The following is a 144179-nucleotide window of genomic DNA, read 5'->3' on the forward strand; positions in this document are numbered from 1 at the left end:
GGCGTATTTTAATTTCGTGACTGCTGTCACCATCTGCAGTGATCAAGGAGCCCAAGAAAGTAAAATCTCTCACTGCCTCCATTTCTTCCCCTTCTATTTGCCAGGAGGTGATGGGACCAGTGGCCATGATCTTGGTTTTTTTGATGTTGAGCTTCAGACCATATTTTGCGCTCTCCTCTTTCACCCTCATTAAAAGGTTCTTTAATTCCTCCTCACTTTCTGCCATCAAGGTTGTGTCATCTGCATATCTGAGGTTGTTGATATTTCTTCCGGCAATCTTAATTCCGTCTTGGGATTCATCTAGTCCAGCCTTTCGCATGATGAATTCTGCATATAAGTTAAATAAGCAGGGAGACAATATACAACCTTGTCGTACTCCTTTCCCAATTTTGAACCAATCAGTTGTTCCATATCCAGTTCTAACTGTAGCTTCTTGTCCCACATAGAGATTTCTCAGGAGACAGATGAGGTGGTCAGGCACTCCCATTTCTTTAAGAACTTGCCATAGTTTGCTGTGGTCGACACAGTCAAAGGCTTTTGCATAGTCAATGAAGCAGAAGTAGACGTTTTTCTGGAACTCTCTAGCTTTCTCCATAATCCAGCGCATGTTTGCTATTTGGTCTCTGGTTCCTCTGCCCCTTCGAAATCCAGCTTGCACTTCTGGGAGTTCTCGGTCCACATACTGCCTAAGCCTGCCTTGTAGAATTTTAAGCATAACCTTGCTAGCGTGTGAAATGAGCGCAATTGTGCGGTAGTTGGAGCATTCTTTGGCACTGCCCTTCTTTGGAATTAGGATGTAGACTGCTCTTCTCCAATCCTCTGGCTATTGCTGAGTTTTCCAAACTTGCTGGCATATTGGGTGTAGCACCTTAATAGCATCATCTTTTAAAATTTTAAATAGTAAAGAAGCAGTTAGAGCATACCAGAAGATGCTGGTCTTTGTAACTTGCAAAGAGCCAGCTGCAAGCCTTCCACCTGCGAACTTCAGCAGAAGAGCCAAAATGTGTTTGAAAAACACATCTGACCATTCACAAATTGTGATTATGCAGTTCCCATTTGCACTTTTAAGGAAATGGATGTACATGGAATTTTTGGAGGACCCCCCCCCCCAATTGTTCCCTAACCATGGCTCTTTGCAGACATGATTTTCCATATGGGATTGTATTTAGGGGCAATTTGGGGACTCACTTTGGACTTGCAGGACATTTGTGCACTCCCTTCCAGGTTATTTATTTAATAACTTTACATACTGCACCTCCAACTCCCTAGAGTTTCCATGGAGAGCAAACTGTAAACCCCGTTGTTTTTTTAAAAAATTAACAAATTAAAAGCAGAATATTCCTTGGCCATGTACGAGTAAACCCTATTAAAGAGATTGCCATCTCTACAGCTGTGTGTAAGTGGTCTCTCAAAAATTTCCAATGGGGTGACTAGACATTGTCCTTACCTGGTACACTTTTTGTTGGAATGCCTTCCGCATGAACACCTGAGGATCTGATATCGTGAGCCCCTTGTTGCTGTGGGATTAGTGACAACTCTCCTTTAAGCAAACATTTTGTTCATATTGGCTGGGAAATATTGTTCTGTGTCATATAGGACTGACTTGAGGGAAACAGAAGTCGCTTACCATGTTATTATATGTTGGTATCTGTAGATGAGTTACTGAAATGGCATAATCTTTAATCATATTTTTGTATGGTTTAATGTATTCTAGCTCCGAGGGCCTCCTGGCGGTTCCCTCACAGTGAGAAGTGAAGTCACCAGACAGAGGGCCTTCTGAATAGTGGCACCCACCCTGTGGGACACCTACCTGTCAGATGTCAAGGAGATAAACAACTATATGACTTTCAGAAGACACGTGAAAGCAGCCCTGTATAGGGAAGTTTTAAATGCTTGATGTTTCATTATGCTTTTATATTTGTTGGAAGCCACCCACAGACCCTGATTTAGAGAAGCCATCCCGGTTTCTGATTTGATCCTGGAATGTACCGCTTTTCCTTAAGATGTCCCTATTTTGATTGAAGAAATGTTGGAGGGTATGGAGTTATCCAATCCCCAAGCCATCAGAAGGCAATCCTGTATAGGGGAGGTGTTTTTTTTAAGGTTTTTAAAAAATGTTTTCTTATGCTTTTATATCTGTTGGAAGCCGGCCAGAGTGGCTGGGCAACCCAAAAAGATGTGTGGGGCATAAATAGTAAAATTATCATTATGGAATGGGAAGTCCTTATTTTCTTTGGAGGTATGTTGGAGGGTATGCACCCAGAGTGGCTGGGGGAACCTAGTCTGATGGGTGGGGTACAGGGAGGATGATGACGATGTTTGTATCATCTGGTAGACCTGTTGTCCCTTCCGCACACTTGAACTTTTCTCCTTACTAGTAGTGAGATAAGTGGGGGAGGAGAGGGGAGGCAATGGGTGAGCCCAAGACCCACTCACAGTCTCTCCCAGGTAGATAAGTAAATAATTGTGTGTAATAAGTAAAAAAAATACAAGTGCCTCAAGCCAGGATGCCAAGAAGTTCAAAGCAATTGGAAAGACCTCTTGTTGCCATTGACCATGCAAGGCTTCCTTCTTAGGGGATAGATACTGGTTGGGAAGCTGAGCCCCAGGACTGGACTCTTCAGCGGGGTGTGTGTGTGCGTGTCAAGAGAAAGTTTTCAGTCAGCCTTTTGAACCTAGGATTGGCCCAGATCAATGTTTGCATAGTATGCCAACCCCCACCAAGTTTATCAAGAGCAGGCTGCACAAACATACTGTTTAGCTGTTGCTGTAAAAAAAGGGGAGGAAAAAGAAAAACCACTGTCATTTTTGACAGCCTTGCTAATTTCTTTTGAAATTCCCAGGTTGCTCAAACTCCTCCCCATTTACTGATTAAACACAGATTGCAAAAGGGCTTGGACAGGGGCTCAGAGGATAAATACTGAGACGGTAACCTGCCTCTCCTGTTCCCCCAGATCACCATGGAGGGGACAGCTTTCTACCTGGTGGCTGTCCTCTTGGTCTCTTTCCCGACTTCTTCTCACAGCCAACTGTAAGTACAAGTCAGATGTCAGCAGTTCACAGCAGCACCGCATTTCTTAATCAAGGGGAGTTTTCTGCACAGGGAAGCATTTCCTGCTGCTTTCTCTTATGTGCTGAGGAGATCCATCAAATTCAGGAATCCTTTTAGGGGTGATTTAAAATTGCTTCAGATGTAGTGTGAAGAGGTTTTTTTGCTTAGGGGGGGGGAATTGCCTGCAGCAGAAAATCCAAATATCACTCTCCCCCGGCCCCTCACCACCATAGTGATGGAAATATCATTTAAAATAATCATGAACTGGCTGCTTCCAACCATACTCCTAAGTCTGCTGCCTGAAGCAAGCCACTTCACTGCCTGGTGGCAGCGCCGGCTCTGAATTTGTGACATGCAGAAATGTTCTTTGTACAAGAAGTGTGGAAGCCATGGAAGAACAGAAGAATCCTGCTTTAGCAGTGTGTCTCTGGGTCCATCTGATCTCGCATTCTGCCTCCCTGGAGTGGCCCACCTTTGGAAAACTCTCCATTAGGGCATGAAGGCAACAGCCCTCCCCTGTTGCTCGTCTCCAGTTTCTGATCACCTCTGAGCATGACGTTTCAATTTAGCCATCCTGATTTAGGCTTCATGGCATGTCTGACAATTACATGTGTGTGTGTTCTGTTGCGTGTACATGTGTTGGAGTGCTAGTCAGCTGTGGTGTAAAATGACTAATTACCAAGACATTTTATTTACCAAGATGTTTATTATGTTTTTATATGTGTTGGAAGCCGCCCATAGTGGATAATAATAATATAATAATAATATAATACAACATATATAATATGTATTATATGTATAATATAATACAACAACAACAATTCTACCTGAGGCAAAGGGCAAGGCAGCATCCCCTATAGCTCTGTGTAGAGAAGCTTGCCAAATTGCCAGGATTAATCTTATTTTTTACACTAGTGACTGGACCTCCATTGCGCCGAGGGGCAGCAGCAGGCTAGTTTAGGGGTTACACACAGCTCTGTCTTCCAACATTTTGCCATTGGCACTCGCCCCCTGCCATCTGTCTCCAGAGATGGCCACTTCACTCTGCCTAATGATAGGACCAGTCCTGCATTTACGCACAATCAAAAAAGAGAAAACGCATCACCTTAAAAGAGGACACTGATTTTTCATACAATCTGTATATGCTGCTGTCTATATAGAGATGCACCTTTAGCAGTGATTACTACAAATTATTTAGAAATAAAATACCTCTCACCATAAGGTGGGAGAGGAAAGTATGACAAGGTGAACTCTGTGCCTGTTTCCTGTGCTATTGATGGGCAATCTTTGCAAGGTCCTTGCTCTCCCTTGTTAGGTTCATTATCATTAAGACAAACTTTGACCAGATAGCTCAGGGGTCAGCAACCTTTTTCAGCCATGGGCTGGTCCACCGTCCCTCAGACCATGTAGGGGGCTGGACTATATTTTGAAAAAAAGAAGTACAAATTCCTATGCCCCACAAATAACCCAGAGATGCATTTTAAATAAAAGGACACATTCTACTCATGTAAAAACACGCTGATTCCTGGACCGTCCGTGGGCTGGATTGAGAAGGCGATTGGGCCGCATCCAGCCCCCGGGCCTTAGGTTGCCTACTCCTGAGATAGCTCTTTGTATAGAGAACTCATTCAAATAATAGAGGGTTGTCCTCCAACAGCCCTTCAAACAGGGAAGTGTCCTTGGCACACTGACACCCTATGATAGAGCATGAGACTCTGAAGCTTAAGGTTGTGGGTTCAAGCCTTTCGTTGGGCAAAAAGATTCCTGCATTGCTACCACATTGCAGGGGACTTGGGCTAGAGGAGCCTTGCGGTCCCTTCCAACTCTGCAATTCTATAATTCTGTTGTATGCACAGCTACATGTTGTTGATGCCACCTGTGATCAACTCAGCATTTACGTGAGCTGACTTTTGTCAGATGCCATCACTCTGTGTCAGCCGTGATGGGATGTGGGGAGGGTATGGAGTAAATGTGGAAATGTCCTCATCAGGCATAAATCAAAAGTTAGTACAGCCCAAAAGGAAAAGTTACAATCAAAAAGTCGCTGAACCTGAACTCAGATTTATTGGTTTAGAGAGGGTTTTTTGAAAGTGAAGTAGAATTTAATCCAAACCTAAAATATTTTTGTTGCCTTAGACCTGAATAGGAACCCAACCTCTAATTCTAAAAAAAAAGGTACACGAGAGCACTCACATTAGGGAGCCAGACCCTTTTCCTTTTCTTTGCTGACCTCCTTATGTTTGGCTAACATTGGAAGGAGTCAGGGATTTCATGAAGGGACCCCAACCTTATGTTTATATACCGCGCTTAAAGGCAAAACCTTCTCAAAGCAATTTATAAAACATAAAACAATAAAATATGCATCATATACAATCAACTAAAACAGCAGCATTATCCAGAGTGCTAGTAATTTGTAACCAGGTGGTTACAAATTACAAACATAAGAGGAAAAAGCAAAGTGCAAAATCTAATTTCAAGACTTATGCATTGAATGACAGCTGGTGTCCACGTCCAGATTACTGTTCTGCGATTCCGGGACAAATTGTGGTGTGATCTCATAGGAGGAAGTCAGATGTTGATTTCACATTATGGCTGAGGTTAGAAAATAATGATTGACGAGGGCCCTACCGTCTTCCTTGCATAGGAGCCAACTCCTAGGGGCCAATGTTCTGCCGCCGCGCCCCCCCCCCCAGTTGATGGGCATTGCCATTCAAGTGGTGTGTGTGCCATGTCTTGTGATCAATTATGTGGGATGGGACGTACTTCCTCCCCCCCCCCCTGGATTTTATTGAAGTTGGCACCCCTGATTCCTTGGAATCTTTAAAAGATATCGTATACATGCCTTGGAGGTCACATGGGCAGCATCCTCTTCTGTGAGTAATTTTGCTGTAATACTAATTCAGCCATTCTGTGGCTTGTTTTCCTACTCAATGCAAGTGGACAGAGGATTGCAGGCAACATATATCATTCACCAATATAAAACCACAGCAATTACCCCAGTGTAATATGAACTTCATGGCTGTGTGAGGTTTTGAAGCCAGGATTGGACTCCCAGGCGCTAGCCCAACAATCTTATCTCTGCAATTTCAACAGAAGCCTCCAGAATTCGTTCATCTCTCCCACATGCCACCATTTCTCACAACCACTTAAGTAAAGGAAGAAAAACTGGGTTGCTGTATGAACTTCCATTATGCAGTTTTCTCACCCTAATTTTACAACAAAAGCAAAAACAATAGAACAAAAATAAAAACCCCTTTCCTCATTCTTTTTTTAAATGATATTTATTCATTTTGCACATAAAAAGAAATAACACAAAATACAAAATAAAAAAGGAGCACACAAAAAAGAAGAAAAAAAGGACCTCCCTACCCCCAAAAATAAAAATAAAAATATAACAACAACAATAAAAAAGAAGGAAAAAATAGATCTAATAATCTTATATCATTTTCATAACATTGAGACTTCCCCGGTTCCCCCCTCATTGATTCCCTAATTTACTTCCTCGTAGAGCAATTTTCACATTATACCAAATAATTTTTAATTAATTAACATTTCCTCATTCATTATCACCATTTAATTATATCTATAAACTCAATTTTTAAATACTTATGTTCTAATATATCTCCCCAACTTAAATTTTTTACCAGCAATTAAACTGCATTTTAATGCTTCATTCTCCCCCCCTTCCCCTGGACCCAGATTCCCTGGATACCTCAGCAAATTCCATATTTCGTACCAGTGTCAGACTTTTCCAATCAAACCAGCCTAAAATCACATGATTAAACATTTTATTCCACTCCCACCCTTTCCAAAAGCTTCCAGCAATATTTTTTAAAACCACTCTGCTGTTTCCACACTTTTCTTGCTGCTTCCCAGCACCCCCCTTCTTCCTTCCCCTCGACCCAGAGCTTTCCCTGCACACCCTCTCTCACTGGGTGTGCAGAGACCCCCCCCGGTTCTCCGTTGAAGAGTTCTTTTTTTAAATCCAAAACTTGTCCCACATCTCCCACTTGTGGGGCATTTTGACAATCTTCTTCCTCTTCTCCTTTACAGTTTTGAAGTTCTTCTAAGTTATTACTGTCTATCGTTTTTATTTCGTCCTCCGTGTCATCTGAGCAGGTCACTTCTCTTCCTGAGTCCTTATCCATATCTCCCCTCGTGATCTCAAGTCTTTTGTTAATTTGTCGCCAGTGTTCATTGTTCTTGACCAGCTCTTCCTTAATGTATAAAAGTTCCAAATAGATCTTTTGGTAATATGAATCTTGTGCTGATGTTGAGACTGCCATCGTCCTTGCTCTCAAATCCCGTGGGAAAACAGCAGATAATAAAACCGGATGTGACAGGTGTCAAATTCCCAGATGGAGTCCATTTTAAGTCCAGTTCTGGCTATTCCATAAATCCAAATATCAATAGCATAGTCTTTTCTTAATAACAACAAAATATCAATCCATTCACAGATCTCTCCAGGGACCTAGTTCCAGTCTCCTGGAGGGGTTTGAGAGTCTGATTCCTGGTAAATTGGTTACTTCCTCTCTCTTCCCTTGCTGGGGATCAAATTACTGCTTCACAAAACAATCAAAGTGGGAGACCGACTTCCGTTTTTGTAGTCACCTACCGTGTCAGAATTTTAAAAGAATGTTGCCAATCACGCTTTTTTACTCACACTGAGTTTTTTTCCTGATCGTTGCCTTTTGCGGAAGGAATCCATCGCTCTCTGGGTGAAGGCTCGGGATGTTGCTTCTGGAGGTAATGCTGGTGCCCAAAATGGCTCCCGCGACTGCCACTCCGCTGGCTCTCGGGGGCTCTGCCGAGCTTCCCGGGCAGGGGAGGAGTCACGTCGGGAGCTCCGCAGGGCAAATTTAGCCCCCAGGAAGCTCAACCCGGGGTTCTGTGGGGATCCGCGTGCCCCTGCGGTATTCCCCCCCCTCCGCGAATGCCAGAAGCCTCAGAGCTCGAGGCTTCTGCGTCCTCCCACCAGCGCGATAGACCGGAAGGCCCCCTTTCCTCATTCTTACCTCCATCAAGAAATGTGCCTGGACAAAAATCCTCCCTCCTCATTCTTTCTTAAACTGTTTTCTCTTGATGGGGACAGAGGAGGGATCTTCTGCTAGTGGTTTTTATGACTGGCTAAGCGGAGAAGATGGGTGGAAGCCTCTCTGTCACTGGAAATGTATTGATATTATTCTAGGTGACAGGACAAAGACTGGACCGTGGCTTTGGAGGTTTTTTGGGGGGGTTTCAGAATCTTGACAGGGTGATGCCTATAAATGAGGGCCTCTTAAACCATTTGTTTCTTGAATTTCCCAAAGCAAGAGGAGTTGGCAAAGGAGCATGGAGCATACCAAAGCATGGAGGAGCTGTGGTAAAGGTATTTAGATGCAACAAACAGACTCACTGCAATGAACTTTTTCTCCTTTGTAGCTACTCCCTCATCACCCCAAGTGTCCTGCGAGTAGAGACCGATGAGACGATTGTGGTGGAGGCTCATGGAAGCAACTTTGACACACAGGTCACCATCTCTGTGCATGACTTCCCACAGAAGAGAAACACCTTGTATATGGTCCAAGTTCCCATGAACCCAGCAAATGGCATGATGGTGACACCAGCCATAAAGGTGGGTGCAGAGCGAAGATTAGGGACGGTGCCATAGTGTATGTGCAAAAATCAAGCTCCAGACTTGTGCACACTCAACCTAGAAGCAAGTCGCATTGAACACAGTGGGGCATACATACGATTGCGCAGTTTGTCTGTTACATTTGGGGTGGTTGGATTAGCATATAAAAAGAGAAACTCTGAGAGGGGTAAGGGAAGGGCAAATCATCTGTACTATCAAGCCCAATGATGGGAAATTTAAAGAAAGTACAATGCTGTCTGATCAGACCTGAATATAACACATCAGAAGATTCAGATTGTTATAGCTCCCAGACCAGCTTTAGTAAAATATATTTGTGAGGATTTGTGTGATCGTATGCAATGGTCCTATTTCAGTATCTGCTTTCTGGAAGGGTCAGCAGTAAATTTGGGCTGAAAAATGTTAGGGTTGACAACCTGGATAAAAACCAGTCTCACCCACCTTTGTGCCTTGATCTGCAGATATTCACCTGTGAAACTCATTCTTCGCACAGTCTAAACATGATAATTTGCCCATTGCAGATGTTCAAACTGCTATTAAAAGTGAAAACTGCAAGATTCTTTCAAATGACTGCACTGAGTATTCATGTATAGGGTTGCCCTACAGCTGATTGTAGGGCAGTGTTTCTCAAACTTGAGTCTCTAGCTGTTGTTGGATTACAACTCCCAACATCTCTAGCTGGCAGGACCAGTGGTCAGGAATGATGGGATTTGTAGTCCAACAGCAGCTGGAGACCCAAGTTTGAGAAACACTTTTATAGGGCGTTATTCCTAATGCTTAAGGAAGGATTCTAAGAAAAGTGGTTTACCATTTTGATGTTTCTTCTTAATGGATTTGACTTTGCTAGTGGCTGGATGCAGAGGAGTGGGGGGGGGGGGGTTGGAGGCACCAGCTGGGGAACCCGCAAGGTAAGAAGGCTCAGAGCCAGGGGACTGGTGGTGGGATGATGATGAGTGGCCAGAGGGAGAAGAGGGAGCAGACTGGGAAGAGGAGGTGTCGGAATATGAAGAGGTAGAGCTGGAAGAGGCTGTGGCAGAGAGCAGTCCAGACTCAGAGGCAGAAGCGGAGGCTGGAGAGGAGGGGGGCTGATGAGGGAGCCAGGCTGTCTCCCCTTCCTGCAGTGACCAGCTCCCTTCTCCCCTGGTATTTCAGAACCCAAAGAGGCATGAAGAGGGTGGAGCAAAGATAGACAAGGTGTTGGAGTCTCAGATTGCTTGGGAAGAACCAGGGGGAAGAGAAGATTTAGGGAGCTGTGGGAAGCCAGGAACCTTCTGTCCTCACAACTGACTCATTGGGGCAAGATCTACCAGGAAGAGTTGCTGTGCTCACTAGGCCTGGCCTCCTGAGCTGTTTTGTTTCTTTGATTAAAGAGAACTAACTTCACCAACACTATATGAGTTATTTTAGACCTGATAACACATACCCTGACATAGTGATATCAAATTATAGTCCCAGCATTTAGGAAATATTAGTCATACTTTGGTTTTCGAATAGCTTAGTTCTCGAACGTTTTGGCTCCCAAACATTGCAAACCAGTTTGCGAACTATTTTTGGAAGCTGAACGTCTGCAGCTAATCAGAAGCTGCACTTTGGCTTTCAAACATTTTGGAAGTTGAACGGACTTCCAGAATGGATTCCGTTCGACTTCCAAGATACGACTGTATAACTAGTTAAGGCAGAAATAAAACAAATAGGAACACGTTGTTACCTTAGGTGGAACATCAAATCTCCCCCAGTCCCCCAAACAAGTCAAAGTGCTTACTATCTGAGTCCGGTTGAGATCCCTGGCACTTGATGTAGAAAAATATCAGAAGTGTTTCTCTGTTAGGGGAAAACACACACCAAGACGTTAAATAACAATTTATTGCCTGTTAATGACACCCAAGTCATATTCGTGAGCCCTGGAGTCTAGTGGAAGAGAGGAAGATAGCTTCTCAAAAGAGGCCAGATGCATGAAGGTTTGTAACATTTTAAAATCCATGAGTAACAGTAGTTTTCTGTCGGCATCAGTGCTGGATTTACGTTTAAGCTAAACAAGATACAGTGGTACCTCAGGTTGCGTACTCAATCTGTTTTGGGGTGCCGTTCACACCCTAAAATGTACGCAGACCGAGTGGCGCTTTAGCGCATGCATGAAGTGCCAATAGAGCGCTTCTGTGCACGCACAAAGCGCGCAGAATGCTTCTGTGCATGCGCGCGCAGCAGAACCTGGAAGTAAACACTTCCGGGTCCGCCGAGTATGCAACCTGAAAGTACGCAACCCACAGCGTATTCAGCCCGATGTATGACTGTATAGCTTAGCCCCCCCCCAAAAAAAAAATAAAAGGGGGGAAACTGGATGTACATTTCCAAAATATAAGATAAAAAACAAATAAAATTAAACCTACATACAACAACAGTGGCAAATGGCTTTAGATACCTATTAGGTCCATAAATGACCATATAGCATATATTCAACACAAGAAACAGCGACAATTTGTTGTTGACAAAGGACAGCTGGACCTATAAAGGGCCCCATTACCTTCAGTAGCTTAGGGCCTCATCCAACATAAATCCGGCCCTGGTTGGTATGGTGAGCAGCATGTATCTTGGTCTTTTATGAATATATACTTCAGGCCTTCTTCTATGATTAGTCACAATTTGGCTCTGTCTTATGGTTTCAGCTGAGGGAACCTGAAATATCTAAATTCTATTTTTAAAGTGCCTTTGGCAAGTTAATGTATTGTCTCTTTAGTCTGGAGTTAATGAAGTGTACAGCCACGTCTCTTGGCTTGTTTGCATTAAGAGCAAAAGAGAATGTCAGACTGTGGACAAACTCTGTTGTCAGCATGTCTATGGCCATTTATTTGAAGTGTTCAGTGAGCCTGTCATGCAAGAAGCACTCCGAGCTGCCATCCTCCACATGCTCTGGGAATCATCTGAATAATAAATTATAGCAACAACTTATTTTCTTAAGGTCATCCAGCTTACTTATGCGCTCCTTAGTTAAATCTCTTGCACACTTCAGTTTTATTTGCCAGTCAGCAGCCATATTTGATGCAGTGCCAACTGTTTGCTGAATGATCTGCATTTACCTTGTCAAGAAAAGGAGTTACTCTTCAATTGGGCTGATCTTAGGGATGTTACAGAATTCTGTCAGACACAGAAATGGGAACAGAAATTCCCACTATTTTCACGTTTGTCTGAGGTCAGGAATGAATATCATGCAATCATATGAGTAGTATTCACTATTGTGGTGCTTTTTTAGTGCGTAAACATTTTGTAAATAATGATGTTGTTTTGGGCAACGAAAAGAGCCAACCAAAGTGGTTAACCTTTTTTGGGGGATTGAAGTTGTTGAGCTTTTTTATTATTTTACCCCAAAGTTTTTGAGCTTTGTTTAGGATTGAAGTTGTTGAGGTTTTTTTTTTTAGGATTTGGTAGTTACACAAAGAAACTGTGAGTTCATCTCTTATGGAGACTGAACTCATGTGCTGCTGGCTGAGAGCCAGCAGACAGCAAAATTACATTTAGATAACAAAATGACTGCAGGAGAGCAGCATGGCAGCAAAAGATCATCAAAAGAGCAATAAGAAACAAGACGAACTGAGAAAATGGCTGCATGTCTCTTTTGTGGAGTCAGCTGGAGCCATGGCCATCTCCCAGGTCACATGCAGGGGGAGGAAGCTCCAGACGTCACACTGACTGGATGTAGTTGAAGCAAAATTCCAAGTATGTTCGGTACTTGGCCAATAAATGATTCCTCATCCTTCCTTCCTTATCCTTATGTCCACCTGCATGTGGCCACTCTAGGGAAATAAGGAATGTTGCATTTGACCGTACCAATGGTTTACATCCCACATAACAAAGTGTCAAGCAAACAGGAGAGTTAAACATCTGAATGAGTTTAGCTGCAGGGCAAGGAGGTCAGGGCATTCTATTCTGCCCCCCTCCAGCCCTTTGACCTAAACAAGTTTTCCTGATTCCCTTAACACAGGTTCCTGCCAAAGACCTGAAGAAGGATTCCAAGCAAAACCAGTATGTGGTTGTCCAGGCCAGCTGTCCTCAGTTCACATTGGAGAAGACGGTTCTGGTCTCCTTCCAGAGTGGATATCTCTTTGTTCAGACAGATAAAACCATCTACACCCCTGGATCTGCAGGTGAAGCCTTCTGCTAGCCCCACCTTATCTGGGACCACAGTAAGGGGTATAGAGTGGATCAGGCATCCCCAAACAGCGGCCCTCCAGATGTTTTGGCCTACAACTCCCATGATCCCTAGCTAACAGGACCAGTGGTCGGGGAAAGATGGGAACTGTAGTCCAAAACATCTGGAGGGCCGAAGTTTGGGGATGCCTGGAGTGGATAACCAGCTTGGGGTCAGCATTTGATTTATGTTTCAGATCTTTACTATTATTAGATGCACCCCTAGTTGCAACTAGAGTTAAACAAATATTAACACTCCTACCACACACACACACACACCTGACAACTCAAGTTGGTCTGAAAAAGTTCTGTGTATTCATCCCTCAGGTATTGTAGGTTTTTGTAGTCTTTAAGCAGAACCAGCAGCCTCTCTTCTGCAAGAGGCAACTGTAGGACAAAGCAAATGGATCTGCACACCATGGGATGTGAGAGTAACAGACAGCTTGTTGGGACTGTGGCACTCACCTGGCCTCCCTCCAGCTGAGTTGTAGCTGCATACTGTCCCAAAGAGGAGGAGAGGGGAGGCTGACACAGTACAGACTACCAGAAGGAGCACTGGATTGGCTTAGCCCCTGCTTCTCTCTGCTGCTATGCGGCAGTGACTCAGCCAGTGGGAGGTCGGGTGAGCAGTGCACCTTCAACATGCCATAGTCCACTACCAGAAATGGATTTGTTTTCTGGTATTTTTATCTTTAAACAATAAGGAAAAAACCCCTGCAAGATTTGTATATCTCAAAATACGGATAGTTACAGGTAGGTAGCCGTGTTGGTCTGAGTCGAAGCAAAATAAAAAAATTCCTTCAGTAGCACCTTAAAGACCAACTAAGTTTATATTTTGGTATGAGCTTTCGTGTGCATGCACACTTCTTCAGATACACTAGAAACAGAAGTGTCAGACCCTATATACTATATACAGAGGGTGGTGGGGGTGGGTGGGAATGGGTGATGGGCTGATGGGAGTGGTAAACCTGTAGATGGCTGTTAATGGCTGCTGATGGCTGCAATTAGTCCTGGGCTGAGGTGCTAAAGAAAGCTTGATCATGCATAATGAGATAAGAATCCGATGTCTCTATCCAAGGAGCAAAATACGGATGTGAGCGTGTGTGCGTGTGTGTGTGCTCCACCAGTACTCCCCCATGCCCCAAAATGACACACACACAGACCAAATGTGTAGGATGGATGTAGTTCATGTTTCCTTTTCTTTCTATTTCTTTTCAAACTCAAATACCTCTCTTTTATTTCTCAGTGCGCTACCGTGTCTTTTCTGTGGGCCACAACATGGAGCATTTGGAAAAGCCTGTGATTGTTGAGTTTGAGGTGAGAGGCACATCTGAAGGCAGCCCTGTTTAGGGAAGCTTTTAATGTTTAACAGACCATTGTATTTTAATATTTTGTTGGAAGCCGCCCAGAGTGGCTGGGGAAACCAGTGCAGCATTGGCCACCTGAAATTGCAGTTGGTGTTTCACTAAATGTTCTGTGGTGATTTCGCAGAAAGAGTGATGGCCATCTTAGGAAGCATATGGCATGGGCATTTTTCATAGCTCCTTAAATGCCATTTCAGACCTTGGCAGTGCTGGCCCATCCCAGCAGTGGTATTATGGGAAACTATCTCACCAAGACCTTGGGAAAATAACTATACTGGGATTTGGGGGGGGGGGCATCAGGCTGTTTACTTTTTCCCTCTCAGTCACACAACCATTTATATCTCCTGCTCCTCCTTTTAAGGAGCCCAAAGTGGCAAGATGTCCTCCTTCCTCTTCTGTCCTCCTGCCTGTATCTTAAAAGCCAGTTCAGAGTGCCTGTTTTAGCGTCTGGTAGTAAAAGCAATTACTACTAAAGACTGGTGTGGCGAGCGCACAGAAACAAGGGGGAGAAAAGAAAGATTTACAACGGGAATAAGGGTGAAGTCCTATTTGCCAAGAGGTCACTGTACAGCGGTAAATCTGGCCTCCAAGGAGCATCCCACAGCTGTAGCTGCTTCTGTGGCAGCAGGTAATACATTCCTTGGAGACTGGATCTGCTGGTCCTATAGATCCTGCCTCCTGAGGCAATCACCTCACCTTGCCTCATGCGCCGGCCCTGTATTGTTTTTCAGCAGTGCTGGAATATGATTGCTGTAGAGATTAGGTTGCCCCCATCTCTTGTACTACAAGGATAGCTAATTGAAGCAAGGCTGGCGATTCTTAAATGTGTTATTGCTTATTGTTACTGGTTTTTTGTTTTCAAAGATTTGTACTTTTAAATACAGAAAGCCACTTTGTGGAGGAGTTCCTCAAAAAGAAGTGTGTGAATCTCCTAAACCAATTAATTAAATTAACTATCTTCACAACAGTTTAGGCCAGAGCCATCCTGGAAGCTTTGTGTCTAAGCCGAGATCAAGGACCTGGTAGACTAGAACTAAAGCTTTACCTATCTAGAGAATTTGGTTTTTCCACATTATGAATACTGAGTGCAATCATTTTTCATTCCTTCAGCAGCCATTGAAACATGTTTTTCTCCTTCACAGACACCAGATGGCATTATTGTCAGCCAGAGTTCCGTCAGCCCCAGTTCAACAAACATCCGGCCTTACAACTTACCTGAGATTGTCAGGTATTGGACCATGAATACTACCATGCAGCATATTTGTACAGAAAGTGAGCTGAAACAGCAACCTGAGAAGAAAACTCATCAATGTGCAAAGTGCCCTTTATCCTTCTTTTGGGGGTTTCATATGAAACAAAACAAAAAACACTCCAAGCTCTCATCAATATTAGTATATATTTACCATCCACAACCACCCTGTGACATACACATAGCTGGGGTGTGAGAGTGTGATCTCACCCTCCAAATATCCACATCTTAATATTTTTTTGGGTAGGCATTCTGCTTAACACCCAAGCTTAACAGCACAGTCCTTTGCATGTATTCCCCATTGAGCCTAATATGGCTTATCTCAGGGGTGTATGACTAGGAGTGTGGCTGGGCAGAGTAAGCCCAACCCTGACCAGGAAGCAGTGATGTGGCAGATCCAACACTGCACCCAAGGCCTGTCACTCACCCTGGCCAGGGCGGAGGATGGGGAGTGGGTTTTCACACATATTTTGCTGAGCCAGCTCTAGAATGGCGCAGCTGAGAGACCTGAGGATTGGACCCCTTGGGTGGTCCTTGGGGCTCTGGGTTCAAGAGGCCCAAAGTCACCAGTACTCCACCATGCCCCAAAATGGCACTTTGGGGTTCTTCACAGAGTACCACCAGCAAAGAGAGTTGCTGATGCGATCTTGCTGCCCACTTTAATAATACAGTAGTAATAATAAGGGCTTGCTGATCAGAAGGTCGGCGGTTCGAATCCCTGTGACGGGGTGAGCTCCCGTTGCTCGGTCCCAGCTCCTGCCAACCTAGCAGTTCGAAAGCACGTCAAAGTGCAAGTAGATAAATAGGGACCGCTCCGGCGGGAAGGTAAACGGCGTTTCCGTGCGCTGCTCTGGTTTGCCAGAAGCAGCTTTGTCATGCTGGCCACATGATCCGGAAGCTGTCTGCGGACAAACACTGGCTCCCTCGGCCTATAGAGCGAGATGAGCGCTGCAACCCCAGAGTCGGACACGACTGGACCTGATGGTCAGGGGCCCCTTTACCTTTACCTTATATGCTATATGGTAATTTATGGACCTAATACTAATAATAATTTATTATTTCTACCTCCCCATCTGGCTGGAACAAGCATGGGAGGAAAGCTCTACATTGAGAACAAGAAGGGGGAAATCAACTTAATAATAATAATAATAATAATAATTTTATTATTTATACCCCACCCATCTGGCTGGGTTTTTCCAGCCACTCTGGGCGGCTCCCAACAGAATATTAAAAACACGATAAAACACCAAACATTAAAAACTTCCCTAAACAGGCCTGCCTTCACTTGTCTTCTAAAAGTCAGAATGTTTATATCCTTGACATTTCATGGGAGGGCGTTCCACAGGGCGGGCGCCAATACCGAAAATGCCCTCTGCCTGGTTCCCTGTAACCTCGCTTCTCGTAGTGAAGGAACCACCAGAAGGCCCTTGGAGCTGGACCTCAGTGTCCGGGCTGAATGATGGGGGTAGAGACGCTCCTTCAGGTATGGGCCAAGGCTGTTTAGGGCAGGGGTCAGCAACTTTTTTTAGCTGTGGGCCAGTCCACCGTCCCTCAGACCATGTGGTGGAAAAAGAACCGATTCCTATGCCCCACAAATAACCCAGAGATGCATTTTAAATAAAAGCACACATTCTACTCATGTAAAAACACCAGGCAGGCCCCACAAATAACCCAGAGATGGATTTTAAATAAAAGGACACATTCTACTCATGTAGAAACATGCTGATTCCTGGATGGTCCATGGGCCGGATTGAAAAGGCAATTGGGCTGCATCCGGTTCCTGCGCGTTAGGTTGCCTACCCCTGGTTTAGGGCTTTAAAGGTCAGCACCAACACTTTGAATTGTGCTCAGAAACGTAATGGGAGCCAATGTAGGTCTTTCAAGTGACCACTCCCAGCCACCAGTCCAGCTGCTGCATTCTGGGTTAGTTGTAGTTTCCAGGTCACCTTCAAAGGTAGCCCCACATAGAGCGCATTGGCACTTGGGCAAGGCTGAGCCCTCCACTGTATCAGAATCTTCCCCCTCCCTCAGCCATGGTGTGTTTCTCTGCTGGCCTCCAGAGAGGACCATAAGCACCATTTTAATTCTGACCACCATCAGGTGGTGGTGGGGAATGAGCATCAAAGATCATAGACCATATCCTCACCTCACCCATGACGAGAATAGGCCCTGCAGCCCATTCTTATTTCACCTTTACTATCATGAGTTGACAAAGCAGAAGCAGTGAAGATCCCTTCCTTTTCCTTCTCTAGTTTGGGGACATGGAAGATTGTGGCCAAGTATCAAGACTCCCCACAGGAGACCTTCACCACGCAATTTGACGTCAAGGAATATGGTAAGGATGACCATCTCTGCTTAGCATTTCCCCTGACCCATCTTAGGCATTGTTTCCTCTTTAATCCCTTGGGTTGGATTCAACAGATGAATCTTGCCAGTGAAAGCCCTGCCCACTTGTGCAACGGGGTTTACCTCCTCTCCCTGCTCCTGAAGTTGGCTTGTGAAGGGGTCGCGAGAACCCCCAGAACAGTGCACTGAGAGGGATTGTTGAATTGACTGTTTCCCAGGGAATACTCCCATTGGTCTTCCACCATGACACTTGGAATTGCTCATACTATTGAAATTGCTGGCATTGACCTGAAAGCTCACTACGCTCAGATATTCTCATCTTTCCATGAATGTTTATATGTTCTTCCCTTATTTTTCCCTCTAGTACTGCCAAGCTTTGAAGTAATAGTGGAGCCATCGGATAAGTTTTATTACATTGATAGCAACAGGGATTTCAGAGTGTCTATCACTGCAAGGTGGGTGCCTGCAACTGTGGGAAGGTAAAGATGAGGTATTACCTGCATAAAATCAAATTATCATGTCCAGAAAAACAAGAATTCACAGAATGATTTTAAACGCGTTTATTTGGAACCTTTTAAACGGTTAGAAATATTAGAATGCAAAATACAAAGCAAAAGAGGAGATATAATAAAGGGGGAGATAATAAGATCATGTTTTCATTATATTACAGAAAAGAAAATATACGATTTAATACCTTCCTGAAACTTATTATTCCAGATTGTAACAATCAATAGTTATCTTTCAGTAGATTTGCTTGCCTAAAAGGGAGTTATAATTTTCCCACTTTGGCTGCTAAGAAACATATCATGTGTAGTTGGGTTGCTATGTGAACCCTTTAAAAACTGTAAATAGCAGCCACTGGGGGCCCCAATCCAGTTGTTTTTATCTCACTAAGAACTTCCCTCTTAGAGTTCAGAACAGCTGGAGAGGGGAGAGGAAAGATCTGTTGGGATCACAGGACAAAGGCTAAGAGTAAAAACCTTATCAACACTCTCCATGGTGCCTGTCCTGACCAGGAACTGCTATTTACGATTTTTAAAAGATTCACAGGGTCACAGCTACAGGCAATGTGTGTAGTGTCACATGTAGTTTGACCCTTAGGGCAAAAATAGATGTGAGAGGGACAGACACATTTGTTCATGCACAAATCTATCCCATTCTTTTATAAAGGGAAGAAGCAGGAAATTCTATTAAAATATAAGAGGCAGATAGGTAAGGGAATTGAACCCTTCCCCTTCCCCAAGTTGATCTCATTGTCATTCTTGTCATTGCTTTTGTAAACAGACTACATTTTCCACAGATAAATCTGTATTCAAAGTGGTACAGTACGTACAAAAAACAACAGCATTCTAAATACAGTACAGTCGTACCTCTGCTTACGTATCCCTCTGGATACGCAAACTTTAGGCTGCAAACGTGGCAAACCCAGAAGCACTCTACGTGCTCACGCATGAGCAGAAGCGCTCTATGGCGCCATGCACATGCGCAGAACAGGCGCCTCCAGTTGCCAACACTTCGGGATGCGTCCGGAGCTCCAGAACAGATCCTGTTTGCAACCGGAGGTACCACTGTATCAGAATAACCAAACATAAGACATATAATATCACTGCAACATAATGCTAATGCTAATGCTAATAATAATAATAAGCAATTGCAGTTCTTTTATTATATCTAAGCATACATCTGCCTATGGTTCTGGCACCGGTCTCCTGCTTTTCATAGTCCTCAGCTCCCTCACACACATACCCCCATTTGACGTCGAAAACAGATCTTTAATTTCCCAAGAAAATAAGATAATAGGTTAATGACACTGATATTGATATTGATAGTTTTGCTTTCTCATTTGGTGAACTAACCAGAAATTTTATGTTAGGAAGAAAAGCAGATGAACTTAGGACTATAAAATGTATGTTGGGTGTCTTACATTTGTCACAAAAAACACATACTCCACCTCTCCCAACAAATGAAAAGGAAATTCAGTATGTTTTAACTTTATTCTCTTCTTTGAGGTTCTTAGCATTAAGGAAATGTGGTATTAACAGAAATGTGTTTTACATGCATTGTGACTGATGTAACACCACCAGGGTGCGACTGACATAGCCCAGAAGAGGGGAAACAAGCCTAGGTTGCCCGGTCCCGTGACTGAGCTGAACATGCAAGTTACAGATAAATTCTGGAGTCTGCAAAACTGTTACATTTGTCTCAGCTTTTAAAATGCAATTACAGTGGAACTTCAGCTTATGTTACCCTCGGGTAACGTAAACTTTGGGTTGCGAAAGCGGCAAACCTGGAAGTATTCTTCCGGTTTCGCCACTTGAGCATGCACAGAAGCGGCATCTCTGGTTGCAGAAACCTTGGGATCCGACCGGAGCTCCCGAACAGATCCCGTCACAACCGGAGGTACCACTGTACAGGAAAGCATCTAAACTGTCAGTGATTTGTTTTTGTTTTTGTAGGAAAGATCAGGGCAGTTAACAAAACAGTATAAGTTGTACCCTGTTTCTCATATTTTAAGACATACCCATAAAATAAGCCATAGCAGGATTTTAAGCATTCAAGGAATATAAGCCATACCCCGAAAATAAGACATAGTGATAGGCGCAGCAGCAATGCCAGCCGTGGCAGGAGGAGGAGGAAAAAACCAAGACATCCCTTGAAAATAAGCCATAGTGGTTTTTTTGAGGAAAAAATAAATATAAGACATGTCTTATAATATGAGAAACACGGTACTTGGAAGTTGAATGGAATCCATTCTGGAAGTCTTTTTCAACTTCCAAAACGTTCGGAAACCAAAGTGCGGCTTCTGATTGGCTGCAGGAAGCTCCTGCAGCCAATCGGAAGCCACAGAAGCCCTGTCAGACATTCGGGTTCCAAAGAACGTTCGCAAACTGGAACACTCACTTCTGTGTTTATTGTGTTCGGGAGCCAAAACGTCCGAGTTCCAAGGCGTTCGGGATCCAAGGTATGACTCTAATGTTAATGGAAGTTAAATAATATCAGCTATTTACTGTATTATAAATATTATAAATAATATTATAAATAATATCAGCGCGGGTGGCGCTGTGGGTTAAACCACAGGGCTTGCCGATCAGAAGGTCGGCGGTTCGAATCCCCGCGACGGGGTGAGCTCCCGTTGCTTGGTCCCTGCTCCTGCCAACCTACCAGTTTGAAAGCATGTCAAAGTGCAAGTAGATAAATAGGTACTGCTCCAGCAGGAAGGTAAATGGCGTTTCTGTGTGTTGCTCTGGTTTGCCAGAAGCAGCGTTGTCATGCTGGCCACATGACCCGGAAGCTGTATGCCGGCTCTCTCGGCCAATAACTTGAGATGAGCGCTGTAACCCCAGAGTCGGTCACGACTGGACCTAATGGTCAGGGGCCCCTTTACCTTTACCTTTTAATATCAGCTAAAACACAAAACGTTAAGTAAAAAAGCTTGCAAGAGTTACATTGGTCACTACAAAATCACCCAAGAGCAGTCTCCCCAGTTGTGATTCCCAGCAACTGGTAGTCATCTTCATGCTGCCTCTGAAAGTGGAAGTAGAACACAGCTTTCATGGCTAGTACTGTAGCTATTGATAGCCATGTCCTCTGTAAATTGACCCTTGCAATTTATTTTTGTTCTTTTAGGTTTCTCTATGGGAAGAATGTGGAGGGTGTGGCCTTTGTGCTCTTTGGAGTGAAAACAGATGATGTCAAACAGAGTATTCCAGATTCACTCAAGAGAATTGAAGTAAGATAGGTGCCTGTGCAGGGGCGTCTTACCCATAGAGGCTAGGGGCCCCAGGGCGCCAAGTTCTGGAGGGTGCCAGGGAAGAGGCGGAGGCTGGACACAGCGCCTCCCGGAATCAGCTCGCCACCCTCCGCCATGCTGTGCCAAAGCAGTGCCCGGCTCCTGCAGCCCCACTGGCAGCGTCGTCCTCCCTAAAAAACTCTGGGAAATGGGGGGGAGGGTGCCAGAGGGAGCTTTGCATCACGGCGCCGGATATGCTTAAAGATGGCCCTGTGCCTGTGGGTGTGTTCTGTTGTGCACACAAGCAAATGTACCACTTTGGTTACAGTCTTGTTTTCCTTTCTTTTCAGATTACAGAAGGGGAAGGGGAAGCTGTGCTGACAAGAGCAATGCTACAGAAGCGATTTCACAACCTCAACGAGCTGGTTGGGCACTCCCTCTATGTCTCTGTGACAGTGATGACTGAGTCAGGTGAGCTATGATGCGAACAGGGCCGGATTTAGGTTTGATGAGGCCCTAAGCTACTGAAGGTAATGGGGCCCTTCATATGATCAACGCCCAATACTCTCTCAAGAGGCAGCAGCTCAGGTAGCTGCAGAAGGAGCAGGCACAGCGCAAAACTCTGCCAGTCCTGACTGAACACAGAATCTCATGAAGGCAGCCTTCCCCGACCTGGTGAGCTTGAGATAATTTTGACTTCCATCCCGCTTGACCAAAGGCCATGCCGCCTGGGGCTGTTGGAAGTTGTGCCCAGGGCTGGATTTAGGTATGATGAAGCCCTAAGCTACTGAAGGTAATGGGGCCCTTTATATGTCCAGATGTCCTTTGTCAACAACAAATTGTCACTGTTTTTTGTGTTGAATACCATGGACCTAATAGGTATCTAAAGCCATTTGCACATGTTGCCACGCAACCAGTCCATGCAGAATGTAGGCACCCTATATATAGAAATGAGCAAACCAGTGATATTTTAGGGAGCCAGCTAGCAGGCAGGGCCTGTGACTTACATCATAGAAGCCTACACAACACAAAACACTGTTGCTGCATGTAGGTTTTATTTTATTTGTTTTTTATCTTATATTTTGGAAATGTACATCCAGGTTTTTTTTCCTTTAATTTTTTTGTGGGCCCCCAGGAGAGTGGAGCCCTAAGCCATAGCTTGTTTAGCTTATATGTAAATCTGGTACTGGATGTGAACGTCATGATACAGTAAGTGGTTCACACATGGCACACTGGATTCTGGCTTACTTGGTGCAGTTCATAACATTGGTGTAAACAGCTTTGAGATTTTTCTAAAAAATATAAAGCGGTATAGAAATGAAAGAATACTAATAGTAGTAGTAGTAGTAGTAGTAGTAGTGATAATAGCTTTGGGCTATTAAGCCCCTTCTTGGATTGTTAAGAATTCAGAAGTGAAAGCAGAACTCATTTACACTGCAAGGAATTTTGATTAGCATAGAAACTACATTATATATATATATGTGTGTGTGTGTGTGTATACACACTGTGTGTGTGTGTGTGTGTGTGTGTGTGTGTGTGTATACTGTATATATATATATAAACATTGTTCATACCATGCTACAGACAGATATTTTATCCTGTAACATTATAATCCAGAAATACTTAGTCTTTAAGTTAAAATTTTTAGCCAGTTCCTGGAAATAAAAATACATTGGTAACTTGGTTCTCGAACTTAATCTGTTCCGGGAGTCCATTCGACTCCCAAAACCGTTCGAAAACCAAGACGCTGCTTCCGATTGGCTGCAGGAGCTTCCTGCACTCAAGCGGAAGCCGTGTTGGATGTTCGGCTTCCGAAAAACATTCACAAACTGGAACACTCACTTCTGGGTTTTCGGCATTCGGGAGCCGATTTGTTTGGGAGCCAAGGTACCACTGTATTGTTATCTGTATATGAATCAGGAAACCTAACCACAATGAATTTATTATTGTTTTTAGTATTCTTTGGCCATAACATGTTCAAACTTGTTTATGTAACTACAAAATCTAGACATTTTTCCTTATTTAAAAAGAAACCTAAAGTTCAAAGGATTCTAGCTAGAATCTATGGGCCCCACTCCCAAGTGTTTTGTAGTGTAAAATATCCTGATCATTGGGTCTACTTGTTGCTTCCACAACAGCTGCTGCACAAGTCCGCTCATCATTCACCAGGCTGTGCTAGGTCTAATATATTTTGCAGTCTGAGGTGAGAAAGGTCAATTGAAGCCAATCAAAATGGCAGTTGAATCCTATTTCAACCCTGGTAGCGAGGCAGCATTCTACATTGCAGCCAGCTAGATTAGGCTAGCTCACCATGGCATACAAAGTGAAGGAGCTCCTGTGCCCCACAAATGAACGGATGTGATCCAAAGATCCATAGGACTCTGGTGAACTTAAGAAGAGATATGGGATCAGGCTGTATCTCCATCATAGTTCAACATCCATTTTTGCTGTGGCAAACCAGAAGCTTATAGGAAGCCTGCCACCTTTGTTCTGGCAAAGTACAGGACATGAGGGGAAGGGATTGGGGGCGATATCCCCCCCAACTGCTGCTGAAATGACTTAACTCATGTCAAAGCTGCAGGGAACTAGAAGTGATGACATGAAAGCCTTGTCCTGGTTTGCTGCTCCTTGGGGGCAGGATAAGGAAAGGGAGCAAGGAGGGAAAAAAGGAAAAGAAAAAAGTGAGACAGTTTCTCCAGCCAAGTTAGCAATCCCTTCCTTGTAGGAGCAGGGGCAGGTATTTGGAAAAAATCCCAAACATGGCAGAGAACGAAACAGAGACAGAGCATGCAGCAGGGTAGAAATACAGGACAAACTGTGCCCTGTATTGAATCAACACAGGACATTGCATTCTACACTGAAATACAGGACGATTCTGTACTGTATTATATGGGACAGGTGGCAACCCTACTGCCAGTACATAGAGCATTGTGTATGGAGGGGCTGACCTGTTCTTTGGCAAGGATCCTATGGCCAATCCGATGCACAGGGATTCCTCGGCAGTCAAGCAGGTGTGTAAAGGATCATTTGAAAGCCACTTGTGTACTGGAGGTATTCCATTTGGAGCAAATGCTGAGAGCCTGGCTCTGAAACACTGTGAATATTTTTCTCTCCCCACTTGGCTTAATTTCTTCTCTGCATCCCCTCTTCTCCTTTCTGCAGGCAGCGACATGGTGGTGACTGAGCGATCTGGCATCAGCCTTGTGACATCACCCTATCAGATCCACTTCACGAAAACCCCCAAGTACTTCAAGCCAGGGATGCCCTTTGAATTGATGGTAATGTTCACCTGCGTCTCTCTTCCTTTCATGGCCCAGTCCCAGGCTCTTAGAAATCGACAGTGGTGAACCTAAGGAGCTGTGGGAAATCTGTTAAATCCATGGATGTCTTGGGAAAAGTGGTGTTGGCTCTGCAGAGGCGGCTGCATCTCAAACTCATTCACCTCTTCCTTCTCAACTGCTTAGGTGTTTGTCACCAATCCTGATGGCTCCCCAGCTTCCCGTGTACCTGTGGTGACAGAGCCAATTGCAGCTGAAGGAACCACTCAGAATGATGGGACAGCCAAGCTGATCCTGAACACCCCAGCAAACAGCCAAGAGCTCAGAATCACAGTGAGTCCCCCCCGAGGCCATGCCAAGTTCCCTTCAAATGCATGAATTGTGCTACTGGCAGTTACTGTGTGTATCTTCCGCACACAGAACCAAAGCAACTGAATTATGATTTTTTTTAGGGAGTGGGAATCTGTATCTCAGTGGGAGAGAACATGCTTTGCATAGAGGTCCCAGTTTCAGTCCATTTTTGATGGATATGCTCTGTTTCCATAGTCAAAGGCTATATGCTTCTGAATACCAGTTGCTGGAAACTGCAGGAAAGGAGGGTGCTCTTGTTTTACGTCGGTGGCGCTGTGGTCTAAACCACCAAGCCTCTTCGGCTTGCCGATCAGAAGGTCGGTGGTTCGAATCCCTGTGATGGGGTGAGCTCCCATTGCTCTGTCCCAGTCCTGCCAGCCTAGCAGTTTGAAAGCACAGCAGTGCAAGTAGATAAATAGGTACCACTGTGGTGGGAAGGTAAATAGCATTTCTGGGTGCTCTGGCTTTTGTCATGGTGTTCCATTGTGCCAGAAGTGGTTTAGTCTTGCTGGCCACATGACCCGGAAAGCTGCCTGTGGACAAACGCCGGCTCCCTCAGCCTGAAAAGTGATATGAGCGCCGCAGCTCCATAGTCACCTTTGACTGGACTTAACCGTCCAGGGGGCCTTTACCTACTTGTGAACTTCCCACAGGCATCTGATAGGCCACTGTGAACAGGATTGTGGATTAAATGGTGGACTTGATTCAGCAGGCTCTTCTTATGTTCCCCTTGAGACCAACAGTCTGACTTGGTTCATGTGGTTTATGGGGGCTTCAGTAGCAATGTTTACTCTTCAACTTTAGATCCCGATAAACTATATTCTAATTTTCTTGTTTCTTTTGATGGCAGTTCACCAATTCCATCTCACCTGCACCTTTGGTATGTTGTTCAGCCATCATTCACACTGCTGACTGGAGTTCACAAGTTACCAGTACTTAAGATGGCTTTCCCCGAAGAGCCAAGATAACTTGTGCTTTAAGGGAGTTTATAATGTGAATCTTCATTGGTCTGAATAGGGTTGAGAGACCACACGGTTCTCTTTTTATCCTGAGGTACTGAAGAGACCCACCATTCTGACCCATTTATGCCAGGCACAGTGCAGAACCCGACCTGAGCTTGTGTGGGACCTGGTAGCTGGGAACGCAGTGATATTATATATATATAATTTTTCCTCCACAACTGCCACATCCTATATTTGAGGAAGGGTGTCCTGAATTTCAGTTACTTCAAACATTCATATTAAAGTGGAGTTATTTCTGAAGATACAGGTTACGTAACAGAGGTGTTTCATAGATCTTCATAGGCCCAAGATTCTATACAATTCCTCCCCACTTGGACATTGCCACCCTGGGCAGGATATAAATATGAATATAATAATAAAAAATACTCAACTGTGCTCCGTGTGTACCTTCTCTCACAATGTAGGGTGTTAAAAGGACTAAAGGGCTAATAGTGTTCTGATCAACACTTTCAATTTTCTGTAGGTAAAAACCAAAGATCCCCAACTTTTAAATGAACGTCAGGCAACCAAGACCATGATAGCTACAGCATACCAGACCCAAGGAGGATCCGGAAATTATCTCCATTTGGCAGTCACAGCTACGGAGCTCAAGGCTGGAGACAACTTGCCTATCAACTTCAACGTGAAGAGCAACAACCAACAAGTATCGAATCAGATCCAATATTTCACCTATATAGTAAGTACTGGGCAGAATGGAAGCCTGAGGGCCAAGTCTCTATACAACTGTTACTATTGAAGGTGTTGGTGAGAGAAGGAAGAGGGAAGTCTTCAGCCATGTGCCTGGTCCTCATTGAAAAGCAGGGAGGTGATATATAATGAAATTGGGGGGGGGGGTATTTAAAGCAGGCATCCCCAAACTTCGGCCCTCCAGATGTTTTGGACTACAATTCCCATCATGCCTGACCACTGGTCCTGTTAGCTAGGGATCATGGGAGTTGTAGGCCAAAACATCTGGAGGGCCGCAGTTTGGGGATGCCTGATTTAAAGGGTATTTTGTAAAAAGACCAGAAGCCTTTCTTTTAGGAATAATAGGGTCAGATGTACCCAGAGATCAAAAGAACTTGTTTCTCTATGCAACTATGGCAGCCTGAACGATATATGCTCATAAATGGAGGGAGGGAACAGTACCAACGAGGGAGAAGTGGTAGCTGAAATTTGTGGAGTATGTAGAATTGGCAAGCTTTAACTAAAAAGAGACCAGGAAGAAAGAGTTTTAAGGAAAATTGGAAAGTGTTTGTAGCATATCTGAAGAATCATTGTAAGCAGGTTAAGGCATTAATGGGATTAGAGTAAATTCAGCAGTATAAATTAAGTAGAGAAATAATGAGAAAAAAATGGGAGTAATTAGAATATTCAGTAGTAATTGATGACTAAAATGAACCATGTTGAGGGGGGAAGGGAGGTCAGTGATCAATGTATTGTTGTATTGGTTAATGTATGAATGTGGAAAATCTAACAGAAAAAATATTTTAAAAAATTAAAGGAAAAGCAGGGTTCAGCAATCTTTCCTACCCCTTTGTGGGTTGAGGACAGTTTCATGTTATTATGGCACTTATACGGAGCCCACAAAAATAAGTAAACTTCCATGTCACAGTTCTGCATGAGGAGGAGAAAAACATTTGTATGGCACTTCTTATGTGAGTTAGTCCAATTGCATGGAGCTTCTCCATGGCAGCATCACATTGTTCAAACAAATCAGTGCTTCTTAACTCCCTTCATGTTAAACAACAATGGCTTCTTCAACCATCAGATCATGACTAAGGGGAAGGTGTTCAGGGTTGGAAGGCAGCCCAAAGCAGCAGAACAAAATCTGGTGACCATTTCCTTGCCCATCACCCCGGATCTCATCCCTTCCTTCCGGATTGTGTCTTACTACCAAGTGGGGAACAATGAGATTGTGGCCGATTCCGTCTGGGTGGATGTAAAGGATACCTGCATGGGAACGGTATGTTGCTCTTCTCATCGATTCCTACAATGTCAGTGCAAGCCTTCCTCTTCCTACAGCCATATCAAAGGTGTAAAGTAACTCTTCCCCTACTCAAAGCTTTTCAGGGAATATGAATTGAGAGTTCCCCCCACAAAACTGTTTCGTTTCTGGCTGGAAAATGAGTAGAACCTAACAACGTGCATGCAAATATATTCAACTTTAATAACTTGTAAATAATCTGACACTAGGGAAGGGAGATGAATTCAGTTCTTAATTTAATGCAAACTTGCTGAATTTGCACTTCCTAACACGATACGAGAACCAAAATGCAGCTATCCTTGGAAATGCACATTTCTCTGAATTTTGTGAGGGAGTTCTCTTTTTAGAAACATAAATTTTATTAGAATTTAGAAAGAAAAATACAAAGATTATTGTCAAATATCTTTTTTTTGGTCCAAACTAAAACATTAATCCAGAGGCAAAAAGAAGAGAGAGATAGAGGAAGAAGTGGTGTAGCGTGGGTGGCTGGAGGGGCCGTGGCCCCAGGCACATTTTTTTGAGGGGGCGCAATGAGGCGCCCCCATGACTGGCTCCTTCATCAAGGCCAGAGCTGTGGGAAGGGAAGCTGTGCCCAAGTCAGGCCTTCAGGGGCTGTCTCCGGCACACAGAGGAGCTGCAGAAGCAGCTTCCTCATGCAGGAGTCAGGCCTGACCCGGGGGCAGAAGTACCAAAGAAGCACCCCAAGTTTTCTTGATTTATTTCTTAACTATCCCATCCCAATGCCTGGGTAAGGGAAAGAATGACAAGTTTATACTGAACTGTGGAATCCAGTTACAAAAGTGGCTGCAATCCTAGCCTCACTTAAGTTGGAGTAAGTCTCACTAAATGCAATAGGACTTACTTCCTTTGTAGACATTGTTAGGTTTGCAGCCATATATGGTTCTGTGATTGGGCCCATAGCCACTTAATAAACTTTGTCTGTGGTGTGCAAGGCTCTTGTAGTTGGAAAATACTAAAAGGGCTATTCCTTTGGGAATTCATTTATTTGGGGATGTGCAGGGAAAGTAATTGATTTGTAAATAACAGTTGATGACTGAGATATGCATGTTTATTGTGTGCTACATATGAAATACCGTAGTTCAAAGTATGTATATTTCCACATCAGCAGAATACAAAACCGAACACAGATTTGTGCAAAATATACTAATTGCAGCTGAGCGGAAAATCCCAGGTGGAAATGGGAATGAATATCTCAGTGGATATGTATGGAACTAAATCACCTGGTTGTCTTTGTCCAAACAGCTGGTTGTGAAAGGTGCAACTGAGGCAGACAACCGGATTCACCAGCCAGGATCTCAAATGAAAATCAAACTGGAAGGCGATCCAAATGCTCGGGTTGGTCTTGTGGCCGTGGACAAAGGTGTCTATGTGCTAAACAAGAAGCACAAGCTTACCCAAACGAAGGTGAGGCAAGAAATTCCTTGGGATGGGAGCACTGGGATTTTGATCCTCCCCTACAACTGGAAACATGCTGGGCATATACATTTATTTTTTCTATCACTGTGTGCCTCCTCCATACCAGATATGGGACTCAGTGGAAAAGAGTGACATTGGATGTACAGCTGGCAGTGGCAGGAACAATCTGGGTGTGTTTGAAGATGCTGGACTTGCCCTGGTGACCAGCAATAAGCTTTCCACGCAACAGAGATCAGGTATTATTGGGGAGGGTGTTGGTGCTGGTGAGATGGCAAAGGAGTTCCAGTGTGAGAAAGACCTTTCACCTAAGAGCAGGGCCTAGACTCTTTTCTGGCTCAAGCGCTATCATAGCATTGTCTGCAGATTATGCCTCACACTGCCAGGCAGAGGGTGTGTGTGTGTGCAGGTTCTTGGACTGAACTGTCCCACTACCCCCCACTGTGTGGTATGGAAATACACGTGACGAATCTCCGAAGACTGCTGTTTCTAAGAAACAGCTTCAACAATCAGGACAATCAGCAATACTCCACATTGCACCCCCTGCAAGATGTCTTAATGAGAAATGGCAGCTATCAGGAGTTCATTGTCAGATGTGTAACATGTAGTTAAGCCTTACATGGGAGTAAGCGCTGTTGGACTCGGTGGGAACCACTTTTACGTAAACACGCATAAAGTCAGTATCCATAGGAATTAGAATTCAGTGGCACTAACATTTTATTTCAGTTCCAAACACTTAGTTTTTGTTCCTCCCTTTTCTACTCCAGATCCAAAGTGTCTTCAGCCTGCAAGACGCCGGCGCCGCTCTGTACAGCTCATTGAATCTAAAGCAAGTAAAGGTATGTAGTGCATGGCAAAGGCTCCATTTACCCCGTGAAATCAAAATAATTTGAGCCAGAGTGAAAAGATAACATCTAATGGGCACAAGAGTGGAAGAATATTGTGTCTGTTCAGCTTTAGCACTGGGGATTGATTGTTGATACTCATGCATGGTCCCCACTGTGAATGGGTTTTCTTCTCCCTTTGTGGTGGCTTCCAGTTTCTGCTCTCTCAAGGAACAGGCTAGTGTCTGACAGAGAAAGATCAGTCCATTAAGCCAGTATTTCATTATACCTCAGTATCAACAACAAGAGGAAAGGCCAAGTTCTCCTGTAGAAATTATTGTGGAAGACCTCATTGTGTAGTGAAGGAGCACACACACTGCATGCGGAAAGGAATCAGGCTCAATCCCCAGTAACCCCCGTTTAAAAATATCTCTGTAAGGCTAGGAAAGACCTTGAAGAGGAGCTGCCAGTCAGAGTTGACAGTGCTGGACTGGTGGCCTGACTCTCATTCTCTCTAATATCCACTGCCTATTGGTTTGGAAGTGAACTGGGCAACACACACACACCTCAATGGTAGTTGTTGTTGTTTAGTCGTTTAGTCGTGTCCGACTCTTCGTGACCCCATGGACCATAGCACGCCAGGCACTCCTGTCTTGCACTGCCTCCCGCAGATTGGTCAAACTCATGTTCGTAGCTTCGAGAACACTGTCCAACCATCTCGTCCTCTGTCGTCCCCTTCTCCTAGTGCCCCCAATCTTTCCCAACATCAGGGTCTTTTCCAAGGATTCTTCTCTTCTCATGAGGTGGCCAAAGTATTGGAGCCTCAGCTTCACGATCTGTCCTTCCAATGAGCACTCAGGGCTGATTTCCTTAAGAATGGATAGGTTTGATCTTCTAGCAGTCCATGGGACTCTCAAGAGTCTCCTCCAGCACCATAATTCAAAAGCATCAATTCTTCGGCGATCAGCCTTCTTTATGGTCCACCTCTCACTTCCATACATCACTACTGGGAAAACCATAGCTTTAACTATACGGACCTTTTTCGGAAAGGTGATGTCTCTGCTTTTTAAGATGCTGTCTAGGTTTATCATTGCTTTTCTCCCAAGAAGCAGGTGTCTTTTAATTTCGTGACTGCTGTCACCATCTGCAGTGATCAAGGAGCCCAAGAAAGTAAAATCTCTCACTGCCTCCATTTCTTCCCCTTCTATTTGCCAGGAGGTGATGGGACCAGTGGCCATGATCTTGGTTTTTTGATGTTGAGCTTCAGACCATATTTTGCGCTCTCCACTTTCACCCTCATTAAAAGGTTCTTTAATTCCTCCTCACTTTCTGCCATCAAGGTTGTGTCATCTGCATATCTGAGGTTGTTGATATTTCTTCCAGCAATCTTAATTCCGGCTTGGGATTCATCTAGTCCAGCCTTTCGCATGATGAATTCTGCATATAAGTTAAATAAGCAGGGAGACAATATACAACCTTGTCGTACTCCTTTCCCAAATTTGAACCAATCAGTTGTTCCATATCCAGTTCTAACTGTAGCTTCTTGTCCCACATAGAGATTTCTCAGGAGACAGATGAGGTGATCAGGCACTCCCATTTCTTTAAGAACTTGCCATAGTTTGCTGTGGTCGACACAGTCAAAGGCTTTTGCATAGTCAATGAAGCAGAATTAGACGTTTTTCTGGAACTCTCTACCTTTCTCCATAATCCAGCGCATGTTTGCTATTTGGTCTCTGGTGCCTCTGCCCCTTCGAAATCCAGCTTGCAGTTCTGGGAGTTCTCGGTCCACATACTGCCTAAGCCTGCCTTGTAGAATTTTAAGCATAACCTTGCTAGCGTGTGAAATGAGGGCAATTGTGCGGTAGTTGGAGCATTCTTTGGCACTGCCCTTCTTTGGAATTGGGATGTAGACTGCTCTTCTCCAATCCTCTGGCCATTGCTGAGTTTTCCAAACTTGCTGGCATATTTGGTGTAGCACCTTAACAGCATCATCTTTTAATATTTTAAATAGTTCAGCTGGAATATCATCACTTCCACTGGCCTTGTTATTAGCAGTGCTTTCTAAGGCCCGTTTGACTTCACTCTCCAAGATGTCTGGCTCAAGGTGAGCCAGACCTCAATGGTAGTAATTTCTGCTTACTTGGGGGACTCCCTAGGTATGTAGAAGTATATTAGTTGGCACTTGAAAAGGAAATGCAAGTTTTAATTCCTACCTGCAAGATGGCTTATTAAGGACATATACGTAGTAACATTCAGGACTTATGGAAATTTGGAGGCTGTTGGAGTTGAGAGAAAGAGGCTGTGGAAAAGAAGGGAAGGGAATTAGCCTGCCAAGGACCCTGATGTAAACAATAAAGCAGTATCAAAAAATGGCAATCTATAAAAACTAGCAAAAATTCAAAGCACATTTCATATCTCCCTGGAAGCTGACCAGAATAGGACGTGGTGGTAATTTAGTAGCTTATTCATAGCATTTATCTGTATTTTAGCTTTCTTCTGACTCCTGTTATGAGTAGCAGAACAACACTGGTGTGGAGAACAGAAATTCTTTGATATTTCATTATGTTTGCATGTTGCAGCCGGCCAATATCAGGATCGGGTGCTAAGAAAGTGCTGTGAAGATGGAATGCACGACAACCCCATGGGCCACAGCTGTGAGAAGCGGGCACAATACATTGTGGATCAGAATGAGTGCCAGAATGTCTTCCTGGAATGTTGCCGCTACATCAGAACCATAAAGGATGCAAACAGACGGGAAGAAGAACTGCAGTTGGCGAGAAGCAAGTAGAATTTTTGTGAATATAAAAATTCAGGGGCGCAATATTGGGGAGATGGACAACTTGGTTAGTGATCTGTGAAATCCTTTCCTACGAGGGTGCCAATCTGGCTTGCAGTACTGAGACCTGGGCAGTGTTGAGCTGACCCACCTGCACCCACCAGAATTCAAGTTCTGGGTCCATTTTTGTCACCTCTTCAAGTGACATAGCTTGATCAAGTTGTCATAGCTTGGTTACATAAGGACACAGGTGGCGCTGTGATCTAAACTACTGAGCCTCTTGGGCTTACCAATCGGAAGGTTGGCGGTTCGAATCCCCGCAACGGAGTGAGCTCCCATTGCTCTGTCCCACCTTCTGCCAACCTAGCAGTTTGAAAGCATGCCAGTGCAAGTTGATAAATAGGCACTGCTGTGATGGGAAGGTAAACAATGTTTCCATGCGCTCTGGTTTCTGTCACGGTGTTCTGTTGCACCAGAAGTGGTTTAGTCATGCTGGCCACATGACCTGGGAAGCTGTCTACGGACAAACACCGGCTCCCTCGGCCTAAAAGCGAGATGAGCACTGCAACCCCATTGTTGCCTTTGACTGGACTTAACTATCTGGGGGTCCTTTACCTTTAAAAAGGTAAAGGACCCCTGACAGTTAAGTCCAGTCGCGAACGACTCTGGGGTTGCGGCACTCATCTCGCTATACTGGCTGAGGGAGCCGGTGTTTGTCCACAGACAGATTTTCTGGGCCGCTTCTGGCGAAACCAGAGCAGCTCATGGAAATGCCATTTACCTTCCCGCCGGAGCGGTACCTATTTATCTACTTGCACTTTGACGTGCTTTCAAACTGCTAGGTGGGCAGGAGCTGGGACCGAACAACGGGAGCTCACCCCGTCGTGGGGATTCGAACCGTCGACCTTCTGATCGGCAAGCCCAAGGCTCAGTGGTTTAGACCACAGCACCCCCTGCGTCCTCCCTTTACCTTTACCATAGATAAATCTGTGTCTCCTGTTTCCCCAGGTGACTTTGAAGATGAGTTCTTATCGGACGACGAGATTGTCTCTAGGACTGAGTTTCCAGAGAGCTGGTTGTGGCAAACAGAAATCCTGACTGCACCTCCGAACGATGAGGGGTATAAAGTTTTTTATGGCTGCATTCTCCTTTGGAGAACACTGTCTGCTCTATAGACTTAGGCAGCAATCCTATACTCCCTTATAGGAAGTAAATTCCATTTAGCACAATGGGAATTGCTTCTGGGTAGACATGTACAGGATTGTAATGTATACCTAGTTTGGAAATAATTCCTTCTTCCCAAAGACTAGGAATCTTGAAAAGAATAATAATCAGTGCCTTCACCGAACTACAATTCCCAGGATCCTTTAGAGAATGCTATAAGGGCTAAGATGGGATAAAGCTGATGTAAATGCATCATGTAAATTCAGCTTTCAGTTCATCAAAGAGCAGGAGCAAGGATGATGCAAAATTTAATTGCTCTGCTTTTGAGGCAAATTTCCCTGTCTCACACAATGTAAGCATGGGTGGGAAATCAGTCTTGTCTCTAGAGATGGCTCTGCTTCCAGGTTCCTCATCCTAGAAATGAAATGAAAAGATCCTGAGTGGAGCAAAGGTTTATTCTTCACTTCCCATAGAAGTGTGAATATGTTTGCTCAGTTCTGAGGGCAAAAACTGTCTGCCCCTCCTCCCTGACTACATGAAAGGGAAGGAAAGTTGCTGAAAGTATTGCTCCTGAGCTCTTGCCTGCTAGCCTGGACACCAAGCTTTGGAAAGGGTGGATTTCAGTTAAGTGTGGGGAAGAAATTTGGTTCAGTTTCAAATTAAAACCTACCTAATTTAGGGTTAGGGACGCGGGTGGCGCTGTGGGTTAAACCACAGAGCCTAAGGTTTGCCAATCAGAAGGTCGGCGGTTCGAATCCCCGTGACGGGGTGAGCTCCCGTTGCTCGGTCCCAGCTCCTGCCAACCTAGCAGTTTGAAAGCACATCAAAAGTGCAAGTAGATAAATAGGTACCGCTACAGCGGGAAGGTAAATGGCGTTTCTGTGCGCTGCTCTGGTTTGCCAGAAGCGGCTTAGTCATGCTGGCCACATGACCTGGAAGCTGTTTGCGGACAAATGCCGGCTCCCTCGACCTATATAGCGAGATGAATGCACAACCCCAGAGTCGTCCGTGACTGGACCTAATGGTCAGGGGTACCTTTACCTTTTAATTTAGGGTTGCCATATTTCAAGAGGTAATAACCCAGACACAATAAGTTATTGATCTTTTTTTAGGGCAATCACACCAGAACCACACGCAAGAAATTAAAAACTTCAAATCCAGGACGTTTCCTTTAAAATTCCCCCCAAATGGCAATGTAGGACCCCCCCCCCAAAGAGGACATGCCTGGGGATTCCCAGATGTATAGCAACCGTCCCTAATTCACACTTCCTGAAACAATATGGAAAGCAAAGAATAGCCATCCTTAGCAATTCACACTTCTCCAAATTATGCATTGTGGTTCTCTAAACAAGTAATGCGTACACGATGCACATGCTAGGTGAAGTATGCATAAAAATGCCTTTATGAGGGAAAATCGGTTGCAAAAATGTGTATATTAGGATAAGTTTGCATTAAAATGCTGATGAGTTTTTATGGTGACTTAAATGCGACAACAACAAAGAATGGTGTGGAAATGTGGCAACTGAGAGATACTGAAACTGGCCGATTTGCCCATCCCTAGCTTCTGCTTGCTGGTTAAAAGCCCCTGGGATCACAGGCCACCTGAGCCACTGTGTCCCTTCCAGCTGCCCTCCAGCTGGAGGGCACCTGAGAAGGACGCAGTCGTCCCCTGTCCCACAGCGTGGTGTGCGCCCCTGCGGCTGCCCAGGCAGCTTCCCGTGTTCTTGTTCCCATCTTAGTCTTCAGCTGCACACAAATATGACGCAGCACCTTTCTCTCTGAATCTAGGGTCTCATCCAAGACAGTATCTCTTTTCCTGAAGGATTCCATCACGACTTGGGAGGTGGTGGCTGTGAGCATTTCAAACACAAAAGGTGAGGAATTCTCGACAGCAGGTGGAAGATAGGGGCTGGGGAGATGAAAGCAGGCTATGTCCACCTCAGTAAACACCTTAGGTAGGTGTTGTTCAGCTTCTTTTCATTTTTCAACCTCCTTCCTTTCCTGTTGGCCCCCCTTGCAGGGATCTGTGTGGCTGACCCTTATGAGATAACCGTCATGAGGGACTTCTTCATGGATCTACGGCTACCCTATTCAGTAGTGAGGAATGAACAGGTGGAGATCCGAGCTATTCTCTACAACTATGGGAATAAAGAAATCAAAGTAAGTGATTACCTTTCAACCAGCAGGGTTATTTGATAGTGATGATTTTATGTTTTGTTTTGTTTTATGCAGTTTCTTTTGTGGTGTATTGTGTGTTTAGTTTTACACTGTTATCCGCTCTTGGGTTCTTAGTGAAAAGCGGCTTAGATATACTCTAAATAGGTAAGTTTGTACTACTTCTGATATTTGTGTTGGTGCCCCATCTAAATGTTCTTTTTTATTGTACATTCATGATTTGTGTTTATGATGCTAGCACAGCAGTCATATGTTAAAAAGTACTGTTTGCGCCTGCAAAGATTTCAGGGCAGTCACACTGATTCATTTCCAATCAGAGCCTGTTCTGTAACTTCTTCTCTTTTTTTACTTTATTCCCCCAAGCATTTGATGAAGTCAGTTAAGATCCTATAGAATATGAACTGAAGAAAAATATCTTGCTAGCTTTAAGCACGAAATGTGGAAAAGCCCATTCTTCCTCTTCCAGTGGTGAGGAAGTTAATAGTGCATACACTATCCCACCTTCTGCCAATCCCTAAAGGTTAAAAATGTAAAAAGTAAGATGAGCGCTTATGCATAATCACACTTACGTGGTGTGTCTCTGTTTTTACATCAGGCAGCACTCCTAGCAAAGACCTCAGAGGACTGACTCACTTGCTGATCCAGCATTCAGTTTGGTGGCAAGTGTGTTTGTATCACCAGCTGCGAAGTGGTGGTACAAACATGGTAGAGCTGATGCGGGTGGTGCTGTGGGTTCGAATCCCCGTGACAGGGTGAGCTCTCGTTGCTCTGTCCCAGCTCCTGCCGAATTAGCAGTTCGAAAGCATCCCAGTGCAAGTAGATGAATAGGCACTGCTGCAGCGGAAAGGTAAACGGTGTTTCCGTGTGCTCTGGTTTCCATCACGGTGCTCCATTGTGCCAGAAGCAGCTTAGTCATGCTGGCCACATGACCTGAAAAGCTGTCTGTGGACAAATGCCGGCTCCCTCGGCCTGAAAGCGAGATGAGCACCGCAACCCCATAGTTGCCTTTGACTGGACTTAACCACCCAGGGGTCCTTTACCTTTACCTTTACCTTTTACAAATGTGGTGATTCATGGTGCAGCAAAAGAACCTATAATGAAAACAATGTGGTTCAGTAAGGGGAAAGCAAAGGAGACACAGAACTGATCCAAGAGGGAACACTGCCTTGGCAATGGACCTAGTAATGGATCACTGCCCTTTCTCTTTCTCCTCAGGTGCGGGTGGAGCTGATACACAACCCAGCCTTCTGCAGCGCCTCTACCGTCAAGGAAAGATACCGACAATTGCTTACTATTAAACCCCAGTCCTCCAGAGCAGTGCCATTTGTGGTTGTTCCGCTACATTTGGGACTGCATGACATCGAGGTCAAAGCAGCTGTCTGGGGACAGTTTGTGTCTGATGGTGTGAGGAAGAAGCTGAAAGTTGTGGTATGTCCAGATCCTCCTTGGAGAAAAAAAGCCAGCGGCACTATGCTTCTGAATACCAGCTGCTAAGAATCACAAGTGGGGCGAGTGCTGTTATGTTCATGTCCTCCTTGCACACTTTCATATGCATCTGTTTGGCTACTGGGACTAGATGGGCCTGTGGACTGAGTCAACAGGGATCATTTTAGGGAGGCAGTAGGATGGGAAACAATGGCTTTAAACATGTGAAAATAATTGGGGAAACATAGGTGGTGATTACAGACTTTTTTGCACCTTTACAAAAGTATCTGAACACCATGGAAATTCAGTAGAACTCTGGTTTGTACCATAGTGCATGAGCCCATGAGCTTCTGCAATTCTAGGCAGCACATTCAAGCCATCACCTATTTTCCAATGCTTGTCATCTGTCAGTTGACCACATGAGGGCACACCTGCCTTTTCTTTTTTAATCCAAGGAAGTACGGCAGATTTTGCTAATGTTGGCTGGGGCAGTTTAAGTTTAACTGGATATTTTGGAGAGAAATTCTGTTTTTGTTCATTGTAGCCCTCCATAATTCCATATCAATGCTACTTCCTCAGCATTGTCACATTCTGTTATTAGCTTTTTTTTTTTATTCCATGCCGCTAATTTAACACACTATCCTCACTGCCCATGGAACTTTTGTCATCAGTCCATAAGCCTGGCGACACTCTGTTCTGTCACTGATTCCAGCAAAAATAAGAACACATGTGATCTGCTTGCTTCTCTTTCCCCCCACGTATTTCCCTGGCATTATTTGATTACTGCTGAACTTCGACTAAACATTGTTTCCATGTAGCTCAGAAGTAGGCATCACTTTCATATGCATCATATGCACAGGGGCTTCCTTCCAGGTAAATCTACCCAGAGAAGAGAGAAAGTTGCCCCTGGGAATGAAGAGTAGCAACAATAAAAATGAAATGGGATGGGGCATGGTGCACTATGTGGCATCGTGGTGGGCACAGACAAGGAGGTGGGGGCATGAAAGCCCGGAAACCTGATATAATCTGAAAACTGTGATATGCCAAATGCACACTACTACATGGCACAGTGGAATGTAATTGTTTTAGAAAACCTTTTTGCACGGCTATCAGTGGCAGGCCTTAGCTCTAGGAAAACCGAAATTTCAGTAGGAAAGTGTAAACATTGTATGTAGGGCTTTTGTTTTTAAATCCAGAACTCACCATAACACAGTTCTCTCAGGTGGGTGCCATTGCCATTTTAAGAGAACAAGGGAGGCAGTCATGGCGAGTTCCGGCACCTCTTTTTCTAGAAAAATAACACTGAGTATGGTTCATACCCTAAAAACACAGGAACAGGCAACCTACAAGGCAGGTTTTGAGACCTGGATAAGCCCAGGATGTGTGCACTGAACTTCAATACTGTGCATACTTAAGACAGTTTCTACTCACTCTGAGCCTTTGGGGTGGTATATCAACTTAATTAAGAAAATAAATGGGAACAACTTTAGCTATTCAGGGTATTTAATGATAACTGCAACCTCCACTAGAATAGTTAGGTGTAGGAAAATGTTTGCAAAACAATGCAGATCCGATGACTTTCTGTGGGGTTTGCTCAGGATGAAATTCTGCTGCACTGAATACACTGTTAATTGGTGTGTGGGTGGGTGTTTTGCAGGGGGTGTCATTTGGATTTCCCAAATTTAGATTACTGCCATAGAGGATGATGCTTTTCACAAGTACCTCAGGGTCTGAAAAGAGCTCTACCTTCTCCTGGTGGGCTCTGTCAGCTTGCTAGGACACAGGTGGGCTTCCTAGGACATCAGGGCTGACCTAAGAGTTGACGGAATGGAATCTGTTACTATCCAGCTGTGGTGGCAAAGCACTATTAAGGACAGGTTGGTGCTGCCTATGGATGAGGGACTATTGACCCGTTAACTAAGGATTGCTACAGTGCCTTAGCTACTGGGGATCTATGGGGCTAACCTGAACCTCTTCCTGTGTTATATTCAGGTACAAACATGTGACTGCATTTGCAACAGAAGCTAGATCTGTTGCATATGTTTGCCCTGTCCTGCTGCCTTTTTGAATTGCTCTTTGCGGCCATGTTAAGTAATATTTGCAGTAATTGTTATACTTATTTCAAGTAATTCCACTACCCATCAGGAAAATATGGTTTAAAACATGGAACAAGGCATTTAAAAATTGGATATTTGGGAGCAAAAGAGTGAGAACCCCAGACATAGTAAATTATGCACTGCAAGAAGAGATGGGATGGGGAATACCGAACTTAGAACTTTATTTTGAAACATTCCAATTAAAAAACTTAATAGATATTGGATATAAAGATGGGATTAAATGGATCAGGCTGGAGAACGAAATAAACGAAGGAATAGGAAGAGAAGGGAGATTTAATAGAGACATCAACATGGCTTGGAAGAAGACAATAGGCCCAAGAAAAACTGGGTTAGGAATTTGGAAAAAATGGAACATGAAATGGATGCCATTATATTCAAGGTGGATTCCGTTAAAATATATGCAGAAGGGTCAAAGGGAACCCAGATGGTGGAAGAAATTAGAAGACCAGGGATTTTACAAATTGAAAGATATATTTTATGAACAAGGGAATTTAATTACAAAAAAGCCCTTTTAGAAAAAATAGGAAAACAATTCTGGCTGAAAGTGGAAGGACTTTATGATTTAATAAAAACAGGAAGAGCAGAGGAGACAATGAGGACAGAAATGAAAATAGGTATGGTGTTAAACAAAAGACAAATAACAGAGAAAGGGATAGCAGGGCTGATATATAAACTGATCATAGGAGACAAAGACAGAATGACAAGGATAATCCAGATAAAATGGGAGCAGGAAGGTACAATACATTTAAATACGGTACAAGAAATGATGAAGAATATAAACAATATTAAAATAGAAAAGTATAAGGAATTAAGTAGAATTTTTTTACTAAAATGGTATAGAACACCGGCACAAATGGCGTATATAGTGAAAGGGTTTAGCCCCAAATGCTGGCATTGCGGTCATGAAAAAGGACTATACTCACACATGTGGTGGGAATGCAACTTGTTTAAGGAATATTGGCAAAAGATCATAAAGGTAATTTCTGGACTATTCCAAATAAACATAGAAATTAAAAGGGACTTGCTATTTTTGGGAATACTGGGAAATAATAAAGTAAAAAGTAATAACCAAGAGCTGTATAAGATCATGATTCTAGCTGGAATGGCAGTTATTGCTCTAGGATCGAAAGAAAAAACTAAATGGAATATGAAAAAATGGAACAACTATGTTTTTGAATACGTACAATCAGAAATATTTGCACAGATAATGGTAGAGGTTAGATGGGAAAATAAATGCCAAAAAATCACAAATAAGTGGGCATTTTACAGGAACTGGATAGAAAGGGGGGAAGCCAACCCGAATATACAAGCACAAATGAATAGACTGTGTACATGGCTAAAGATCTGAAGAAGGAAGGCCCGACCAGGGAAGAGGGTGGGAAGGGAGGGGGAAAGATTAGGGGAGAAAAATGGACTTTGTTATAGCCTTTGTTATGTAAGCCTTTACAGGAACTATATACAATAATAAAAAAAATTCCTTCAGTAGCACCTTAAAGACCAACTAAGTTTTTATTTTGGTATGAGCTTTCGTGTGCATGCACACTTCTTCAGAATGTTATATTGCATGCACACTTCTTCAGAATGTTATATACAATAATGTTATATTGTTATGCATACTAGTATTCAAATTCAATTAAAAAAGAAAAGAAAAGAAAAAAAGTAATATTTACAGTGAGACTTGTTTTGTTCTGTTCTTCTTGCCCCAGCCTGAAGGGATGCAGAGAAAAATTGTGAACGTCATTGAGCTGGATCCTGCTACGCAAGGGAACAGCGGTAACACTCATTCTTCAGCTTCCCTTTTCCTTCTCTTTCTTCATCCTTGGAAAACTGGATTGACTGGAACCCAAGTCAATTCTAGACTTACCTTAAATTGTATATTTCTCTGCTGCTGCTTCCTCCCCTGTTTTCCCCTTCTTAAATAAATCTTTATTCATTAACATTTCTAAACAGTTTTTTTACTTTCATTTTAACCCAACTCTTAAAGTTTCAAGTTAGTGCCAATGTATTTTAAAAACTTTATCCATAGTTAGACTACTTATATTTGTAATAGCTTAACAAAAACTAGTAACATTTCCAAAGAGCATAGCCCTATACAAGCCACACTGAACATCCTGGGACTTATTTCTGTGTGACCCAGAATGTGTATTACTATGATGGGCAATTGCCCAATTTATTAAAACAAGAAAACAGAACTGACTCTAGATCCAAAAATTCATTATATCCGTTGTTTGTTAATCAAAAAGCTTGAATTCTGTCATAGCAGCTTAGGGGTTACAGTACTGGTCACATATTCCTCTAGGTGAAGGAATGCTCTTTGAGTGGGTCAATCTCCATAGAACCATTGAATGTAAATAACTGCACATGCAGAAACAAGTCAACCAATCTAGTTCTTGGAAACATTAAGAGGGAACATGGGAAGATGAGGATTTCTGACCACATGGGGAGCCTCCACAGATGCAGTAGGCTCCCCACTGCAAAAGCAACTAATGTTTCTGTTTCATAATTTCCCTCCTTTTCCTCCCTTTCTTCAGATGGAGTCCAGGAACAACAGGTCCAAGGCAGAGATTTAAGTGATATCGTTCCCGGCACAGAGCCTGAGACCAAAATTACTGTGCAAGGCAAGAACCAGTTATTTTAACATACAGAAGACTAGGCTTGTAGAACTGAGAATGATCACAACCCCACCCTGCTCTACCTGTGCCAGCAGCCCACTGGCATAAGGAATACCCTTGGTGCCTGAACTGATCCATACAGCAGGCAGGGCCACCCAGGGGCGTAGCCAGGATGAAAATTAGGGGGGGGCAAGGGGCGGTCTCCCTTTTCCCTTGCTGGCTGTGGGGCGGGTGGAGGGAAAGCCAGCTTTCCCTCCACCCGCCCCGGCGATCGCGGAGGGGGAGGAGGGGATCAGAGCAGCCCGATTTCGGGCTGCTCCGACCCCCTCCTCCCACTCCTCAACCAGCAAGGGCGAGAGGGCGCCAGGATCAGCCCAAAATCGGGCTGCTCCGACTCCCTCTTCCCCTTCTGCGATCGGCAGGGGCGAGGGGGCGCCAGGATCAGCCCGAAATCGGGCTGCTCCGATGCCCTCCTCCCCCTCTGCGATCGCCGGGGCGGGTGGAGGGAAAGCCCCAGAGCCGCCCAAAGCGGTTGCCTGGCTTTCCCTCCGCCCGCCCCACAGCCAGCCGGCTAGAAGGGACGTCTCCCTTCTCCCTGGCTGGCTGTGGGGTGGGCGGAGGGAAAGCCAGGCAACCGCTTTGCGCGGTTTGCTAGAAGGGACGTCTCTCTTCTCCCTGGCTGGCTGTGGGGCGGGCGGAGGGAAAGCCAGGCAACCGCTTTGCGCAGCTGTGGGGCTTTCCCTCCACCCGCCCCATAGCCAGCCAGGGAGAAGGGAGATGGCACCGGGCGGGCAGCGGGGCAGGCTGGCCAGCGGCCCTGCTTCTAGGGGGGGCAACTGCCCCCTCCTACCCCCCTGCCTACGCCCATGGGGCCACCTCTCTTGATCTCAGTGAGTGTGGCAGGTGGACAAAGTTTTAAAGGCTTTCAAGGGAATAGCCCTTGAATTAGTCCTGGAAGCTAACTGTACCAAGCTCCTGATGCAAAGGGACAAGGATGACAGAGAAGAAAACTAGCTGGAAGAAGGAGGCAAGAGCCGTCAAGAGCTGTCTGTGCTTAGGATCCAGCTAGGCTAAGATTGCAACCCACGCAAGTCCCTGCTGCATGCTTGTGTTCACATGTTTGCTATCATTCTTTTTGTGGCCAGGAGACCCCGTGGCTCAGATTGTTGAAGACTCAATTGATGGGGCCAATCTGAACCACCTCATTGTAACACCCTCTGGCTGTGGGGAGCAGAACATGATCACCATGACGCCATCGGTTATTGCCACCCACTACCTCGACATCACAGGGCAGTGGGAGAAGCTTGGGGTGGATCGCCGCTCTGTTGCAATCAATCAGATCATGCAAGGTAAGACAATTGGGTTTCTCCAGAGCTGTTCTTCCTCCAGCTCGTGCAAGGGTCTGTCCATGGCTTATTGAGTTGTTCATCAATAGAAACACTGAGTTCAGGATCCTCCTAGATCAAGAATGCCACAGAATTGCCTATGCCTCATAGTGGCGGTGCCTATTCTGCTCTGTGTTAAGGTGCTGATGGGGCAAAGTAACCCTGTTCCTCAACTGGTGTTCTGCGAAAGCTGAAAAGGACACAAGGAAAAAGGCATATGCAAAGGAAAAGCAGATGAGGCAGTGCAGCAATTAAATAAAAGGGGGATAGAGCAAAGTTTCTTTCTGTGCAGGGTGAATGCCACTTGCCTGTCTGGATGCATTCATCTAAGCCAAGCATGTCCAAAGTCCATTTCGGGGGTCTAATCTGGCCCACCAGCCGGTTTAATCCAGCCCCTGTGGCAGTTTATTTCCTGGGGTAAAATCCTAAACAAAACAAAACAAAACCACCTTAACAACTTCAATCCTAAAAAAAAGCTCTACAACTTTGGGGTAAAATCATAAAAAAGGTCAACAACTGCAATTCAAAAAAAAGGTCAACAACTTAGGTTGGCCACTCATTTCATCAAATCTGGCCCTCTTTGAAAAAAGTTTGGACATAACTGGTCTAAGCCATGGGTAGGCAAACTAAGGCCTGGGGCCGGATCCGACCCAATCACCTTCTAAATCTGGTCCACGAACAGTCTGGGAATCAGCGTGTTTTTACATGAGTAGAATGTGTCTTTTTATTTAAAATGCACCTCTGGGTTATTTGTGGGGCATAGAAATTCATTCCTATATTCCCCCCCCCAAAAAAAATATAGTCCGGCCCCCCACAAGGTCTGAGGGACAGTGGACCAACCCCCCTGCTGAAAAGGTTTGCTGACCTCTCTAAGCAGCTGGAGCAGCATAACAGAGTTCTGTTTCTCCTCCTCTCTTTCTAGGTTATGCCCAGCAGATGGTGTACAAGAAAGCAGACCACTCCTATGCTGCTTTTAAAGACCGCAAGGCTAGCACTTGGTAAGGGCGCTATTTGTATGGCAGTATATTTTCAGATCACCAGTGGGTTTGCAACAGCCAGGGCTGGCTCTAGGGGTAGGCTGGGTGGTGCGGGGCGCCAGGGCGCCGCCGGAGTGATCTCCGCACCATGGCGCCACGGCGCCTGACATGCTTGAGACAGCCCTGGCAACAGCTTTCCCCCCTTGCATACTATTGACCTTCTAATATTTTCATTCTCTTGCTCCCACTAGCTAACTCTTCACCTTTTCCTTCCTTTTCACTCCTTTTGGCATGCTTTGTCCAAAATGCCAATTCCCTTTTCCCCAACTGTGCCGTTTTTTGTCTCGCTGCTCCCTACCATTGGAACAATCAAATATTTCATACCAAAATACCTAATAGAGCATCCATATTTCCAGCTACTCAGTGTTCCAAAGCCCTGCCCCAATGCTAGAGGTGGGGGACATATTTGTCTAGTTTGAATTTTAATGTGAACCTGCCAAATTTTCACTTCCCATTCCAATATGCATTGAAACAAAAGCTTTTCATGCTTTTCCAAGTTTTGCTACTGTTCCCCAACCAAGGAATGAGTAAAAAAGAACCTTGGTGAAAAGTGCATGTAACGGTGAATTGGGTTAGGGTACTACAGTGGTGCCTCGCTTAACGAATGCCCTGCTTAACGAAATTTCCGCTTAACGAAATGATTTTTCGAGCGGAGCTTGCCTCGCTAGACAAATGCATTTTACGAAAAATTCGTCTAGCGAATCGTGGTTTCCCATAGGAATGCATTGAAATTCAATTAATGTGTTCCTATGGGCAAAAAAAAAAATTCAAAAAAAAATTCAATGCATTCCTATGGGATTTGCTAGACGAATTTTTTCGCTATAAGAAAAGACCCGTGGAACGAATTAATTTCGTCTAGCGAGGCACCACTGTACTTACAAAGATGTGTTCTATCCAGGGGAAACGGCTTGCAAAAAGCACATGCTAGGCAAAGTTCTCACCAAAATGTATACAAATATTAATGTAGACATCCTTAAAAAAGCAAATCACCAAACATTTGTGGAAATGGGTCAACAGAAACCAACAGATAAAAATACAGTAGAAAGGAGCTAAAAAACATTGTGGAATACCCCACAAATTACTCATGAATTTTAAAAATCCATGTTTTTTTTTAGAAGGGTCTGGTACCATCACAATTAAACTCACCCCTCTCCACTGAAATACTTTTTCTTTCTCTTTTTTTAAGGTTAGTCATGAGGTGGAGGGCAATCAGAGCTGATCATTTATTGACAATGTGATTTAAACACAGCACCTTTGTGGACTCAAGGCTGGCAATACTTAGCATTTATGTAGCATTTTTGAGTATTAAAAGCATTTCATGTATACATTATCTCAATTTTTTTTGCAACACTCTAGGGGCAGTCACTATTTTTAACTTCTGGATGCAGTTAGTAGCTGTGATTCCTGCACTGCAGGAAACTAGATGACCCTTGGGATCCCTTCCAACACTACGATGTTATGATTCTATGAATGTTACATTTAACATATATATGAAGCCATAGGGAGTGGCAATTAGGAGAACAGGGGTGCAGTATCAGGATGATGACGATGATGATGGTGATGATGCAGAGCTATCATCTGTTACATCTGAATCAGGAGTGGCTGTTCAAGCTCTGAACCAGTTCCTAGATGCAGTGTTAGGCTGGAAGATGGCCAATAAGCTGGATCCACATCTTAATGGGACAATGGAATGGGACAATACGCCTGTTCTAGATAGGGCTGCACTCCCCTGACTTCACAAAGTAAACAGCTCAGGGGTGCTCATTCACCCATCTTTGTCACCGGAAGCCGTTGGCTAGCACAACAGCTACATCCGTACTTGTGCAGGGACAGCCTTGCCACGGTAGCTCAAGGACTGGACTTCAAGGTTGGACTGCTGTAATGTGCTCTGTGTGGGGCTGCCCGTAATGCTGGTCCAGAGCTACAGCTAGTAAAAAAATGCAGCATATAGGCTACTCAGTGGGGTAGTCTTATTTTATGGACCTTACAATATGGACCCTTACTCTTAGCATTGGCTGCCAATAAGTTTCTGGGCCAGGTTGAGAGTTTTGGTCTTAGCCAGGGCTGGTCCACCGTCCCTCAGACCATGTGGTGGGCAGGACTATATTTGGGGGGGGGGGGAATATGAATGAATTCCTATGCCCCACAAATAACCCAGAGATGCATTTTAAATAAAAGGACACATTCTGCTCAAGTAAAAACATGCTGAACAGGATTGAGAAGGTGATTGGGCTGGATCTGGCGCCTGGGCCTTAGATTGCCTACCCCTGGTCTTGACCTACAAAGGGCTAAGCAACCTGGGATTAGGATATCTGAAGGCATCTCTCTCCTTACTGTCACCCATGGAACCTCAGTTAGCAGAAACCAGGGGCAGGGCTCTCTCTGTGGTGGTCTGCTACTTCCGGAACCACTTTTCCTCTGAGTTTTGGCAAGCCCTCACATGAATGGAACAGCCTTTCAGTGCCTATTAAAACCACACCTGTGCTCCCAGGCCTTTGCTTAATTCCATAATGTTATTATATATTTATATTTTTAATTCTGTTCTGGGTCGGCTGCATTTTATTCTGTGTCATGATTTGAATGTTGGATGGTTATTTTTAAATCATTCTATATTATGTCAAGACGTCATCTGGAAGGTAGTCTAGAAATGTTTTAAGAAATAACTACCGGTACTCCTATTTTCCTAGAACTAGTCTGAATTTTATGTGTTTTATTTCCTTTTGACCTCACTGTTTACAATATCCCCCCCCCACGCACACACCATATGTATTTAAACCTATACTGCGGGATAGGACAGCCTGCATCTGACGAAGTAGACTCTGATTCACAAAAGCTTGTGCCACAATACATTTGTTAGCTAAAAGGCACTATGCCATTCATGTTCATGTTCAGATGGTTGAGCTGAGGCATCATATTCTTTGCAGGCTAACAGCGTACGTTGTAAAGGTCTTTGCCATGGCTTCCAAAATAGTAAACACTATTGACAGCCAAGTGGTCTGTGGAGGTGTGAAGTGGCTAATTCTGGAGAGGCAGAAACCAGATGGAATTTTTCATGAAGACGCCCCTGTGATCCATGGAGAGATGGTGGTATGCTTTCTTTCTGCTGCTAGTCCTTTCTGATAACAAATCCATGTATTTTCCAGTTCCTAATTCAGAAGAATCAGTTAATAGACTGTATTGCAGGCAGATGGTCCCTCAAGCCTTTTGTCCAATGACAGTTTCCTGCAGGCCAGGTTCTTTATAGAGGGGTTCACAAAGAGGACATGGTGGTGAGACACACCCCTACCTACCACTGCTGTAGTATTATTGTTGTGCAAACCACAAAGGCAAATAACTTCCCAGGGGATATGCAGTCTGCAAAAAATGGGGGAAAGGGGAAGACATATATGTCTTTTAAAATCTTGTGGGTTCTTAATTTTCTAGGCTTTTCAAATTCAAATTTCTGATATGTTCAGGCTTGCTTCCCCTGCCCCCAACTGCCAGTACTTCTGAGCTATGTTTTTGGTGGGAGATCTGTTTGTGTGAACCAAACACATTCAATTGTTCTTGCCCTCCCACTTCCTTCCAGGGAGGTTATAAGGGCGCTGAACCAGATGCGGCATTAACAGCTTTCGTCCTGATTGCATTGCTGGAGTCCAAAGACACCTGCAAGGATCAAGTCAATGTAAGTAGCCCTGAAGTGGCAAGAGACATTATAAGATATGGTCACCTTGTAAATCAATGACTTCCCTTCTTCTCTTTCCGTGGTTCATATTTTACATGAACTAAACCATTCGGTAATCCATTGTTACATCCATCAAAACTTATTTACACTGGTGAATTTATCTCAATGCTACCAGCATTTTTAAATCAACATAATTTTCACCCATATATTTAGTAAACATGTTCCAATCTTCTTTAAAAGTACATTCTTCTTGTTCTCTTAATCTATAAATTAAATCTGCAAGCTGCGCTTATTCCATCAGTTTAAGTTGCCATTCTTTTTTAGTTGGGACTTCGCTTGCTTTCCATTTTTGAGCTAACTAAACAAGGGCTACAGTAGTAGCATACATAAATAGTCTTTTTGACACATGGAAATTTCCCTCTGAATTATCCCCCAATTATAACCCCCCTTTTTTTGGAAAGGTACTTTTAATTCCCCCCCCCCCAATTTATTATATATCATTTCCCAATACTCTTTTACAACATAATCACATTCTCAGCTCTTTCTCACGTTATCCACTTTTTGCTACTTTCTCCCTGTTAACCTAGGGACGTGGGTGGTGCTGTGGGTTAAATCACAGAGCTGCTCTGGTTCACCAGAAGTGGCTTAATCATGCTGGCCACATGACCTCGGCCAGTAAAGTGAGATGAGCGCCGCAACCCCAGAGTTGTTTGCGACTGGACCTAATGGTCAGGGTTCCCTTTACCCTGTTAACCTAGTCATAAGGAGAATCACAACCTTAAAAGCCTGTGGGACCCAAGGGAGCGACTCAACTAGCACGGCTGTGCTGTATCATGCCTTCATTTCAGTAAGGTTTTGGGTGCCTTTTACTGAGTTGCATAATTGCTCTTCCCCCCATGCGCTAGCTCACAGTTTAGGGGATGGGGAGCTGAAAGGAGAGCAGAAATTGGAGACCACTTGCAGTGATGTAGTGGTCGATAAGCAGCCAATATGGTGAGGTTGAACCATCTTTTCAACTCCAGTATCACTGCAGTTTACCTGGATGGGGTTAGGCAGGGCAGCAGCGAGGTTGAGGTTGCTCAAACATGCCACTTGAGCCAATCCTGTGCTTCCACCAGTGAGCAGCCCAGATCCTGTCACCTCCCTACCTGAACTGCATCCAGGTAAGCTGCAGTGACAGTGACACAGGCTACTGTTTGTCGATGGTGGTGGTGAAAATTGCCAAAAAGGTTCAGTGTGTATGTGTGTTTCTAACTGATGGGTGGCAGCATGGTTTTCTGTTTAGTTTTGGTGATGGAACTCCTCATTTCCCTTCGGAATTTAGCATCATTCCAGATAAGAATGTTATCTCCACTGATGACCACGTTTGATGACCATACAATTATGATACCTGCAGATATTTGTGTGTTTTACATCTGGTTAGGTGTGTCTTAATTGGCTTTTGCTTATGGAAGTTGTCTTGGGCATTTCTATTGGTTTTGAAATTGGAACGTTGGGGTATTACTCTGAGATAGCTGCATAAGCTGGTCTCTGAGGATCTGCTGCCTGCTGTAGGAGTGCCCGTTTGTTCCTATTACTGTATGCTTTGCTTGTATATTGCTTGTATATTGCTTGTATATTTCTAAACCAAAGGAGACTCAGTTGTGCTTCCCCTGGAACATCTTACTGCTCAGAAGCGCAGGAGCACATAACACTGTGTTTGCTCCCCCAAACACTCCTAATATATCTACTTCTCTTCTTTTCTCTTCATCCAGATTCTAGAGAGCAGCATCAGCAAAGCTTCTGAGTATTTATTAAAACAATATGGGACGTTGCAAAGACCTTACACCGTGGCCCTCACGGCTTATGCTTTAGCCCTGGCAGGAAGGCTCAATGATGACAGAGTACTCATGGCAGCATCAAGAGGTACATTTGTGGCAGCACACTCAATGCAAGAAAAAACATGGTCAGGTTTTGAAGATCAGCTGCTTATGTAAGGAGCAGCTTGGAAGACTTCTAGGAAGGAGGACAGTGGTAGCAGCCAGGCCAAAAGCAGCCTGTAAGCCAGGCATCCTCAAACTTCGGCCCTCCAGATGTTTTGGACTACAATTCCCATCATCCCTGACCACTGGTCCTGTTAGCTAGGGATCATGGGAGTTGTAGGCCAAAACATCTGGAGGGCCGCAGTTTGGGGATGCCTGCTGTAAGCGGCTGCCCTGTGTGAACTGGCAATGCTCTCCAGAGTACCAAGGGAGTATATCCTGACTCCTTGCACCCTTCCCTCTCCCTCCTGGCTGCCTTGTTCCTTCTGCTGTTGGGGAGAAATGGAAAGTCTGCAGAGCAGCATGAGAAGGAAAGGGACCCATGGTGGTTGTGGGTGCCAAGCGAAGCCAAATACAACAGTGGAGGGGAAAGGGACTTTTTGCATTTGCTTTACTTGCTGGAAGGGGATGCTAGAGCAGGCGAGGGGCAGAAGCAATGTTTGAGTCCCAGACTCTACATTTATGGAATCAGTGTGTGAAGCCTGAAAGAGAATGGCTGAAATGCTGTGTGGATGAGCCCCAGGGCTGTCTTTTAATTGTTGCTGGCTTCTTCCTTTAAACAAGGGGGGGGGGGTCGAGATGACACTTGGGATCCCTTCCAATCTACCATTCTATGACAAACAGATGTTTTGTTTCTTGCACTGGTTTTCAAAATTCTGTGACTCGTTAATCCTCTTCCATAGCTGTTGTAAATTTGTTCTTAAACATACCATAGCATCACAGCAGCTTGGCTAATGGCTGGGGGAGGGAGAATGCTTGCAGGCAAGTGAGAGGTGACAGACAGTTTTTAATTTATAATGTATTCTGTAGTACATTCAAAATAAAAAAATTCCTTCAGTAGCACCTTAAAGACCAACTAAGTTTTTATTTTGGTATGAGCTTTTGTGTGCATGCACACTTCTTCAGATACGGTATCTGAAGAATACTGTATTTTAGATATTTCAGATACGGTATCTGAAGAATACCATATTTTATTTTTCATACCAAAATAAAAACTTAGTTGGTCTTTAAGGTGCTACTGAAGGAATTTTTTAATTTTGCTTCAACTCAAACCAACACGGCTACCTACCTGTAACTAGATCTGTAGTACATTGATCATCTCTTAATGGAAACTGGTGGGAATTGGGTGGATCCTTAGGGCATTGAGCTCATTTGCCCACCAGGATCTATTTAATGAGGATCTGTTTCATTGCTGATATATAGGTAAGAATCGCTGGGAGGAATATAATGCTCGCACCTACAACATCGAAGGCACATCCTACGCTCTGCTGGCCTTGCTGAAAATGAGGAAGTTTGATGGTGTTGGTCCCATAGTCAAATGGCTGACAGAGCAGAAGTATTATGGAGGGACGTATGGACAAACCCAGGTGATTGTTTGCTTTATTCCCATTCTGCAGCTGCCAACAGCAGTTGGACTGCATAAAAACTGAACTGTAGCCTGTATTTGCACCTAGTTCTGAGTGATCAATGTGTGTGGGCTATACCATTTTAGTTTGCTGGTGGAGGCTCTTATGATAGAACTAGTGTCATTCAGCCCGTTTAGAAAATGGGCGCTAGAAGATATGTGAGAGGAGCAGCGGGGCCACGGCCTTCCCTCTCTCTCTCTGCGCTCGGCCACGGGGCGTGCCGGGAACGCAAGTAAACAAACTCGCTCTCCTGTCGTGCCCCACGGCCGAGCACAGAGAGGGAGCTGCCAAGTACCCCGTTTTCCCCGGGAAACCCCCGGACTTGGAAGGTAAGGCTCCTCCGTCGCTGCTTCGCAGCCTCTAGACGCCCATGGAGGCCGGCCCCCTGAGGGCGAGGAGCTCAGGACGGGCAGAGGCCAGGGAAGGTGAGGCACGCTCAGGCCGGGCTGCTCCTGCTGCTGCTGTTACCGTCGCCGCCTCCGCCTCCTTCCTTCGCCAGAACAACGGAGGCTGGTGACAAAGGTGGCTCCGGGGGCGCCCATGGCTGTCGCGGGGCCGAAGCCGGGACGGAGGGGGCAGGGATCCTCTAGGCGCCCATGGAGGCCGGCGCTGGGAGCGGCCCGCTAGCACAGCCTCCGGCACCGCATGAGAGTATCCTGGGCGCGCGACCGAGATATTGTCTCTGCGTCCAATCCCTGTGTCCGTGGGGCACATGCACAGTAGCGCGGACATAGGGACTGGACACAGAGACACTTGCATATTATTATATAGGATGCTTTACCTGCAGAATAAAAGGGACACGGGTGTAGCTGTGGTCTAAACCACTGAGCTTACTGGCCTTGTGATCAGAAGGTCAGCGGTTTGAATCTGCACAGTGGGGTGGGCTCCCATTGCTCTGTCCCAGCTCCTGCCAACCTAGCAGTGCAAGTAGATAAATAGGTACTGCTGCGGCGGGAAGGTAAAAGGCATTTCCGTGCACTCTGGCACTTGTCACAGTGTCCTGTTGCGCCAGAAGCTGTTTAGTCATGCTGGCCACATGACCCGGAAAGCTGTCTGTGGACAAACGGCTTAAAGCGAAATGAGCGCCATGCCATACCCCAAAGTCGCCTTTGAGTGGACTTAACCATCCAGGGGTCCTTTACCTTTTTACCTTTACCTGCAGAATACAAAACAATTCCCTGCCTACTTGCTCTGATTTAGCACTAAGGAGCAGGTTTTCCTTGGGGAAGGACTGGGGCAAGGGAAAGACTGCTCAGACCCATGCTTTCTAGGAACAAGACCATAAGAAAGTGCAGAGCAGCCCTAAATTATACATGCCTATTAATTTTGCTTCTCCAACCAAACAATATGGCCTGGATTCAACTAAGATGCTGCATGTGTGTAACAAGGTTTATTTGTTTGTGCAGTGGGACTTTTCTAGAGGATTCAGGGAACTCACAGAACAGGTTTAGGGGGAACAGAAGAGGGGGAGTCCCATTATGCGAGTACAAATGGTTCTGTGTAGTCACTTAGAGCTTCGTTGAATTCCACTCTGTGTACAGAAATTCATATATTAGGGGAAAGGGGGCAGGAATGCATATATTAGTAAAAATAATACACAAAAACACACTATATTAGGAGAACCTATCTGTAAAAATGTTTCAAAACACAAAAGTTTGTCAGTTAGGAGAAATTTTCACCAACTTGCAAGTTGCTGTGGAAATGTGAAGAACTGAATTTAAGTTTGGGGAAATGAAACTTGTGAGAAACTTGAGAGAGACCGTAATTGACATATTTGTCCCTGAGTGTGCTCCAATTTCCTGGTAGCCTCCATTAGCAAACTGTCATTTCCTCTATGTCTAGGTGGGCACTGCAAGCTGAACTCACTGAACTCCCATCTTCTTCCTCCCATTACAGGCAACCATCATGGTATTCCAAGCACTTGCCCAGTATGAGATCGACGTCCCTACCCATAAGGACCTGAACTTGGATGTTTCTATTAAACTGCCAGAACGTCAAAATCCTTTTATTATCAGGATTGATTATGAGAATGCCCTCATTGCCCGGTCAACAGAGGTACAGCATTGTTTTTGCTTCCATTGTCTCCTAAGACAAGACGGATGCCAGCCATGAACATTTTTGTTTATTACTCTGTGGTTGTATTTCTAACGTACCTTGCAACGTAAAGCTCAATGAAACAAAACCATAGCAAATGCCACAGTGAAAGTCTATAAACTACTGTCTACAATGTCACTTTGAAGTGACCCCTGCCCAACACCATAACTGAGGGCTTATACACTTACTTTTCCTCTGATCTTTCCACAGTCCACACTTTAAAGTTCTGTGTCCAAGTTCCCCACTCCTTTTTGTTGCTTTGAAGCTTTCCCAAAACCTGCTCTTTAGTGCTTAATCGGCGCAAACTGCAATCTGCAGTTTGCTCCAGGTGAGCCCTGAAGAGTGGATTTTCACGGGGAAAGTTCCGGGGCAAACAAAACAAAACAAAACAAAACAAAACTCCTCAGTCACGTAACTTTTAAGTGCAAACCTGTGCCTGGCAAAAGTTAAGTGTGGATAAGACCAGACTCAATCCCAGCTATTAAAAAGTACAGACTCAGAGCAATAATCCCCCAAATTCCTTAGCTGGGAGGGTGCATCTGTGGTCCATCTGCAAAAAGGGGGGTTGCTGTGTGTGTGTGTGTGTGTGTGTGTGTGTGTGTGTGTGTGTGTGTGTATATTGTGGCATGTCACCCCAGTCTCTGAGTGGTGTGAGATTCCAGGGGTTCCAGGCGCTTACCCAGGCTCCATGATTCTTTTTGGAAATGAGGCACAGCAGAGACTGTAGTGTCTTTATGATGTATGCTTTATTTACACAAATATATACACAGCATAAACACCACAAGAGGGACTTGCTTCTCCCATAGTGCTCTGACCCTCTCTCCAGCTTGCTGCCTTTACAAGCCTGCAACACGCCCCCCCCCCAAGTCACACCACAGCCAAACTTGCAATTTTAAACTCTGGCTTTTGTTCTTCTATCTCAAAGCTGCAGGAGGGGCCCAACCCATTCCCTATCAGGCACATTAATGGCTCATTACCTTTCCTTTGTCCTCCTAATGGCCCATCTCCCAGGCAATCGCCTGAACACGAAAATCTGGGTCCAGGCATTAGGCATCTGGCATCTACTTTAACTTCCCAAGCCCTGATTAAATTCTAACACCCACTGGACCCAGGAATTTAAGGGAGACTGCCACCCGCAAAAGCCTAACTATACTTGGGAGTTCAGGTTCTCTAACGCTTTGCCCCTCAAATGACACACATACTTCCTGCAGATCTGGTGCTGATTTCCTCTTTGCTTCTACTCCCCATGCTTCAGGTGGGCTGTCCACTTTTTAAAGTCCCCCCCCCCCCCAGGAATTTTGCAAGTTTGTTAGATTAACATTTGCTTGGGGCTTTTTAATTATTCATTATTGTGCACAGTTCTTTCAGCTGCAATCTAGAGGATGAGCTTCCTCTGAACTTAATCTGGGGAAGAATATTATACATCTGCCTGCTACTTGGTGATTCAAGAGCATTGTTAGCACCCAAAACAGAGTTCAGTCTGGCTTGAAATTCAGAGTAAATATAGCTAGCTATATATAGAAGACAGAAGTGCCTGGTGTGCTCTGGTCCATGGGGTCACGAAGAGTCGGACACGACTAAACAACTAAACAACAACATCTCACTGTCTAAGTTTTTAGAGTTTCCCCATTGCTGCTAGCTAAACCTACCTACTCCGTCTTTTTTATTTATTGCAACATTTACAATAATAATAATTGTGAGTTGTGCACAGTAGATCGCTTTCATTTTAATGGGTTGTGTACTGGGAATACATCATGTCCTCAGAAAGCGAGAAAAAATGGTGTCTTTTCTTCTTGATATAAACTTCTTCTTTCCCTGCATGCTGACTGCCACGCACACACATTAAATGTTTATTTATTTGTATCCCACCTCTAGTTCAAGCCACGCTACAACAGAAAAAATAAAACAGTGACAATAATCAGTAAAATGACAACAGTCAGGAGAGAACACAATCTAAAAGCATACTAACCCTCTTTGTTTCTTTAGACCAAGCTCAATCAAGATTTCATCGTGAAAGCAACTGGCACAGGAAAAGCAACTATGACTGTCGTGACTGTGTATAATGCAAAGATACGGGAGGAGGCAGAGCAGTGCAAGAATTTTTCTCTGCAAGTTTCTGTTGAAGATGTCCCACTGCGTAAGTTTGAGTGGTGGGTTTAGATTTTCTAGAAATACATGTGCTTCCTAGAAGACTAATGGACTAGGAGTTTGTTTCTGAAATCAGTAGAATAATAGAATTGTAGAGTTGGAAGGGACCACAAGGGTCATTTAGTTTAACCCCCTGCAATGCAGGAATTACAGCTAAAGAATCTACGACACATAACAACCTCTCTTTAGAAACCTCAAATGAAGGAGAATCCACCACCTTCTGAGGTAGTCAAACAGCTACCACCATCAGAAAGTTTTTCATAATTTTTAGTCAGAATTCCCTTTACTGTAATTTGAATCCATTGGTTTGGGTCTCACCCTCTGGAGCAGGAGAAAACAAGCTTGGTCCATCTTCCATGTGGTGGCACTTCAGATACTTGAAGATGGCTATCAGATCATCCCTCAGTCTTCTTTTCTTCAGGCTAAACATAGCCAGCTCCTTCAACCGTTCCTCATAAGGCATGGTTTCCAGACCCCTGGTCATCATGTTCACCCTCCTCTGCACACATTCTAGCTTGTCAATATCCTTCTTAAACTACGGGACCCTGAACTGGGCACGGTACTCCAGGTGTACCTGTACAAAGAGTGGTTTTGCTTGTTTATGTACTGCTTAAAGAAATTCGTATAAAATTAACCAGGTGAATATGGGTAGAATGGTGCAAAAAACCCATTTGAAAACTACATCAGGGTGCAGAGGGAAGAAAAAGGCAAAAGGGCTTGGAAAATGAAGGTGAGACAATGCCAGAAGGAGGGATAGTGCAAGATTTACCCAAGAACAATCCTATACTGTAAATAGTTGTATCTTAAAAAAATATTAGGTAGAACAAAACAAACAAAAAAAGAATTCAGACAGTGATGAATCGTAGCGTGCCCTGTATAATCTGCCAGTCTGAACTGAGACACTGCTTGGCTTGTTCAATACATCTCACTCTAATGATCCCAGAAAATGAACTTTGAACAAGTCCTCCACATCCCACTCCCTTCCTTATGAGGCCACATGCTATAAACAACATCACAAAGCACCTCCATCGAAGAGAGCACTGCAGACTTCAGATTGCAACATGTCCAAGTTGAACAGCAATTGCAAGGGCCATGCTAGATGTGACAGCAGCAAATGTTTGTCTAATCATGTGTCTGGGATGGGTGGGTCTGATGTTAAAATGAGTAGGGATATGAGGGTAAAGGAAGCTGCATGGACCCGCTCCTTCCCCTCCCCTCATTGCCCCATTTCCTTTCCCCTGACCCTGTCCAGTTGTGATACTGGAAGCAAGCTTTAGACCAGAGAAGTTGATGGACTCCAAGTCTCATCAGCCACAGGCAGGTTGGCAAGTGGTCAGGGATGAAGGCTTGTGGTCCAACAACATCTGGAGAGCCACACATCCCCAGTAATGGCCATGGCATTCTTTGGGAAGAATGGATAGTGGATAGACCAGCAATGGCAAGTATGGATCTTAGTTGGACAATCAAGCCTGTTACTCTTTTTTGAAACAATTCTAAGAGTCACACAGCAAGGAATTTCCACAAAGTGACTAATTCTTTGTGCTTTTTCCTCCAATTACAAGTTAAAGGGCATGAAAAGGGAGCCAAGGGAGCAGTCAAGATCAACATCTGCGCCAGGTGAGCATTTGGGGCTTTCAAGATAGACGTGGGTCACCATCACTGAACATTCAAAGCAATGACTGAGAGAAGCAGAAATTGTTGCTTAACAACCAAAGGCTTCTCTGGTTTCAGGAGTTTGAGATATTTGGAGTTTGATTTGTAGGGTGGTTGACTGCACCATACCCTCTGGGCGTATCTGCAGTTATCTATCCTCCATGCTTTCCAGGCATGGTTTGAACTTTATAGCTTCGTATCCAAGTGCTCTTTCTTTCCCCTCTGGAGATTTCCCCGCGAAAACCCACTTTTACCACTGAATTGGAGCAAAACCACAAAGCTCCGGGGAGGGAGCACTTGGGCACGGGGCTTTGAAGCCTTGGCCTGTGCCTGGAAAGTGTGTGGCAAAAGGAAAGCATGGATAAGCCCTCAGCCTGCAAAAGGAACACAAGCGAAATGAATGATTCCAATTTTGAACACCAGAGAGTCTATTGAAATAGTTAAACAATAAAGATTTTAAGCCACAGTAGATTGCTCAGTTGTCATTTTGCAGTTTGTATTGCACACCTACGTAACCACTGTGCATCAAGCAAGCTGTCCAAATTTTTTAAAAGAAAAAAAGAGCACAAACATGAAATGTTCAATGACTTTTGGCCCAAATAACAGAAAGAACACCTCCTCCCATGCCAGCCTGCCTCTTTGTTAAGATCTGCAGAGAAAGCCTGCTTGGTGGAGTGAGGTTCACATACAGTGGGCCACAGAATGGCCTTGTGAGGCACACCTTGGCTTTACATTATTTTCATTTAGTTGGGAGGGAGAGGCACACCTTTTTGTCCAGATGAAGTTGGCAGCAATGCTATATTTTCACTTCTGCTGCTGCCTGTTCTGTGATTGCAATCAACTTTAGCATGCTGGTTGACATATTGTTTTAAATTGTTATTGATAATTCTGATGTTAATGCTATTGTTAATGGCAATGAAATCCATTCTGAAGTCATTTTCCCTGTCCCTCATTCTAGGTATCTTGGAAAGGCTGATGCTGCAATGTCAATCATTGATGTCTCCATGCTTACTGGCTTTGCACCTGACACTGAAGATCTTAAGAGGGTAGGTGAGCTTTCCTTGGCGCTGGAGATGACTGCTTAAGTTGTTCTTTGAGAATATGAGAATATTGCACTAGAAAATTCACTGCGGTCAGCAAAAAAACTTGGAATTGGATCCACAGGGAGAATGGGTTAGGGTTTATCATAAATGTGCCAGCAGTTCTCCTGCTATGAGGCAGCAGCTTACTGTGTTGGATGCAACAGAGGATCATAGAATCATAGAGTTGGAAGGGACCCAAGGGTCATCTAGTCCAGCCCCCTGCAATGCGGAAATTTCAGGTAGAGCATCCATGACAGATGGCCATCCAACCTCTGCTTAAAAACCCCCAAGGAAGGAGAGTCCACCACCACTTGTGGGAGTCTGTTCCATTCCATGCAGGAATTTCAACATTTCTCCTGCCTTGGGAAAAATGACTGAGGGTTCTGTGGAATTTCTTTAACCGTATGAAAATTCATCCTACCTCTCTTGAAATCCCTCAGATACATATATTGAGCCTGGCACATCCAAATTTCCTCTAGATGAAAATGCAGGGGCAGCTCTACCCTGAGGGGTTGCCTGTTGGGTCACCTGCAACTCCTGGTGCCAATGATGTCAATTGTTCTCTTTCTGTGTTCAGCTTTCCGAAGGAGTCGACAGATACATCTCCAAGTTTGACATCAACGACGCCATGTCTGAAAGAGGGAACCTCATCATCTATCTGGACAAGGTAAAGACTTGTGGGAGAGGTTCTGGGAATAACTGGCATAACTTAAAGTAACCATAGCTAGACTAGCACTGGTGTGCATCTGTGAGTTAGAGGGTGGGTTATGTGTATACAGGCGAAACTTGGAAAATTAGAATATTGTCAAAAACTGCATTTATTTCAGTAATGCAACTTAAAAGATAGATGCATGACATGCAAAGCAAGATATGTCAAGCCTTCATTTGTTGTGATTATTTGTCATTAGGCAGGTCAATTATGAATGGAATGTAATTAATGAAATGTAATAGTGATGTTTATTTTTGTTATTTTTGTAACTATTTGTTTTATTACTGTGGAATTTTCAAAAGAAAGCATTCGTAAAAATTAAAACAAAAAAACAAAAATAATAAGTTGCATTACTGAAATAAATGCACTTTTCGACGATATTCTAATTTTCCGAGTTTCACCTGTACATTTTATAGGTTTTTTTCTTGAGCTGGCACGAGAAGCATTTTACTGTATCTTCATGGGCATACACACTAGTCCCCGCGTAATTTGAGAAGGTGTTATCATTCTGTATTTTGAATCATGAGCTAAATTATTTGCTTCAGGGTGCCTAATAAGCTTCGTGGTTCAGGCAAGCCTTAAACACAGGCATTCCCAGCCCAATGTCAAGGCCATTGTGTATCTTTTAAGAATAGCTTAGAACTTAGAATTTCACTATGTGGCTTTTCCTATCTTAGAGCTGTGTAGTACAGGGGGAAGCTACAGTTGGTAGTTTTTTTTATTTTTTACACACAACTCTTAAAATTATAGGAGCACTCTCAGGTTCAGTTTAGGTATACAGTCTTAGGGTTTAGGAATCATGAACGTATGTAGCTTCTATGGATTATCTTCTCTGGTGGAAGACTGGCACCCAAAGACTCGTTCTTTTTTTCTCTTCCCATCCTAGGTTTCTCATGAAGAGGATGAATGTTTGCAATTTAAAGCTTACAAGTATTTTGAAGCTGGTCTCATTCAGCCTGGATCTGTCAAGGTGTACAGCTATTATAATCTAGGTAATGGCAACCTCAACATAAGTTGAAAGCTGCCCTTGGTTGTATATCTTAGGGCCTGATCCCTACAGCTTTGTGTAAAACTAGGACTTTGGGCTCTGGTGAACCTGAGGACAGAAAATACAAGCTGGATTCTCTTAACATTACATACAACTCTCCCCGTGGACCCAGCCAAATAGGTGTATTGACCAAATAGCATGCACATAACTTTTCTGAAAGTCTTTTTGGCCCCATTTTATGAATCCAGAAGTGAGCAATATATCACATGAAAACATCAAAAGGTAATGAGAAGAGAGCAGGGACCCACAAGTAGCACTCAGCTCAGCAACATCCAGCCCTAAGGCATCTGTGCTCTAAGCAGCCAGGTACAGTGGTACCTTGGGTTACAAACACCTCGGGTTACAAACACTTTGGGTTACAAACCCCGCTAACCCAGAAGTAGTACCTCAGGTTAAGAACTTTACCTCAGGATGAGAACAGAAATTGTGCGGCGGAAGCAGGAGGCCCCATTAGCTAAAGTGGTACCTCAGGTTAAGAATGGTTTCAGGTTAAGAACGGACCTCCGGAATGAATTAAGTACGTAACCAGAGGTACCACTGTATACTGTATTTTTCTGTGTATAAGACTAGGTTTTTTCAAAATTATGTCAAAAATTAGGGGGCGTCTTATACATAGATAATGCTGGGGTATTTTCTTAAGTCTGAATCCCCCAAAATAGGGGGCATCTTATACGTGGGGCGTCTTGTAGACTGAAAAATATGGTAATTTCCTTCCAAGGGCAGTGAACAAAACCAGGGTGGCGTGGCTCCTGGTTTCCTCTGCTCTAACACTAACCCACCCAGGGTGTGTGTGCTCATAGGAAAGACAGAATACTATAGAAATGTGGGTAATCGTAATTAGCTTTGCTGCAGCATGCAAGAGTGGATTTTTGGGTGCCTTCTTGGGCAGGATGGCCCAGTCCCAAGGTATTTTGCCATGCCAGAGAGCTGACTTGCTTGACGGGATACCTGCTCTCTCTTTAAGGTCTCTTGCAGTGTTATAGGGCAAGGGAGGGTGAGCTTAGCTACGGACAGGCTGCCAAGCCCTTTTATCTGAGCACTGGTGGCTCCACCAAACTCAGATCAACATCTGCTTGAAAATATTTGCCCACAGTCTCCCCCGTAAGGCAATTGTAAGAAAGAACAATAAGCCACATTTTTCATGTGACTTCTGAATTATATCTGCGGTTCCCTAGCCATGCTTAAGCACAGGAAATCAGAGGCCCTTCATGCCAGCACTGTCTTTACTGAGGAGCCTGACAATTTGTGCATAGGTCAATTTGTGCAATAAAATACATTTCCAGCCTCAGACCGTTACTTAGAGTACAGAACTTGAAGGGGATACTGGGGTAATACTCTCTCCTTTCCAAGTGACCATTTAAAGAAGCCCTCTTGATGGGTTTCCCTGCATTAAGTCAGGGTGACATGGGTGTACCCAGCATGGGGCAAGGGGGTGCAGCTGCCCCCCCCTAGAAGACCAAACTGCGGGCCCGACTAGGGAAGCAAATACCCTGTGCAGGTGCCTTGCTTGTTGACACGGGAGGGGAGAGGGGGAGGAAACGCTGCTGGTGCCCGCTGCTGGTGCCCGCCCTGCCTACATTTGCACCAATTCCCGCCCACTAAAGCCTTCATGCCTCCCAATGGAAAGCCCTGCCGGGCGGCAACCTCTCCTACCTAAGAGTTCTGCTGGGCTGGCAAGTGAAGGAGACGTGGCTCCCTGCATTGGTTGCAGCCGCTGCCACGCTCTGCCTCCCGGTAGGCTGCACTGCGATCATCGGCACCGCGGGCTGGGAATCGCCCCCTTCCCCCCTCCGCACCCCCCTACCCCCCCTGAGTTAGGTGTTGCTACTGAGACTTCTCCTGGGCCGGGAGAGGAAGTGCACCGACAGGAGCCAGTTCAGCCTCGGCGGGCAGAAGCCCGCAAAGGAGGAGTGGGGGGCGGCGCCCGTGGCTGCTGCAAGGAAGCTACGTAGGGGCATTTGCGCCGGATTGCCGGCGGCAGGAGTAGGCCAGCGGCAGTGACCCTTCCTCGCCGCCCCCCACCCCCGGCAATAGGAAAGGAGCTGCCTTGGGGGGCGGCACAGCTCTCCGCTCCCCCTGCGTGCATTACCCTCTCCGGGCATTGGCTGCTGTTTCCTTCTTTGCAATGCGCCCCCCCCAGCCGCTCTCCCTTGCTGCCCCTGCCGAGAGAGGGGCGTTGAGGGCGGGGGAGCCGCCGCCGGGTCGCAGCTGGGGGGGGGCCTCGCTCGCCTGCACTGCGCCACCCCACCTTTCCCATCTTTTGCTCCCTTGCGATGGGGAGGCGGCGGTGGCAGCTTCTTCTTCTTCTTTGACGGTCTCAGCTTGGCGGGGGGGTCCCCAATATCCTCCCAGGCCACGGGGGGATGGCCCCCCAGGACTAGCAGACCTCTGAGCTCCTTCCCCATCCCAGATATATAGGGTGGGAACTGGCAAGGCTTCGGGGGGACCTGGAGGAGGGAAAGCGGGGCCCAAAGGGGTTTTCAGGGGGGTGGCTAGCCGTAAATGGATGGGAGCAGTGTTTTCAGAGCAGGGCTGTCTTAAGCATACCTGGCGCCCTGGCACCGTGGTGTGACGGATCCCTCTGGTGCCCCCACCCCGCCCCGTTTCCCGGCACGGTGGGCGCAGCTCACTGCGCGGCTGCCGCCTGGAGGGCCGAAGCCCTGCGCAACCCAGCCTGGCCGTAGGGCCAGCCCTGGGCCAGGGGGTGCTGCCCGTCCCCTGTTGCGATTCCCCTGCGTGTGGCGGAGGTGGCCCCAGGCCCGCACGCCTCCGGAAAGCAGCCTGAAGCCGATGAACAGTTGAGAGGTGCGCCTGGGGCGGCCTCCGCCGCGCCTCTCAGTGGGCACAGCGGCGCCCCTGGTGGCCTGGCGCCCCGCGCCACCGGACCCGGGCCTAGAGACGGCCCTGCTTCAGAGGAGGGGAATTTCATGTGAGAGAGTTTAGGGGGTTCATTTAGCGGCTGCAGCCGCCGCCGCAGAGTCGTCGGGCCCGCTGGCCCTGTAGCCCCGCCCACATTCCCACTTTGTGGCCCCTCCCCTCCCATGCCTTGGCCCCGCCCCTGAACGACCATGGCTTGCCCCCCCCTAGTTTTGATCCTGGGTACGCCCCTGCAGGGTGATGTGTCACTAATATTCCACCTGGGAGAAATGGGTCATCCACTTCTGCTCTGTGCATTTCCTAAGCCTTTCCTTTTAGAATCAACACCCCACCCCCCAATCAGGGAATTGGTGAGCCGCACAGGCGTATCAGTGGGGAAGTAAGGACCTCTCTTTTCATTCCTCCTTTCAGATGAGCAATGCACCAAGTTCTACCATCCCTCCAAAGGGAGTGGCCTCCTCGATAAGATATGCCATGGCGATGTTTGTCGGTGTGCAGAAGGTAAGAGATGCTGATTCCAGTCACCCAAACAGAGCTTTGGGGATGCGGGGAAGGTTGGTCAGCATGGAAACAAAGGTCCTGTAGACATTTGTGGTTTCTGAATTACAGGAATTAATCTAGGGTGTATCCATGATCGAAGGTGGCATAGCGAGGAATGGGGTTGCTATTAAAAGAACCAGGTCTTTACAAGGTTTGGCAAAATCACTAATGGTGGGTTTCGACTTGGTTTGAGCTCTAGCACTTTATATTATCTGATGAAAAATAGCAAATTTTTCAGCTCGAGGGAGTGGCGGGTTCCTTTCTTTTACATTTACCAAATATATATTTCAATGTATAGTATATTTATAATACTAACAGGTAATGCACCATAAAAATAATCTAAAATACAGTCAAATGCCACAATAATATTGAATATATTCTTTTTTACTGCTGTAATTAACTTCAAGTCTCTACATACCATCTCTTAAACTATTACAACCCTCCCAACAATTTCATTTCAGCAAGAAGGTGTCAAACTTTTGTTTGATAAATTTAAAAGAGGGATTTTTCAAAGCTGAAAATTCTGTTTAACAGGCAAAGACGTCACTAGCCTCACAGTTATATATATACATAAAATCGTAGGGCTGTCATCAGGGTGCAGTTTGAGTGGATGATAACAGGCAGCTGCTCCAATTCCAGTATGATGGCAGTCAGGCGAATGGGAAGCATGGGTGGCTGACGGCTCGGGGGGGAAGCACTTGCCGCAGCCTGTAAAATGTGACTGCAGCAAGGTTTGACGGAGGAGGGCTGGTGTTTCAGAAAACTGCTCTCAGAAACTCATGCCCACCTTTAAAAGGTAGGATGAGCTGTGAAGGACAAGGTAGATGCTTGGATGGCTGTGGAAGGAGTGGGAGCAGTTTGAGGCAAGCTACGAGAGGAGAGGGTGGGACGAGCCAAGAAGGGATGTTTGGGTGAACAGAAGTGGTTTTAGAGTGATGCGACCATTGCGGTTGCACCGTCCGCCGCACTGCAGGGGGCACCAAAACAATGTTGTAGAATGGGATACGGCAAGCAGGGGGTGCCAGATTTTAGCGGTGCACAGGGCTCCGCTGAAATTTGGGAGCCCGAAGTCTGCCACTGCTGTGAAGGGAGAGATGGATGAGGTGGGGTTTGGTCAGTTGTAAAGGGAGGGGGAGCTAGTCAGCTGTGGGGTGAAGGCACTCAAGGCCGGATTTAGGTTTTATGAGGCCCTAAGCTACTGAAGGTAATGGGGCCCTTTATATGTCCAGCTGTCCTTTGTCAACAACAAATTGTCGCTGTTTTTTGTTGTTGAATATATACTATATGGTAATTTATGGACCTAATAGGTATCTAAAGCCATTTGCACATAACAAAGTATGTATTTTTTATCAATGTAATTGTTGAACTGAAATACAACTAAGAAGTATATTAATAGTGAAATACAATTAAGAAGAAGTATATTAATAGTGAAATAATTATTAAGCTCTAACTTAAAATGATTGGGGGCCCGTTACATCATAGGAGCCTACACAACACAAAACACTGTATGTTGCTGTATGTAGGTTTTATTTTATTTGTTTTTATCCTATATTTTGGAAATGTACATCCAGTTCTTTTTTCCTTTAATTTTTTTGGGGCCCCCCAGGAAGTGGGGCCCTAAGCTATAGCTTGTTTAACTTATATGTAAATCCGGCACTGATGGCACTGGAAACGGGGTTGGTGGATAGGTGAGCAGAGCCACAATTTGCAATCAAATAGGTCATGTCTCCTCACTAAATTCTCTCTGCAGTGTCTTAAAATCTCCTGGGGTAGACTATGCAAAGATGATCGCATTGGTGAATAATTGTTAGGGCTGCTGCTGGAGCCCAGCCTTAATTTGGAAACTTGGCACCTGTAATGATCAGTCTCTATCATATCCGTTTAATGATACTCCCAGAAACAATTGGGGACTTCTAGGGAAATCTTCCATCTCTTCATTCATTTTCTCTCTCTGCTCTTCTCCCAAAGAAACTTGCACCATTTACAACACTGCAACGAAACCTGTGGACCTGCAGCTACGAATTGCAGAAGCCTGCAAGCCAGGAGTGGATTATGGTAACTAAAGTTTACTCTGCTTAATGAGGCAATGGCTGTGCTTTGATGTTAATAGCAGCTGCATTTGCAGAACCCTGAACATTGTGGAGTGATATGTCTAAGGAAGTGGCTGAGCTATCACTCCCATGAGTCTGTATGGCCAGTGTTCAGGAATGATGGGAGTAGTAGTTCAGCAACATCTGGAGGTCAGCCCCCTCTGCTTCAAAGTCCTCATAGGTTTCAGTTGAAGAATTAAAAGCATACCTGTTTTTTATAGAACAGTTGGGCTTTAAGAGTGCTGAAACTATGACTGCATCATGTCCTATTATTTATTTAAGATTTTGAAAGACTATAAGGAGATTCAAATCCTATACCCACTTGTAAGAGTCAGTCTTGGTGAACTCAATAGGGATGACTTCTGTGTAGGCATGTATAGAGCATGTATACACAGCAAAGGGAGAAGATTAAATTCAAGAATTTCTCCTCCAAATCTGAACCCACTTACCTGGGAGTAAATCCTACTGAACTCAGTAGGATTACTGCAGAGTAGGGAGAGTAGTCAAGAAGATGGTTTTTGCACATGCTGTAGAGGGAACAGAGGGGCAAATTACCTTCAACCTGGGAAGGTAACCCATCTCAGAGAAGGAAAACTCTGATCCTAAACCTCTGCTGCCTTGCGGGAGTAAACCCTACACAAATCCAGAGTGGAGTCCCTAAGACGGTTGGATGGTGCCTTGTAACTCTCCTTCTGGCAACTCCTGCAGCCAAGCTGGTGCCAAACATATTGCTCTACTTTCCTTTGGACCATCATCAGTGAGGCCAAGAGGGGTGTTGTTGTCTGGGCAGCCCAGGACCTCCATGCACACTGCCCAGGCTTGCACCCAGGGAAGGTCACTTTGGTGCTGCTAACACAGCGCTCTCTCAAGACAGACAGATGTGAACAAGAAAAGACAACGTAGAGCAGGCATGGCCAAACTTGGCCCTCCAGCTGTTTTGGGACTACAATTCCCATCATCCCTGGCCACTGGTCCTGTTACCAGTAAATATTTTTTAAAAAACAAACAAATACGTAAACCTGTGAAAAGCAGCACTTGAAACACCTAAACACACAAATGCACAAACCCTCCCCAGAATGTGCAACATTCATCCACAGAAGACCTTGCCACAACAGCCAGTTAGTGGCCAAAAGTGGGCTGTGTAGACAAAAGTCTTTGTCTGCTAGCAGAAGGAAAGCAGAAAGGAGGAGGCCAGGAGGAAAAGACATGGGGTGCATATACACCATTGCCGCCACCCCCAAGAAAAAGCTTTTAGAAACACACACCAGAGCCCAGAGCCCCAACCAGTCATGGCAATAGCTGACGAGTCACCTGGGGCTCAGTGTCTTCTGTTGATGATTGTCTCAAAGATAAGCAATCCTGATGGTCACATCTTGTGATTGCGCGTTACTGTGTTTCGTTTCTCCCTTGGGAACTATGCGGGGTGGGGTGGGGGGCTGGCCATGGGAAAGTTTTGAGGGGGTTGGCTGGGAGTTAAAAACAGCAAATTGGCTGATTTGAGTTAATGAACAGAAGCAAGTTAGAAAGTGTGAATTCCGCCCTCAGCAGCTGTTAATGGGAGGATTTAAATGATGTGGACAGGAAAGGGACACAGAAATATTCCGGGGCAGTGCCCTGGTAATCGTAATTGGCCAGTCTTCATGGGTTAATGGCCTAGAACACCACTAATTACTTGAGGTTGCTGCTTTGCTGCAGCACAAAACTCATCTGTGATGGCATTCTCTGCAAACAATGTATTACAGTTTGGTGTATGTAGTGCTTCCGGTCTACCACAAAAACATGTATTCTAGAACTGGACCTGGATCATTGAGGAGGCTCTGTATTTACTGGTGCCAAAATGCAGTGTCTTTAGCATCAGTGATTATCAGATTATCCCAGTACATTTCCGAGCACAATTCAAAGTGTTGGTGCTGACCTTTAAAGCTCTAAATGGCCTTGGTCCAGTATACCTGAAGGAGCATCTCCACCCCCATCGTTCAGCCCAGACACTGAGGTCCAGCTCCGAGGGCCTTCTGGCAGTTCCCTCCCTGTGAGAAGTGAAAAGTGACATTACAGGAAACCAGGCAGAGGGCCTTCTCGGTGGTGGCACCTGCCCTGAAGACATCTGAAGATAGGGAAGTTTTTAATGTCTGATGTTTTATCGTGTTTTTAATATTCTGCTGGGAGCCACCCAGAGTAATTCGGGAAACCCAGCCAGATGAGCAGGGTATAAATATATTATTATTATTATTATTATTATTATTAGTAGTAGTAGTAGTAGTAGTAGTAGTATTTGATTGGAGTTAAGTTTTTTTTTTAGGTGGGGAATCATACAAATTATGCAGAGTCATGCAAGTTCACTAGCAAGGTTAAGGCATATATGAGGAAAACATGCAGCCATCTTAATTAAAATCTTTCTCTGTCTTTGTTTTTAAGTGTACAAGACCAAGCTGGTTCTAATAGAAGATGAAGGCGATTATAGCAACTATGTCATGGAAGTTCTGGAAATCATTAAATCAGGTAAGAATTTGCACCCTGAAGGGAAACTGGCCGTGGATCCAAAAGTAGCAACATTTACTTCAAATAAGTATTGATTAAAAGTCTCACTTTAAGTCTCTAGGCCATTGATTTTCAGTCATTCCAACAGGCAACTCTGGGTCTCATCAGAAGCTTCCATGAAAGATGCCATGCCCAGCAATAGGAACAAAGGAAACTTCTATTAGCAAATGAGACCATTGGCCTATCTAGTTCAATATCATCTACACTGACTGGCAGCAGCTCTGCAGGGTTTCAGGTGTGGGGGGTGTCTCTCCCAGATCTACCTAGATTGGACTAGGTATCTTCTGCATTCAAAGCAAGTGCTCTACCATTGAACTCTGCCCATTTCCCCATCACTGCTAGTCTTTTCTTCCCACCAGAGGTTGTTCCAGAATGTATGTGTTCTGCATCAGGCAAATCACGAGGAAAGAGTTTTTGGTAGCTAGAAACTCTGAAAACCACGGGCCTAACTTACTAAAAACGATTATTTATATTAAATGAATACCACACTTTTTTCTGATATGAGTAATGCTCACCTTGATTCACCTAAGAGCAAATGTTGATAGAAATGTGTTTCTGTTTATGTCTCTTACTGGATGAAAGGCTGAGGGTGCAAATAGGTCCAGTCCAGAAAATAAGCCTAGCTTCGATCAGACCATTGGCATTGCCAATAACACTGGTCCTTTTTAAAAAAGATTTACTAGATTTACTCTTCTCTGCTGTTCCATAATTTTTTTAATTTTTTTTTTAAACACTTTGCTCTACAAGTGACAGATTAGAGAACAGATTAATTATCCTTTATTGTTCTGATGCTTTTGTTTTTTTCATTTGGTGAAATGACAATAAATTTTAGGAACAAAATTGGAGGTGCTTAGGTTGGGAAAAGGTACATTGCTTATGCATGTTACATTAGTTGCAAAAACACACCCCCTTTTTTCTTCCTTAAAAAATGAAAAGATATGTTGGTATGTTTACTTCTGTTCCCTTCTTTGAAGTTCTTAGCATTAAGAAAACGTGGTGAGCTATTAACTGAAATGTGTTTTATATACAACATTTACTGTAACCAACGTAACGCCACTTGTTCAATTTAAAGACTGTCATATATTTTCTTCCTGATAACATAATAAAGGATCAAGGGAGAAATTCTGTGCCTGAGAAAATAGTATAAAGCAAGCTAATATAAGTTAAGCTGAAGTAAAGTTACACCAGAACCAAATTCTGTTCAGCAGGGAAGTTGTTGAAGTTGCTCTGCCTAAGCCCAGCACAGGGAAAACAAGCCTTTAAAATAGTATTCTGCTCCAGATTGCCAGGTCACGTGGCTGAGCTGAACAGACTTGAGATCCAGCCTCTCTGCTCCCACCTTTGGCACACCTCCAGAACTTCTTGGACTTACACATGTGTCAGCTTAGTCAACTTTAGCTCAGCTGACCAAGCCCCTCTTGAACCAACAATAGCAAGTTATGCCAGCATATCTTTGGCTGAGTCAGGGTCAGGGACTTCATGCTGATTGAGATCCACTGCATGATCAGTTGCTCATTCCAGTGGATCTTGCCCCCAAAGCCAGATATGTGAGAACCTGAAGGATAGTGGCTTGCATATTGTTTCTGACTAATCATGAACCCAAAATTAAAAGGACATATGGGAGGCCCCTTAGACAAGCCACTCCCTGAGCCTTGATCCTTTGCATATGAGAATAGTACTGTTACTGACCTACCTATTAAGAGTGTCTCCACCCCCATCAATAAGCCCAGACACTGAAGTCCACCTTTGAGGGTCTTCTGGCGGTTCCCTCACAGGGAACCAGGCAGAGGTCCTTCTCGGCGCTAGCACCCTCTCTGTGGAACACACCCCGCCCCCATCAGATGTCAAGGAGATTAAGAACTACACAACTTTTAGAAGACATCTGAAGTTTTTAACTTCATTGGGAAGTTTTTAACGTTTGACGTTTTATTATGTTTTTATATTCTGCTGGAAGCCGTCCAGAGTGGCTGGAGAAACCTAGCCAGATGGGCGGGGTATAAATATTAAATAAAATTATTATTATTATTATGCAGATTTGATGCATTCATCTTTAAATGTGCATTGGATCCAATTTCTGCTCATAGACCTGATTCAAATATTTCTCCATGTTCTGTCTGGTTCCTTCAGGGAGCGATGCAAATCCACAACTCAAGCCCCGCAAGTTTATCAGCCACAAGAGATGCAAGGACTCTCTGAATCTGGCAGTGAACAAGGAATATCTGATCTGGGGTCTCAGCACTGACATGTGGCATACCAAAACTGAGTATGTATTTAATTTCATTTATTCATTATATGCATAGCCTGCTTCTCCACCATCAGGTACACAGAGTGCCTAAGAACTGAAGATTCAGTAACAGTTAAACTGCAACTTTTAAAAACAGCAATCAGCCAATGAAACAAGCAAGAAAAAAGAAGAAGAAATGGGGGGGGGGCACTTCCATAGATCACAACTTTGTGATCACAACTGACATTTTCTTGGTACTTAGATGGGATTGTTAAAGTCACCTTAACCATGCTGCTGCTAAGAACCCTTTATATATACAGTACCAGGCTTGGATTCACACCCTCATCATGGTTGCTTCCATGCCGTCTCGCTAGATATCTGGAAATACAGAAAGCTTTCACCCATGTGCTCCTGCATTACAGTGCCTATATGAAACTCAGGTGCTGTGTCTTCTCCCAGGGGCCTCAGGTCCCATATCCCTATCTCCTAGTAAGGATGTGGGTGGCGCTGTGGTCTAAACCACTGAGCCTCTTGGGCTTGCTGATCAGAAGGTCGGTGATTCGAATCCCCATGATGGAGTGAGCTCCCATTGCTCTGTCCCAACTCCTGCCAACCTAGTAGTTCAAAAGCACGCCAGTGCAAGTAGATAAATAGGTATCACTGCAGCAGGAAGGTAAGGGGAGTTTCCATGCGCTCTGGTTTTCGTCACGGAGTCCCATTGCAGCAGAAGTGGTTTAGTCATGCTGGCCACATGACCTGGAAAGCTGTCTGTGGACAAACGCCGGCTCCCTTGGCCTGAAAGCGGAGATAGGCGTTGCACCCCATAGTCGAATTCGACTGGACTTAACCATCCGGGCGTCCTTTACCTTTACCTTTTACCTTATCCCTATCTCCTACATTATTATTTACACCTTTGCTCCCGCAGAAAAAGCATGAAGTGTGAATTGCAAATAGTTGTTCCTACCTTAACATTACATACCAGTATGTTTCCGAGCACAATTCAAAGTTTTGGTGCTGACCTTTAAAGCCCTAAATGGCCTTGGTTCAGTATACCTGAAGGAGCGTCTCCACCCCCATTGTTCTGCCTGGACACTGAGGTCCAGCACCGAGAGCCTTCTGGTGATTCCCTCGTTGCGAGAAGCCAAGTTGCAGGGAACCGGGAAGAGGGCCTTCTCGGTAGTGGCGCCCGCCCTCTCAGATGTCAAAGAGAAAAACAGCTACCAGACTTTTAGAAGACATCTGAAGGCAGCCCTGTTTAGGGAGGCTTTTAATGTTGAATAGATTATTTCATTTCATTTTTCTGTTGGAAGCCGCCCAGAGTGGCTGGGGAAACCCAGCCAGATGGGTGGGGTATAAATAATAAATAATAATATATTATTATTATTATTATTATTATTATTATTATTATTATTATTATTATTATATACCAGGTAGACTTGATCGACTGTTGCAGGTTTCTCTGTAAGAACATGCACCTCTCACTTCACATATTTGCTTTGGGATGCACCAGTGTAGCACCACTGCATCTGCAAAATTCAGGTGTAAAGCTCTTTGTATTCTAAAATTTCCTCTCTCAACCTGCATCTTCTTGGAGACTGTTCCTGGGTTTCAGCCCTCTAATGGAAATGGAAATGTTTATTGGTTGGAAGCTACAGTTGCCTTAGTTGGAACAAACCTGAAATTTGGTCCCCTTGACTTACAAGGCCCATCTTGGCTATGATTCCATTAGAGGGGCCTTTTTTCCTTTTGTGTTGTACCTTTGTAAGATTGCAAGAGGTGTTAAGGCCATTGAGCATGCCTGCTGACAGGACTGGCCCATCCATGAGGCAGACTGAGGCAGCCGCTTCAGACAGCAGTGAGGAGAAGCAGCTGCGGCAGCTTCTGGGTTCCAGTGAGATCTTGTGAGAGCCCCGCAAGATCATGTCGAGAGACCCTTGCTTACTGGAGTCTCGGGAAGGTCGTGGAAGGCCTCTGGAGGCCTTCTTGTAATCTTGTGGGGCTCTTGTGAGATCTTCCTGGAAGCTGTAGCTGCATGACCCAGGTAAGCGAGTCTTCAGGGGTGGTCAGTGCCTTCCTATTTCGCCACCTCTGCCTGCTGATCTGCGATGTCTCTAGATTCACCTGCAGCACTTGGGCCAGCCGGTTTGCCTGTGTAGCAAAGATTCATAGCTTTCCTTTTCCCCTTTCCAGGGTCAACTACCTCATTAGCAAGGACACCTGGATCGAGAGGTGGCCAAATGAGGACGAATGCCAGGATGAAGAATTCCAGGACTTGTGCAATGACTTCACTGAGTTTTCCAACTCACTGATCATTTTGGGCTGCCAGGTCTAATGGCAGAGGCATCAGCGGCAGCAAATGATTCCCATGAGATGGGTTTGAGTCAGGATTTCAAAGACACCTTCCCTCCTGAAGTTCTGCTTCCTATTCTTTTTGCTCTCCAAGTTCCTCTTCAAATTGTTTATATTGAAAATAAAGAACCGATTTCTTACTGTTGGGTCAGGTTAATTATTTTCATACAACCTCAGGTTGTTAAGGCTGTTCTTGCGGTATTTGTTTCTATAGTACCATCAGTGCGAGTGACCCTCGCAGTCTAAGAGCAGTCTAAAATTTAGCACAGGGGAGTCAGTCCATCTATCAGTCAAACGTTATTTGCTAAAACCCATAGGTAATCAAAAATGAAAACAATCAAACTGAGAGATATGTTTTAACAATACAAATATACAGGATACGTCCATAAGTGTGACATAAAGATACTGACTCCAGATGCATATCTGGCAATCAAATGGTCCAAAACAGGGCACAAAGGAAAGAATATATAGCATGGTTTCAGTATCCTTAGGCTTGGTTACAGCTTATTACTACTTAAAAGGACCAGTGAATGGTCTGGAAGCACCATTGATATTCTTGTTTGCATATTTGCGGCTTAGGGGTGAGAGGCACATATACAGTATATAGGGAGGGCATTGCAAGCTGTTGCACTAGTCCCTGATTTGTTGGAGAGGGGAAAGGAAGAGAGGCCCTCCTTTTGCAGGGGGGGACAGACTTCAATTCTCTTTTTCATATGAGATTCAATCCCATGCTGGCAAATTAGGTTGCCCAGTTAAAGCTGATATGGAGTTCTTGCGCATCTAGCCTGTTTCTTGAAATATCAGACTTCTTGCAATAAGGGTTATGGAGAACTGCACTGGAAGAGTGGGAGAGCCCTTGCTTGACACAATTTCATGTAATCTCCCTGTACCACAAATCATCATATGATCAACAAACGAGGCACCTGGAAGCAGCGGCGGAGCTTCATGCTTCACCACCGGGGGCGGAGAGCAGGCACGCTGCCCCCAGGGACGTGGTACGTGTTCTGGGGGTGGGGTGGGGCGGGGCGGGCGTTTGGGGGGCGGGCATCCGCGATGGCACCCCTGGGATCACGCTGCCCGGGGCACCCCGCCGCCACTGCCCCTATCTTCCTACGCCTGTGCCTGGAAGTGACAAGTCCTATTCCTCATCATCTGGATGTTTCAAAACCTCATCCCTTTATCTTTGGACTACAGTCTGAAAAACTACAGCATCTGCCAAAGGGACCTCCAAGAGGTTCGCAGCAAACAAACAACGTTTTCTTAAAATGGAAATGCTTGATTTGGAGCTTACGGGCTTAGTCCTCTCGGCTTGCAACACCTCATCCAATTTGTAAGGAAAGGGCAAGTCATCCTCCAGAGTCCTGGCCTTCTGAAAGAGAGACAGCCACTGATCCTGAAGGCTGAGGTTTGGTGTTGTTCTCTCCTTCCCACTTTTCCACTTGAAAACTTTTGAGAGGGTTATCCAACCCCCTTCCAGATTCAATCCGTGTTCAAGCAAAACCTTAAACGCATTCAGAACTAAAAAGTACTATCAGCTGCTAAGTAAACCACAAAATTCAGGCAGATACCCACCTTTCCTCCCTACAGAGAAGGAAATTATTACGATAAGTACCAATGTTCATTTCTTCTGCAGGGAGGAAAGGGATCCTCTGTGGGATACACTGCAGAAGTTTCCAGAGCAGGCAGGAGCCACTGTGGGTTGTATCTCGGCAGTGTTCCCTACCTGTTGAAGTTGGTTCACCAAGTGTTTTCTTTTATTTCCCCTGCCAGCAAATGGTTAACAAACAGCAGCTTATGATTGGCCGGGGTTCCAGGAGGGGGAGTTGAAAAGGAGAGGGTTGGGAGAATAGGTTGAAAGAGAGGAGAGAAAGTTGGTTCTGGGTAGAAACATCCACTCTGAGGGAAATATTACAAGCTAGAGAAAGAAGTCTCTGAGCTTAGTGTGAAGGGCAGTGTGTGGTGTCCTGTAAGAGCAATTAGGCCAGGAATTAGCTGGGAGGAGGATGCTGAGCCAGGAGAAGTAGAAGCTGTCAAGACAGGGGCGTTGCTAGCCGCTTTGGCACCCGGGGCGTCAAAGCAGTGACGCCCCTCGCTGGCACGCCCCTCGCTTCCATCCAGGGAGAGCGTGCATTGGCTGAGCAAGCCCTGCAGCGCCTAGCGAGGTTTTCGCCGGGCGGCTGCCAGAACCAACTTCCTCCCTCGGCCGACACGCACTCTTCCTTCCTGCTGTTATGCGCACTCTCCCTGGACGGAGTCGAGGGGCGTCACAAGCATCGACTCGCTGGCCCGCCCCTCAACTCCACCCAGGGAGAGCGCGCAGCAGCAGGAAGGAGAGCGCGCGTCGGCCGAAGGAGCAAGCCGGTCCTAGCAGCCGCCCAATGAAAACCTCGCTAGGCACTGCAGGGGCTTGCGGTGTGCACTCTCCCTGGACAGAGGCGAGGGGCGGGCCAGCGAGGGGCGTCACACCACCCACAAGCGTGACGCCACCTTGCGTGTGTTTTGGGGTGGGGCGTGTGTTTTGGGGTGGGGTAGGCAGCATACCTGCCAAGTTGCTGTCAGAGAAATAAGGGACCGGGCCGGAAATAGCAGACCGGAAGTAGCGCTGCCGCCATTTTGGAACTGGGCGGAGCGCCAGAAGTCGCACTGCAGCCATTTTGGAACTGGGCAGAGCAGCATCAAAAGTCACTTCTGAGCATGCTCTGCCCAGTTCCAAAATGGCCGCCACGCCAGAATAAACCGGGGAAAAACAAAAATTCCATTTTTTCAGCTAGGAACAGCTGGAAAAATGGGGATTTCCCGGGGAAAACGGAAGACTTGGTGCCCCTGGGATCGCGCCGGCCTGCCCCCATTGCCCCATCTTCCTACGCCCCTGTGTCAAGAGACAGCTTAAGACTGGACATGGGGGCAACCAATACCTTGTCAACCAGTGAGGCATTGCCCATTGCTCTGATTGACCCACTTAATTTTAACTTTTGGGCAGGTAGTCCCACCCTGCGGCCCAGCCGGCCAAACTTGTGTGTTGCTGGGAATGGTGGCCAGAGGTGAGGGGCCGCAACCACTGCCCACCCAGGAAAGGGGTAAGCAGTCCTATGCAGCAGTGTCACACCCTCAGAGGGAACTGGTGAGCAGCACACCCTCCACTGTTGGCGTTAGCTCTCAAGAGGGCACAGCCGCCTCTCCCTTTTGCCAGATTCAGTTCTTTGGCCTAAGGACTTCCTGGGAAGTGCGCCTCCATAGCCGTGCTTTAGCCAAGGCTTCCACCTGTCACTGTAAAGACAAACTTATACTGGTTCTTCTGCCAGCATTTAGGCAGCAGTTGAGTAATAAATGGAGTGTATGCTTTAAAGTTTATTTGTTTTTACTTCTTCTTTTTTTGGACAGGTCGTCCTTCTGGAATGGCTTTGAAGGTGTTTATAAACATCAACACATAAGAATAAGCTTTTTTCACTCTTCCTCTCTAAATAACAGGGGAGGGGGAAGCTGTCTGGAAGATCCCTGAGGGTGTTGGGCCCTCTTACCCACACCCACACCCTGGCTTCACATGTAATTCCGTTCCAAAAAGCCCCCACATTGTGGCTACCAGTATGAATCAAGTCTCACCCACCAGACCTCAAGACCAGCCGAAAGAAACAGTTGATCAGCGGAGATATTTGAGCAAATACTAATTATAAAATGGAAAATTTCCCTCCAGGAAACTGCAATCAATAGCTCTCCCCACCTTCTGGAACTTAACATGCTCTGTGCACTACCACCTAACAGTGAATGTCTATGTCCGCAGCCAGAATTTTAATTGCAACGTATTGGAAAAATGAAATGACACCTACAAAATCAGAATGGCAAGTAAAACTGTTAGAATATCTGCAAATGGCAAAAATGACAGGGAGGGTAAGAGGGTATTCAATGCAAAAAGTAAATCAAGAATGGATTATATTCAAGGAATATCTGAAAAATTACTGTGACAGCCAAAACCTGGAAGATCTTGAATGAGTCTTGCAATGTATAGATAATATATGTAAATTTAATGCTTCTATTTACCATAATTTTTCTTTTTCTTTTTTTCTTTTTCCAAAAGACTTAAGAAAATAATATAATAATATGATACTGTGTAAAATATAACAAGTGTGATTCAGGGTTGTTGTTTTTAGAACAATCAGAAGTTTATTTTAGGTCTTTTAAAAATTTTTTATTTTTTTGCTGTATGAACGGGATACAAATTGTAATATAGTATATAGTATATTGCTGAAAATTTTGTGAAATATGTTTAATAAAGATTATATTTTTAAAAAACACAGTGAATGTTTATGTTCTTTCAGTCCTTTGGGGGCTGTAATATAATACATATCAATGTATTATATTATGTGGGATGGTAACCCACAGGTCCAAATTTATTTGCTGTGCTGACCCATCACTCTATTGCAGCATGAATTATGAAGCTTATGGGCTTTAGTAGCTGTCCATTTCATGCATTTTTAACTGCAAGCTTGCCTACTTTGTAACTGGGACTGTCCCTGGAAAACAGGGACACTTGAAGGGTCTGCTTCTGCCCATTGATTGTTAACATCACACGTGGAGTCCCTTCAATCTTTGGAGCGTGACTATGTTCTGATTCTCTCTCTCTCTTTTAACCAACCTAATAAGAGCTCCCTGGACCAGACCAAATGTCATCTACTCCACCTCTGAGACTTGAAGTAATACACAGCCATTGTGGCTAGTGGACCATTGATTGTCAGGAATGAGCCAGCTCCAAGAGAAGGTTTGCAGCCAACGACAGAAAGCAGCCAGGAACAGAGAGGCTTAGATGTTAGTCAGACAGGGGAGAGCCAGCACCTGCAGCCTTCTGCTCCTCCTGACCTCGATGCACAAGCTAATAAGGCTGGGAGCAGGCTAGAACACAGCCAAAGCTGGCAGGAATCACAAACATGAGCGAACGGACAGAGACAGCCTCTCAGAACACAAAGAGGTAGGAGCTGATCCAGTAAGTCCACACAGTCGGCGAATGGGAGGGCTGTTAGTCAGGAAGCAAAACAAGAGACGTATGGTGCGAACGTTCAATGTATTCTGTAGACACAGGAAGGAATCTTCAGAAGGGTCATCTTGAGTAATGATGCCAAAGGCTTTGTTAGAGCTGTCTGGAGCTATCTGTTTGTTTTTGCAATAAATCCTCCTTTTTAATTACCTACGCTTACTGTGTTATCAAGCTGGGAATCTGGACTCCTGACATTGATCCTCCATGAATATATCGAACCCCCTTTAAAGCCATGCCATGGACTACACCTGGTGGAAGCAAATTCCATAGTTCAATCATGTGCTCCTGTCTGAAGAAGTACAGTCATACCTTGGTTTAAGTATGCTTCGGTTTGAGTACTTTAAGTACTCCGCGGACCTGTCTGTAATGGATTAATCCACTTTCCATTACTTTCAATGGGAAAGCTCGCTTCAGGTTAAGTACGCTTCAGGTTAAGTACGGACTTCCAGAATCAATTACACTCATACTTGGGGTTAAGTACGCTTCAGGTTGAGTACTCCGTGGACCCGTCTGGAATGAATTAATCCACTTTCCATTACTTTCAATGGGAAAGTTCGCTTCAGGTTAAGTACGCTTCAGTTTAAGTACTCCACGGACCATCTGAAACGGATTGATCCACTTTCCATTACTTTCTATGGGAAAGTTCGCTTCAGGTTAAGTACGCTTCAGGTTAAGTACAGACTTCCAGAGCCAATTGTGTACTTAAACCGAGGTACCACTGTACTTTCTTCCAACCTTAAACTTCATTGGGTTACCCCTGGTTCTTGCTTCATGAGTGAGGGAGAACAACTTCTCCCTATTCACTTTCTCCATGCTATGGCCCCTCTTTGAGCTTATCCACACTTAACTTCCCTCTGCTCTTTCCAGGCACAGTCTGGTCTGCAACTTAAAGCTCCATGTCTGGGAGCCCCCTCCCTTTTTTTTGTTTTTTTGTTTCTGCCACCAACCTTTATTTCTGCCCTCACATTGCAGAGGGTGACCAAGTGAGGCAAAAAACAACAACCCTCATACCCCTCTTTCCTGGTTTCCAGGTTTTAGAACATGGGGGGCCTCCACAGATACAAGAGACGCTCTGTTTCTCTCATACCACCAGTTGTGGGCAACAAAATGAAGATTTGGAGGGGAGCAGACCTAGCCTGTTTACCCTTGCTGGCTCCATTCAAGTGATTTCAATATCTGAAGAGGATTCTAGACACCATAGCTGCCAAGTTATCCCTTTTTTTAAGGGATTTTCCCTTATGCTGAATAGGCTTCCTCGCGAGAAAAGGGAAAACTTGGCAGCTATGCTAGACACACATCAATACAGTTGGTTCCCCTCGCCTGTCTAATCGTAACCATGAAAGGAATACCAATCACATTGATATCGCTCAGGACTTCCCACATATTGGGAAGATGTAAATGCAGCACTGTGCACTATAACAAGACTTAAACAATGGTTTGCTGTTCTAGAATTTCTGGAGGGTGGAGTGGCTCTCTTGAAAGTGAGGGAAGTTCCTCTCATGGTAGAGAATAAGAAAGCCGATGAGAGAGGATGCAGGGAATGTGCATGCCATGGTTTGTTTAAAAAAGGGCCCAAATTATGCTTTCAAAATGTCTTGACGCCCCTCTTCTCCATCCACCCTTTTCTATCCCTCTCAGAGTTATTCTGGCCAGATTTCTCATTCTTTTCCTTTAAACAAACAAGCAAGTGAGCGAAAATGCTTTTTCCCTCAAGCACAATTTTCTGTTCTTCTGAACCAGTGTTTCAGTTTGGTTTGGTTTTAAAAAAAAATAATAATAAAATGCAGAAGTCTGGAAAGGGAGACAAGGGTATATCCCATACCGTCCACAGAAGCACACAAAAAGGACAGAGGGAATCCCCCACACCCGTACAGAGTCTTTCAATCTGAAGCCAAAACCAGATTATTAGTTTTGTAAGATAACCTGATGTTCCTCTTCCATGAGAGACCATAAGGAGAGACAGGGAAGTTGGGTGCACAGAAACCAAAATCACAGTTGGCAGATACCCCAGATGCCCCCCCAAAGTGTTTCCGGGGCAAAAGGAGTATTTGAAAAATGAGCGATTTTTGTTCCCTAAAATGGCTGATAGGAACCCCACCTTTCACTTACCTGCAAGTCAAAAATGTTTCTCTGTCCATGGTCATGAACTCAGTTTTTACTGACGGCTGGCAGTATGAACAGGTAAAGCTCCTGACTGGGGGAAGAATGGGAGCCAGCCTTCCTGAACCCTTCCCCTTCCCCCTCCATGGCAAGATGTGTGGGTGCTCAAACAGAAAGTTGTGTACACCCACTCAGGAAAGGACCAGGAGGGGCGTGGCTTCCCTCGAGGAAGTCCCAGCCCACCAAAGCAAGCGTAGAAACCTAGTGTGTAGAGGCCAGTTGGGTAAGATTGTGGTTTCCTCTCCAGGGATGTGGGCGTTGCACTCTCTCATGTACATAACTCGGGCCACAGAGAAGCAACAAGCCTATCTGCTCGGCAACACATCCCCCTCGTGCCACAACCATCCTGCTGCCAATCTATTGAGAGACAAGAGTTATGGAAGACAGAGTAGGCTGCCCCTCTGTTTTTGTCGTGGACGTGCCACAGAGGGATGCCCCCTTTGTGCCACCCGTGCAGAAGACCCAGAAGAAACGGTCGTATGGCCAGCTGCTGCTGGGAATCCTGGTGCTGCTGGCATTGGCTGGTCTAGCCATAGAAGCTTATTTCCTCCTCTGCTTCCGCAAGGAACTGGACAAAGCCACATCAAAGGTCATATCAAGTGCACAGAGAGCAAGGGGCAATGGGGAGTGGGAAGCAGAATGTGGAGGGTTGCTCTGGTTGTGGATGTTAAATAGTAAGGACGAATAGAAGCTGCAAGGATGCCAGGACGTGTGCATTGGGGAGTTAGATGCATTTTGCTTCTTTGTTTCTCATTGGTTCGGATTAGAGATGGTAGAGAATTTTGTCTGGGTGACATTTTAAGCACTGACCTAATTCACCACCTCCTGGAGAAATATATGAATCGGAAAGTAAATTATGCTTTGGTTTTTTCTCATCTCTGAGTTTTGGGATATGGTTCTCAGATTCCATCTTTAAAAGAGATGCCAATTAATCCAGAAATGAGATGGAACAGGCTTATGAATAAACACATGGCAAAAATTGACACAGAGCAGAGGAATGTAAAGATCCCTAGTGAGGATCTTGTGTATGTAGAGTCAGCCCAGGTTTTATGTAGGGTTAGGGTTAGGAATCAGGATGCGGGACTAGATCCTTTGGTTTGATCCAGTATTGCTATTCCTATGTTCTTTTGTTTGTGTGAATTATGTACTTAGAGTTCAGTGCATTGTGTGTGTGTGTGTGAGGGGGGGGGGCGGGATACATGCTCAGGTACTATGGGTGCAATTAGGTTTTACAGGAACAATTTCTATGAGACAATGCAAAAGTTAGCTTTTAAGATCTGAAATGCTTTGCATTGCACAGAACGGCAAGTTTGTAGCTATAGAGCAGGCACCCCCAGACTTTGGCCCTCCAGATGTTTTGGACTACAATTCCCATCTTCCCTGACCATTGGTCCTGTTAGCTAGGGATCATGGGAGTTGCAGGCCAAAACATCTGGAGGGCCGAAGTTTGGGGATGCCTGCTATAGAGACAGTATAAATAACCAGATGAACCTCAGACCAGTTCATCTGAAGGATTTAGACTTAAAAGTTGATTATGGTTTCATTTAAGAACATGCAGCTGCTCTAAAAAATGAATTTAACTTTCTTCCAACTTACCAGACTAAATAGTATACGGACCTTCCTTCCTTTAAGGATACCTTATGCAGAAAGACAAGGGGATCTCTTAATTTAGAAGATGTGGGGATGTACATGGAGTGTGGAAACTAATAATTGTCTCACACTTCATCTGATGTGCTTGGATGCTCTGTGCCAAGAGAGAATGGCACAGCTGTTGGGGCAGTGTGCCCCTTATTGGTCTGGGGCCCTGACAAAGGCCCAACATCACTGCCCCCTCGAGCCGGCTTTAGTGGCAGCTGTGGTTGGTCACCTATAGAAATGATTTTAGTGCCTTTTAATATACAGTATCACACATAATGGGATGCAGGTGGCGCTGTGTGTTAAACCACAGAGCCTAGGGCTTGCTGATCAGAAGGTCGACGGTTCGAATCCCTGCGACGGGGTGAGCTCCCGTTGCTCTGTCCCTGCTCCTTGCCAACCTAGCAGTTCAAAAGCACGTCAAAGTGCAAGTAGATAAATAGGTACCGCTACTGCGGGAAGGTAAACGATGTTTCCGTGTGCTGCTCTGGTTCGCCAGAAGGCGGCTTAGTCATGCTAGCCACATGACCTGGAAGCTGTACGCCGGCTCCCTCATAACGAGAGATGAGTGCCGCAACCCCAGAGTCGGTCACGACTGGACCTAATGGTCAAATTGTCAGGGGTCCCTTTACCTTTACCTTTATCACGCATCTAACCTATTTATTCAAATGCTTTGTGCTACTGCCACAAAGATTGTGTATCATAAACTTGTACTGAAAGGGAGTGGGGTGGTGAGTGGTGGGTATTCCTTCAAAATGTTGGTCATGGGAAAGATTTTATTGTGCTTATTTTGGTATACTAAATTCTCTGGAAACAGGGAAGCAACTAATACCTGTGGCAATAAGGAGGGATGTTGTAAATTGAGCTTTAAGAATGCTCCCCACATGGAGATCTCTGGTGCAAAACTCTGAACGCTGCCAGAATTCTCTCTTCCCCTAATAACGTCATATTTGATTTCAACTGCTAATCTGAAAAGCACTTCAATGACAGAACGAAAACCCAAAACCTTTATCTAGCTATCTACAAAATTATACAAAATTATCTACAAAATTTTCTAGCTATCTACAAAATTAACTCCTGCCAACCTAGCAGTTCGAAAGCACGTCAAAATGCAAGTAGATAAATAGGAACCGCTACGGGAAGGTAAACGGCGTTTCCATGTGCTGCTCTGGTTTGCCAGAAGCAGCTTTGTCGTGCTGGAAGCTATACCTGGAAGCTACACGCCGGCTCCCTCGGCCAATAATGCGAGATGAGTGCGCAACCCCAGAGTCGGTCACGACTGGACCTAATGGTCAGGGGTCCCTTTACCTTTACCTTACAAAATTATAATCTGCCTTGATAACTTTAGGGCGTGCATTTCAGATCTAAATGATACTTGAAGTATTATGAGTTTCTGACATGGAACACTTATAGGAAAACTGAATGCCAACTGGTGGGTTATCATGTGACATTTACATCCTAGAAAGCTGCAACTTGCCCCTAGCTTCTAAGTGCATATAGATTGGATGCAAATGAAGCAAAATTCCCATAGGTGCAACCGGGGCCGTCCCTGCCATGAGGCAGAATGAGGTTGCTGCCTCAGGCGGTAGATACTGAGGCGCAGGGAATGAGCAGAGCTTTTTTTGACCCGCTAAGCTAGGCCACATTCACACCATACATTTAAAGCATTAGGACACCACTTTGAGCAGTCATGGCTACCCCCAAGAATTTTGGGAGCTGTAGTTTGTTATGGGTGTTGAGAGTTCTTAGGAGACCCACATTCCCATCACAGAGCTACAATTCCCACTGTGATTTTAACCATCAATCCCTCTTCACATGGAACTCTGGGAATTCTAGCCACAGGAGGGGAATAGGGGTCTCCTAGCAACTCTTAGCACCCTTCACACGCCACAGCTCCCACAATTATCTGAGGGAAGCCATAACTGTCCAAAGAGGTATGACAGCTCTTTAATGGGAGGATGACGCCATCTTGTTGTTGGCCTCAGGCAGCGTAATTTCTTCAAGATTATCTATCTGTGGTTTCAGCTCTTTTTCATGCCTAACATGTTTTCCAGGAAGGATGTCTGCAATATCTGAAGTGGCCCTACATCCATATATGTTGATATTACAGACTTTTCACAGAAAACGAAGAACAGCCATTCCCGAATTATTATTATTTTTTAATAGATTCCGAATGTATGTTAGAGAAGCAATGGGAGAAGGTAGGAAGATGTGAGGTCCAAATTGTGATTCATTGGCTTACTATGTCTATCCAGCATTTGTTTCCTGTATATTGATGAAAAACAGAGAGAATTCTGTGAAAAATATTTCAGAGATTGGACCTTTGTCAGCACTATAGTTGTTCAGACATGAGTGGAATGCTTTTTCAGGCAGCTTGACTGGGAATTAACTTCTGGGTTTTATTTTTTCCTTTTTTAAAGGGACATGCCGATGCAACATTTGAGAAATCTGTACAAGGTAAGTTTGTCTTGCCCTTTATCTAGAGCCTTTTAGTGTTCCTGAGGCATTGCTTTTCTGCAGTTAGCTAGAAATGGAATTAAAAGTTTCACACAGTATATTAATGTAGCGGCATATTATCCAGCAAATCCTTTCCCCATGGTCATGATGATATCATAATGTCTTCTCACAAGTACCGTGTTTCTCCAAAAATAAGACACCGTCTTATATTCATTTTTCCTCAAAAAAACACACACCATGGCTTATATTCAGGGGGTGTCTTATTTTTTTCCTCCTCCTCCTGCCACGGCTGGCATTGCTGCTGCACCTATCACGATGTCTTATTTTCAGGGTATGGCTTATAGTCCTTGAATGCTTAAAAATCCTGCTATGGCTTATTTTATGGGTATGTCTTAAAATATGAGAAACAGGGTAGATAAGAGATCTGCAACTAATTCTGTCCCATTTCAGTCAAATTAGCACTCAAACATATGTCTATTCTGTCTCATTTTGATAGATATTTTAAAATGCAATTATATTGTACACTTTTTTGATACACTTTCCCCACAAAATACTACTTCTCGAACATAAAACATGTAGTCCTCAAGATTAAGATATACCCTTCTCAAAATGTGTACTTCTAAGTGCTTTGCAAAGCACTCATTCATAAAATATGCAACTGAAATATAAAACATGTATCTTGTTTGTGCTTTTCCAAACTGAAACCACATTGCAAAATCTGAGGAAGTGTTTAATTCAACGGGGAGTTGCATTCCAACCCACAGGGCGACCGCAACATTATTGAGTCAGGAATGGTGTGCTGTAAAAAGTGGACCAAATACACTCCTCCCTCATCCCTGCTCACAAGTAATGTCCATGCAACAAAATTAATTTCCAATGCTAATTTGCAAGTGTAACCCATTTTGTTGTGTCTCGGCTTGGTGAGGCAGAGGAAAGAATGCTGAATTGTCCCTTATCTGATTTTGTTCAGATTCAGATTTGCGGTGTACGCGATTCAGATTACCAGTTTATTTCCATTATTTCCTTCCTTCCTTTCTCTTTTAGTGTGATTTTGCAACAAAAAGAAACTAAATAAGATTCACCTGACCTTGTTCACCAGTGGTTCACTAGGGTAGCAAAACAACAACAACCCATGGCTGTGGGTACCTGCTAACATTTCATCTCCCCTCAGTCACTACTGCACTTTCTTTGATTACTGTATATGCTATTTTACCCAGTGCCGGATTTACGTGTAAGCTAAACAAGCTATAGCTTAGGGCCCCACTCTCTTGCCCCCCCCCATATACTTCTTAATTATATTTCACTATTGATATACTTCTTCTTAATTGTATTTCAGCTCAACAATTACTTTGATAAAATACGTACTTAGTTATGTGCAAATGGCTTTAGATACCTATTAGGTCCGTAAATGACCATATAGCATATATTCAACACAAGAAACAGCGACAATTTGTTGTTGACAAAGGACAGCTGGACATAGAAAGGGACATAGAAAGCTACCTTCAGTAGCTTAGGGCCTCATCCAACCTAAATCCGGCCCTAAATTTTACCCCTTCCGTACTATAAGGGAATGTTGCATAACCCATTTGTGGAATTAATTACAATAGCTTAGTTATAGCCACAGATAAATGTAGTGTTGGTGTGTGTATCGAGGTCTGTAAATCAAGATGAAGGAAACATTGAAACTTGGAAGTGTCCACAGGTACGTCATTCCCTGCTTTCGACTAACTGAAACCACAATAGACATTTAATCCCAGCTATAAATAGCATTGGATTCTAAAACTGTTGTGTGGTCATGCAGAGGTTTCTCTCAGATGAGGAAACGTAAGATTCAGATTTGTTTATTTGTACCTGGTCATCAGACTATCATAGACTTTGACAAATAATAATAATAATAATAATAATAATAATAATAATAATAATAATAATAATAATATATTATTTAAACCCCGCCCATCTGGCTGGGTCTCCCCAGCCACTCTGGGTGGCTTCCAACAGAAAAATAGAACACAGTAATCTATTAAACATTAAAAGCCTCCCTGAACAGGGCTGCCTTCAGATGTCTTCTAAAAGTCTGGTAGTTGTCTTCCTTTTTGACATCTGTTGGGAAGGCGTTCCACAGGGCAGGCGCCACCACCGAGAAGGCCCTCTGCCTAGTTCCCTGCAACTTGGCTTCTCGCAACGAGGGAACCACCAGAAGGCCCTCGGTGCTGGACCTCAGTGTTTGGGCAGAGTGATGGAGGTGGAGATGCTCCTTCAGGTATACTGGACCGAGGCCACTTAGGGCTTTAAAGGTCAGCACCAACACTTTGAATTGTGCTCGGAAACGTACTGGGAGCCAATGTAGATCTTTCAAGACCGGTGTTATGTGGTCTCGGCGGCCGCACCCAGTCACCAGTCTAGCTGCTGCATTCTGGATTAGTTGTAGTTTCCAAGTCACCTTCAAAGGTAGCCCCACGTAGAGCGCATTGCAGTAGTCCAAGCGGGAGATAACTAGAGCATGCACCACTCTGGCTAGGCAGTCTGCAGGCAGGTAGGGTCTCAGCCTGCGTACCAGATGGAGCTGATAGACAGCTGCCCTGGACACAGAATTGACCTCCATGTACAGCTGTGAGTCCAAAATGACTCCCAGGCTGCGCACCTGGTCCTTCAGGGGCACAGTTACCCCATTCAGAACCAGGGAATCCTCCACACCTGCCCGCCTCCTGTCCCCCACGAACATTACTTCTGTCTTGTCAGGATTCAACCTCAATCTGTTAGCTGCCATCCAGTGTTCCAGCTCACATTAGAGGGTCACAATCCAAATGAGATTACATACAACCTAAACAAATGTCAAACATTGAATTTCCCTGGCAAATCACAACATCCCCCTTTAAAAATCAGGTAAAGGGCCCCCTGACCATCAGGTCCAGTCGTGTCTGACTCTGGGGTTGCGGCGCTCATCTCGCTCTATAGGCCGAGGGAGCCAGCGTTTGTCCGCAGACAGCTTCCGGGTCATGTGGCCAGCATGACTAAGCCGCTTCTGGCGAACCAGAGCAGCGCACGGAAACGCCGTTTACCTTCCCGCCGGAGCGGCCCCTATTTATCTACTTGCACTTTGATGTGCTTTCGAACTGCTAGGTGGGCAGGAGCTGGGACCGAGCAACGGGAGCTCACCCCGTTGCAGGGATTCGAACCGCCGACCTTCTCATCAGCGAGCCCTAGACTCTGTGGTTTAACCCACAGCGCCACCTGGGTCCCGTCCACAGCCAAATCAAAGCATAAAAAGAGGGTGGGTGGGTTGGGAGAGCTGGCGAGGAGGCGAGAGAGGGAAGCCCTCGGCTGCGCCATGGTTTAAAACACCTGAGGCCATGCCCCCCGCCAGCATAGATTGCTGCGACAGGGCATCAATCCCCCGCCCCCGAGCCGGATCACAGCCAGGGCCAGGGCCAGGGCCAGAGGCCTGGCCACAACACCGCCCACCACGAAAGGTGAGCGGTCCTCTTAAGCAGGGCAATCCTTCATCCCATGGGCCAAACGAAGCTCAACAAGGATTCTGTTCAGCCTGTGAGGTCAAAAAACCCAAGACACCTGCCCTGCACTTTGGGACATAGCTGCCAAGTTTTCCCTTTTCTCGCGAGGAAGCCTATTCAGCATAATGGAAAATCCCTGAAAAAAAGGGATAACTTGGCAGCTATGCTTTGGGAGTTCCCAAGTGGAACCAATATCTTCTGCCATCCACTCAGTTCAGCTGCATTTGGGAGTTTTGAGTACTGTACAGCCTTTCCCTCCTGAATGTGAAGCTTTTAGTCAGCGCTGATGAAAGCCCCACTTGCAGCAGGCCTCTGTCTTTACTGCCTGGTTTGAGTTCAAAGGAAAGGTTGCTGGCCTTGCCTGGCCTGTCTGAAGCCAGAGGCAAGCACAGGCTGAGGAGCAGGATCTGACTGGTGGGCTGGATCCTGAACTCCCACCACCACGGTAGGGCCACTTTACGGGTGGGGCCACTGACTTATCCATCATCTCCTGATGTCACCTTAATGCCAGGTAACTCAGTTTCAAAGGAAAGAGTCATTTCTTCCTTTGCTGGTGTGACAACATCCATCGAGGTGTTAGAAGATAGAGCTGTAAATGCCACACAGCCTCTTCTGGACCACTCCAAGGTGTGGAGAAGATGCTATATTATCACAAGCGCTGAAGAAAGATTCAACTGTTGCTCTGTTTGTGGAATGGAGCAAGTGCCATCTTGTTCTTTGCCTCAAGGAGCAAGACGACTTGGGTTGGCCCCGAGTACAGAAGCCCCACTGGGTAGGGGGCTATATAGAACTCTTCTTGAGAGTGAAGATATCTGATGATCAGAGCCAACTGGGGCAAAATGGGAGACTTCAAAATTCCTAGGGGCCCACTTTTGGAGGAGGTGCATAGGAGAAGCTTAGCTTAGCATCTCCTCAAGGGTTTCACTGAGAACCTTCCGATATCCACTGGCTGCCTACAGCATTGCCCCAGTTGTGAAAGGGAAGAATGTAAACAAGTGAAAATAAGAAAATACAGTAGTATATTTGGCTGTGCACACACCATACATACATTAAAGACTCCCAGGAGCTGGAGTTTACCCCTTACAGTGCAACCGTTCCCAGCACTCCTAACAAACCACAGGATTCATTGCCGGGGGGGGGGGAGGGAATGCTTTAAGTGTGCTTTAAACGTATGGTGTGTGTATGAAGCCCTAGTCAATTCTGGATGGTGTAATGTGCTGTTACAATGCTTCTCACTCCCTCAGAAGGTGGTGGACTCTCCTTCCTTGGAGGTTTTTAAGCAGAGGTTGGATGGCCATCTGTCATGGATGCTTTAGTTGAGATCCCTGCATTGCAGGGGGTTGGACTAGATGACACTCAGGGTCCTGTCCCACTCTACGATTCTATGATTAGAGACAAGGGAGTAGCAACATTTTGTTCCTCTAAGACAGGCATGTCCAACAGGTAGATCGTGATCTACTGGTAGATCACTGGACGTCTGTGGTAGATCATTGGCTCCCTGCAAAGAAGCTGAACAACTGTGGCTCCCCTTAAAAAAGCTCAACATTTTACCTCCTCCCTGAAAAAAACTCAACAACTTTGACCCAAACTACCCCAAAATGTGCACTGCCAGTTTTTAACTCTGTGAGTAGATCGCAGTCTCTTGGGAGTTGGCCACCCCTGCTCTAAGAAACGCCCCCCCCCAAAAAAAACCATTGGGCTGTTCCTTTTAATGACGCCTACACCACCCTCCATTCCCCACCCCCTCAGACTACACATCACTTCCTCTGGTTACATGCTGCATCAACCCTGCCGTGTGGTAAGGAAATATTGCACAATGCATTAGTAGAATTAATTGCCATCGTCTATAGGCGCGGGGGAATCTTGTGGGTCAGTGGCTCTAGGCGCGTGTGGATGTCTATATATCAAATGCAAACCAGGAAATGTCTTTTAGAATGAAAAACCACACTAGCTAACACTTTAGAGCAAGAAAGCACACAATTAATCTCAACTTTAAATAGCACAGAGCTGTACTGAGTATCCATCTTTTTCACCGCGTGATCATGCCTGAGATGTGGCTATGTGAGGGAACCTTTTCGGATGACAGATGGTGTGTTACTTCCCTTAAGAGCAGCAGAATGGATGTGACAGAGAAGGTCTGATTCCAAGAACGCAAGCCACTGGGGAATTTTCTGCACGTGTCCCACTGAAGTTGTACAAATAATCTCTCTCTCTCTCTCTCTCTCTCTCTCTCTCTCTCTCTCTCTCTCTCTCTCTCTCCCTCCCTCTCTCTCTCTCTCTCTCTCTCTCTCTCTCTCTCTCTCTCTCTCTCTCTCTCACACACACACACACACCAATTACACCCATAAAACAATCACACATAAAACAATTAAAAAGAACAAAAAGGAATTGCAAATATAAAAACAGTTTCAAAGCCAATAGCCAATACAGATACGCAGGGTTGATGCAAGGCATTTTGCTGCCTGAGGCAAAGGACAAGATGCTGTTTCCCCAGCACATACATAAGCCAACTGGACTGGTAACTGAATCTTAGTCCAATACTAGTGTAAGGATAGCATCCTTCACAACACTTGAGGGCTAGAGTACCGGGTCGGGCACATGGCACTCACATTTTGTCCCCTCCCTGCACCTTGGCATGTGCCACCTGAGGCAACTGCCTCATCATAGGGCCGGCCCTGCAGATACCAACTGGGGTAACAATCTCTACTTCAAAGGCTTGTTGAAAGAGGAACGTCTTCACCAAGCATCTAAGAGGCAATAGAAGTTAAGAATTGTCTGATATATAATGGGAAGCACTTTCCCCTCCAGACTCTCAATGTCCGGAAGCTACCATACCTTTGTGTTTCTGCCATTTGGCCATCCAGGGCATGTCACATGGCACAAAGGGCGGAGAACCCTCTCCAAACTCCCATGCCCCTGCTGGCAGAACTGGGTCTCAACTGGAGGGAGGGAGAGACTAAGCAGGCAAGTGAAATGGTGAGCATCAAGGGAGCAGCTGCAGAAACTGGTCTGCTAGCGTGGTAGCCGCCTGCCTCAAGGAGGTCAAATATGCTCTTGCTGTCATGCCACACACTCCTAGTTCATTGCTGGCTACAGGGAAGCCTAACAGCTTGAGATGGTGACAATAATTAACTAAAATTTTGTCTTTTTTAATGATGTGATAATCTTTTAAATTTTTTCTGCCGCACGTATCCAGTTTCTGTGATGAGAAAAGTAGGGCCTTGGTGCCTGTATCAGTTACGTAAACTGGGCAAACGTGCACAGTTTTTCTTGTGTTGCATAATCTGTTCTGCAGTGTTCACTCTTCTGTGTCATTTATTCTGGCTTTGCTATAGAGAAGAACAAAAAATTATGCAAGTTACCAAAGCCCCCAGCATCCTTTTAGGGCTCTGAGATTTTAGCCAGCGCTGCCCACACACTTTCAAGCATTTCTTTGCATCCCTTGGCACTAGATTTGTGCTTTTAGAATCCCCACCAAAGGATCGCCTGAGATTCTTTGCACCCAGCAGTACATTTCTATACTTGTTCCACACTCCCACAGAATTGCAGCGCATACAAATCCCTGATCACGGTTACCTGGTGCTCAGACGAGTTGCTTCACATGTGCCTTTGCTATGCACAGCTACCTGCAGACAAAAGGAACTAGCAAAACTCACTTTTGCCTTACTCATTTCCACAGGTCACAAACCTACCATTGAAAAGCCAGCTGCTCATCTGACACTAGGTAAGAAAACTCTCTAAGTGAATTAAATTTATACCTACAGGTAGGTAGCCGTGTTGGTCTGAGTCGAAGCAAAATAAAAACATTCCTTCAGTAGCACCTTAAAGACCAACTAAGTTTTTATTTTGGTATGAACTTTCGTGTGCATGCACACTTAGTCAGATACACTGAAACAGAATCCACCAAACCCTTATGTATATTCAGAGGGTGGGGGTGATGGCTGTTAATGCATGATCAAGCTTTCTTTAGCGCTTCAGCCCTTGCTTCCCCCCCCCCCCAGGACCAATTGCAGTCATCAACAGTCGTTAACAGCCATCTACAGGTTTACCACTCCCATCAGCCCATCACCATTCCCATCACCCCCACCCTCTGAATAAAATACCAAAATAAAAACTTAGTTGGTCTTTAAGGTGCTACTGAAGGAATTTTTAAATTTATACCATTTGTCAAGTTTTTCCAAGAGGCTGAGTGCCGTGGGCACGATCCAGAGCCAGTTGACTGGAGGGGTGCAGGGTGTAATGGTTTAGAGTAGATAACCTTGCAGCCAGGCCAGGCCGCCTGGAGCCCATAGTCAGGCTTGTGAGGTGGGGACAGACTAGTAAGCACAAATGAGAAGGGCTATAAAGTTGCCTAACAGAACCAGGAGCACTGGCAGGCTTGAGTGGGCCCTCACTATGGTGCTACTGGCTCCTCAACCTGGAGCCCTGTCACCACTGGGCTTCTACTGCTGCTCCCCCCAAGCCGGTATTGCCATTGCTGCCACCAATTGCCATCCACCATCACTTGGGGCCCCAAGACATCACTCCCCCAGCCAGGAGTGTCGCTTCTGGATGGGTTCTACGCTCAGCTCGGATGTCTAGCACTGCATTTAAGATGGTGGATCAGAACCAATGGCCAGCAGGGCAGTAGGAGAGTAGACATTGGCTTAGGGCAAGCGGGGCAGATTAGGGATCCTGTTGATGTACTGCCCACCTCGCTGCCCAGCAGTCTTCCTGCCCGAGCTGGCGGATGTGGCATTGATATTCTACTGGAGATTTCAGCGTCAATGCCATTGATCCTGATTCCAAGGCAGCTCAGGACTTCATGGCCTGTAAGGCAGCCAGGTGTGTAGAAGGGAACCTGGGATGTATCATGGTCCTAAAGGTAAAGGTAAAGGGACCCTGACCATTAGGTCCAGTTGTGACCGACTCTGGGGTTGCGGCGCTCATCTCGCATTATTGGCCGAGGGAGCCGACGTACAGCTTCCAGGTCATGTGGCCAGCATGACAAAACTGCTTCTGGAGAACCAGAGCAGCACATGGAAACGCCGTTTACCTTCCCACTGTAGTGGTACCTATTTATCTACTTGCACTTTGATGTGCTTTCAAACAGGTGGGCAGGAGCTGGGACCAAGCAACGGGAGCTCACCCCGTTGTGGGGATTCGAACTGCCGACCTTCTTATCGGCAAGCCCTAGGCTCAGTGGTTTAACCCACAGCACCACCCACATCCGCATCATGGTCCTACTCTTTCTTAAACCTTGCCCCGCCCCCCCAGCTGGAAGGTATCCAGAAAGGCAGGGTGGATGAGTATTCAAACCATAATTTTTAGGTTTGATTTAGGGGTGGATGAGACTGCCCCTGTCAGTTTCTCTCTAGTCTACCATTTGTCTAGTCTTACATTTGGTCTGCCCCATGGCAGAAAATTTCTGCAATTTTAAAATAAACGTCCCCATGAGAATTTGTAACATCCTCAAGTACATTTCTCTTTGTGTATGCATTTTCCCATGAAATTTTGTCTAGTGTATGCGTTTTTGCAAGCAACACGTGCCCCCCCCCCCGGGAGAATGCACTGCTGTGTGTTATTTTCAACAATATATGCATTCTTGTGTGCCCTCTTCACAAAGATATGCATCTTGTGTTTACTCTGGAGAGCTGCATTGCAAAATCTGGGTAGATTTTGAAGGAGAGCTGTGTTTGCTTCACTTCTTGGCTTGACAAGTGTGGACTTGAAAGGTTTGCATTAAAACATGAACCGAATGAAGTTCTCCCCCAGGCCTGGTTTGATCCCATTATCGTTTCACTGTTGAAAGGGACAGGATCTGTTTGTTCACCCCGACTTCATTCACCACAAATGAAGATACACGGTGTTGTGTTTTGCAGGTTCCTCTGTCACTGTGGCTCCGAACGGATCTCTGCAGTGGGAACCCATGAATGGCTTGGCCTTCCTACAGGACATGAACTACAGTGGGGGTTCCCTGATTTGCAGCAAGCCTGGACACTATTACATCTATTCCAAGCTCTACTTGGGGCATTCAAGCTGCCCAGACATGCAGCAGAACAGCCAGTTTGTCGCTCACACCGTTTACAAGAGGACCTCTCAGTATCCTGATGACATGGTGCTGTTAACCAACAGCATTCCTTACTGCAACTGGAAGAACAGCAAAGATTGGAGGCATAATAGCTTCCTCGCTGGAATGGTGCAGCTGGAGGAGAAGGATGAGATATTCATCAAGGTGTCTCAGCGGCAGCTGCTGTGGGTCAAGGATGATTCAAGATCATATTTTGGAGCCTTCATGATCTGAGAGAGCTAGTAGAGCTGTGTACAGACAATTGAATCTGTGGAACAACCAGATGGCTTCCTTCTTATACTGCTGTGGCAGAATTAGCCTCAATCCTGCTTCAATAGCTTGGTAACTTTTCAAATATTATGAAGGTGAAGGGGAGCCTTACTGGGGAGCTGGGTGGGGTCCACCTTGCTGAAAGGAAGAGGCCTGTTCACTCCTTTTGGATAGAAAAAGATGTTCCCTTGTGCTGGATAACAGCACACTGACCAAACGTTTGAAAACATTTTGGTGGTTGGCAGGAGGGTTTCTGGGACACTGCTGTGAGAGGGAGGGTAGCTTTGTACTTATCCGCTTTTGTGGATAAGCCCTCATACTTCCCCAGACTGCCAAAAGAGAAGAAGAAAAACACGAGACTTCCGGTCTGCTGCCATCACCGATAGGCGAGGGAAATCTCGGGCTCCGAGGTCCCTAGCGGCTCTGAGGAGGGGTGAGCTGCGTGAGCGACGTGGCCACCCAGAGAACCCCCAGATTGGGCTTTCTGGGATCGTGGAAATCCAGCAGCGCTCTGCAAAGTCCCGTTCGCTGCCCGGCAAGCTCTTTTTTAGAGCTCCGAGAGCAGGCTGAGCAGGACAGAGCCTTGGATCAACTCGCTACCTCAGAGGCGCAAAGCTCCATGCCGAAGGTGACAGAGTGACAGATACCTCCCAAAAAAGAGAGATTGGACTGTAAGTACATCTCCAAATATTGATTAAAGAAAATTTGGCCAAGGGAGGGGAGTAAAAAAGGAACTGAGGTCGCTCCCCCCCCCACCGAGAAGTCTGCATTGCGGCTAACTTGCCTTCAGTCGACTATAAAGACAAAGTCCTTAATTTTCCCCAAAATCTAACTAGAATCCTTCCCATTTGGTAGCAGACCCAAGGGAGGGATGTTTGGTAACTTTGATCTCTGCAAATCTATAATTTGAACAAGAAAGAGCCCACCTCTGACCTGGAGATGGGACCCAGGAGGCTCTGACTAGCCGCCATTATGTCGTCATGGGAAGGAAACTATTAAATGTTGCGAGACTTTGAACTTTTGAAACATTTATATGAAGTGGTTAAATTGCTTGATACAATATCAACAGGAGTACTAAAAGACAGTGGATTTAAAGAGAAAGAATTCTTTAAAAAAAAGAAAGAAAAAGAAAAAATAAGAGCAAGACCCCAGTTCAGACTGAAAATTAAATATGGAACCCTGGGAATAAGAACAGCAGCACCTCTGGCACAACAACCCATGCCAGTCACTGAAATATGAGAAGACAAAGGATGGAGCCAAACAAAGCACTGAGTCTACAGACACATGAAGAACGTTTACAATATATCTTTGACCAGGTGCAAGAGATACTATGGGAAATGCGAGAGAACAGAAGACAGACATTGGCAGAAGAACAACAACATCTACCCCCAATGGAAAATTTGGACCCACAAGCAAGAGACATTGAGGACAAAAACTTTAAAATATTTGAAGAAATAGAACAAGAGGAACAGGAAAATCTGAATCTAGTGCAACCGGTGAGAGAGGGAGCACAGAACTTTTATTTGAACCAATGGACTTTAGAAAAAGAAGACATCTGGGAGAGAGGGAGAACAGAGCCCGGATAGAGACAATTATGCTTGGGTAAAAGAAGTTGATTGGGCATGGAAGTGTGCACCCCTAGTGAGAGAGGGGGGGCACAATCCATGCAATGGACAAGATATCTTGGGGGGGAAACGGGGGGGGGAAGGAAGACTGGTGTGGGAAAGGGTTAAAGAAATGCAACAACAGAATGGGAGAATGGGAGAGTAGTGTGGGTTGGAATGGGCTAGAGCTGGTGTGGGATGAAAGGTGTATTGGAATATAAGAAAAGGACGGATTAAAAAGGTCTGAACTGGAAAGTGTATAAGGGGCTAGTCGAGACATCTGGGGAACTGTAATCCAGGGGAGGGAGGGCTGATGCAGTTTGAATGTAATTAAATATTTATTGTGCACACAGTTTGAATGTAATTAAATTAGGTATCATAGAAGGCCATTTATTTTTATTTGGAAATTGTGGTGTATTTTAGGGGGGAAATTATAGGCTGAGGGATACAAGTGATTTAAATGTTAACCAAGATATAATATTAGGTAAAGACTAAGATATAAGATTGAATTATTATTATGAATGAATAGTAAAGTATAAATGATTGTGGGTAATATGGTTATAATTTGAAAGCTGTGTAATAATTGGGATACTATAAAGGCTCGGAAAGGGAGGGACGGGGAAGTCGAAGTAGAGCTATGAAATGAATTTATAAAATGATAAGTTCTTTTTTAATGTTTTGTTTTTCTGTATTTTTTCTATTTCCTGTGTTTTTTTGTTTTTTGTTTTGCTTTTGCTATTTTTTGAATTTTTGTGTGTCAGTTTTGTATTTGTCAGAAAAACCCCCAATAAATATATTTTTTAAAAAGAGAGAGAAGAAGAAAAACAGGTGTGTTCTTTATCACCATAGGCACTAGCCAACAGGCACTCATGACTGCCATACCACAAATATGCCAATAAGTTGGAGCAGTGCTGCTTGTTTTTCCAGGGCTAGTTTTGCCTTTTCCTGGTTACACATTGGAATTCTACAAAAATCCAGTTTGACCAGGAACTATGGTGGGACACAGAATATGAAAACGTAAGGTGCCACCTCAGAGTCTCTACAAATTGGAAATCTTTGTACACAGCCTCATCATTGGCGACAGAATAGGATGGTTTTATTTTTATTTTGTTTGCTTGCAACTGAATGCGTACGTCTTAAATGGGATACCCTAGCGCAATCCAGAATACTGCTTTACAATTTCAGCTTGTTGCTCAGCTAAGGAAGATCCTGTGCTGGAGACCATATCTGACCTCTGATGTGAAAGGTGGAGCCTTCTTGCTAAAACATGAGATCTGTAGTCAGCTATCAAGACACAGCATTGTGATCTCTTGGAGCCCAAAAAACAATCTGACCCTTCTGTGCTTTGCGCCGTTATACCTTGTTTATTTTAAGTGTCTCCTCCTGCAACCAACCTCCTTCCCCAAGTATCCCAGAAGGGGATTGTGCATATTATTATTATTATTATTATTATTATTATTATTATTATTATTTTAAAAAGCATCACTTTATGAACTCTCCTCCTTGTGCACGTATCTGCTTTTCCTATAAGATATGACTGTAGAATTAGATTTGACAATGGGATGGTGTCAGTAAGGGCTACTGAGGCTTAGGGCAGGCATCCCCAAACTTTGGCCCTCCAGATGTTTTGGACTACAATTCCCATCTTCCCCGACCACTGGTCTTGTTAGCTAGGGATCATGGGAGTTGTAGGCCAAAACATCTGGAGGGCCTGGCTTAGGGCATTCCTTCCAAGATTAGTCATTCCTTCCAATCAGGGATCAATCAAGCAGTGAGAAGAGCATCTTTACAAGACAGTACAAAGTAAACAATAAGATTTGGCTGTGTGAAGTCACTGAGGGCAAGAGAAGGCAACGTTCATGAATGGGTCACTGTTTTCGTAGGAAGTGCTGAAAAACCCTTGTGAAACGGAGGCAGTGTGTCATGGCTCGTTAAAAACTGCCCTACTAATAGAACGTATGAAATGAAATTAAAATATCTGCCAACAAACGGTCTGTTTGCCCATGTGTTTGGGATAGGAAGGGAATTGACAAAGGAAAAGGCCTTTGCTATACTGGGAGAGAAAGTTTTTTCTTTTCTGAGGAAAAGTCATTACATTGATACTCGAGAATTTCTGAGCCAGATTAAGCATAAGCCTCAGACAACTCACAAACAATTTTAATGGGGTGGCTTTGCGTGTTAACTCAGAAGGTAACTCCCACTGACTTCAATGAAGACTTCATTTTTAATAACAATGTTCCTGTTTTTCCTCCAGAGACCTCAAGGTCTTTTATCCTCAAAAAGTTAGGCTGAGGTTTAGTGACTGACTCAAGATCACCCGGTGAGATTCCTGATTGAGTAGAAATTTGAACCTGTGATCCACACTAACCACAATACCACAGTGGATTTCCCAGTAAGGGTACCTCATCATAGTCTGCCTGGTACTGTTCTCTCACCCACCTCTGAACATACCTGCCACATGTTCCACTGCTATTTGGATTTGAGAGCTAACCACCACCGCCACAGCAACCACCAGCTAGGTCTCTATGTGTGTACTGTACAAAAGGCTTGCCTAGCAGGATCACTGCTCTGGTGTGGAAGTTTCTGCCTAATCAGAATAACTATAGTTACAGGTATGAATAAAGACATCGGATTCTTATCTCATTATGCATGATCAAGCTTTCTTTAGCGCCTCAGCCCTTGCTCCCCCCCCCCCAGGACTAATTGCAGTCATCAGCAGTCGTTAACAGCCATCTACAGGTTTACCACTCCCATCAGCCCATCACCCATTCCCACCCACCCCCACCACCCTCTGTATATATATAAGGGATTGACTTCTGTTTCAAGTGTATCTGAAGAAGTGTGCATGCACACGAAAGCTCATACCAAAATAAAAACTTAGTTGGTCTTTAAGGTGCTACTGAAGGAATTTTTTTATTCAGAATAGCTATGATATAATAGCAATAGCGACGACGACGGCAATCGGGTACCTACAATTTTACACATTATATTCCACTTCTCCAGATGCCAATGCTTCCAACGCAGCTTAAATGCCATAATAAAGTAGCAATGAACAATATCAAAAACATAGCAAGCCATTGGGATCCTTCCTACAGGACAGGTTTTGTCAGAGGGGGGGCATTTAAGCAGACACAGAGACCCCAATGTCTTCTTTGCCTCCCTCCCTCCCTCTCTCTCTTGGAATCGTTCCCACAGGACCACTGGTGGTAAAAGGGCCTCGTGAGAGGGAAAGCAGTCCAGCTGGAATAGGAACAGGTGCTCAACATTGAACCTCACCTGCCTGCCTTCCTCTCTCTCGCCTGGAAATCTTCCCACAAGGCAGCGAGTGGCAGATGGCTCCTGGGGTATTATGACAAGCAGTGCCATAAAGCACACACTCCTCCTTTTCTGCTCTTGAAAAAGCAAGCAGGTGTGTGTGGGGGGGGTAGGGTTGTCATTTCAGCCCTGCATGGCCATTTTCTCTGGGCACTTTGGCTGCACAGCTGCCAATAACCGCCAACCTTCTCCAATTTGGGGAATTAGGGAGGTGGCAGATATGGGGGGGGAGCTCTGCCCACTTCTGCTTCTTCAAAGTCAGAAAGAAGACGGTCTGTTCGTCACAGTTGCCAGAGGGCAGCCCCATGCGAGGTGATTGAAGCCTGAGAGAGCTGCCTGAATGCCTCATATTCCAAGAGAAAAAGCAAACTGTTCAGACAGCGGCTCCCATTGCTTGCATTATTCGAGAGGTGCGGACGGTGGCAACATGAGAACGGGACCTTCTCTGCAGTGGCTCCCCGTCTCTGGAATGCTCTCCCCAGTGAAGTTTGCTTGGTGCCTTCATTATACACCTTTAGGCACCAGGCAAAACCGTTCCTTTTTAACCAGGCCTTTGGTTGATCTGATTTACATCCTATGCCTAGGGTTGCCAGACTCAATAGAGGACAGGACTTCTGTGCCTTTAATTGCCCTGTTCTCTTTTAAGTCTGGAAACCTTAAAGAGAAACCAGCAGACCCTTTGCTTGGAAATTAAACAAAGGGTCTGCTGGTTTCTGTTTAAGGTTTCCAGACTCAAAAGAGAGCAGGGCAATTAAAGGCACAGAAGTCCTGTCCTCTAATGAGTCTAGCAACCCTCCCTATGCCCTTTTAAAATACGTTTTTTTGGGGGGGGGGAGGTTATTGGGTTGTTTTTGCTTTTATTAGGTATTTTGTGGTTTTATACCTTGATTTTCTTCTGTGAATTGCCCTGAGACCCCCCGGATATAGGGCGGTATATAAATTCAATTAACAATAACAACTACAAAGTTCATTTTCATCCGCCATTTCCATTTTATCAGCATTAATTCTGCACCCTCACAATTTGCCAGCGCAGTGGGGGCATGGCTAGCTCAACACCTTTTGCTCTCACTTGCCCAGACTCAATGCCCAAAGGAAACTTACATGCCGTACTAGCTGAGTCAGCAAAGGAGGGCGAGGGGGTGTGTGGCTTATTGCTTTCTGTATTACATTGTTATTGACACTCAATAAACAGCAAGGGCCTTGTGGGGCATCTGTACAACTACGGGTTGTATAGAAAGGAGAAAGGAGCATTTGGGTCACTCATACGACTTGAGGAGTCACATGAAACTCTGCGGCACAGAAAGCTCTCGATACCTTGGATGCTAACACCCCAGCTTCTGTAGCTTCTGCGCTGCCTCGTGCAGGCTTCCTTTCAGCCAAACCGCACTGGAGGGGGTTTGTTAGCATCACGAAGAGGATTTCCTGTGGCCTGTAACACTTGGCTGGAGATGCTTCAAGTGGGGGCTGCTGGGTAGGTGAAGAGCTGCTTGCATTCTTGGAAGCTGTGCTGAAAATTAGGCATCTTTAGCACCGACACCATCAGACGCATGGAGACATGCGGTGACCTCAGCTGGAGCATGACTTACTGTGAAGCTGCACAGATCCCTGGAAGAAGAAGAGATCGACAGTTCTTAGCATAGCTGCCAAGTTATCCCTTTTTTAAGGGATTTTCCCTTATGCTGAATAGGCTTCCTCGTGAGAAAAGGGAAAACTTGGCAGCTATGGTTCTTAGGAGTCAATATTGGTGCAGGTTCACAAGCAGGTCTGGGTGAGGCAAGGTGAAGCAGGATCCACGGGCAGCAGGATCCACGGGGGCAGCTGATCTGGCTGCCCGTTGTCACTTGCTGTCTCAGATTTGCCGTTATCCTGCCGTTCATTTAAATGGGAATCCCCACTAGTAAGGGAATCCAACTGCCTCCAATGCTGCTCTATAGGCATAAAAGGTAAAGGGACCCCTGACCATTAGGTCCAGTCATGACCGACTCTGGGGTTGCGCGCTCATCTCGCATTATTGGCTGAGGGAGCCGGCGTACAGCTTGCAGGTCATGTGGCCAGCATGACAAAGCCGCTTCTGGCAAACCAGAGCAGCACATGGAAACGCCGTTTACCTTCCCGCTGTAGCGGTTCCTATTTATCTACTTGCATTTTGACGTGCTTTCGAACTGCTAGGTTGGCAGGAGCTGGGACCAAGCAACGGGAGCTCACCCCGTCGTGGGGGTTCGAACCGCCGACCTTCTGATCAGCAAGCCCTAGGCTCAGTGATTTAACCCACAGCGCCACCTGGGTCCCTTCTATAGGCATAAAGCACACCTTTTACCCAGAGTCTATGGACAAATATCTTGGGAAACATCCAGAGGAGTTTTGCGTGGACAGGCGGAGTGCTATGGGATTCAAATTGGCCACAACTTTATTCAAATTCAGATGTAGGGAGACCTTGGCTTCAGGCATTGGGCATTATCCTTCCCAGTCTCCCAGTTCTGGGAGGCTTTGGGGTCATCCACATGTATGGGGGTTGGGGCTGGCTCTGGAGAACATATGTTCAAGCAGAGAGAGCCCACCCCCTGTTCGCTGCCACTGGTAGGGGGAAGTGATGACACCTATTGGCATGGTCAAGACTTCCCCCAATACCCCGATCTTGTCGCCGCAAGGGGGTGAGGTCTCCGCCTCACGCCCCTCCCTCTAGGAAAATCGCCAAAGAATTCCGCCCAAGGCCTGACCTGCCAAGTTGTGACGTATTGCTACGGGAAAGGCGAAACCTGCCAATGCAGGGGAATTCCTTTCCGACCCTTCAACAGCGGCCTTGACGTAGCAGCACCTGAGAACCTGTAGAGAAAAGGTTAGCCTGCAAGGAAATTGAACGAGGGTGTGGAGGGTGGGAGAAGCTCTGGAACCAACTGGTGCTTGGAGGTAAGATTCAAATGCTATTGTCTGAGCTGGTTTTGTCCCTCCCCTTACCTGGCCATCCCTTGGCAACACCTCCTCAGGCAGAATTGGATGCCAGGCTTGCGTAGGCGGAGACCCCTGGCATCCTACCTGGGAAGGCGGTGCCAGTCCTGAACTTCCAGGGAGCTGCCCTCTGGGATCAGGGGGCTGTGCGCGTCCACGCAAAAAGCGCCCCCCATTGATGTGTGGAACGGTCATTGCCATGTTTTAGCTTCTGCCGGTTGTGTGGTGCCTTAAAAAAATCAGTTCTTTTTGTTGGTAGCATTCAGACTTACGCACTGTATCCCCGGGAGCATCTCCTATGTTGCCTCTTGAACCCAAGACCCTATGAGCCTTACAGTGGTGAGGGGGTGCCTAAATTCAAAGTGGCTAACCAATCTGCAATGAACTGGGACACAGCTTCTCCCTCTACTTTCTCCAGAAGGCTTCTCAAGCGGAAATTCCCAGAAAACTCTTCCCATTTCAGTTCCAGATCATCAGCTGCCATTTGCAGGAGTTGTCTCTCTGACTGATGACTTGGGCTTACATTTAGGGCCTCATTCGCCATCTGAGAAATGTCTGAGATCTAGGCTGTTAAAGTCTGCTTTTCTTACTTTTGTATATATTTTACTTATTTGGGAAAGCTTTCCTAATCTTGTTTCCCGCCCCCCCATCTGCAGTCCAATTCTCCTGCGTATCACAGGCTGTTTTCACTCCCTTTTGTCAATGGCAACCTCCCCTCGTCATATCAGAGTCAGAGGCCTCACCCAAGAGCTCTGAGTAAACCCACAAAGTTTACTTTGATGGCCAAGAAATTCCCACATCATCCGCCTGCTGAGAATATATATATTTTAGGGCAATAAAGCACTAATTCCTACCATGTGCATACATGTGTTTGGGAAAGAGGTTTCTAAAGCAATTTTCTAATCTTTACGTAATTTAGAGAGAGAGAGAGAAAAGTCCCCATAAGTCCTCCATGCTCATTTATTCTTACTTTCCGATTCCTACCATATATATATATATAGCTGTATATATTTATACACACACACACACACACACACACACACACACACACACACACACACAAAATATATATACAGCACAGCTGCATATTGGCTTTTTTCATATTAAGGGCAAGGGGACAACCTTCCCCCCAAGAAAACTTCCCACAAAATCTTGTCTCTTTTGAGTCAAAATTAGATAGTCCTACAGACTAGATAGTTCACAGTCCCTATTTTCCAGGGATATCCCTGATTTAGAGAAGCCGTCCCGGTTTCTGATTTGATTCCAAAATGTCCTGTTTTTCCTTAGGGTGAAGGTAAAGGGACCCCTGACAATTAAGTCCAGTCATGAACAACTCTGGGGTTGCGGCGCTCATCTTCCTTTACAGGCTAAGGGAGCCGGCGTTTGTCCGCTTTCTCAGACAGTTTTTCTGGGTCATGTGGCCAGCATGACTAAGCCGCTTCTGGCAAACCAGAGCAGCGCACGGAAATGCCGTTTACCTTCCCGCCAGAGTGGTACCTATTTATCTGCTTACACTGCATGCTTTCAAACTGCTAGGTTAGCAGGAGCTAGGACCGAATAATGGGAGCTCACCCCATCGCGGGGATTCGAACTGCTGACCCAAGCAGCACAGTGGTTTAACCCACAGCGCCATCCACATCCCTGCTTTTCCTTAAGTATCCCTATTTTCATCGGAGAAATGTTGGAAGGTATGGAGTTATCTGACCCCTGAGCTGGCAGAAGGCAATCCTGTATAGGGAAGTTTTTTTAAAAAAAGTTTAATGTTTTATTATGTTTTTATATATGTTGGAAGCAGCCCAGAGTGGACAAGGGGGGTGAATACTATCCAGAGACTTTGGAGAAGCGGGGGGTGAATACTATCAAGAGACTGTGAATCTGTAAACTCTCTCTCTTCTAGTGTTTATTCTGCTAGCTGTTCCCCATCCAGTATTTCCTAGCTTCTGCCTTCTGAACTATGCCCCTCTGCAAACCACTGTTCTAAATCTATACTGTCCTCCTGCTCCTGGGAACATTCAGGATCAGGAGGAGGGGGTGGCTCCCACCATTCCTCCTCAGTGCAGCCCTCCTGAGCATAATCCCTGACACAGGGTAACTAGGTGTGAGGTGGCAGGAAAATAGGGGGAAGACAGGCTGGCTGAAGATGGGATGGGAGAGATGCCTTAGACTCCAGCACTGCCTTCCCCACTGTGGGGAATAAACCCCTTGAGATGACGATGCTGCCATTCCCTCAAGCCAAACTCAGAGCTTACTGGGAAATGATATATAATGAATTGAAAAAGATGTTTTAAATAACATTTGTAAACAAAAAACAAACAAACAAAACACCCAGAAGCTTTCCTTTTGGGAATTATAGGGACAGAACTACGTAAACTGTATAGGAATTTATTCATGTATGCGACTACAGTGGAAAGAATGTTATTTTCCCCAAAATGGAAAGAATAAGAAGTCCCAGCGAAAGAAGAATGGATACAAACACTGATGGAATACGCAGTGCTGGCGAAACTTACCGGGAAAATAAGAAATCAAGATAACAAACTTTTTATAAAAGAATGGAAATGGTTTGTTGAATATTTACAAGAAAACTGTAAACAGATAAGAACATTGGCAGGATTATATTTTGGAAATGGGCACAGCGGCATCGGAAGTCACTTCTACGCATGTCTGGAAGTGCGTAGAAGCGACTTCTGGTGCTGGCGCGGCACCAGAAGAACATGGCCGCCGGCAGGAGCTCCGTAATCCGGGGGAATACGGGGTATTTTGCCATTCAGGACACCTGCGGGAAACGGTAAGAAAATATGGGGGTTTCCCGGGGAAAACGGGGTACTTGGCAGCTATGATGGAGTCTGACCAAGGCAGAATAGAGCATGGTTCCTAGTATGGCATTTGCCCTTATGCCGGGTCAAAATTAAGTTTTCTCTGAGACTTTACTGACCATAAAGGGAGGAAACATCAGATATTCACCCGAGCCAGCTATCCGTGCTGGTCCTACATGGGCCAGCAAAAAAGCAAAGGGAAAATTTATATACTAAATCCTATATAAGGGGTCAGCGTGAATCTAAGCTGAAGGCCAGGCGGAACAGCTCCGTCTTGCAGGCCCTGCGGAAAGATGTCAAATCCTGCAGGGCCCTGATCCCCTGTGAAAGAGAGTTCCACCAAGTCGGGGCCAGTGCTGAAAAGGCCCTGGCCCTAGTTGAAACCAATCTAACCTCCTTGAGGCTCGGGACCTCCAAAGTGTTGTGATTTATGGACCTTACGTTCCTTTGCGGGGCATACCAGGAGAGGCGGTCCTGTAGGTACGTTGGTCCTAGGCCGCATAGGGCTTTAAAGGTCAAAAAAGGTTTACACTTGTTTCATTTGGAGGTTTGGGAACTTGAGCGTTTCAGAGAGGAGTGAGTTTTTATCACTGCGCACTGCAAACGGTGCTACTAGCAAACCTCAATGTGGGTCAGGGTTTGCATGAAGTTCGCTCAGAGTTGCATGCAGCAGGAACAGCCACAAACCATTAAGAGTGCCTGAGGCCAACTTAACTCAGAGTGACAACTAGGGCTGAGCCGAACAAGGGGTGCTATTCATGAGCATTTTCAGTCATCCTGGAAAGTGGGGTAAGTCTACTTTAACCCCATGGGACACCATAGCTGCCAAGTTTTTCCTTTTCTCGCGAGGAAGCCTATTCAGCATAAGGGAAAATCCCTGTAAAAAAGGGATAACTTGGCAGCTATGATGGGACACCCACATCCAAGGAAATTTGCTTAGGGGTTGTAAGTTAAGGCCTGCATGCATGGGAGCAAGTCCGACTGAATCCAGCAGAACCAACTTCTGAGTAGACATGCACAGGATTGCTTATGGCCTAAAAATATTGGAATCATAGAGTTGGAAGGGATCCAAAGGGTCATCCAAAAATGACGAAAACTGGGGCTAAATTGTGCTGTAAAAAAAGCTCCCAAACTCAAAATTCTTGTAGTTTTTACTAAAAAAAATGCTCAACAACTTTGCCCCCCCCCCAAAAAAACCCTCAACTCAATACTCAGCAACTTCTGGCAAAAAACAACTACGGCACAACAACTTTTGCAGATATGGCAACCCATATCAGGGTTTCACCATGGCCAAATTTACCCCTGTCCCTTTCCCACAATATATCCACAAATGCTTCTTGTGAGAGAAGCAATGACAAACCTAGACAGCATCTTTAAAAGCAGAGACATCACCTTGCCAACAAAGGTCCGTATAGTTAAAGCTATGGTTTTCCCAGTAGTGATGTATGGAAGTGAGAGCTGGACCATAAAGAAGGCTGATCGCTGAAGAATTGATGCTTTTGAATTATGGTGCTGGAGGAGACTCTTGAGAGTCCCATGGACTGCGAGAAGATCAAACCTATCCATTCTTCAGGAAATCAGCTCTGAGTGCTCACTGGAAGGACAGATCGTGAAGCTGAGGCCCCAATACTTTGGCCACCTCATGAGAAGAGAAGACTCCCTGGAAAAGACCCTGGTGTTGGGAAAGATGGAGGGCACAAGGAGAAGGGGACAACAGAGGATGAGATGGTTGGACAGTGTTCTCGAAGCTACGAACATGAGTCTGACCAAACTGCGGGAGGCAGTGCAAGACAGGAGTGCCTGGCATGCTATGGTCCATGGGGTCACAAAGAGTCAGACACGACTAAACAACTAACAACTAAGACGTTCAGGCACTGTCTCCTCTCCGTACAGGGTTAGAGAACCATTGTTTTCAGATCAAGGACAACATTTCCCTGCAGCTAACCACCCAGGGGCCACCTGGGTGGGGCCAAAACCAAAGGAGGGGGTGTCCAGAGCAGGCAGTGGTCACTCACAAACGTGCAGCACATGGGAGGAGGCAGGTGCTACTGCTCACCTGGCCCTCAGTTGGTCACATGGATGCTGCTTACTGGAAGGTGGGGGGTGGGGGAGGCGGTGGCAAGGTCTGCGGTGCCACCAGAGCCAATCCAAGGCTTCCGCTGGTGTGCTTGCACAGTGCTGACCTTGCTGCTGTTTCAACCTTTGGATAAGCAGCAACGATGCAACTAACTGGTGGCCACAGGAGCGACAGAACCCCACTGTACTGTTCACTACTGCACATGGGCATACAAACAGCAGCCACGTGCCACATGCACACATTACTCTAAACTAGATTATCTCAAAGAGGAATCTCAAACTGACTTGCAGGGACCGAAGATTATCCATGATGTTCAGCAAATGATCAGTTTCAGCAAATGACCAGCTGTGCCATCTGCAAAGTCACTCTATTCCCTTCTTTCTTGCTGTGTTTCCTGTCCAGCGCAGATCCAGTATTCTGTGGCTACTTAGCACACCCAGGGCTTGCCCATATTTCCACTTGTCCTGTGCCTTGCACAGGTCCGAGCAGTTTTCCTCTTGCAGTTTTCCCAGGAAAAACCTAGTTTTAAATCAGAACAAACAGCAATCTGCAGAAAAAACTGGTCACTGTTTGCTCCGATTGAGTGCTAAGGAGCTACCGTATTTTCTCTGGGGGAAAACCAGAGGAACAAGAGGAAATGTGGGTATACCCTCAGTCTTCGCTAAGCAGTGTTTTTTGGGGAGAGAGTTTGCCCCCTTAGTTCTTCTTCTTCTTCTAACCATTTCTTGGTACTCCTGTAAACATTGAGCTTCTTCGGAGCCTATTGACAGCAACTTCTCGTTTCACAGGCTCTTGTTTGGTTACAGTCCTGCCAGTACACAGCAACCGAGTTCACTGTTAGAGAAAGATAGATCTTTCCAATATGGATTCTACTTAGAGAGCAGAGGTGGAGGACATTTCTGCTATTGCTGCTGAACTGCTTCTTCCGGCGGAGACAGCTGAGTCCAAACAACAGGTTGGAGGTCCAAACAACGGGCATTGTAATGCTAAGGGTCCGTTCTTCACCTGGAGCTTAGAGTGGAGGAGGAGCAAGGCTATAAAAGCCACCAGTAGGTCCTGGGGCTCACATCCCTGCTGGGCTAAGCAGAACAAAACATCATGAAAGATCTCTTCAGCCATTAAGAAGAGTTTGGATTTGATATCCCGCTTTATCACTACCCAAAGGAGTCTCAAAGCGGCTAACATTCTCCTTTCCCTTCCTCCCCCACAACAAACACTCTGTGAGGTGGGTGGGGCTGATAGACTTCAGAGAAGTGTGACTAGCCCAAGGTCACCCAGCAGCTGCAAGTGGAGGAGCGGAGACGCGAACCCGGTTCCCCAGATTACGAGTCTACTGCTCTTAACCACTACACCACACTGGCTCTCATAGTTTGCAGTGGACAGCAAGCCAGGGCAGAAACTAGTCACCGAAACCAAGACTGCATCCTGGAATCCTTTGCAACGCGAGACAAGTTTCCCTCTCTGAATTTGGGGGCTGCTGCTCCAGTTTCCACCAGTAGGTGATAGATTGTGGTCACAGCAAAGAAGAGCAAGAGGATGTGGGGAAAGCCACTGACTTTCAGCCTTTCTCCTATCACCATCATACACCCACTGAGTTTAGGAAAGGAAAAGAAAAGGGGGGGGGAAATGGTGCGGTTTGAGCACAGAAAACTTTGTTCCTCTTCTTTGTCGTGTCATGGGATGGATTCTTTTCTTGATTTATAGCAGCTGGGAAGTTCCACTAAGCAAAGATCGGTCAGTCACGTTCCTCGTGAGGTTGTTTTTTTTTTGGGGGGGGTCACCAGACTATTCCTGCGAATAATTCCCGTGATCAAATAAAATAAAACAAATGAGATGATAAAGTTGAATCTGGGCTATATTGTTTGATGCTACAGGTGCAGGTTCATATAACTAAATGTTCCTTCCAAATAAAAAAATAAATACTGTAATATCCCTGCCACCCCCTTGGAAAAGAATGTGCATATCAGAGACGGTGCAGTTTTAGCCTAAGTTTTTTCCCTGACAAGCTGGTTTTCTATTTGCAGTGAACTTCTTTTCTCTGGAGGAACATTTCCTCATGTGAGCATCCGCTGGCAATCTGAAGTGGCACGGTCTTGTCAGAAAGCTGGGCCTGTTGTCTCCTAGCAGAGCAGGTGTGGATGTTTATAGAAATCAAGGATCAAACTTAATCCGTTCCGGAAGTCCGTTCCAAAACCAAAGCGTTCCAAAACCAAGGCATGCTTTCCCGTACAAAGTAATTCAAAATGGATTAATCCGTTCCAGACTTTTAAAAACAACCCTTAAAACAGCAATTTAACATGAAATTTACTATCTAACGAGACCATTGAGTCATAAAATGAAAGCCACAATCAATGTACTGTACTATACTATAAAATAAATAAGACAGTATTGTAGGTGATAAAAATTTAAAATTATTATTATTTTCTTCCCTGCACTGGTGATAGCCATTGTTTGGATTGGGGGCTTTTATCCATTTCCGCAGTCACACAATCAGTCAATCAATCAGTAGCTGAACTTGGTTCCACACAGTCACAAACACAAATTAACCGAAAAAGCTTCAAAAGCAGAAACGTAAAATAAATAGCAAAAACAAAAGTGCCAAACTTAATCCATTCTGGAAGTCCGTTTGACTTATGAAATGTTTGAAAACCAAGGCGCAGCTTCTGATTGGTGCAGGCGCCCCGGAAACAATTGGTGACAGCCGCATTGGATGTTTAGCTTCCAAAAAACATTCGAAAACCGGAACACTTACTTCTGGGTTTTCGGCGTTTGAGAACCAAGGCATTTGAGTATCAAGGCGTTTGAGAGCCAAGGTACCACTGTATTGAATTTCCAAAACAAAAGTAGCACAGCCGCCATAAAGTGATTCACTTTTACAATGTGGCACAGTTGTGTTTGCAATTTTAGTGCAATGTACAGTGGAATCTAGGTTTATGAACACCTCGGTTTACGAATTTTCGGTTTACGAACGCCGCGGACCCATCTGGAACGGTTTAATTCACTTTCCATTACTTTCAATGGGAAAGTTCGCTTCAGTTTATGAACAGACTTCCGGAACCAATTGTGTTCATAAACCGAGGTACCACTGTATTGTGAGCAACACTATTGGAATCCATTCCTCCTTTCCTTCTGAACACTTGTGGCTAACATGCCTTGCCAAGTGCTAAATCATAAGCAGTAAGTACAACGTGCACACTGATAGTTTGTGGTGGGATTCATGTGAAACCAGGAGTTTATTTTAAGTGCAATTCTGCAATGAGACACTAGAGGGACTCTTAGCTGCACAGCATCCATAGGAGTTTGGCACTGATGGGTAACCTGAGGCCAAGAAATCCACTCCAAACGGACAATGGCAGAGCTTCCGGCACAGGGGGCAGAGAGGAGGCAGGGACGTGGTGTGTGCCCCGGGGGCATGGTGCGCCACCCACATGGGGGTGGCATGTGTTCCGGGGGCATGGCGCACCACCCGCGGGGACGTGGCACGCGTCCTGGGGGCGTGGTGCACCGCCTGCGGGGGCATGGCACCCAGCGCGGGGAGGTGCAGCCACGATGGCACCCCATTGGGATCGTGGTGCAGGGGGCGGTGCCCTCCCTCACCCCTTCTTCCTCCGCCATTGCAAACAGATTTTCCCTCGGACTGCAATTGCATTTACTGGGTCCAAAACCCTATCTAAACAGTTATGGGACAACAGTGTTATGAGGGGGGAAAACCTGCTCCTTTATCCCTTATGGGGTACCCAAGAGCCCTTATAGATTCCTTATGTAGGTTTGCTATTGGTAGGAGGAAACAACAGGCCAACCAGAGAATAGGTAAAGGTAAAGGGACCCCTGACCATTAGGTCCAGTCGTGACCGACTCTGGAGTTTCCAGGTCATGTGGCCAGCATGACAAAGCCACTTCTGGCGAACCAGAGCAGCAAACGGAAACGCCGTTTACCTTCCCGCTGTAGCGGTTCCTATTTATCTACTTGCATTTTTGATGTGCTTTCAAACTGCTAGGTTGGCAGGAGCTGGGACCGAGCAACGGGAGCTCACCCCGTCGCAGGGATTCGAACCACCGACCTTCTGATCAGCAAGCCCTAGGCTCTGTGGTTTAACCCACAGAGCCACCAGAGAATATTGAGAAGCAAAGCAGCTAGTAAGCCTGATCTTTATTAAAGCTGTTGCAACAGGGCTCCCACCATAGCTGCCAAGTTATCCCTTTTTTTAAGGGAAATTCCATTATGCTGAATAGGCTTCCTCATGAGAAAAGGGAAAACTTGACAGCTATGGGGAGGCTCCCACTCACCACACGCAGGGAGGGAGGAGAGGAACTCAGAACATTTTGTGCAAGCTCTTATATAGACTTTAGAATTTGCCTACCCTGTAGCTCGGGACCCAGGTGGCGCTGTGGGTTAAACCACAGAGTCTAGGGCTTGCTGATCAGAAGGTCGGCGGTTCGAATCCCTGCAACGGGGGTGAGCTCCCGTTGCTCGGTCCCAGCTCCTGCCCACCTAGCAGTTCGAAAGCACATCAAAGTGCAAGTAGATAAATAGGGACCGCTCCGGCGGGAAGGTAAACAGCGTTTCCATGCGCTGCTTTGTCATGCTGGCCACATGACCCAGAAGCTGTCTGCGGACAAACGCCGGCTCCCTCGGCCTATAGAGCGAGATGAGCGCCACAACCCCAGAGTCGGACACGACTGGACCTGATGGTCAGGGGCACCTTTACCTTTACCTTTACCCTGTAGCTCAAGACCACCCCCCAAAACATCACACATACAGAGGCTTCCGGTTGACCGCGCCATCTTTGCTCAGACGGGGGTCCAATCAGCGGAGCGGACCTCGGCGCTTCAGAGGTGGAGGGAATTGCTCCAGCGAAGCAAAACCTCCTTAAAAGCCCCAAATCGAGCTTTTTGGGGACGGATTTTGCCTGGCGGCGCCAAAAGCGGGCTCTCTCCTCCCCGGATCGGCTTTGTTTAAGCCCCCGAGAGCGAGGAGGTGAACCGCGGCGGACAGGCTGACACTGCTGCTCTGAGAGCGCGAAGCTGCGAGTCTGGGAAGTGGAGGCGGCCAATTCTTCCAAGAATAATTAGCAAATGACTAGACTGTGAGTAATTTGAATTGTTTGGAATTTAAATTAAGGCAATTTGGATTTGGGAGAGAGGGGGAAAAGAGGAAGCCACCCCCCCCACGGTAACATAAGAGACAGTAAACAGAAACCCGAAGCCGTAAACAGAAGATCTTAACTTAAAAGGATCCCTCAAAGGCATCAAAGAGAATCTCCCCTAAATGCAGGGTGAAAGGGGAGAGAGACTGTGGTTGTGAGTGCCCTGCAGCAAGAGGTAAAGACTAAGAAAAACCTTTCTTTTCCTCGGGAGCCGGCAGCCCAGACAACCCAGTGAGTTGATCAGGATTTATAAGTCAATTTTTATTTCACTGTATTTCTGAACTTTGTGGAAATTCTTTTTTGGTTTAAATGTTTGTGAAATGTGAGTTCGAACTTTATTGTCAATAAGACTTGAAGAATGCAGCCAGCTTGTTAAAATGGAGTCGAGAAAATAAACTGTGATCATATTCCACCCCACGTGACAAGTTTTGACCTTGGCAGGATTGAACTATGTCAACAAAAAAGTGTTCCCCTGAGTTCCAGCGGTCTGTTTTGACCTTAATGTGGGAAACAAGAATAGAACTATGTCAAGAGGAGACAAAACGGCAAGAGTTACAGCAACAATTTCAGATGGTGATGGCAGAATATGATTTTCTAGAAGATGAAGCTTTTGAAACTGAAAAAGATGAATGTGAGAATGACAATGATGGTGACTGTGATTTGGAAGAAAAAGATGAAGATGAGGACTGTGATGATTCAACACAAAATGAAGCACACCACGAAAAAAATGATGACTTTACTCTACAAAAAGTTGGATGGAGTGCCCTGCATTTGAGGGGGGCACGATTGGTATTACTGGAACTCCAGAACACCCACAGGGAAGAAGGAAAAAATATGCAGAGAAGAGAAGAAATTCAGGGGTCTTGTATGGTGGCCTGGATGGCAAAAGACTGTAAACAGGGGGTGGGGTGAAGGGAAAGTGATGTTGTGATTATAAGGATGGATTAACAGGTTTATAACTGGTCTGCTGATTATGGAATTTGCTGGATTGGGGGGGTGGAGCCGGTAATCGGGGATGTAAGGTTAAATTGAGAATAGTTATAGTTTTAAAAGTGAATGGATTTTGGAAAAATGTGAAAATATGGAGGCTTATAGAGGGAGTAAAAATTAGGCACGGGAAGATAAAATGGGAGTTTGATTTTTCAGTGATTTGAACATTAGGTGAAAATGATAATAATTGATTTATAAGTTGTATAAGATATAAAGGTGTATTTTTATAAAGTAAGAAACTGTTAAAGATGATAAAAAAGGGATGAAAACCGGGGAAGGGGGGGGAGGGGAAGCCCACAAAATATGGTTTTACAATTATGAATATAAGAAAAAAAAAATTCTGTTTTGTACTGTTCTTTTTCTCTTTTTTTTTTCTCTTTCTTTTTTCTCTTTTTTCCTATTTCAATTTTTTTCTTTTTTTGGTATGACAATAGATGGTTGGATGGATGTCCTCCTGCGTACTGCCCTGGTTTGCTGGAGCTCCCTGGTGGCAGGGGGGGGCTTTGGGGTCAGGGGAGGGGGAGGAGGACAGAAATCCAAGCATAAAATGGACCATCTCTGACTGTTCACCTACATGAGATACTTCTGTGGCAGGGGAGGATCCATGTGGGTGGGTGGGAAGGAGGTGGAAAAGGTGTTTATGTATGTACCGTTTTCTTTTTTGCAGTTTGTAAAATTAATAAAAAGTATTTTTTTTAAAAAAAAAAAACCATCACACATACATCACAGAAAGAGGTGGTCCCCAGCAGAAATTTGAGTGTGTTGCTTCTCTCCTGTCTGCCAGGATACCTGATTATCTGATTGCCTTTTCCGGGTAGCCTGGCGATTCCTTTGAGATGGTAAATAGTTCCTGAATCTCTTACACATATTGATATTTTGCTCAGCTTAACAGATACTTGCCAGACTGTATTTACAGGGAGGTGTGAGCCCCTAAGGTCCAAAGACAATGGACAATGGGAAAGCTTTTCCCATTTCCTTCCTCCCTCCTTGCAGAGAAATATTTGAGGTCAATTTGGGAGAGTCAAAATGGCTTCAGGATTGCTCTCCTGTACTATTTCAGACACGTGGTTTATATACTTATCTAAGTGTTTGCCTTGTACATTTATGTACATTTGGTTTTTTTTATAAATAAGACCTTAGAATTCCTATAACTAACAACAGGAAAATTTCATTTTACAAATCATTTCTCCCGAATGCTGAAATAAAACTATTCATAAAAGTATATTGTAGTGCTTCACACACACACACACACACACACACACACACACACACACACACACACACACGTCTGCTACCTGGGGAAAGCAGTTCATGCACCAGATGAAGTGGGTACTAGTTTGCAAAAGTGCATGCTTGTCTTTGTGAGTGTTTATATGGCTGGCTCTCTGTAAAATATATATGAGGGTCTTCAAATGCACAAATGTTTGATATCCATATTGTTCTCTTTGTCATTGAATGCTAAGGAAATTTTACGGGAAAATGCATCTCTCTCAGAGACTATTGTTCTCCCCTCTCCCCAAACTACTTTATAATGATCAAAGTAGGCATTTTTCCTTTCCCCCAGTCTGTGCACCTGTGATGCAATAATAATAATTTTGCACCACACCACGTGCTGGGAAAGAAAAACCTCAGTGCTTTTTCTTTTCCTAAACTCAGTGGGTGTCTAATGGTAAGAAGGGACCGGTTGAAAGTCACTGGCCTCTCCACATCCTCTTTCTCTTCTTTGACGCGACCAGAGACTAAACAAATTGCCTGCTGGTGGAAACCAGAGCAGCAGAAAAGAAGAGGCAAGTCAGACCCGTCTGGTACACATACACATTGCCAAATGATGAACACAAAAGCTATTGTTATTGTGTTATTGTATTATTGTTTTTATTCAGATTTTATATATTGTGATCTTTTCCGACCTCTGGCTATAGGGTGGTATAAAAAGGTAAAGGTAAAGGGACCCCCCCCTTCATGGATCAATGCCTTGTCGTGGCGAAGGGGCTTGAATAACTCGGAGAAGCTATGAGCTATGCCATGCAGGGCCACCCAAGATGGACAGGTCATAGTGGAGAGTTTTGACTAAACGTGATCCACCTGGAGAAGGAACTGGCAAGCCACTCCAGTATCCCTGCCAAGAAAACTCCATGGACAAAGACAACAGGCATATAAAAGTTATGACGCTGGAAGATGAGCCCCTCAGGTCGGAAGGCGTCCAACATGCTACTGAGGAAGAGCGGAGGACAAGTACAAGTAGATTCAGAGCTGATGAAGCGGCTGGGCCAAAGCCGAAAGGATGCTCAGTTGCGGATATGCCTGGAAGCGAAAGGAAAGTCCGATGCTGTAAAGAAAAATATTGCATAGGAACCTGGAATGTAAGAACCATGAGTGGAGGTAAGCTGGATGTGGTCAAAAATGAGATGACAAGAATAAATATCGACATCCTGGGCATCAGTGAACTAAAATGGAAGGGAATGGGCGAATTCAGTTCGGGTGACTATCATATCTACTACTGTGGGCAAGAATCCTGTAGCAGAAATGGAGTGGCCCTCATAGTCAACAAAAGAGTGGCAAAAGCTGTAATGGGATGCAATCTCAAAAATGACAGAATGATCTCGATACGAATCCAAGGCAGACCTTTTAACATCACAGTAATCCAAGTTTATGCACCAACTACCGGTGCTGAAGAAAGTGAAATTGACCAATTCTATGAAGACCTACAACAACTTCTAGAAATGACACCAAAGAAGGATGTTCTTCTCATTACAGGGGATTGGAATGCTAAAGTAGGGAATCAAGAGATAAAAGGAACAACTGGCAAGTTTGGCCTTGGAGTTCAAAATGAAGCAGGGCAAAGGCTAATAGAGTTCTGTCAAGAGAACAAGCTGGTCATCACAAACACTCTCTTCCAACAACACAAGAGACGACTCTACACATGGATATCACCAAATGGGCAGCATCGAAATCAGATTGATTATATTCTCTGCAGCCAAAGATGGAGAAGCTCTATACAGTCAGCAAAAACAAGACCTGGAGCTGACTGTAACTCAGATCATCAGCTTCTTATAGCAAAATTCCAGCTTAAACTGAAGAAAGTAGGAAAAAGCACTGGGCCAGTAAGATACAATCTGAATCAAATCCCTTATGAATACACAGTGGAAGTGAGGAACAGGTTTAAGGATTTAGATTTGGTGGACAGAGTGCCTGAAGAACTATGGATGGAGGCTCGTAACATTATACAGGAGGCAGCAACGAAAACCATCCCAAGGAAAAGGAAATGCAAGAAAGCAAAATGGCTATCCAACGAGGCCTTACAAATAGCGGAGGAGAGGAGGCAAGCAAAATGCAAGGGAGATAGGGAAAGATACAGGAAACTGAATGCAGATTTCCAAAAAACAGCAAGGAGAGACAAGAGGGTCTTCTTAAATGAGCAATGCAAAGAAATAGAGGAAAACAATAGAATGGGGAAAACCAGAGATCTGTTCAAGAAAATTGGAGATATGAAAGGAACATTTTGTACAAAGATTACCATAATCAAGGACAAAAGTGGTAAGGACCTAACAGAAGCAGAAGACATCAAGAAGAGGTGGCAGGAATACACAGAGGAATTATACCAGAAAGATATGGAGGTCTCGTACACCCCAGGTAGTGTGGTTGCTGACCTTGAGCCAGACATCTTGGAGAGTGAAGTCAAATGGGCCTTAGAAAGCACTGCTAATAACAAGGCCAGTGGAAGTGATGATATTCCAGCTGAACTATTTAAAATTTTAAAAGATGATGCTGTTAAGGTGCTACACCCAATATGCCAGCAAGTTTGGAAAACTCAGCAATGGCCAGAGGATTGGAGAAGATCAGTCTACATCCCAATTCCAAAGAAGGGCAGGGCCAAAGAATGCTCCAACTACCGCACAATTGCGCTCATTTCACACGCTAGCAAGGTTATGCTTAAAATTCTACAAGGCAGGCTTAGGCAGTATGTGGACCGAGAACTCCCAGAAGTGCAAGCTGGATTTCGAAAGGGCAGAGGAACCAGAGACCAAATAGCAAACATGCGCTGGATTATGGAGAAAGCTAGAGAGTTCCAGAAAAACGTCTACTTCTGCTTCATTGACTATGCAAAAGCCTTCGACTGTGTCGACCACAGCAAACTATGGCAAGTTCTTAAAGAAATGGGAGTGCCTGATCACCTCATCTGTCTCCTGAGAAATCTCTATGTGGGACAAGAAGCTACAGTTAGAACTGGATATGGAACAACTGATTGGTTCAAAATTGGGAAAGGAGTACGACAAGGTTGTATATTGTCTCCCTGCTTATTTAACTTATATGCAGAATTCATCATGCGAAAGGCTGGACTAGATGAATCCCAAGCCGGAATTAAGATTGCCGGAAGAAATATCAACAACCTCAGATATGCAGATGACACAACCTTGATGGCAGAAAGCGAGGAGGAATTAAAGAACCTTTTAATGAGGGTGAAAGAGGAGAGCGCAAAATATGGTCTGAAGCTCAACATCAAAAAAACCAAGATCATGGCCACTGGTCCCATCACCTCCTGGCAAATAGAAGGGGAAGAAATGGAGGCAGTGAGAGATTTTACTTTCTTGGGCTCCTTGATCACTGCAGATGGTGACAGCAGTCACGAAATTAAAAGACGCCTGCTTCTTGGGAGAAAAGCAATGACAAACCTAGACAGCATCTTAAAAAGCAGAGACATCACTTTGCCGACAAAGGTCCGTATAGTTAAAGCTATGGTTTTCCCAGTAGTGATGTATGGAAGTGAGAGCTGGACCATAAAGAAGGCTGATCGTCGAAGAATTGATGCTTTTGAATTATGGTGCTGGAGGAGACTCTTGAGAGTCCCATGGACTGCTAGAAGATCAAACCTATCCATTCTTAAGGAAATCAGCCCTGAGTGCTCCCTGGAAGGACAGATCGTGAAGCTGAGGCTCCAATACTTTGGCCACCTCATGAGAAGAGAAGAATCCTTGGAAAAGACCCTGATGTTGGGAAAGATGGAGGGCACTAGGAGAAGGGGACGACAGAGGACGAGATGGTTGGACAGTGTTCTCGAAGCTACGAACATGAGTTTGACCAAACTGCGGGAGGCAGTGCAAGACAGGAGTGCCTGGCGTGCTATGGTCCATGGGGTCACGAAGAGTCGGACACGACTAAACGACTAAACAACAACAAAGGGACCCCTGACCATTAGGTCCAGTTGTGACCGACTCTGGGGTTGTGTGCTCATCTCGCATTATTGGCTGAGGGAGCCGGCGTACAGCTTCCAGGTCATGTGGCCAGCATGACAAAGCCGCTTCTGGCAAACCAGAGCAGCACATGGAAACGCCGTTTACCTTCCCGCTGTAGCGGTTCCTATTTATCTACTTGCATTTTGACATGCTTTCGAACTGCTAGGTTGGCAGGAGCTGGGACCGAGCAACGGGAGCTCACCCCGTCACAGGTATTCGAACCACTGACCTTCTGATCAGCAAGCCCTAGGCTCAGTGGTTTAACCCACAGCGCCACCTGGGTCTCATAGGGTGGTATATAAATTCAATAAATAATAATAATAGTAGTAGTAAGGATTTAGCCTCTTGGTACCTAAGTGGCTTTCTGGCATGATGGACTGAACTCAGATGCACGACAGGCGACCCTTGAGTGCATCCTGGATTTAGCTGGAGAAAGAGCAAAGCCTCTTCTGTCCTGGATGATGCCCCATCCACACAAACCAAAGGGCTGGGCAATTTTCTTCGCCCCTGCCCATCAGGGAAGTGAGCTCCAGGACCTCTCAGCAACTGGGATTTAGCTGAGCTATTCTCACTCCTCACAAGATGGCCCCAGAAAATCCAACTGGCTGCTGAAGCCATATAACAGAGTCTGTGGTGGGCATTTAGAGGCAGCGAGCCTGCAGTCCTCAGGTGGCTGGTTCTGACTGACAGCGCCAGAATGCGGAAACATTGCATTCTAGCCCCACAAACTGGATCAGATGGGTGTCAGGAGTATGGGCAGGAGTCAGGCTCTGGGGCCTGTAATGCTTTGCAGGACTGGGGCCTGCCTCAGCTTGTGCTGGAGAAGCAAGGAGTGGCCACTCAGGTGAGGCCACTTGATATCTCACTGCACCTGTTGGCAGGAGCTGGGAGGGATAAAAGCTCAGCATTTCCCTTCAGCTCTTTGCCACAGCAACGCTATCCCTGCCTGGTCGCATCTGGCCTCTTGCTCCTTGGACCCTCGCCTTGCCGACGCCTTGCTCCTTGGACCCTCGCCTTGCTGACGCCTTGATCCTCGACCCTTGGACCTCTGCCTTGCCGACGCCTTGATCCTCGACCCTTGGACCTCTGCCTTGCCAACGCCTTGATTCTCAACCCTTGGACCTTTGCCTTGACATCGCCTTGATCCTTGACTCCCAGACCTTCGCCTCTGCCTTGCTCCTTGACCCTGCAACTGCCTGCTGCTGGACCCTCAGCCCTGCACCTGTTCCTGCTTCTGCACCACCATCTTGCCTCTGGTCCTGACATCCTCAGCCAGGGCTTCAACTGCCTGCCGACCGGACCGTGACAATGGGGTGCGTTGCCACTATTTTGCTTGAGCCCAAGGTGGCATTTCAGATATTGCTCACGGTAATCCAAAACATGTACTGAATCGGAGCAGATATCAACCAGGTTTCCAGTGGACTGATGTTTGCTCTGATTCAGTGGTAAAGAGCGGGTTTTCTGAGAGAAAGCAGCAGCCAAACAGAAAACTGCTCAGGGAGCCATGCCTGAGCCATGAGATAAGCGGGAAACCTCTTGGCCTCATGCTTTCTAGGCATAAGAGAAAGCTTTATTCTAATCAGGCCTGTCTTACCCATAGAGGCTAGTGGCGCGGGGCACCATGGCGCCAAGTTCTGGAGGGTGCCAGGCGAGAGTCCGGGGAACACCGAACGAGCGCACTGAGTGAGTGAGCGAGGGTGCGTGCGCCGCTCCCACTGAGCATCGGCTCAGTTTTTTCCCTTTTAGCCTGCAGGCGCCGAATTCTGCAGGGCACCAGAAGGCTAAAAGGGAAAAAACCGAGCTGGCGCTTGGCGGGAGCGGTGCACCCACCCTCGCTCACTTGGCACAGGCCTAACGTGGCCACCATGGCACAAAGCGGCCAGCTGAGCCGGGAAGCACTGCGTCCAGCCTCTGCCTCTTCTCCGCTGGAAGAGCCGCCCTTCAGACGCTGCCCGCCTCCTCCAGCCCTAAAAACGAGTCAAAACCCCTGGGAAGGTGAGGGCGCCGGAGCAATTTTTGCATCACAGCGCTGGATATGCTTAAAATGGCCCTGTTTCTAATTCAGTCCCTGTGAATCATTTATAATCTTGCATTTGTGATCTTCCATGTGTTTTATGTTTTGAGTTTTGTTATATGGTCTGCTTGCCAAATGCTTTCCAAACATCTATGCAAGTAGACGAGAGAAAAGCACATATGCACACATGCCATGCTGCTGAACGAATCAATGCGCTGGGGGGGGGGAACACGCCTATCTCTGCGCCTGTTTTTGATCAGATTAGTTCATCCTGTTGTTTTTGTTGGCATTTGTCTACTTATGAATCTGGAAATGTCTTGGAAGGAAAAACCCATCAGAATTATTGAAAATCTTTGCCAAAATCTCCCACCGCAAACAAATACCAAGCCAATTCCCCACATTTTTCAGCCCACCCATTTCCAGTGAAGTACTGTATGGAAAAACAACCAATTTAGAAGAAGAGGAGGAGGAGGAGGAGGAGGAGGAGGAGGAGGAGGAGGAGGAAGAGGAGGAGGAGGAAGAGGAGGAGGAGGAAGAGGAGGAGGAAGAGGAGGAGGAAGAGGAGGAGGAAGAGGAGGAGGAAGAGGAGGAGGAGGAGGAGGAGGAGGAGGAGGAGGAGGAGGAGGAGGAGGAGGAGGAGGAGGAGGAGGAGGAGGAGGAGGAGGAAGAGGAGGAGGAAGAGGAGGAGGAAGAGGAGGAGGAGGAGGAAGAGGAAGAGGAAGAGGAAGAGGAAGAGGAAGAGGAAGAGGAAGAGGAAGAGGAGGAGGAGGAGGAGGAGGAGGAGGAGGAGGAGGAGTTTGGATTTGATATCCCGCTTTATCACTACCCAAAGGAGTCTCAAAGCAGCTAACATTCTCCTTTCCCTTCCTCCCCCACAACAAACACTCTGTGAGGTGAGTGGGGCTGAGAGACTTCAGAGAAGTGTTACTAGCCCGAGGTCACCCAGCAGCTGCATGTGGAGGAGCGGAGACACGAACCCAGTTCCCCAGATTACAAGTCTACCGCTCTTAACCACTACACCACACTGGCTCTTGACAACAGATTGTCAAGTATTTAAACAAATTAGTTAAATGAAGAGCTCATCTTTCTTTATTTCTTTATTACATAACCTGAAGTCCTTGTTTCCAGGGGTTCCTATGCCCTTTTAAAATGTGGGGTTTGGGGGGGAGTGTTATTGGGTTGTTGTTTTTATTTTAATTACATATTTTGTGGTTTTATAGTTTGATTGTGTTCTGTGAACCATCCTGAGACCTCCGGGTATAGGGTGGTATATAAATTCAATAAACAATAATAAATAAATAATCATAAATAATAATGATAGGTTGCTAAAGTTTAAAGCCATGTGTTTTAGATCAGGCATGGCCAAGTCCCGAGAGACTGTGAAAAAACTGGCAGTGATTGACCAGAGTTGTTGAGCTTTTCGGGGGAAGCCAAACTTGTTGAGGTTTTTTTTTTGTTTTTTTGTTTGTTTTTTTGTTTTTTTGTTTGTTTGTTTTTTAGAGATCGATCAGGATCACACGATCGACCAGGATCGACCAGGGGTGCCCCACGATCGACCAGTACCGTAGATCGCGATCAACCTGTTGGACATGCCTGTTTTAGAGAATGGTTCTCAACACCTTTCCAGAAAGTTGGGAGGTGGGTGGTCATAGTGTTAACCAAGGCAGGATTTCCCCCAGATTTTCTTACCTCCCTTGCAAGGTTTCTCTGCCTGTATATTATGATGGGAGTGCTACACGCACTGGGCGATCTGAGCACGCTGATATCTCACTCCTTTTTCTCAGCAGCCCCATTTGGGCTACAATCCTGTTGGCATTCACCATCTGAGTTTGGGGACTACAGAGCAGAAGTGGTACATTGATCTTTTCTGTCAGTTTACATATGAACTAGGCAGTCCACATAGAGTAATTCTGTTTGGGGTTTTTTTCCCCCCCCCAGAAAATTTTGAACTGCAAAACAGTTTTTTGTTTTTTTGTTTTAAAAAAAATGCAAATAATGTGCGCTAGTAAGTTTTCAGTTTACATTGGAACATTTTTCTGGTGCTCTAGACAATGATCTAATTTAGCATGCATATTCTGCTTGTTTATTCTTGACAAGCAAGCTTCCAAGCTTGCTTAATATTGTATTTGCAATAAGCATCTATTCATTGTCACTAATGGATTGATGAAATGGATTTTTTCCCCACAGAAACACAAAGCACTAAAAAACCTCCTGCACATAATCTCACCACCACCGTAGCCCATATGATATCTTCATCCATTTGTAATCCTCCCATGATCTCCCACTGCTTATTTGTATTTTTTTTTAATTGTAGGTAAGAGAAAGCTGGAAGAGCAGCACGATCTCAACAGATGTAAGTGCTCTTAGTTCTTCATGTCCATCTTTTTAAAGAGGCATCGTTTTGATATCGGCAGTGACAAAGCGGGGAATGAACTTATCACGGCTCAGCACAGATTCACTAGGACCTTTTGGGGTGGGCGCCTGCTTTTTAAAATAAATGTTAAAAAATGATGTTTTCATTGGTGCTAAAACACATTGCTGGCTACATATTTCTAATACTAAAATTTTGACAAAATAGTGCTTAAGTGAAATGCTGATTTTTTTAAAAAAAACACCAGAAACACTTTTTAGGCACTATCCAATGTTTGCCCCGCTCCTACAAGAAGTTTCAACCTGCAGTTCTGATCCAAAGCAAACATTAAACCAGGCATCCCCAAACCAGATGTTTTGGACTACAATTCCCATCATCCCTGACCACTGGTCCTGTTAGCTAGGGATCATGGGAGTTGTAGGCCAAAACATCCGGAGGGCCGCAGTTTGGAGATGCCTGCATTACACATTCCGGATTGGATTTAACTAATGAGCTGTGCCAGTAGGTGACGTGTCGGTGGGTTCCCATGAGGCAAGACACAGTGATAACAGCAATAACTTTTGTTGAACTAACAGAACTGGACAACAGGGGCAAAGCAACTACTTATATACATTTCTGCAGGCCTGGGCCATTCCCACTCCCAACGTGATTGGCTGTCTAAACTTCCAAGCTGCCAATCATGACTCAGAGTTTAAGGGCCAATGGCAGAGGTCCAAATTCTGAAATGTTCTGTGATTGGATCTCATGCATTGAATCAGAACACAGGAGCTCAGATTTCTTAGTCCAGACTCAAGCTCAGGCAAACACAGACCACTGAATACATAACAGTAGGGGCCAGAGATTTCCCTCCCTCTCTTCCCCCAAGTCCCAGCTAATCAATGGTGGGTCGGGTGTGTGTGTGTGTGTCCTGGAGAAGCTCTAGAAAAGTTTACAGTGGGAGAAGAGATCATTCAGTCAGGTAAGCCAAAACACTTGTACAGGTAGAACAATAGTTAACAGTGTCACATGGACTCCACCCTCTGTTTTTCACATTTTGTGGGTAGCGTTTGGCAATCACACTTAAATGAATAAATGCATAGCACACAAGAAATAATTTTTTTTTAATGATCTCATTAATCTAAGCTCTCCTTTTCTTTTCAAAGGGTAGCTCAGATGAATGGGACCTCCCCCACCCACAGCAGCTCTGTCACGCTCAAGAGCCTGGGCGAAATATAGTGAGGTGGCCCTGCAGAAATAGCCCTGATCATGTGGAAAGTTCATTGCAATTCCACTTATAGCAGAAGAACGACTGTTTTATTTGTCCAGAAGCAGCCCGCTATGCAGGTGTGCCGGCCTTAACTTTTAGAGACAAGGGGCTGAAACCTGACACACTTCAGGGCACGACTGCGTGTTAACACATTGCAAAAAGTGTGTGTGTGTGTGTGTGTGTGTGTGTGTGTGTGTGTGTGTGTATGAAATCCCCAGCATTTCCCCACAAGGCAAAATAGGGACCAAATAATGACACTGTTTTATAACAGGTTGAAAACAGAAAGTAGGGGGACTCCCCCTAGATAAGCTCAAAGTAGAAGGCAGCAGCAAAAACTAGAGTTTTTGGTTCAGCTCACTGTCATCCAAGCCGAAACTCTAAACTTTTTCTTCCCTTGCCCACCAACACACAGTTGTAGGAGGAGCTTACCCCTCCCTGTCTCGCACAGGCTTGCCCTATGAATGGCTTCCCGGATGAGTTGGCGGCTGGCCATCACCAGCCTTGGTTCCCCTTAACGGCTTATCTCCCAGCAATACCCTGGTGCAGAAAAAGGTGGGCCTGCTTTCTTTACACTGCAGGACCCAATGCTCGTCATCTTAATGCCCACAGCACCCTGGCACCCAAGAATCTAGAGGGATCCGGCCACCTGCAACCCAGGCAAGTCAGGGCAGCCACAAATCCGTAGCAATATTATTTATGACGACCATTTGTAATTCCCACCTTTCATAAGGGCATAAGGATAGTTCTGCTGGATCAGACCAGTGGCCCATCTAGTCCAGCAACCTCTTATTCTCACAGTTACCAATCAGATGTGCTTGGGAAGCCTGCAAGCAGGATCCAAGGGCAACAGCAGTCTCCCCTCCTGTGTTTCCAGCAACTGGAATTCAGACATCTTGCACCTCTGGGTGTGAAGGCCATCACCATGGCTAGTAGCCTTGGCCTCCATGATTTTGTCTAATCTTCTTTAAAAGCCACGCAAATTGCTGCCCATTGGTGCCTCCTGCAGCAGTGAGTTCCACAGTTTCACTAGGCACTCTGTGAGGAAGCTCTTTCTTTGGTCTGGCCTGAATCTTCCAACCTTCAACTTCCTTGTATGTCTCCAAGCTCTGGTGTTATGAGAGAGGGAGAAAAACTTCTCTTTATCTAGTTCTGTCTAAAAAGATAAAGGTAAAGGGCTCCTGGACGGTTAAGTCCACTCAAAGGTGACTATGGGGTTGCGGCTTTCAGGCTGAGGGAGCCGGTGTTTGTCCGCAGACAGCTTTCCGGGTCCTGTGGACAGCATGACTAAACTGCTTATGGCGCAACAGGACAGAAACCAGAGCGCACTGAAACATCGTTTACCTTCCCGCCGCAGCGGTACCTATTTATCTACTCGTACTGGGATGCTTTCGAACTTCTAGGTTGGCAGGAGCTGGGACAGAGCAACAGGAGCTCACTCCGTCACGCGGATTCGAACCGCCGACCTTTCGAACGGCAAGCCCTATCACATCACCTTTTTTCTTACTTTTTCTCTAAACTGAAAAACCCCACATGCTGTGACCTTTCTTCATAGGAAAGTCCTTGATCATTTTTGTTCCTCTTTTCCAAACCTTTTCCAACTCTGCAATATCCTTTTTGAGGTAAGGTGACCAGAAATATACATGGCGGTCCAAATGTGGTCGCATCATAGATTTGTGCAATGGCATTATGATATCAGCGGTTTCACTTTCACTTCCTTTCCAAATGATTCCTAGCATTTCCCACAGTTGCCACACACCAGATTGACATCTCTGTTGACCTATCAAGAAGCAGGACCAATATGTCTGCAGCCATCACATCTAGTTTGATCTCGAGGTAGTAAACCTAAATTGGAGCTGAAAATTGATTTGCTTCCAATAAGTCACTTCCAAATTCGCTTCTCTCAATTCTGAAGTCAAATATACTCAAGGGGTTTTCCCCCCTGACCATTTCCTAAATATTGCAGAGTATCTGATATTTGACTTCAGTATTTGGGGGTCTATATGCAACTGGTATGCAGCAGCCTTCTGGGACTGTATTTTGTATCTGACAGCATTTGATAACATGCTTTGGCACTGGGTATTTGATAACTGACAACTTAAAAAATTGCATATTTGTTTTTTGGTTGTCTCTTTTCCCTTCTCTCCATTTCCTTTCCTGCATTTACAGAGAAATGACAGGGAAATTGGTGTGTGGCTGAATATACAGGTGAAACTCGGAAAATTAGAATATCCTCAAAAAGTGCATTTATTTCAGTAATGCAACTTATTATTTTTTAATTTTTCTTTTAATTTTTACAAATGCTTTCTTTTGGAAATTCCACAGTAATGAAACAAATAGTTACAATAATACAAAAATAAACATTGCTATTACATTTCATTAATTACATTCCATATATAATTGACCCGCCTAACGACAAGTAATTAGAATCACAACAAATAAAGGCTTGACATATCTTGCTTTGCATGTCATGCATCTATCTCATATATTGGTTTCACCTTTTAAGTTGCATTACTGAAATAAATGCACTTTTCGACGATATTCTAATTTTCCGAGTTTCACCTGTATTGTTCCTAATTTGATGGGGGTTAGCCTGCATGCCCGAGCCCCCTTCTAATTCCTGGCTGCAGCACAGAATCAATGCCTGGAACAGCTATGCTAACTTCTTAGTGCGGTAATGGCCCTCCAAGTTGTTGTTTAGTCGTTTAGTCGTATCCGACTCTTCGTGACCCCATGGACCATAGCACACCAGGCACTCCTGTCTTGCACTGCCTCCCGCAGTTTGGTCAAACTCATGTTCGTAGCTTCGAGAACACTGTCCAACCATCTCGTCCTCTGTCGTCCCCTTCTCCTAGTGCCCTCCATCTTTCCCAACATCAGGGTCTTTTCCAAGGATTCTTCTCTTCTCATGAGGTGGCCAAAGTATTGGAGCCTCAGCTTCACGATCTGTCCTTCCAGGGAGCACTCAGGGCTGATTTCCTTAAGAATGGATAGGTTTGATCTTCTTGCAGTCCATGGGACTCTCAAGAGTCTCCTCCAGCACCATAATTCAAAAGCATCAATTCTTCGGCGATCAGCCTTCTTTATGGTCCAGCTCTCACTTCCATACATCACTACTGGGAAAACCATAGCTTTAACTATACGGACCTTTGTCGGAAAGGTGATGTCTCTGCTTTTTAAGATGCTGTCTAGGTTTGTCATTGCTTTTCTCCCAAGAAGCAGGCGTCTTTTAATTTCGTGACTGCTGTCACCATCTGCAGTGATTAAGGAGCCCAAGAAAGTAAAATCTCTCACTGCCTCCATTTCTTCCCCTTCTATTTGCCAGGATGTGATGGGAGCAGTGGCCATGATCTTGGTTTTTTTTGATGTTGAGCTTCAGACCATATTTTGCGCTCTCCTCTTTCACCCTCATTAAAAGGTTCTTTAATTCCTCCTCACTTTCTGTCATCAAGGTTGTGTCATCAGCATATCTGAGGTTGTTGATATTTCTTCCGGCAATCTTAATTCCGGCTCCAAGTATGAGACATTAAGGTAAGAAAGGAAGTGGCTCTGTGGCAGACTACAAATGAGTGAGCCCCCCCCCCTCTCTGGTAGTTAGACAAAGGCCGGAGCTGAGAGTTGAGTTATTGTGTGAGCTAGAAGCTGGCAGGCTGCAGGCTGGGCAGCTGGGAGGCAGAGCGATGCCTGATTTCTGCTGGAATCCAAGGCTGTGCAGTGATGGGCAACTTTTTGAGCTTGGTGTGTCAAAATTCGCCAAAAAACCGAGCATTACTCGGGTGGTGTGTCACTTCGAGAGAAAAAACCATAATTTTGTGATATTTATAGTTTGAATAACAAAAATGTATAATTGTAATATATAACTGTATTTAATAAACCAAAAACTAATTATTTAACCAAACCAAACCAAAAAACCCTTATTTATCACAAAGTGCCCAGAGTTGTTGAGCTTTTGGGGAGAGCTGGTGACCAAAGTTTTGGAGGTTTTTTTGGGGGGTGCAAAAGTTGCTTTGCTTTTGGGGGGGGGAAAGGGAACAGAAGTAAATGACGAATAATACCTTCGCTGGAACTAACACGCAGCACTGACATAGTCTGCCAAAGCGCCAAAAAACCCAGCACAGAACAGGTTAAAATACGAACGCTGTTACACCCAATTATAGTCTGCCAAAGCGCCAGAAAAAAACAGCACAGAAAGGGTTAGAAAACCAATCTCTGGCTACCAGCAGCAGCAGCAGCAACAACAACAACAACAACATCATCAACAACAAAGGATCCGGGTTTTAACAGCGGAGACAAGCTGTAGTGGAGACAAGCTCTAGTGGAAACAAGCTGTAGGAGGAGCGGGAGGACAAATGGGGGGGAAACAACAACAACAGTGCGAATGGGCCGATGGGGCGTGTGCCAGCAGTGAGGGCTCTGCGTGTCACGTCTGACACATGTGTCACAGGTTCGCCATCACTGGCTGTGGCTATGGGAGAAGCAAGACCCTCTTGAGGTGTTAATGCTGGGACCTCCATCCGTCATAGGCTCAGGTGGTATATATGTGAAAATAAACCATATATCATAAAGGCATCCTTGGTAAGTCTTGGAATGTTTAAAATGGAAACTCTAAATTTTCATTTCCGGCTTTCAATCATGCAAGCCACGGACACATCAGACTCAAGCTTCCACATTGGTCAGCAAGGAAAAACAATGAAATTCACTTTCCAAATGGACAAGCAGATGCAGAGATGAACAGAAACACAGTTGGTGGCTAGGCAGAGAGCTGTACTGCATGGTGGCAGCTCAGGGCCTATAACATGTCAGCCACCTTCCAAGCATCACTGCCGGCTGCTGCAACGCAGAGGAAATAATAATAGGCTTCTGAGCACGAGAAAAAAACCAGCATCTGCTAAATAATAAGGTAGCCAAGATGCTTTCTCAAAATGATCCCCAACAGGGATGTGGTTTTCTCAGTTTCATTATGCTACACCAACTTTCCTCCCTACCGTTCGTGAGCGGGGAGTTGGCAACAGTGATGCAAACAGAGGCATCAATTTCCACTGTAGTGGATGGAAGCATTGGCCCAATCCTTCCACCCTCTCTGTGCAAATTTGCACCTGCAGAGGAGCAAACGCATCGACTTTTTTCCAAACAGTTGCCACTAAATGAAGAAACAAATTGTCATGCGATGATCTCAGACTTGGTGGTGCACAAGCTGTAATGACTGATGCGGCAAACCTTCAAAAGGCACTTATTGTGAATTATACTAAGGCAATTACGCAACTGTGCCATACTTCTACTGTTAAATGCTTCGGAAATATTGCTGAGTGCACATTTTCAGATATGCAGCCCATTCCTGTGAATGCTTACTTGGAAGTAAATTCCTCTGAGTCTAATAGGGCTTGTCATCAAGGATCGCAATGTAAGGCATTAAGATGTGCCCCATCCCATAGATTGTCACCCCATAGATTGTTATGATGGTAGTATCTTTTTTTAAAAATGCCCATTGATCTGTTCTGTGTGTCTGTCTTGGCTACATCAGTTAAAAACAACAACAACAACAACAACAACAACCCAACAGCTTTAAGTGAAACCAGGTGGCGTTGTAGTGTTTTGTCTTTCTTTTTTTTAATAAACATTTTTATTACGTAGAATTTCCAATTTAAATATCTAATCCATTTTCAAATTATACAAATTATACAAATATCAATTAAACAATTAATCCAAATCTTCTGCCAAATTATACAAATTTAAATTTGGCTTCCCATGCTTCAGACTCAGAATGCCTAGTCCTCTTATAGTCACTGCTTTCTAATCAATAAAGTCCCAATCTTATCCAATAGTCTATTAAAATCCTTCTATCTTCTTTCAAGCCCCTGAGTTTTTCGAGCAAGCAAGTTTGACCAAACCATATATGTTTCTGTGTGAATTTATGCCTTTGATTCCTCTGTAAATTAGCACTGTCTCTTCGCACGCTGATATCTTGCCAAGTCCGTCCAGAAATCCAATGATCCTTCTTACAGCCAGCAGCAGCAGCCATCTTCAAGCAGTCCCCATAAATCAAATCTTTAAGCCTCTGTGGTGATTTCTCCAGATCGCTCCCGATCGCTACTCAATATAGCTTTTTCAGGGGAGATTTGCCAGATCAGAACTATAAACACTCATCTAATGTCTTATTTATGGCTCTCTCCCCCTTTGACTAATATTGTAGCCAGCTTTATCTCCAATATGGCGGAATCTAATTTATAGCTGCGTCATAACTCAGAAGTTTCTTGACAAGTTTCCAGCTGCTAATGAGATTGCTTCTCCTTGATGTCCATATTTTAAGGAATCTTTAACCACATTCCAAGCGAATCCAAGAATACATACTTTGATTATTTATATTTTCAATTCACACAGTTTTTATATTTAAGAAACCATATTAATTCAATAAATTTCACCACTTTCCGATCTTGCTTGCTTTATAAATGTTGTTTACGGTTCTTCAGGAAGGAGTTTTGTTAAGTGAATTGTAAAGCATAATAAAGCAGAATTATAAAGTTCTCGCCCCCTCCTTCAGCTCCGTCACATACCATTTATTTGCTGGTTACATTCCTCTGTTATCTTCTGTTTTCTCAGTGGCTGAGCTTAGCAGAATAAATCTTCTTTCCTTGTCTGAAGCATGTCCACGACTTATATGCAATCTTTCTCTTGTCGTGGAGCCTGTTTTTGCTCATAGAATCGGCATCCGGGGGATCCAGACTCCCATGGGGGCTTTCCATCCAGTGCCACCAACCTCTCCTTCCTTCTGAAGTCGAAGCTGGTAGTGGGCATCTGCAGATGAGACTGCATCTTCCCGTGCCCCTGGAAGACTTTGGGAGGTTGCATACTTCCCTTTACAGCCTCATAAATTAGCTCGTGGGAGCCGGAGAGATGGTATTTTCAGCCATCTTCTACGGCGATCCAAGCGGAAGTGTAGTGTTTTGTCTTTCAGCAGCGTGATTTCCCATTACAGTGGTACCTGTACTTACGAATAACTCTACTTACGAATGCTTCTACTTACGAATGGAGCTCTGTCCGCCATCTTGGATGCGGTTTAGATAGGATTTTTTCTACTTACGAATTTTTAGATAGGGTTGCTTCTACTTACGAATTTTTTTCTCCCAATGCATTCCTATGGGATTCGACTTACAAATTTGTTCGACTTACAAATGTGTGTTCGGAACGCATTAAATTCGTAAGTAGAGGTACCACTGTATGAGGTTTACAATATGTTTTCCTGAAACATTTTTCTGATGTATCTAGATCCAGCCTTGATTATGATTTTTATCTACAGGTATGCATTGTTTAATCTTTATTAGCAAAGTGTCTGGATAATCTTACTGAGGGATGAAACCAGCCAAGTGTGCTGGGGGTCTTGGCCATATAATGTAGTACATTTGTTGCAACCTGGTGGCTGACAGGCTGAAGGAAGCCCCCAACCCCATTTTATCCAGCCTCTGCCATTCCTACCTAAAATATTTTGCAGTGTAGGGATTCTCCTTCAATGTTCACACTTCAATGCTTGTCTCTATTAGATTTTTTACATAATATGTTTGTATGTACGGTATGTAACACTTTGGTTAAACACATGTTCTCTAAAACGGTAGCCCCATAACACCAAATTCTTTGGGGAACTGAGACTTCCTATCCCCCACTGAATGGACTCTGGAGAATAGAGTGGTCCTTGGAATAAAGATATTGGCCATACCTCTCTTACATACAACCTTGACCATCCCTTTTCAGTGACAGATTGCAGCGTTTCACACACTTTTTTTAATAAAAAAAATTAGCTATTTCTAGCAGACGGCTTTATAAACGCAAAGGCAGGGACGGCATGCAAAGTTAGAAGCTTACCCCAAAATAAGGAAAGCTCATAGATGTGGCTCCAAACACTTGATTCATAGCACATCAGTCAAGTTTGCACTGAGTCCAGGCAAGTACTAATAGAAACAGCCTTGTAGCTTTGTTACTTCTGTGTTTTTTTCTTTTTTCATTTTAGCATTTCCCTGCCATGTGCTATTAGGGCAGAAATACAGGGGTGCTGATGCTGCTCTGAAATTGCTTGCATCTTCAGGTAAAGCTGATGCATCTACTAGCTGTTCTGATCTATCCCCAAGTTCAGCAAAGTATTGATTTGAGGCCCTAGCAGGATGCAGAATACTCTACAGCTGCAGCAAATAGGCTGAGGTCTAATCCTTCATCCGGCCCGCACATGACAGAGCAGATGAGCAATGAGAAACAAGACTAGACGAGGGTTTCGTTTTTGTTAGCTAATGCTAGGTAATTCTTCTGCCACTGCCAGCTTCGCATCAACTGGAGTCCTTAAGCCATTCCTAATTCATCTCTAGCCAAGGTATGGACATCTTTGCAAAGGGCGAAAACAACTTCACCCCATCAATTCCCCCTGGTGTGTGAACTAACAGGACTGAATCTGACAGTTAATGAAGCCGTGCAGATTTGAGCAGGTGGGGTGGGGTGGGGGAAGCGCTGTGAAATATATACAAAAACAAATTCGCCAGCACTCTAAGGCAGCAATGTGAGCACATCCTCACTCTCCCTCCTCCAGGGAGTGTGTAGTTGGCAAGGTTGTCAAACAGGAGGAGGAGGAGCTGTCCATTTGCTCACCTGTGTATCCTCAAAGTTTAAGGGTGCCCATTCTGGACATCTTGCCCAAGGGTTTCCAGTGCCCTAAGCTTGGTACTGAGATGATATGTGAAACAAAAGAAGGGGGTGAGGGGAGAAACTAATTGTGAAACAGACTGAGGTTTTGATCTATGGTTTTGGGCAATCAAACTGAGTAAGAGTTGAGTGTAGGAAATGCTGCTGTCAGCACTTGGTAAGGGGAAAAGTGGTTTAGATTAGGGACTCAGTAAAACTGAATAAACACAAGTCCCCAGACTTACCCGGCTTTGGGCCGGTGCCCGCCGCGCCGATCGCGTGGCGGGCCAGAGGGCGGGGGAGTGCGCACCCGTGCGCATGCGCGCACACACTTTCTGGCGTGGTGGCACGCTTCCAGGTAAAAAAAAAGCGCCGGAAATTGTTTGTGCGCATGCGTATGGGCCTCCCCCGACCCGAAAGTGCACCGGAAATGACCTCTTCTGGGTCGGGAGAGGCCCATACGCATGCGCTCAAACGATTTTCGGCACTTTTTTCTGACCTGGAAGAGCGCCGCCGCGCTGCGCGCCGTAAGAGTGGGCGGTGGTAGCGGGCGGCGGCGGGCGGCGGGGGTGTCGCGGGCCAGATTGGGAGGCCAATTGGGCCGCATCTGGCCCACAGGCCGTAGTCTGGGGACCCCTGCCCTAGATGTTTTCGTGGGTCTGGGGGGCATTGCCTTGACTAATTGTTGCATCTCCTATAGGAGAAGAATGGATGCCAGGAGATGTAAAAGGATGAAGGACTCATCTTGCCTCTGGTGTCAATTTCTTGGACCACACCTGAGCACAGCGTGAATCAGCCTTTTCTAAATGAGCAGCAACAAACAAACATGTCAACATTTCCAGACGAGTTACACGTGGATTTGATTCAGAGATTTTAAACGAATGAGATTTTGAGTTCTGCAGGTTTCTAAATTTCTTCTCTTGTCAAATAAGCCTTCCCAACTTGGGGAGAACTCATGTAATGTGTGAGAACTCAAGAGATTGGTGCCGCCTTATTAGACATAAACTGGGTGAAATTTCAGGAAGCATGCAGTGGCACAGTGAAATTTTGTGTATACGCCCCCCTGTTGCACCTAGAAAGTTGAAGAGTTCTGTTGAGCCTTACATCCCTTACATCTGTGCCCATGTGCATGTGTGCAGGGATGGGGGACCAGATGTTGCTGAACTCCAGATGTTGCTGAACTGGTTGCATCAAAGCTGGCCATGGGGCTGATGGAACATGAAGTGCCACCATATGCTGTGGAGAGAAAATAATACACCCCCTGCTCCATTGTGTGTGTTTTTTTTCCTTTTGGAGTTAATATCATATGAACTTCAGAAGCAGTTAAGCGCTCTTGCAACCAGTGGTCTTCAGAATACTTGTGTCAGAATGTGGACATATTCTGGAACTGCTCAGGCACAAGAAAATTTTGCATTGATATTTTAGATATACCAAGGGAAATGGGTGGCTGTGAAATAGCATTAGATCAAAATCTAGTCAAAACAAAATAAAAAAATTCCTTCCAGTAGCACCTTAGAGAGCAACTAAGTTAGTCATTGGTATGAGCTTTCGTGTGCATGCACACTTCTTCAGATACCTGCATCCTACCAATGACAAACTTAGTTGGTCTCTAAGGTGCTACTGGAAGGAATTTTTTTATTTTGTTTTGACTACTCCAGACCAACATGGCTACCTACCTGTAATCAAAATCTAATGTTAGCAATTTTTACATGAAACCTGTGACCTGGGATACTGGTCCAAAAGGTATTGTCACAAAATGGTCATTTACTGAATGAAATACTAGCCAAATGAATGAAAATATATAGGTACAACAATGAAACTGAGAAAACCATGTAAGATGTAAAGAAAAAGACAGAAATGATAAATTAACCAGTTTTTATTTATTCAATACCCGGTGGATAAATAAAATTTTAAAATACAACCTTTTCCTCTGTTCCTTAATATACATTTGAATGGTAACAATAAAAGTAAAAAATCAGAGTTTATTTGATATGCAGTTTCAAAGAAATGAGGGGCTTTAAAAATAGCACCTTGAAGCTCTGGTCTCAGCTTCACCATTTATTTATGTATTTACAAAATGCACAGCTAACTTCTCTATTAAAAAGATAGCCCTCTTTTTAAATAATAAAAAAAGGAATGGCACTAGAACAGGCAAGAAAATCCTATTAAAAAGAAAAGGCTGCTCAACTGGCTCTAAAAAAAGCTACCTGAAATAAAAAACACTTGAACCAGCTCAAGGAAAATGAAAAACAAAATATACAGCAGCAACATCAAACACACCTCAGCAGAAATGAGATGTTAATGTTCAATAGTCGCATGTAAGCCAGGCTCTGACTGTTAAGTGCAGTAATGTATTAATTGAATTTATTTATTTACCGGTACTTAATTTGTATACCACCCTAGACCTGCAGGTCTCAGGGCGATTGCCATGATAAAATGAGAAATGAGGAACCTATGGCCCTGTAGATGCTGTGGGACCCCAAATCCTTGGTGCATTTTGCTCAAGGCTACTAAAGGATCAAGAGAGACAGATCATATCCCTTCAACAGAGTTTCCTAATTTTTGTTATGACAGGATTTTATCAGAATTACAACTGGCAGCACATTTGACTCATGTATAACTGAGATGTGGATGTTATCCTTGAAAACACACGCACAACGGTTGTGATTTTTCTTTCTAAACTAGCCTCTTCCCATCATGGCCTAGCACAGAAACCATGATGCTGGCAGAAGAGGGGCAGCATGATCTGTGCCAGCCCGCTTAGCTGCTTGAGAGGAATTCTGTGTACTTGCTTACCTGAAACATCTAGTTGCCTGTGGCCTCTGGAGACTGGTAAGCAGAGATGCTTTGGATAAAAGAGTACAGTGGTACCTCTACTTACGAGTAACTCTATTTACAAATTTTTCTACTTACGAATGGAGCTCCGCCCGCCATCTTGGATGCGGTTTAGATAGGATTTTTTCTACTTACGATTTTTAGATAGGGTTGCTTCGACTTACGATTTTTTTTCTCCCAATGCATTCCCATGGGATTCGACTTACAATTTTTTTTCGACTTACAAATGTGTGTTCGGAACGCATTAAATTCGTAAGTAAAGGTACCACTGTACTGGGCAAACAGAAAGGCAGGAAAGCTAACCCTCAAGACTGCAGAGGTATATCCAGGTACACTATTTCAGGTGTGCATTTTTAAGATACTGATGTATGCAACTACTTTGTCATATATTAAATACAATTCAAAATAAAATAAAATGCAAAGATTAAATATGTCAATAAAATACACTGTTGCCAATAAAATACACTGATGCCAATAAAATACACTGTTGCGATATCAAGAAACATAAATAAGTTAAAATATAAATTAGGTATCTTTCCCACCCCCACCCATTTTCTAGTCTGGATCTGGGCTATTAATTAGTGCTAGATATTTTCTGGGTGTTTTGTGGGATGAAAGAGAAAACAAATCACTAAATGTGCTCCTTTACTACTTTTGTTTTCAGTGCTTTCCCTGCCCAGAACACACGTGAATGCAAAAATTCATCAAAGCAGAGATCTAGGCCACTAACTGGGAAGGAATGGGCTGGGAACAGAAAGCACAGTCATTAACATGCAGACAGCAAGGATCTTCGAGAACCTCACCATCTCTTTGGAAGCTGGGCATAGAGTCATAGACTAAAGCAGAAGGAGTGGAGCCACCTACCCGCCCAATCAAACGGATGTATAAAGGTTTTGATAGTGTTTTCAGGAGCAACTTGTCAGAGAGCCACCCATACCGTCTGAGGCAGAAGGAAAGGGAATGGTTTGTTTGGGATATCCTGGAAGCCAACACGCAACAAACTGAGCGACCAGCACCATAGAATCATAGACTCATAGAATCATAGAGTTGGAAGAGACCACAAGGGCCACCCAGTCCAACCCCTTGCCAAGCAGGAAACACCATCAAAGCATTCTTGACATATGCCTGTCAAGCCTCTGCTTGACCAGAGGCAACCAGGACCGTCAGAGCCTCCAAATGAGAAGAATCACAGAACTGTAGAGCTGAAAGGAGTCACCCAAGGGTCATCTAGTCCAACCCCATGTAGGAATCCCAGCTAAAGACATGTCACTCTGGGCAGCAATGTCAGGATGGGGTAAAGACAGGCACACATCTGCTGGTGTAGATATCATGAGTTGCATAATATTATTCCGGAATTGCTGCCTGAATGAAATCTGTCACATGTTCAACTTGATTTTATCTACTTGGTACAGTAGATTAAGATATAAATCTAATAAGAATGAAAGGATCTTCAAAGGTCAGCAAGTCCAACCCCATTCTCAGGAGCGGATTCCCCAAACCAGCGCTAGCAGCAAAGCCTGCCCCCTTTTCTTCCCAATCACAGATACCGGTAGTGATGCCCCACAGTGAAACACAGGCACGACACGTGCCAGTTATCGACACATTGTCCCAGTTGCCACACAGATCCATGCATTTCACAGCAGCACTTGGAACAGTCTTGAATGTCAAGTCTCCCACTGAAGTTCTGGTCCTGGTTCACTCCAGACCCTGTAATCTGCATGAGCCTGCACACAATTACAGCCGTCATTTTTGATCTGGAGGAATTGTCTCAAGCGTTGTCTGAAAGTTCTCAAGCACCCTCTCCATTCCACACACCGAAGAACGGCATTTGATTCCAGTTACTTCTGAAATAGGCTCCTCAGGAACCTGGGAGACACCAAAAAAGTTACCCTTGGGACTAAGGGTCCAGCTCTCGTAGGAGTTACTTGCCATTAATTCCACGGAAAGTTCATCATTCTCTTTCAGTCGATAAGATGAGACATCCATGAAAATTGTGACTGCGGTTTCCTTTGGATGCGCTGTAGCAGGGTAACTCAATGGGAGGGTCAGAATATGGAAAGCATGTCCATCACGATGGCCATGGATGATGAGGCTGATATCCACCTTCTCTTTAACTTTAGGTAACTGGTGTGAAATATTCATTTGGGCATAGATGCTGTACAGGCCATCATACTTAATTCCCAGTCTTGAAGAAGAGTATTCAAATATTGGGCTACATATTGTTCCGTCAACTTTACAGTCCCACCAGTTCAGTTGTCCGTTCCTTAAGCGTGCTGGAAAAAGAGAGGAATCAAGTGGGAACACAGTTCCTTTGCATCATCGCAGCAGGACCCTAACAGAGCCACCCACCAGTTTCCTTGGAGTCTCATAAAAGACTTGTTTCTTGTACTAATAAGAGTCTTTATCAACCTTTCACCTGTACGAAGCTTCCTGGGCAAGTTATATGAATGCAGGATCCACAATAGTATAAATTCAGCAGTGTACAATCTGCACATTCAACGCTGTACGATGAAGGTGCTAGGCACACCTCTTTAGGGAGGGAGCCCACCATTTAGGGGCTGCCACAAAGAAAGCTCTCTCCCAGGCTGCGGTTCTCTGTACTTCTGAGGGTGGCAAAACTACCAAGAGCTGCTTCCTCTGCAGATCTTTATAGCTAAGAAGGTTGGTAGGAATGGAGGCAGTCTTTCAGATGTTTGGAGCATCAAATAATCAAGGGCTTCAAAACACTGAATGTGAATACATTAAATCAGGCCTGGAAGCAAAATTGGCAACCAATGTTCTAAAACGTCCAACTCCCAATAGACTGTGATCTACTCACAGTATTAAAAAACTGGCAGGGATCTACCCATTGTCGTAAAAAAAATCTAGCAGTGACCTACCGAAAGTTTTTGAGCTTTTTTTGCGGAAGCAAGAGTTGTTTAGCTTTTGTAGGAAGCCAAAGTTGTGGAGCTTTTTGGAGAAGGACAATGTTGTGGAGCTTTTTTAGAAAGCTGTTGTTGTTTTGCTTCTTTTGCTTCTAATGAGATCGCTGGGGGGGGGCAGAGATCAACCAAGATCTACCAGGAACACCCCATGATCTACCTGTTGGACATGCCTGTTCTATAACATGGGCTATTGTATGAGCTCCAAAGAGATCCCTTGCCCCTGCATTTTGAACCACCTTCTACACAGTCCTAGTGTGTGACCCCTATCCCACAAGGCCTTCTTTCTGGACTCCAAGTGAGCACACATGTTCCAAGAAGCGATACTTACTGGTACCTTCGCTAATCTTAAAGACGAGATGAGTACAATTCTGAAAAAGAAAAGAGAAGTCTGGCGTTAGAGGCGTCCGAGAAGCAGAAATGGGGAAAGGCTTGTTTTGGCGCTGGCCGCATCTCACGGGGTTGGACTAGATGAGCCTAAGGGTACCTACCTTCCCATGTTGCGATTTCTCAGAGCCAGAAGGCAGTGGCGTCGGCGGCATCGGGGACTGCAGCGCCCGCGGCGGCGGCTCCCGCGCCCGACCCGCCAGGACCGTGGCGAGCGCCGCCAGCGAGGCAACCAGGGCGCACACGGCCAGCAGCAGAGCGCAGCGCACGGCGAGGGAAGCGCGCCACACGCCGCGCCGACTGCTCTCGCTCTTGCTCTCGCTCTCGCTCTCGCCGGGGAGATCCATCGCGCCGGCCACCGCCCAATCCCCTCGCCTGCCGGCCCGGTTCTATTTAAAGCCGCTTGCCCGCTCCGCCCAGCGCTGTCGACGGGACATCCCTGAAAAGGGGCAGGCACAGCTTGTCAGCAGGCGATGGGGAGAAAACCTGTTCCTGCTGGAATTCCCTCAGCTATTAAGAGTGAAAGAGCTTTGTGCTCTTTTTTTGGTACCCTTTTTGGTACTCGTTTAGTTTAGTTTAGTTTAGTTTAGTTTAGTTTAGTTTAGTTTACAGGTAGGTAGCCGTGTTGGTCTCTGACACAGTCAAAACAAAATAAAAAATCCTTCCAGTAGCACCTTAGAGACCAACTAAGTTTGTCATAGGTATGAGCTTTCGTGTGCTGAAGTGTGCATGCACACGAAAGCTCATACCTATGACAAACTTAATTGGTCCCTAAGGTGCTACTGGAATGATTTTTTTAGTTTAGTTTAGTTGTCGGGGGTTGGACTAGAGGACCCTCAGGGTTCCTCCCAACGATTAGGACACTACGATTCCTTCACATTTTGTTTCTCTCCTTTCCTCGCTCTTTCTCTCTGCCCCCTCCCCGCCCCATTGTTTGTAAAATTTTGGTTACTGTGAGTGCCGGATTTACATATAAGCTAAACAAGCTATAGCTTAGGGGGGGGGGAATTGGATGTACATTTCCAAAATATAAGATAAAAAACAAATAAAACAAAACAAAACATACAGCAACAGTGTTTTGTGTTGTGTAGGCTTCTATTTGTTATGTGCAAATGGCTTTAGATACCTATTAGGTCCATAAATTACCATGTAGCATATATTCAACACAAAAAACAGCGACAATTTGTTGTTGAGAAAGGAGAGCTGGATATATAAAGGGCCCCATTACCTTCAGTAGCTTAGGGCCTCATCAAACCTCAATCCGGCCCTGGTTACTCTCCTGATTCAAACCCACCTGCCGCCAGAGTGGAACCCCCTATTAATTCACAAAGAATCACTTTGATCTTCCTTGGTTGAAGCCATGATACAGCCAGCTGGATATACTGTTGCCCCCGCACTCCAGGGATTTGGTTTCCTTGCAAAGAAGGTCACTGGAGATTGTGGTGTCATTAGGATGTACGGTACTGTATGGTTTCACCAGGGCTGGTGCCAGGCTTGTTTGCGCATTAGGCACAGCTACCTACTTGCATACATCCCCCCCCCAAAAAAAACCCTGCTAACTTCAGAGCTAACTGCTCCAGAGAAGCGGACATGGAGCAATGGATTCAAACTACAAGAAAGAAAATTCCACCTAAACATTAGGAAGAACTTCCTGACAGTAAGAGCTGTTCGACAGTGGAATTTGCTGCCAAGAAGTGTGGTGGAGTCTCCTTCTTTGGAGGTCTTTAAGCAGAGGCTTGACAGCCATATGTCAAGAATGCTTTGATGGTGTTTCCTGCTTGGCAGGGGGTTGGACTGGATGGCCCTTGTGGTCTCTTCCAACTCTATGATTCTATGATTCAATTTTTAAAAGGTGACAGAATGGATTGTGTAAACTATCGAGGCATCTTTCTAGTAGCTGTGACCAGCAAAATTCTTGCAAGAATCTTAGCAAGCCATCTCTTAACAATATCCGAGGTGACCCTTCCTGAATTCCAAAATGGTTTTAGACCTTCTGGGGGACAGTGGACATGATTTTCACCACTCGACAGCTTCAAGAAAAATGCAGAGAAGAAAACCAACTCCTGTACCGGCCTTTGACACTGTAAATCATAATGCCCCGTGGACTGTCCTTCTGAAACTTGGCTGCCCAGATAAATTTGTGAACATCATTTGGATCCTCCATGATAATATGACAACAACCATCACAGATAACAATGGCTCTCCAAATGAACTATTCACAAGGGATCAGGTGTTAAACAAGGTTGTGTTATCGCCCCAACTCTATTCATTATTTTCATTGCCATGATCCTACACTTTGTCAAAGGGAAACTCCCCACTGGAGTAGAAATCACATATCGAACAGATGGAAAGCTCTTTAATCTGAGCAGGCTGAAAGCAAAGAGTAAAGTTACCGTAATTCTGTCATAGAGCTTCAGTATGCTGATGACAATGTAGTGTGTGCGCGCTCAGAGGATGACCTCCAAACCATCCTAAATATCTTCGCAGAAACTTACGAAAAGCTTGGCCTATTGCTCAACATCCAAAAAAGCCAAAGTGCTGCACCAACAGTCACAAAACAACCCTTCTGCAGTGCCACAAATACAACTCAACGGTGTAATGTTGGAAAATGTACATGACGTCTCCTACCTGGGCAATTATCGTTCCACAAGGGCCGACATGAATGCCAAAACCCAGTAACACCTGAGTTCTGTGAGTTCAGCTTTCTCCCAATTGATGTGCAGAGTGTTTGAGGACTGGAACATTCACAGGGAAACCAAAATGCTTGTTTACAAAGCTATTGTACTACCAACCTTACCGTATGCTTGTGAAACATGGACCACTTATAAACGCCATCACCAACTCCTCGAAAGATTCCATTAATGGTTTCTCCGAAAAATTTTACACATAACTTGGGAAGACAGGAGAACAACTAATGCCAGTGTGCTAGAAGAAGCAAAGATCACCAGTGTCAAAGCAATGATTTTTCAACATCAACTTCGTTGGACTGGCCATGTTGTTCAGATGCCTGATTATTGCCTTCCAAAGCAACTACTCTATTCTGAACTTAACAATGGAAAGCGTTATACTGGGGGTCAACCAAAGTGGTTTAAAGGCTCTCTCAATGCAAATCTTTTAAAAATGTAGTATAAACCCTGACAAATGGGAAACGCTGGCCTGTGAGTGCTCCAATTGGAGAACAGCCTTTACCAAAGGGGTCATGGACTTTGATGACGCTCAAACTCAGGACGAAAGGGAGAAACGTGCTAAGAAGAAGGCACATTTGGCAAACCCTCACCGTGATCAACTCCCACCCAGAAACCTATGTCCCCACTGTGGATGGACGTGTGGATCCAGAATTGGTCTTCACAGTCACTTACAGACCCACTGTTTAAACTGTTTACAGGTAGGTAGCCGTGTTGGTCTGAGTCGAAGCAAAATAAAAAAAATTCCTTCAGTAACACCTTAAAGAACAAATAAGTTTTTATTTTGGTATGAGCTTTCGTGTGCATGCACACTTCTTCAGATACACTTGAAACAGAAGAGTCAGACCCTTATGTATATACAGAGGGTGGTGGGGGTGGGTGGGAATGGGTGATGGGCTGATGGGAGTGGTAAACCTGTAGATGGCTGTTAACGACTGCTGATGACTGCAATTGGTCCTGCGGGGGAAAAGCAAGGGCTGAGGCTCTAAAGAAAGCTTGATCATGCACAATGAGATACGAATCCAATGTCTTTGTTCATCCCAGGTGGCTCCATGGTTTTAAGCTTGGTAATGAGTTCCAATTCAGCAACTTCTCTTTCCAGTCTGTTCCTGAAATTTTTCTGTAATAAAACAGCTGCTTTGAGATCTTGCATAGAATGTCCTGGGAGACTGAAGTGATCTCCTACTGGTTTCTCTGTCTTGTGGTTCCTGATGTCAGATTTATGTCCATTTATCCTTTGGCGTAGGGTTTGGCCTGTTTGTCCAATATAGAGAGCTGAAGGGCACTGTTGGCATTTGATGGCATACATAATGTTAGAAGATGAGCAATTAAATAGTCCTGAGATGGTATGTTGGATGTTGTTGAGGCCTGTAATGATGTTGTCCAGGTGTATGTGGCAGCAAAGTTGGCATCTGGGTTTATTGCAGGCTCTGGTACCAGTATCCATGTTAAGTCTGGTGGTTGTATTATTGTGGGTGAGGAGTTGTTTAAGATTGGTGGCTGTCTGTAGGCAATGAAAGGTCTTCCTCCCAGAGCTTGAGAAAGGGAGCTGTCATTGTCCAGGAGAGGCTGTAGATCTCTGATGATGCGTTGTACTGTTTTAACTTGGGAGCTGTATGTGATGACTAGTGGTGTTCTGTTATTTTCTTTTTTGGGTCTGTCTTGCAGGAGGTTCTGTAGATCAGAGATCTACAGAACCAATTGCAGTCATCAGCAGTCGTTAACAGCCATCTACAGGTTTACCACTCCCATCAGCCCATCACCCATTCCCACCCCCCCACCCCCACTCTCTGTATATACATAAGGGACTGACTTCTGTTTCAAGTGTATCTGAAGACGTGTGCATGCACACGAAAGCTCATACCAAAATAAAAACTTAGTTGGTCTTTAAGGTGCTACTGAAGGATTTTTTTAAATTTTGTTTAAACTGTGTTCATGAAAGACACTCTTACTCGGCTATGAGTGATCGTCAGAGAAGAAGAAGTAAGCAAAGGGTTGGGAGCTGCAGTATAGTAATTAAAGTTTGCATATAATATTGGATTACTGTTCTGATCTTTAAGTGCTGAGTTTTTTATTTCTGCCTTCCAGAATATATTTAAGATAAGGGCTAGCACCAGGGTCAAGAGAGTTCATTGAGGGGGTTTATTTTATTCCAAGTTATGCCAGCTTTACTTATCCCATGATCTACAGAAGTAAACCACAAAAAAAATATCACAAAACCCACAAAAATACAAATACTTTGTAGTAGTACCGTATTTGCAGAAAATAAC

The 144179-nt window shown here is 45.1% G+C and overlaps 2 protein-coding genes across 2 annotated transcripts; both read left to right on the plus strand.

Moving 5' to 3' along the window:
* The first annotated feature begins 2870 nt into the window (after positions 1–2870).
* On the plus strand, positions 2871–73705 carry LOC118097504 (venom factor). Its single transcript, XM_060269008.1, has 40 exons — positions 2871–3031; positions 8474–8666; positions 12661–12823; positions 14113–14183; positions 15373–15458; positions 17732–17814; positions 18190–18280; positions 21453–21555; positions 21906–22026; positions 24718–24833; positions 25020–25166; positions 26670–26882; positions 27957–28151; positions 29436–29597; positions 29716–29845; positions 30374–30445; positions 33010–33210; positions 34215–34326; positions 36159–36244; positions 36391–36530; positions 37761–37973; positions 41794–41860; positions 42619–42705; positions 43845–44048; positions 45007–45082; positions 48046–48208; positions 48690–48785; positions 50540–50690; positions 52010–52173; positions 54109–54267; positions 56293–56443; positions 58017–58071; positions 59066–59153; positions 59767–59856; positions 60785–60890; positions 64235–64324; positions 66332–66418; positions 68869–68952; positions 71119–71254; positions 73406–73705. Exons 1-40 carry the CDS (start codon positions 2961–2963, stop codon positions 73545–73547), a joined length of 4965 nt encoding a protein of 1654 aa, XP_060124991.1. The 5' UTR covers positions 2871–2960; the 3' UTR covers positions 73548–73705.
* Positions 73706–80999: 7294 nt separating this feature from the next.
* TNFSF14 (TNF superfamily member 14) lies at positions 81000–96304 on the plus strand. Its single transcript, XM_035141229.2, is given in 5 exon segments — positions 81000–81082; positions 81084–81339; positions 84806–84842; positions 92034–92078; positions 94216–96304. Coding segments are annotated over 5 exon segments (843 nt in total). The 3' UTR covers positions 94638–96304.
* The last annotated feature ends 47875 nt before the right edge of the window (positions 96305–144179 follow it).

This window comes from Zootoca vivipara, chromosome 16 (genome assembly GCF_963506605.1).
Source record: "Zootoca vivipara chromosome 16, rZooViv1.1, whole genome shotgun sequence".
Classification (NCBI taxonomy): Eukaryota; Metazoa; Chordata; class Lepidosauria; order Squamata; family Lacertidae; genus Zootoca; species Zootoca vivipara.

Coding starts and splice junctions, on each gene's coding strand:
- LOC118097504 (XM_060269008.1), top strand. CDS start 2,961: ATGGAGGGGACAGCTTTCTACCTGGTGGCTGTCCTCTTGGTCTCTTTC. Junction 12,824..14,112: donor CTACACCCCTGGATCTGCAG/GTGAAGCCTTCT, acceptor TTTATTTCTCAG/TGCGCTACCGTGTCTTTTCT. Junction 52,174..54,108: donor GGACGTATGGACAAACCCAG/GTGATTGTTTGC, acceptor CTCCCATTACAG/GCAACCATCATGGTATTCCA.